The sequence below is a fragment of the Ylistrum balloti genome, unplaced genomic scaffold (genome assembly GCF_031769215.1).
Source record: "Ylistrum balloti isolate Yb309-2 unplaced genomic scaffold, AGI_CSIRO_Ybal_v1 Utg370748, whole genome shotgun sequence".
Classification (NCBI taxonomy): domain Eukaryota; kingdom Metazoa; phylum Mollusca; class Bivalvia; order Pectinida; family Pectinidae; genus Ylistrum; species Ylistrum balloti.
Window position 1 is genome coordinate 173,068 of NW_026782440.1, and position 144,179 is coordinate 317,246.

General features: G+C 34.4%; 7 protein-coding genes across 7 annotated transcripts in view; 3 read left to right on the forward strand and 4 right to left on the reverse strand.

Annotated features, from left to right (window-relative positions):
• Window positions 1-10,247: 10,247 nt before the first annotated feature.
• On the reverse strand, window positions 10,248-30,932 carry LOC132558049 (ribonuclease P protein subunit p30-like). Its single transcript, XM_060222573.1, has 11 exons — window positions 30,854-30,932; window positions 29,450-29,532; window positions 28,048-28,110; window positions 27,662-27,736; window positions 21,993-22,058; window positions 21,008-21,097; window positions 18,821-18,937; window positions 18,117-18,146; window positions 17,750-17,787; window positions 15,301-15,380; window positions 10,248-10,601 (listed from the first exon to the last, which is right to left on the reverse strand). The coding sequence occupies exons 1-11, from the start codon at window positions 30,930-30,932 to the stop codon at window positions 10,369-10,371; spliced, it is 954 nt and encodes a 317-aa protein (XP_060078556.1). The 3' UTR covers window positions 10,248-10,368.
• A 268-nt stretch (window positions 30,933-31,200) lies between these two features.
• LOC132558041 (beta-1,4-galactosyltransferase 7-like) lies at window positions 31,201-43,174 on the forward strand. Its single transcript, XM_060222564.1, has 6 exons — window positions 31,201-31,240; window positions 35,178-35,676; window positions 36,337-36,562; window positions 37,351-37,434; window positions 38,920-39,024; window positions 39,187-43,174. The coding sequence occupies exons 2-6, from the start codon at window positions 35,252-35,254 to the stop codon at window positions 39,391-39,393; spliced, it is 1,047 nt and encodes a 348-aa protein (XP_060078547.1). The 5' UTR covers window positions 31,201-31,240; window positions 35,178-35,251; the 3' UTR covers window positions 39,394-43,174.
• A 6,860-nt stretch (window positions 43,175-50,034) lies between these two features.
• LOC132558043 (peroxidase-like) lies at window positions 50,035-58,851 on the forward strand. Its single transcript, XM_060222567.1, has 12 exons — window positions 50,035-50,260; window positions 50,834-50,972; window positions 51,372-51,586; window positions 52,115-52,294; window positions 52,610-52,667; window positions 53,096-53,202; window positions 53,666-53,767; window positions 56,053-56,145; window positions 56,289-57,006; window positions 57,250-57,419; window positions 57,847-57,949; window positions 58,788-58,851. The coding sequence occupies exons 1-12, from the start codon at window positions 50,035-50,037 to the stop codon at window positions 58,849-58,851; spliced, it is 2,175 nt and encodes a 724-aa protein (XP_060078550.1).
• Window positions 58,852-90,887: 32,036 nt separating this feature from the next.
• Window positions 90,888-98,451, reverse strand: LOC132558044 (angiopoietin-related protein 7-like). Its single transcript, XM_060222568.1, has 6 exons — window positions 98,445-98,451; window positions 94,263-94,387; window positions 92,770-92,866; window positions 92,368-92,613; window positions 91,413-91,584; window positions 90,888-90,933 (listed from the first exon to the last, which is right to left on the reverse strand). The coding sequence occupies exons 1-6, from the start codon at window positions 98,449-98,451 to the stop codon at window positions 90,888-90,890; spliced, it is 693 nt and encodes a 230-aa protein (XP_060078551.1).
• A 5,521-nt stretch (window positions 98,452-103,972) lies between these two features.
• LOC132558045 (fibroleukin-like) lies at window positions 103,973-107,866 on the reverse strand. Its single transcript, XM_060222569.1, has 5 exons — window positions 107,854-107,866; window positions 107,083-107,213; window positions 105,350-105,467; window positions 104,916-105,020; window positions 103,973-104,229 (listed from the first exon to the last, which is right to left on the reverse strand). Exons 1-5 carry the CDS (start codon window positions 107,864-107,866, stop codon window positions 103,973-103,975), a joined length of 624 nt encoding a protein of 207 aa, XP_060078552.1.
• A 6,895-nt stretch (window positions 107,867-114,761) lies between these two features.
• On the reverse strand, window positions 114,762-116,766 carry LOC132558046 (homeobox protein ceh-30-like). Its single transcript, XM_060222570.1, has 3 exons — window positions 116,226-116,766; window positions 115,761-115,924; window positions 114,762-115,106 (listed from the first exon to the last, which is right to left on the reverse strand). Exons 1-3 carry the CDS (start codon window positions 116,764-116,766, stop codon window positions 114,762-114,764), a joined length of 1,050 nt encoding a protein of 349 aa, XP_060078553.1.
• Window positions 116,767-121,567: 4,801 nt separating this feature from the next.
• LOC132558047 (uncharacterized) overlaps window positions 121,568-144,179 on the forward strand; it is a 24,121-nt gene continuing 1,509 nt past the window's right edge. Inside the window, exons 1-8 of the mRNA XM_060222571.1 lie at window positions 121,568-121,583; window positions 125,510-125,703; window positions 126,560-126,712; window positions 126,890-127,043; window positions 127,293-127,529; window positions 127,728-127,916; window positions 128,208-128,327; window positions 141,305-141,427. Coding sequence (XP_060078554.1) covers window positions 121,568-121,583; window positions 125,510-125,703; window positions 126,560-126,712; window positions 126,890-127,043; window positions 127,293-127,529; window positions 127,728-127,916; window positions 128,208-128,327; window positions 141,305-141,427 — 1,186 coding nt within the window. The remainder of the gene's footprint in view (window positions 121,584-125,509; window positions 125,704-126,559; window positions 126,713-126,889; window positions 127,044-127,292; window positions 127,530-127,727; window positions 127,917-128,207; window positions 128,328-141,304; window positions 141,428-144,179) is intronic.

A 144,179-nucleotide genomic window follows, 5' to 3' on the forward strand; every position in this document is an offset into this window, starting at 1 on the left:
ACCGTTGACAAGTCTTAGAAAGCGAAACAACTTTATGGCCAGTTTCGTTCATTAATTGGCTCGATTGTCTAAAATACTGAAAGGTGCTTCTCACTCATATTTCTTTGTAGAATATTCTAAAAATACGTTTATTGGATAAAATGGCCATTTCTTACTGTATGTACGTGATCATAACAGTACTTGATTATGAATCAACAAAAAAATCTTCACCGCCATTTCTTACACCATTTTTTTTCTTTTAGTCGTTTTTATCTATGTTTTGTTGAAATGTTTAGACGATTTAAATTAGCGCGCCTTTGAGATCGCGGGCGTGCATGTGCGCAAATGCGAGACAGGTAAATAACACGCTAAACGGGTTTAGTAACGTGGCTCACTACTACGCTTAAAATACAGATTATGGTTAGTATTTCTACAATGATTACTCATATATATCTTCATAACTTCAATATTAGTTTCCCTGTAGCTATTTTGGTCCGTATGAGTGATATTCAAGGTGTAGTCGTTTAATGTTACCTGTATTGTTGTGTATGACCCAGTAGTACTGACGCTTGTGCAGTCCATTTTGCGATGAGCGAGTGTATCTTTACGAGTTTCTTTTGATTTTGCACGTATTTAGTGTGTGATTCTTAGTAATTAACAATTGCCAAATAATTACTTTATGAGTAAGATGTAAAGTTAACTTTAATTATTATATTGTTGTAGCTTGTTAGGCCGACTACGTAACGGTTGATCGTCATATTGTTGACCACCACCTACGCTTTGTATGGAGGCATGGAGTCAAGGTCCGGTACCCTGATACGTTTCATGTACCTGTCTTTTTATTTGTGCATCACGGATGCTGAATTATGGTCTGATATAGACTGTGTGATCAGCTGTAAATGGCTAGTTGATATCATGTACCTGCGAGTGATGTTTGCCATTGTTAACGCTGTTTTATAGCGTACAGTGTAGTAATGACGTCGCAATAATTACATTACTTCGTGGGAACATCACAGCTGACGTAGAGTTTCCGTTCTACAGTGTTGTTTCTTTTGCTGTGCGTTAAATGAACACTAGGTGTTGGACGGTGATCGTTGCGAAGGTCATAGTTCGTTACATCCTGGGTGCCGCACTTCCATGTTGAGTGACTTACGACGTAACAAATGACCTGTTATTTCGTCGACTATCATGGGTTATAGTGCGGTCATACATATTCATATTTCATATCTACATGTGCGTAAGGGTAGCCGTGTGTAAAGTGGAATGACCGGATGTGTGAGGTATCTGAAAGTAAATGCAGGGTAAAGACTTTGTAAATATTGTAAAAAAAAAATGTCTTCTCGTATGGTGCAACAATCCCGCTCAGCATACGTTAAACTTACCTATCCGTAACATTACATCTGATAAGTCATGTCATTTCTCAGCAATACAGTTGGTTCAATATATGTGCTGTTTTATTTTAGCAATATCGGCAATCCTCCATTTACACGATTCGTCCTAGAATACTTGCCGGATGCATTCACGGATCATGCCGTATTGAAGTGTACTTTCTAACTGCATTAATTTTCCACAAGTTTGCTTTTCCTAAAGGTATCGACATCTTATCAAAATTGTTTTCATAAACAGTTTCTCATTAAACCTGAGTGCGCATCTTTTTTGGCAACGGAATTGATAGCAATTAACTGAATTTTCAACTTTTTTTATTGGTCATGAGTTGGAACAGGTAAGCTTGCTTCTCAAAAGTCGAGTCCGGAAGACGTTCCGTCCATCCATCAGTCTATCCATCTATCCACGAATTATGAGGAACTGCCACTTCGTACTTTACATACTTCATCCTGTCGACAATACCGACATTAATGCGATGTTTTAAAGACAAAATCCATTTTTGCAATTGTAATAACGTTAGTACAATATTTTGCTGTTATATAGGCTAGCCATTCCCTCAATGGTCAAATGCGCATCAGAGGTAACCTTACATGTGTTCATCAATCATTCCGAACCTGCATATACACTTGCAATGTACTTCTTTCCTGAGATCAGATTTGTAGTCGCACGTGTTTTAACACTGTGTGCACAATATTTGAAACAGTTCGAAGGTCTCGCGTTCTTTTATGTAGTGTTGGCTCTGAATTATTAATAGAGATAACGTTCTAATAAAAAGTGCCATAGATGCTGTTCTCGATCAGAATAAGTATTCATCGGAACATGGGGATATATTTACTTGATTCGTAAACTATCGACACAGTATGGGGAATTATTAGCTTGTTGTAACCTTTCTTTCCGCGCACTGCCCCGTGGATTGTGGAAGATGACATCAATCAACACGTCGTGTCTGGAAGCTATAGCTTTCTTGTCTGAATATAAGATTGGGCAGATAAGGTGTTACAATTCATAACCATCATAGTTCGTTTTCCTTAGACTTTATGATCTACAAGTACACATGTCTTGTTCATCTTGCGCTCCCCTCAGATCGATTTATAATAACCTTTTTGTTTTTCATGTTTTCCAGCATGCAACGAAAATTCGAGAAAGGCAAGATCTTCCAACAGTTCAGTTGCTTACCTTTGGAAAATAACTGTGCTCTTTGTTGGCTGACTTGTATTTTCTTATTTTTTTCCTTGGGAGGCTGAATGTATTGAAGACCTCATGAAAACAGGTAACAAAGACCGTCTAAAGTACTTTAATTTCACTTTCAGGTAACATCTTGTCTTAAGATATCAAGACAGTTATTGACCACGTCCATCGATATTTACCCATCAGAATTTGAAATCAAGGACACAACAGATTCAAATTCATCATCAGCTTATCTCGATCTTTTCCCGCAACGAAACAAATATGGACATGTTTGCACCAAGCTGTATGATAAGCGTGATATTTCAAATGGCTGTTTTAAATATTTCAAATTTCTGGACAGTACCATACCCTGCATCCCCAACCTATGGTTTAGCATGTCAAAGTTAATTCGACATTCAATGGCATGTTCCCATTATCAAGATTTTTGGGCGAGAAATCCTCAAGTGACGGACAAAATTCGTAACACGGGGTTTAAAAGGAGTAGTTTGATGAAAAACTTCAAGAATTTTTACGGTCGTCATAATGAATTTACAGAGAAATAATCTATTTCCTTGTGGGATGAAGCCAGACGTGTTTGTTGTGTTTCAGAACAAGACATCATTTACATGGTTTGGACAAATTGAACATGGCGGATGTTATAGATAAAGCAGAAGACGCTTACCCTTTTGTAATATCTGGTCTTATTTTTTCCGTAAAAATCTTTCTTTTGTAGATATTTTGCCCAAGATTGATTGCATTTGAGTTTTGCTTATGATTTTGATGTTGGTTTCTTTTATATATATATTTTTGTTACTGTTCAGGTGGCGATGGTGAAACGTCGACAATATTTTGCTCGGAAATTTTGCATTTACATTTGCTGCTAAAATAACCCTCCTGTAATAAAACTTCGTTTTGTCACGTTTAGCAAAATCACATATTGGTCACCTCATGCAGCTACTAAACATCATCCCGATTTCGGCTCAGGGCTCAGGTTCTCATACCTTTATATCATTCAGTGTTAATTTGGTCAATTTACGTCTGAAATTATGCTTTTTAGTCATATTTCAACAGGTACTGTAAAACATCTGAAGTTGTAGATATATATTTAAATTAGATGAGAACATTGTGTATCGTTTAAATATGTAAATATAAAAGGCCAACATGGAAAATAAACTTGATTATCGCTGACGTTTTCAAGCCGTGTCTCGGCTATCTCTAGGCGATTACTTTAATGTCTTGGTAACAACATTATGACGTAATGTAAACAATAATATATAAGGGGAGATAATAACGTTATTAATATCAATTAAGGTTCGCAAAGCTATGAATTATGTCAGAACAAATACTTTGTCAAACATCCTTATTTGTGGGCGTTATCACGGATATCTTATGTTGGCATGTGCATGGTATGTTCTTACGTATGTAAGGTCCCTGTAGAGTTTTCAATTTTGGAGACATGGGATCAAAATAGATAGGCCACCTGCTTTGAAACATTGATAATTTCCTATTTTTTATCTTGTATTCCTCTCTGATTTCTTTCTTATTGCTTGTTTCCTTGCATTGATGTCTCCCTTGATACCAGTCGCTATGTCATGCTAGTAGGTAGGAGGGCATCAAATCATAAAAAAACAAAATCCAAGTTGCTGTCGTGTGAATTGTTGCATTCAACATCATGGAGGTTTACAAGATTTTAGAACAATCTAACAAAGTAGACAATCATTCTGTGTAGTAAATACAATCGTCCTTTTCTTAGAATATCGTCATCAATACCATAGTCCAAACGTACAGGTATTTTGTGACACTTTTGTCGTTACACATACATAATGGGATTACAGTTGTTATACCTTCCTGTTAACATTGTATTGTTCATGGATACATCAATCATCCACCTAGTCTGGCAGCAAAATGGGTTGATTGGCAAATGTAATGAATAAGGTCAATTCATGTTGAATGCACCTTCGATCTTTAACATATATTTACGTATGAATTACATTGAAAACGCATATTTTAATACACCATATGTACATCTATCTATTGAAACGGAGATATATCGAGTATATAGTACAAAGATAAAACTTGGTATTTCGAAATGCACGTGTTCGTGATCATACTTTGCTCTCGAATAGTCGACTTTACTACAGTCATTGTGTCTCGCTGGTCATCATCCGCCGTGCGACAGTTCAAACATTTCCATCCTTGTTTAGACTCTAAACAGTTATCTACCAATCTGGCAAAAATGGTCATTAGGATTAGGAGTTCAAAGTTCGAACGCAGTTAAAAAAGCAGAGAAAACTAAAACAAATATTGGAAATTCAAAATGAAAGCAGAAGGTAGCTATCAGGACAATAAAGAGCAACCTAACACTTTTGTTTCTCAAAAACACAGCATGTAGCAAACGTGAAGAAATTCAAGAGGACACGACATATAACGAATGCTTTGTTATCTACTCCAGCAGAAGACCATGACGGTCAACTTGAAACTTACTTGAAACAATAGTAAACATAACAAACAAAAGTAGATCTAATGATAGATACTAATTTTCTGAAAACGAAACGATATTTATTCAACCCACGATTACTATTGTTTTTCTTTTTGTCTGTTGTTTTAAAAGAAAGAATCCAATTGAAATGAAGACAAGCATTTCGAATCATCAGAATACTGGAATATTATTGGCTCTACACTGGTTATTTCGGACGCTTAAGTGTCGTTTGGGTTTTTGATTATTTTTACAGTGGGACTCACAACGTTACCAATGAAAAGTGTTTTGACAGGCGTCTGTTACCAAGAAATATTTTATGGAATCTCTACGACTTTCAAGGAAAGTCGTAAATTCATTAGAAATTGTTCAATGACGTTGTATTGTCAAACTTAAATAGGCTCTGATTTTAATTAGGGTTCTGTATGATAAATTACAGATTTTTAATATGGATTAAAGCCAAATTCTCTTTAATGTCGATGTTTATTTCTGTTATTACTCACACTGGGCATACAGACATTTCACCAGTCCTTCTATTACATAACAATAAACAATGACAATAAAATATTATGGACATTTCCTCTGGAGCAACACTCCTCTTCTCTTCCATTTCGTACTTCGTTTTGTCAAGACTCAAAATTCTACATGAACAACATTGTGTTGATATGTGATGATATTTAATTGTCAAGTGTAAGTAACTTTTACCGAATCAAGGTACCGATCCTAGTACATCTGACGATATTTTCTGTCCAATGAGGAAAACTAGTTTTTGACAATTATTGTCATTTTCATGCATTAGATAAAAATTGTATAATTATTTTAACAGATTGTCAAACTCATTTCCGTAACTCATAAATATCACCTATTTAAAACGTATTCGGTGTCTTTGATTTGAATTATATTCCCATAGACAGCAATGAAAAAAACATCTTACTGCCTCATTTTATTTTCTGATGAAAAAAGATCTGTTTTAAAAGTGAGTGCTCATTTATTATTATACTGAGGTGATAAAAATGAAGGTAATGGCTAATTTCCAATATTGTGAAGATAAGCTAAACTTGACATCTAACCATAATGTTACTCACGAGATTGATGGCCTGCCCCCCCCCCCCCCCCCAAGTTCATGTAGATAGACGGATTTATCAAATTACTTACACGACATCGTTACTACCTCAATAACGTAGCAAGTCTTTGCAATACTTGTATATTGTGAGTGTTACCGAATTCATCCTGGCATGCTGATATTGTATTCGTAACTGAACAGATACAGGGAGAAAAACGACACCATTATACAGGTGATGTTTGTTGAATACTCACGATTTGCGGCGGTCGACATATTTTGGTAGAGGTGTATCGTTTGTTCTTTCCGTACTAAAAATCGTTGATAAACTCGATCTTGAATAAAATTCTACTCAGTCGGCATGAAAAAGGAATGCCTTCGTTTTCTCAGTCATTTAAGTTTTGTCATTAAAGGATTCCTGTACAACGATTTATATCTCTTCATAAACAAACACTTAACATTGCTTCCTTGAATGCCGATCATTGCATTGCCGAAGAAAAAATCTTAAATGGGTATGTTAACACAAAAGATTGAGATGATACGTCATAGTCTATTATATAGACCAACATCTTTCAGGTAATGTAGTATTTTACAAATCTCAACAGTTTCAAAGAGGGATTTTAGACATGTAATGTTACGATAAAAACATTCTCGAGAGGAAAGAAGGACACTGCAGTCCAATTTAAAATGTTTGACGGTGAATGGTTCATCACATCCTATGCACCAAGGATTATCCTCACCTTTCTACATGTGTAAGCTATGTATGACCCATCCGAAGATGGGCAAGGACAAAACAAATAATAAATAAAAAAAAAAAAAAAAAAAAAAAACAAAAACAAAAACAAAAAAGAAACAAACAAAAATCACAAAATAAATAAAAAAAACAAAACAGGGATTATAGACCTGCATGCTGTTTCGCCCAGAAGATATCGGAATATTAGGCTGCTTTAATTGATACTAAATAGACGTTTATTCCGTGAATATGGTTCAAGAAGGTAACAAGTTGTTGCGAACCCTGATAAACTCAAGCAGGTACTTTTTCTCTCGTCATCTTGCTATTTCACAGTCTTGGCGAACGTCGGTTCATCATGACATCAGCACATGACATTTAATCTTCGAAACGAAAAATCATTTAAGAGCATCACTAGAAAACGGCATGTCGTATCAACAGGTGAGGTAACTCAGACCTCCACTTGACCTTGAACGTAGCAGTAGATACTTAAAAAACAAGCAAGCAAGTCACGGAGCTTCTCCGCTACTTTCTCATTAATGGCCATAACAATCGGAAACACGTATATCTGTGTAACAGAAATGTTTCGTTCGGCTATCTCCTTCGGCTTCCGGTTGGTTGCTCATGTAACATGCCGCCCAGCTGCAGGCTTGCGATTCGTCTTAGATATTTTGAGCCTTGTTGTCAGTGATTAATTACAAGTGGGACTTGGTTGAATTCGTTCGTGCACTGCGAAAGCTCTACGTATGTCACTACGTATGTCACCTTAGGGTCATTTAGTGAGTTTGTGTATGGAAGAAAATCATAGCTCACAATTAGAAGCGGGATAAGTGAGTTAGAATCGTTTTATTTGAGCAGTGGCCTGAAGTTCTACATTTGTCGCTTTAGAGTCGTTTAGTGAATTCGTATACTGAAGTGAACCGTACCGTATGGTTGGAAACGAGATGGGTGGATAAGACAGGTTTTATGCGAGCTCAGGGGCTCACGTGGCTTCGTCGTTTTACAGTAAGATGTCTTTAGCGAAAGGTGGTTGAATGTTCCTCGATGTTAGACTTTTGTCAATTTATAGCACTAAATGCATATTCAGGCGTATGGATAAATCGGCTAATAGGCTTCATTTCTGTAAAGTTGTAAACTCTGCACATGTTCAAATGTACCCACTTGCCGTTTTGTATTGCATTGTTAATATATGTTTAAAAAGATTGATTAATTGTTGCACTGTGCTTCGGTCGAAGTTGTTATTGTCCTGGTGAGAATGTTGGTAAGAGTTGTAGCGGTAAAATTTGTGCTAAGAACAATTTTCGTTACATACGAGAGCTTAAATTAAGAACGTGTTGTTTCTCGTTTATAAACGAGGTCACTGCAACATTTTCGTTACCTTTGAACTTGAACGTTAAAGCATACTCGGTCATTTTTGCAGTAATGGACAATGACCGAGGATATAGGCGTATTATAGAAAAGTCGTATGTCGAGTACAGACTTGGGGTTTCGGAGGTCTCTAACTTGATGGCTTGATTGAATGTGCTTTAAGTTATAACTAGTCTAAATGAAATATGGATAGGAGTACGTTTTTGCAAACAGTGTATTGAAAGAGTTTCCAAAATATCAGATATAATCAATTTATTTTGATTTTACCACTTACGGAATACTTCTATTATTGTCATTATATTTTTGTCGATATCTTATTAATCTTTTATACGTACAGAGTAGTGTGAAGATAAATGAAACAAAAGATTCAATAAAAAATATCACATGTACAGTGTTTAGAATGTACTCATATCATTCTTTAATCCAGACTGTTTCTGTCAGTTTTACTTACCTCATTGTAAATAAGCAAGGAACATTTTTGAAGTTGTAGCGTTTTCGGCATCTGATATGTTAGTATACATGATAGTTTGTTGTGGTTGCGGTATGATATCCTAGCCATGGTATCCTTAAGTGTAAACACCCACCTGTAGGGTATCGACAGATGTAAAACATGTTAAAACAGTGGCGACAGTATAAAAAGAAATCGAAATAGTCTACTGATCATCTGGAAGTCTGTTTTGAAATGTGTAGCCATCCACATCGCAAGTACGACATATATACATAGGTGGAACATTCCTAAATCACTCAGCAGTGAATCTATATAAACATGTAATTAAAATGTAATGTTGTTGAATTTTATTTACTTAATTTCTCTGGGTATTGAAGAAGTACAACAATACACACAATTGATTGAAAAGTGTTTTTGATTACACATAAAGTATCTAACACATTTATATATACGTTTTACGCATCCTCATCGGCATATCACTAGAGATCAATTAAAGGAAAGGGATAATGTTATTACAAAAACGATCAATCAAAAGACATGTTCATTGTGAGCTTAAAACACCTGTGTCTCTGCATTAGTTTTTAGGTTTTACTTCCGTTTGCTCTTAATATTAGCGACGTATTTTTGTACATTTTTGTAGGCACTTCACGGCTGCACTAAGTACCGTACAAATAAAAAGTGTTGGCCATACATATATACTAATCTACAATATAAACAGTACATGTCTGCACGAATAAAAATAATGTACATTTTCTTACTATTCGTGATACCACTGTCTTTTCTTTGCTTAATACATTATTATAATGGAATGAAGGAAGCGATATCGAAAAGCACCATTAACAACACGATTTTAGGTTATTGTAATAATTGCTGCTAAGTTTCGGAATTGGTTGAACACTTTTGGAGTGGGGACTCTATACAGAGTATCAAGGCCTGTCAGTAGAAATGGTGACAACTTTATTAGAGGCCTTTATGCCAATATGTTGTTTTTTGTATTTGGTCTAGAGGTTTTTAGTTGGTTTTGCTATTGACACATTTCTGTCAAATACGTTAAAACGGAGAGTTTATATCCACTTATCTGCAAATAAACTCCCCATTTCTGAGTTTCATCGGTATCAGTTCTAATTTAAGTTTTGCTCAATACACCAACAACAACTACAATAACACTGCAATTAATAGGGAGGGGCACATTGTCTTAGTATGATCAATGTTAATACCAACTTTGGTACAGGCACGAAATTTTAACACAGGAAAAAGTTCGTAATTCATATGCTGCTTTCCTTCGATACATAGCACTGTACATCACCTAACAATGAATCTTGTTCAACTGTGGACAAAGACATGCTCTGGCCATAAAAAGGACGGACGACGAACCACTGACGATGAGCGATTGAACAGCTCACCATTTGAGGATGGTGGGTTAAAAACGGCCGAGTTGATTCTAACATACTCCAGTGCTCCGTAACGGGGGGTTCAAACCATAACATTAGTTAATATTAATTTTCCTACATTTAATAAAATACAAATAGACAAACTTTCACTACCAGAAAATATACCCCAAACAATTTCGTTAGAACAGAATCATTTGGAAATGCTGGTGTTTGAAAGGAAATAAATACAAATCAAACATGTATTACTAATAAAATTTAATATATATCCACATATACATTGGGAAATTCAATTTTATATGGAAGAGTTAAAAGTTATTTCACAAAACAGGATAACAACTTGTTCCCTGAAAATGAAAAGCAATATCACGTTTTCATTTTTTTCATTTGTGGACCATCACTCATTAGGCCGTTTGTTATTTCCGTATCAATAGACGTTACAACAGTGTCACTTGAAGTTGCTTTGGTAGTTTGTTCCTCGGCTTTCGACTCTCCTTTATTATAGCCTTCGTCACACTCCATAAGGCCACGCTTTGGTCTGAATGTCGCTTCGGTTATTTGTAAGGCACTCATAGTGGATTTGCAAGAACGCCTCGACTCTGAAACACAATATTCATATACACAAATAGTATGCTCAATCAATTTAATGTTGATTGTTATTATTGTAATCCTCTAATGCAATGACTGCGCATTACCTGTAATAATGATTATTTTATCATTTAATCATTTCTAAGTTTTTAATAGCTTGCTTGATCACGGATGTAATTGACCCTTAATCTGAATAGAATTAAGCATCGCGATCGACGGCATTTCGCAGGTCAAAAATAAAGAAATGCTTCAGAAAAAGAGGGTCAATAGGAAACAAGAGTTCAAAATTCAGTTCTTTTTGAAATGAATTGTAACAAATGAAGACATATTTCCGATAAACTAAGTTTAACAGATATCAAGTTTCAAATATCAATAATATATGTAAATATAAAGAACGAAAAATTCGTGAGTTGAAATACAGCAAATATCAAAGATGTATAGAAAGTATTGATAAATCGCTGTCCTTAGTATCACGTTGTAAGTATTCACTGAAGATGAGTGTATGTGACCTAGTGAAACACGTATATCGCCCTGTCGAACAAGGAATATATGACTAAACGATGAAGGTCAAAATACTTAAAATATGTGAGTATATATCTTTATCCCAGTTAATCTTACTGGTCACAACCTTCGTCCGAGAATAGTTCGAGAGCAGTCATAATCCGGTATATCTACGTATTTAATGTGCATATGCGCGAAATATCTTAGATATTACTATTTATATTATTAATATTATTGCATATTTATAACAACACATGACAACGGTAATGTCTTCACGCATTGCAATATCATCGTGACATAAACTTCTGGCAAAGCAAAATTTAATTTGTTTTAAATCTGCATCCAGAAACCATCCATGGGTCTCATTACAACGGTAACGTATACTTATCTTTTATACATATATACTTGTGTTGTCATTAACACTTATGCTCATCATCAAATTAATTAAGCTGTCAAGCTTAAGACTAAGTTCAAAGATGAAATATGTTAAAAAAAGAAACAAAAAAGGGCTGTCAACACATTTGTCTTTCAAAATTCATACATTGCGTGATACAGATAGCATGCTTCCTAAATAACAAGGTGATCACACTGTGTCAGCGAGGTCATAAAATCCAGTTGAATGACATAGATATCAAACATTATCAAACTGTTTTTGTTTATTGTCTAGTGATAGTAATCTAACATATGGGTTGAAATACAATCTCTGCCAAATATGTCGGTAGCTTTCCTTGTATGATTGATATGACACTGTGCAGCAGAAGATTTAATGAAACGTTGCAGCTGTCAATTATTTCTTTTAATATAACAATGTCGTGAACCGCGCATTAAAAGAACCATGTCTGATTATGTCTGTTAAACAGACAAATCCGTGTTACAAATATCATCTTTTGTCGAATTAATTCCACTAATTCAAGGATACGTAATCAGATTTGCAACAAAAAGAGCCGATTTCTAACGAGCACGTCAATCAATTAACAATTGCAAAAAATAGAAAATGGCCAAAGGTATAATATGACGTAGAAAATCAGTTTCTCCGTTGAATTTCGCATGATTATGGGATTATGTTTGTCTACGATATCTCTCTATTAACATTTGAACAGGTTTTTAGTGCTCATTAAAGAAGAAAGAATGTTCACATACACGAAGAAACCATAAAAGGTACCTGGATTAATCAAATGCAGGCCAACTTGACAGGTTATCAAGGGATCCGTTATTTAACTGGAAATCCCCTTCCCCACCTCTTACAGACTCACCCTTAGATACAAGCACCACAGACTGAAAAATTACTGAAGATACCTGAAGTACACTCTGCCACAAAAGTGAAGAAAGACTGTTACGAAAAAACCCCATAAAAACAAATACATTCAAAATTCAAATCTATAATAACAGCTATATCGCATGCAAGCAGTGAGGAAGCATTGTATGATGTTTGATTAAAGTTGGGCAAAAGTTATTGCACAAAAACTTATTTTAACTTATAGTTACAGCGACCTTTGACGTTTAGACCTGAACGGTATTCTATATCAAACTAGCACTTTTGGTTAAGAAGCACAACATCAAGTTTGGGTTAGATTGGCTACATCAAACTCGAGTTACCCACTAAATGTACAACAAACATAGCAACAATAACCCAGTCTTTGACTTCTGGATCTGAAAAGAAACCCTAGCAAATACTTAAACTTGATTACTAGGCGGGCCCCAATTATCTATTTCCTTATCCATTTTTTCTCTTAGAACTTTTGATTTTTCCACCCTGTACACCACCATACCCCATTCTAAACTGTAGGAACGTTTTTGTTCTCTTGTTATGAGAGCTTTTTTCTCCAAAATATGTAAACGGCTGTATAAACATATGGTTGTTTACTATACGGACGCGCATTTCGTAAAAACGAGTTTGGTGGTAAGATCTTCCAACAGACCATTGATATACTGCGCCGCTCTTGTGGCTGACTTGTTTTTGTTTTCATATAATCCTGAAGTTATTGAAGAGCTTATCAAAACAGGTTACAAAGACCTTGCCAACTCGTTTATTTCCCCTTCAGATATATTAATGAAGTCATGTCTAATAAACAAGAAATTTATAAATTAAGTCCAACATATATCCACCAAAACTGGGAATCAAAGATATGACATACTTTTCTACATCAGCTGCTTATTCGTTTTCATTGATGGATAGCAATATATCTACATCTCCAACCTTTGGTATTTTTACGCCACAATTGATTCGATATTCACGAGCCTGTTACCATTATCACGATTGCAGGTTGTTGAAAATTGTGCGGAAGTTTGATGGTCGCCATCGTCTTCTCATTGAGAAACGTTCTAGTTCTTTGTGTGACATGAACCTAAACGTATTTGATGCTCGTGGGTGTCTTTTAAACACTTGCTGAGGGGTTAATACTAATTCCAAGTTAATGTATTCATAAAAATATCCATTGTTGCAATTTCAACATTCCAATGACGTCATGTTGTTTACAACGGCCGTGTGTCTTCTGACAAATTTCTTTATTCTCGCGATTTCTAGTATTTTTGTTATCTTGTGCGATATCATTTGCAACGAAAATTTTAGCACTATCGTATGATAGGAAAAGTAAATGCATTTAAAGTATGAATAAACGAATAACGGTTAATTCGTCATTAAAGTTCAATGTCAACACCTTGAACAACATCGGGTGTCAAAGTTTGAAAGGACTTCTTTAGCATGTGTAATCATCAAATCGAATAATAAAGTATACATAAGGGGAAAAGGCCGTAGATCTGTAATGTTAAACTTCATAGCAACGATGTTCATTTCATGACGTGTTTCTCTTGCAATATAGTACATCAAAAAAGTTGAAGAATTCCAAAACACAAGAGCAACATGAATGATGCCAAAATAATTGTACAGGCTCAACTTTTCCGGGTATGTGTAATTTAACTGGACACTTGAGTAGATACTACATTCAAAATTATGAAGTTACATGTTGGAGGAATTATAAGTTTTCCGACATATTATGTAAATATCCAGAAATGTGCGCAAATCGGAAACCTGGCTGATTAATCTGAGGCAAATTACTTGCATTCTACAACGAGATACAACTGCCCCTAAATATGGGTGCATTACTCTTAATAACTTAAAAAGTAAATGGAAATGAGGATGTGTGATATATGAACGAAGGTTGCGGCAGTAGAAATATCCGAGTGGTGTTAGTGCTACTCCATTTTCAGGTCACATGACCTACCGGAAGGAACGATAACTAGATGATGTAATGTATATACATACAGCTCATAAAAACGGTAGGCTACAGATACGTGGAGGATCATTATTTAAAGAGATCACTTTTTTGTTTTAGCAGTGCTACATTAACACCATTGCGTGATTTTTATTTTAGCAAGTCGATATTGTATAAAGGTCTCTATATCATCCATATACATTTTACATATGTTCATTATCCAACCATGACTTTTATATGGTGTATTTTCCCCATCTAAAGAGAAACATAAACCAGAATTCAATCAAGTGATGTTTACATGACTAATATTCTACCTTATTAATATTTCATGCAGATTACTTCATTATTATCCTTAAAATGGATGAAAAGTCAATATATATCTACAGGGCAAGTGCTTTATTACACGAGCGACTTAATAACGCATGTATTCCCGAATTATTCTCAATAAAGATATCATATATTAGAGGGAAGAATTTCTCTACATTTAGTCTTAAATCGAAGTTGATAATCGGCACATGAATTGTTAACGTTCTTAATGAATGATTCATGTACTTGAACCAGTTAGTTTAATGTTCAATGGTATGATTAGCGTCAGCTTCGCATCATACTAGATACATTTTAACCACATGTGGCGATGGAATTAATATCTAAATGCCAGTGAGATACATATCCACAATATTATCACAAAACATTCTTAAATTAACTAGTCATTAAATAATGTTCATCGGAGTGCCTCAAGTGCTTTTTAATTTAAGGATGTATGTAACTTCCTCACTTATCAGATTCATTACTAGTATTCCATTGCCCTTTATTACAACACCCCATTCTAGTATCATGAAGCAATACTGAACTGACTGGATTATCAATGCACTCTGCGAGTGCTTAACGTTAAAATTAGCCAAACAATTAACAATGTAAACATTTGCACAGTAGATTGAAACGAAAAGATACTTAAATATTATCGATCCAAACCCTATGTTAATATCAACATCCTCACCTGCATGAAATAATACCGCTCGACAGTTCCGACAAACTGCTGCTTTTCCTTGGGCTTGTGTCATACCGAAAAGCATTGATCTTATTCTGGTTAAAGAAATTTTGTACATACGCATCCTAAACAGAACAAAGGAAACAGTAATTTTTCATTAATATCCACCATATTGTTACATATTGATATACAATAATGTGAATTTAGCGCAATGACATTTTTTGGCAAATTAACGAAATTATGAATTCTTATTGCTTATGAACAAGATACATAACGATAGGAAGCGTATTATTGTATGTTATCGCAATGTTTTAAGTGCGAAAATTGTTACACTAAAGTTACCGCTAAATGCACTTTCTACAGTAATAACACCACAATCAGCAGAACATGAAAAGATAGCAGCTGAGGCTTTGACGTTTGATGCTACTGGAAAATAGAAAAAAAAAGACAGAATGAATATTTCAAAGGCAGTAATGAGTACAGAAGCATACCAGTGGCAGCATTCTAGTTAGAGTGAATGGATATAAAATCACGGGCTAAATAGAGATTTGCCAAAGTTGTGCCTTACTGCAAGAAACAAAAAAATATATAAACTGAAATGGAATATCAGACAAAGATTCGTTTAACACAAACTCACGAACACAAATGTATCGGTACGTTATGTTAAAAATGACAAGTCGATAGTTTATCTGAGCCATTGTTTTCCATGCCTTTCATATTTCGCGGTTGGGAATAATATTATGTTAGTTCAATAACAGTTAGGATTCTACATGTTATTTATGGGCAGTGGGATGGTCTTATCAATTTTGCCGGAAATATCGGAACATCATAAAAGTTTTTTTCTTATAAGAGAACACTTAGTTTTAGTTGTTTCAATATCTCCCGAAAAGAGCAAAAATGTATTTCTACGAAGAAAAATTAAGTCCTTGTTCTGAAATATCTCTATTTGATAAAGAACATTCAATCTGGAGTTCGACTTTAACATAAAGTCAGACCACGAAGAATTTTTGGCTTTACACATCATATCAAAATACACTATAGGATGTAACAGTATGTTTGGGTATAAAGTTTCGAAACCTAGGGGATGAATCGTGATGAATGGAAGTTGGTTGACGGAGGGTGAATAGTACCATTCAACTAGATACATGGAACAAAAGAACGAATTCAACTGCATGCCATTGTATGTGATACTATTGGCCCTAATTTAAAATAATTTTTCAAATCTAATTGTTGATGTGCTATATCCCGTTATTTAATTAATTTCATCTTTTCGATATCATGTGAAGCTTAAGTGAAGTGCACGTTAAGAGGTTATCGAATCAATCCGCATCTACATTTCATTAGCTTTATTTCATCTGTAGTTTCTCTAATGATCAAAATGTGATAGAAAAGGCGTTCAGTGTGTATCAAAGACTTCAAATGAATCCGCCTAATCATTGCGGTATTACAAACATTTTCGACATCCTAAACACAATCACAATACTGGAGGCGTTTATCAAAAATGAAGACGTTCTCCTGGTATGCATCGCAACTGATATAAAGAAATCTATATTCAATATTCAAAGGACATTCACAAGACGATTAAAAACCAACAAGTGAATGTAATCTTAATCCAAATTCAATAAACTCGCAGAAAACATAAGGAAAAGAAGGATTTACAAGGGAACGAGTATACGACTTATGTGTCATCAATAACGCCCGTCATGTAAACCTTCATAAATCTAAGTACATAATGTCACGTTCTCAATGAGAGTAAGGTATACAATTATAGAATTAATCGGCAAACTAACGAGCATCAAACATGTGCAGCTTAAATATCGCAGACGGAAATAGAATATTTCTCGAAGGGATCACTATAACGACCGTTTTCGAATAATTTTGATCAGCATGCATCTCTTGAAATACTTCGTTATGAGATTGTCTATTCTTCCCCAAACATTGTGATACTGGGAACAGACCCTTGAAGTTCGATATTTAACTGCGCCACAGAAAGTTTAATCTCATGATATCAAATTAAAAATACATGTATAGGACGATTGTTTTACGTTCTCAAATGCATGTGGATGAGGTAAAAGATTGAAAAAAAAACATATATCACTTTGAATTTGCACAAACATTGTTAAAAACCTGAAACTGTTAAAATAAAGTACCTTTAATGTGTCATTCATCTAATATCTAATTAAATGTCATTCCGCTAGATTAACATCTTGCATCGTCACGAAAGATTGTGTGCAGAGGTCCCTACTGCACAGCAAATTGACAATGAACCGACATGGTTACGAAGACTTAGAAGTCAATATCATACAATAAAACCGTTTGTATCGTTTAATCTTACTAGATTACCCACCCTGAAAAATCTATTTTTTATTGTGAAAACCATACAACTTAACCGTGTTTAATTTGCTGTTTTTTTTTTCAAATATGGATTAACTTCAAAGAGGGATTTGATAAAGGATACAAGTTAGCAACATCATATGGTCCTCGGATGGATGAAGCCTGCAAAAAAAGCCGATGTCATGATCCTTACTAAGCGCCAGAAGTTTACATTTCTGTTATACATTTGATTTTTATATATCTTCCATGTCTACACGATGCACAGTTCACCTAATAGTTACATTCTACAACTTTACAACAACTACTCTTCATTGTATTTACGGGATGGGAGAAATTGAATTATGTTCTTTCTATATATGATAGACCTGAATAGCAGTAATAAACACGAAAATGGTGAATATCTCAACAGACACACAAATGTCACATTTAGGACGGAATATATTGGTGAATTGATAGACCAATCATTTGAATATTATAGGTGAAATGTTTACCTGTTCACATCCACTTGATAAAATCAGATTCTGTAAATAAAAAACATGATCGCTTTATTTATATGAAAATGTAGGAATATATTTGCTATCTTTTCAAATACTTCGGATGCCCTACTGTATTCTCATCTCTTCATTCTGTCTTCAAATTGCTATGGATAGCGATTTTGGGACAGTCTATTCAAATGTTTCTAACTTCAGTCAGACACTTTCAGGGTAACTCTTTATACTCAAAATCTCAAAATTAAAAAGCACATATATCCAAAAATATGATAATGTCATAATGAAACTATACAAATGCACGTGATATCAATACGTTTCATCACTAAGTATCAAGAAAAAATACTTCATACAATATTAAAGTAATAGTATGTGATAACATTTTTTATTATGATTGTCTTTTCGATTATTATTATATAAAGTATCATTATTATTGATGGTTGGTACTTTAAATTCACGAATAGAGTATATGTATAGATTTCATATAGATTAAAAGAAATAATGAAAAAAAACAAATATAACAAATAAAAATAAAAACCATATCCAGAACTTTTGTGATTAAAAGTCTTCAGTCATGGCCATTGTTTAATTCTTACAGTCACTGGTTATGAGACGACATAAAGTGTTTATCTTGGCCTTCTGTTTGTCTTTATAATATACACGTGTATGTAAAAAAGTATTTACACAAGTTGTTAGACATCACTTACCTTTCCTTTACACACACTGACCAATGATTGTATGTTGCTGATCATATGTACCCTCGCACTCGTATCCATGACAGCAGGACTGTAATTGATCTCGAAATGTATCCCTCTCTCTATGGCCTTGTGAATACAAAACGTAGATGCAAACAGTGGACCATTTCAAGACAATTCCTACTCTCTGTTTAACCTCTTATATTGGCTTTAATGAACTGTATTAGAGAGTCTGCACAGACTTGGGCCAAAATGAGAACACTGTGTGTAAATATTTTTCATAAAGTATGTCTAAAATACAAAAATATCGACCAAAATACAACAATCATTTATAAAATGTCTCAAAGTGAGCGACATGTATTTGGTAAAATTTTCGTAGGTTTTTACTTAGAACTGAAAAGAAGCAATATCGTTAAAATGTCAGCATAGAATCTTAATTGATATTGAACTTCAGTGTCATAAATAACATTTTAACATCTTTATAATGAAATAAAGTATCATTTATCTTTAGATAATGTAATATATTTTGAATTTTGTATCCTTGTATTTCAAATTGTGATTTAAATGAGTACAAGGAGGACATAGTCATCAAGACCTCTCCCTCTCATTGGTAAAATATATACATTCAAAGTGAGCAACATGGAAAACTAAAGTTTTAAAAACCGTTTAATGATCATGTTCAGTTTAACGTTGCGTTGAAAGAGACCAATATAATAACAATTTAGAAGCAAAATACTGTGAATATTAAAATAAGCTTATTATACCTTTATATTCAGAACATTTCTCACTTAATGCCAGTGATACTGGATCAATCAATGATTCTATTACTAAGTATGACAAAACAGTGAATGGTTTACACACATCAATAAAATACAATACGGCATCTAATAGTCAGCTATGTAAAATTGCATGAAAGTTACTATCAGTAAAACAAATCATACCCGGCGATAGCGCAACTTCTAAAAACACCTTGTAGATTTACTATCATTGTTTTATTAGGACTTTTCACCAACTGGTGAAAGGACCTTTTGTTATTGTTGTGTTTCTTATCATTATTAGAATTATTCCATGATTTTGTGGCGTCTAAGTCTCTGAATCGGTACGAGAAGTGTGTATAGTCTTATAAAGATCATTTATTATTACTTCTGAAGATATTCTGTGCAAAGCAATAAGCCATTCAGGTTACAGCTTCCACATTAGAAATTTGCAAAACTAGCCGATAATCAAACTTAAGAGAGTGGTTACGGTACCAAGTCTGCCAACAAGTCTCATAAAAAATTGATTATTCCTTTGAAATAGGTGTTGAAAGCAATCATCAAGACTGTTTCAAGAAATCGGTAAAAAAAGGTAAGAGCACCATGATTAAATATACATGGGATTCACGGTTGATCGAACTTTGGTGAGGAGATTATGTATCAAGTTTAACAAGCAAGTCTTTTCAAAATTTCTTTGTTCCTTCCAAAGAAAACGTGTGGAAAGCATTCAATTAGAGTGCCGAAAGATATCAGTCAATCAGGTCACGGCATTCTCTTAATGTGCATAGAAGTTGCCAATAATCGAACCTGGACAAGGAATAATGGCAATAAGTCTACAAAGCAAGATTCCTACAAAATCCTACATAGAGTGATTAAAAGAAATCCGTTAATCAAGCCATAGCAGGACGGACAGAACAGATGGCGGGATAAAAAGGAAGGTACAGATGAGAACCTCAACATCAGAAAAGCTCAAATGATTTCTCTAGAAACGTGACAGTCAGTCACAAAAATACACTATCCTATTCTACATGATTGTGTCCTAACAATGTTCATATCATACACATTTTACACAATAGTGCTTTTCTTAAAATTAATTCAGAAATTGTTACTCAGATAACAAGGTAAAAATACTTCCAGATCACTTATTTTCCAATCCTGTCCATCTCGGAGACAAGCCCACTCAAGACCGACAAGACATGCAATAATTGTAATTCATTTAAATATCGAATTAATTCTCGCTTTTGTTACTGTCTAGGGGATGAGAAAACTTAAACCAGATTCATACGATTATCCTCACGAAATGAAATTGAACGAGAAGAGAATGGCAATACATGAGAAAACTTAATTAGTCACATTTGTATTTTATCTTCCTCTGACCACTCCATGACAACAACATTACACATTGAGAGTGATTTGTAGGGAGGGCATTAAAATCAGGTCTTACCGTATTCACAGAAGGTCTTTTGATAAAGTATGGTAGTTTCTGTGTAACGTCGATGATAATGATGTCTATATCAAGTGTCAAGCAAGCCAGCTGAAAGTTAACGGTAAAAAGGAAAATCACATCTTGAACAAGAAACCTAGTCACATTGGATAATGAAAAACCGTTACAATCCCTGGTAAAATGATAAATGCAGTAGATCTCCGATAATTCGATTGAAAAAAGATAAGAACACAAGTGTAGCATATACGATTGACAGGTGTTTTGGGGGAACATTTCCTGTGGCAGCACATATTTTCTTTCGTGATAGCGATAGCTGGTGCGGTAAATTTCGTTAATGTTTTGTGTTTTTTATTGCCTCTACGTTCACGGATGCATAAGAAATCGTGAATATTTCACAACTTTTAAAAATAACTTGAGACATTTCTGGTCTATTTTATGATTTATGTGAAGTGTTTAGTGACTCGCTGAACCATCTAAAGATTTAACTGTATTCGAAATTGCTATGAGTAATTTTTGTGATAGGAAATAGCTATTTTCATTATCTTAAATTTCAAGTAAGCCTTTGTCATCAAATACCCGTTAATGCTAACATCGATTTCAAGGCTAAAGTTGTTTAACAATTAGAGTTAACCTGTGATTAATGAAAAAATTTTGCCAATTTTCATTCAAATCTGATGAATAAAATTAATCGGAAGACACCGAGACCTAAAACACTTCAAATTTATCAATCCGGCCATCCAATAAATAAAAATATGATAAAATAAAGAATGTTCCCGATGTATCACTAACCATTGATCATCTCTAACAAGCATTTGAACAACCAGGGCAAACACGCAACGTACAACAGTTCAATTCACATAAATATGTTTCCTTTAATGATGGGCTACACAATAAAATCAACTATGAATAGTTGTCTCTTTCAGGTTCATTATACACAAATCACCTTCCTGACATACTGTCTCATTCTCTACAATAAATTACTCACATGAAACGTTTTTTCTGAAGTAGGTTGAACGGCCACCAAATCAAATCTCTGGACGTTTTCTTGGGCCTGAAATGAATTAAGCATTTTCACATGTCAGTCTTCTGTAAAGCACTAGATTAGACACTTGTGAACTACAAATAAGTGGTGTCCGTGCGCCTGTCTAGATCTTCCTCGCAGTCTCTGGAGAGTTCAAGAGCACTTCAATTTGCTATTGAGTGTTTTCATTATTAATTAGCACTGACCTTGCAGAACCTGTCTACCTACTGTCAATTGTTTTGATCCCCGCCTTCCCTTTCGAAACACTGCAGGAACAAGTTCAGATTATGTCCTTTGCACCTGTGACGAGCCGAGGCAGGAGGAAACAGCTGTATGATGTAGCTCAATTCTCTAAATTTGTAATGAAAGTGCTCCTCACTTACAATCTTATATGCTTTGCAGGCTATATGTCGTTTGTGTCAACTTCAACATATATTAAAAAGAAATATAACAATTTTGAACAGATGGTGTTTTAATTTTGAATGTTTTTTTATGTTGTTGTGAAGGTGAATAATTCTGTTATTACCAATATTGTTTTCGTATATATCACTGAGCAATAGAAAGTGATACTCCATAATGTACTAAATTTTTGTTTACTTGAAAATGTGGCATAATATTAACATGGATCATCAAATGTATTATAAATAAACTTAGCTACAGAGACATAATGGGACATTTATGATCTATACTACTCACGATTTGATAGGGATTTTTTTTAATGTGTAACGGTATCTATTTTAAAAATATATTCTACAGTCCAATTTATATATATTTCGGCATTATGAGATGATGATTTAACAACACCAAGCTAAAAATAACAGTATTAATTTGCTTCAATGCTCATTGTACACAGATACAAATTACGACAAACGCGGTGAAAAATTAAGTCCTACGAAACAGTGTTGTTCAGCGAAAAATACAGTGTTAGTATCGAGTATAATGACCTCCAGCATCAACTTCGCTCTGGCAGCGGCGGCGCATGCTTCTGATCAAGTCTCGTATCCGGTTTTGGGGAATACTTGTTCATTCAGCGACGAGAGCTGCTTGAAGTTCCTGAAGCGTTATAGGTTGAATGTTTCTGGCCGAAACAGCGTTCTGAAGCATGTCCCACACGTGTTCTATAGGATTGAGATCTGGAGATCGGGATGGCCAGTCCATCCTCTCAATTGTTTCCCTTTCCAGATACTGTTCAGTCACACGAGCTCTGTGTTGTCGCGCATTATCGTCCATAAGAATGAATTCTGGACCTATAGCACCAGCATAAGGCCTGACGTACACGTCCAGGACTTCGTCACAGTACCTCTGTGCAGTCAAGCTGCCATTAAGGAACACATGGAGGTCGGTCTTGCCTTGCATGCTAATGCCACCCCAAACCATAACAGATCCACCACCGTATCAGTCATGTTGGGAAACGTTAGCGGCATGGAACCTCTCATTTGGTTAGCGCCACACCCTGGCACGTCGATCAGTGAAATCTAAGAAAAATCTAGACTCGTCTGTAAAAAGTACGGGGGACCAGTCCTGGAGGTTCCAATTCACATGATCACAAACCCAAGCAAGTCTAGCTTGAACATGTCGTAACGTAAAAGGAATTCTCACAACAGGTCTACGCGACCTTAAACCAGCATCATGAAGTCTATTTCTCACAGTTTGTGTGGAGATACGAGTTCCGGTGGCATTCTGGAAGTCATTACGTAGTGACGTAGCGTTGATGAACCTTTGACGTCGAGCTGCAATAACAAGATAGCGGTCTTGACGCTGCGAGGTAAGTCGTTCCCGACCCCCACCATGTCTTCTGGAGACAGTTCCATAATATTGGTAACGGTTCCACATACGGGACACAACACTCTGGGACACACCAAGGTCATTGGCCACCTCCCTTTGTGACCTACCAGACTGGATCATACCAATGCCCCTGTCCATATCTGAAGTGCTTAGACGTCTTCTAGCCTGCTGTCGGGGCATTTTGAAACGATTTAAATTCAAAATGTAAAGCAAAAAGCGAGATATTCTGCCACAAACGTATTGATGACAATCTGCACGTAGGAGGCTCGTGCATGTACACGTTACGTGTAGGCGTTACAGGTGACTGACCACATAAACACCCGATACACATAGACCTCGGTACAGATATAAACCAATAAATATAAGGAATACTTATTATTTTATTTTAAAAGAAAATTTTGCTAATTATTTGGTGTGATCCCTATCAAATTGTGAGTAGTATATATATATATATCAATTACATTTATATTTTCAACCTATATCAAACAGGTTTATTAATAACAATGTTTACAGAGCTGAGATGTGTCCTACTACTAATATCAGGGGGTAAAGTACGATTCATTGTATCGGTGGTGTGGTGTAAGACAAAAAAGGGACCGTTTCAGTGTAATCTTTGTATGACTGTGAACGATCCAGAGAACATGGATGTTTTTTTACTGAGGTGTCTATTGCAATTACTCTACATGGGATGGCAATCTTATAGTGTAAGGTCACAAATTTAATCTTAAAACATTTCTCATTGGACAAGAAAGAAGAACATATACAATGTACCAACAGGTCAATATTAGCATAATCCAAACTCAAATTCAATCAATCTTGTGGAAAAAAGAGAGAGATTTACATGGATACTCCTGAAATTGTACAAAGAGAATACTGCAAGGCGTTCTGGATGAGTAAGCATCTACTACTTCATCAATGACAACCGCCGTGTAAATTTGTGTCTATCGAGACATGTTTTCAAATTAGAACAAGTCACATCATGTACGCAACAAGTTTGAATCCTCAAACCTAAAACTGAAGTTACCCATAGTAGCTTTACATAGAATGGATATATTTGAAATGTTACATAATTATTAGCATGTGTACATTGTATGACTGTTATGTTTTAGCAGTATTGCAATCAAAGGTAATCTTTATAGAGCAGTTATTGTTTAACATTAAATCTGTTACATACAAATTCTGTTTTTTACTCCATTCTTTCATCCAATCAACAACAAAGACATGAATTTCATCTTGAATATTTATCTATTCATTTCACACAACAATACACAGATAGGAATAGTAGTTTTCCTGCACCAAGAATTTAAATTACTTCTATGTGTTTCATCACATATTTGGAATTTTATACATATGTACAATATATTGTACATCAATCTGATGGTTCTTTTGTTTCATAAAATCGTCACAGCTGTAACTTTAAAAAACAATCATAAACCTTCAAAAATCATACCATAGGAGAACAAAACACATCACTGAAAGTCACAGAACTTGTGAAATACAAAAATTGATTCTTATGTTGATACCAGTGGCAACCAGATTTGATTACATCTGGCATCATGAAAGTCACAACCACATCTTGCTTACAGTCTTTTATCTACATACCGTAAATCACTCAAATTTCATGGACTTGTTTTCTTATTGATACCACAGGAAAGCCTATCCTAAATGTAAATCTCTTGTGGTAATAAACTGTTAATCCATGATGCTATTTTTGTGTTGGAAATTGCTGAACTCTGTATGTGTCATTACAGCTTAAAAGAGACCACACCACATCTGTGCAAGTAACCTAAAAAAAACTTTGTTTCTTGCATATATAGATATATAGCTAAATAGCACTATCAGCAAGAAAGGATTTAGAAACAAAACACAAAATAAGGGCAACAACCTCTCCTGATACAACCACCCATTATCTGAGTTTTCGGATACATGCGCATGTCCCTGTGCAATTACAAATCTCAACTTTACAAAGATCCAAGATCAAAGGAAGGGAATTGTTAATTTTGGTCATTCTGTGATGATCCTTGATATCTACAGTAAAATACTTAAACGCCAATTCAGGAATGTATCATACATATATATGTAATACATCCCTAGTTAGTTGCTTCGTATATACTATTCAAATAAATGGTTGAGAATGGGTGAAGGGATGTAAATATAAGAAGTTTGCTTTCAAAGTTCTTGAAAACTCAGTTTGAGATCCAAAACTCTAGATATGAAATAAGTATCATGTTTTCATAATTAAGATAATGCCAAAAAGTGATACAAGAACCATAGGCCATGTATTGTTCACCTAGCTTTGACTGAATGCCATTGCTTCGTCCCATCATTTTATATAAAACTGCTTTCAATTTGCTCAAGGATGCATCAGACCAAATTTGGGCAAAATTCAATCACTCCCATAGAAGAAACAAGATTTTAAAGAATTTGCTCTATTTCTCCTACTGGGCTCTATCCTTTTCAAGGTCAAGACCCACCATTTATACAAAATTGATTCCCTTTCATCCAAGAATGTTTCAGGCCAAGTTAGGGTAAAATCAATCCATTCCTGCAGAAGTAGTAGGATTTCCAAAATTTACACTATACCCCCTCTTGGGCCCTGTCCCATCCACCCAAGGAAGGAACAAGACTCAGCATGCTTCAGGGGCAGGGACCAACCATTTAGAACAAACCTGAGTCTCTTTCACACAATGATACTTCAGATCAAACACTTATTTCTATGGAAGAAGAAAGGTCTTTGTTTGTGTTTGTTCTTTTTCCCATATTTCGCCCATTATTTATACAAAAAAGATTTCACTTCACAAATGCATGCTTCAGACCAAATTTAGATGATACCCAGACATTTCTACAAAAGAAAAGGGATATTAAAAAATGTGCTATATTTCTCATATTTGGTCTTGCCAATTCTAGCCCAAGGGGGTTTCTGAGACCCATCCTTTAAACAAAATTGAGTCCCTTTCAACCAAAGATGCCTCAGACCAATTTGGGCAGCATCTATCCAATTCTAAAGGAGGAGTTGGATATTAAAGAACTTACAAAATTTTCTACTTTTGGCCCTGCACCTCGGACCCCTAGGGAGTTCGACCCAATATTTAGTCAAAATTTGTTCCTTTTTTCTTGAGGATACTTCTGACCAAATTTAGTTAAAAACTGCAGAGTTATTTATGACAAGAAGTGATTTGAAAGAAAAGTTGATGGATGACAGATGATGGAAAATGATGACCCAGCTCTTTTGGATCGGGTCAGCTGAATTCCTGCTTTAGGTCTACCCAGTTATTTGAATTGACTGGAAGTTTACTGAAATAGCTTTAAACTACAAATGTATTTATTAAACAGTTCAACATTCACTTTAACATCATTTCGGTGGCGGATAGGTGACACAGACACACATATGGCTGTCCATCACCATGACCTCCAACTGCAAACTTTCACACCTCTCGTATAACAACAATCATCTGTACTAGTCCTGCACTGGTATTGGGTATCTGTTTAGGATAACTTGTACCGTCTTTTTTCATTCCAACAACAAAATACCATGAAAATTCATGGATAACTGCTGTCTTTGTCTCACAAAAGACCAATAATGGTCCAATTCTCACTAAGATATTGTAATATATACAGTACATCTAATTGGATCATCAATCTAGTCTGTCTAAATCCATTCCAACATCACCATAATATCATCTAATTCTCATAACAAGGTAAATTATTTATAAACTGTGTAAGTGATATATATGACCTTAACTAAATATAAACACATAATAGTAACATACACTGTATGGCCAAATTTATATAATAAATCTTACGGTATATATTAGGTGGTGCATATTGTAAATACAAAAACATCTCACCAGTTTGTGTGTTTGTGATGCGTCGCTGATAATTGTTGAGATTCTGGACAACTGCCGAGGTGCTTTCCTTGTCCACTGTAATATATTGACCAAAAGAATGGGGTTGAAATTGTATTTACCACTGAAATTGATATGTTATACAAAGTACAACATCATGTGCTCTCAGGTCTAGTATAAACACAGGTTAAAATACGATACTATTTAAACCTGAATAATATTTAATTTTACCTTTCTTCAGATTAATTCAAACAACTACAAATTATCAGTACAGACCTGAGATTATCTATGTTGATTAACATTGTTAATATGAACACAATGCATTTATATCATCCTACACACCTCAAACGTGATGATGTGTGTGATAAATTCTGATTGGGTATACTCACATTGATACTTTTCATGTCTTCCTCATTTAATATTAAATCCTCTGGCAATGGAATATTTGATTGCTGAAAAAACAAAGATGATTTCCTATAGGCTGGTACAAATTTTGTAACCTAAGAAAGATATCGCTGTTCGAATGAAAAGCTTTTGTTAAATTTCACATAACTTTATTTCTTTTGCTGCCAGAACTTCTAATTGATGTGTTTTAACATAATTGAATTGAGTTCATATCAAAACTAGGAAACGTGGAAAGTACAGGGGTGACTGCATGAAGAAAGTGATCAAAATCATAACAAAGATACAAGTGAATATATTTCATGCATCCTCAAGGTTAAGGATCTCTCATCTGGTTGAGGCATAATTACATGTCGTGGCACATTAATATCATGTAGTGCTTCATATGGTAATGAACACAACTATGTACAGAAACAGGATTTGAGATAATATAAGGCACATAAAGTCAACTCAACAGTTGTTTTACATGCCTCAGATCATCAAAGGTCATTGTTTCTTTGGATGAATTATCCCTCAGTCCTGCTAATGATTGAAAGCATATCAAAACAGTAAGTCGCATGCATGAAGGGAAGCAACTCTCTCATATGTGTAATTTGTATATACATTGAGGAGCAGTAATGTTTGTAACATTCATAAACTTTTCAGTGGAAATTAAAAATTGATTATCTTTCAAAATAACATATGACTGCATGATGAAAAGTGAGATCACTTACAAATGAAATATATATGCACATACATGTATAGATGTTATTAGTTTATATAAGACATCAAATTGATTCAGTTATCCCATTTTGATATTGACTAATGCCCCATTTGCGATTTAAGCAAAGCTTGTGAAGTCAACACCTAAAACCAGTGTAAATCAAGTTCACATTAAAAAATCATCCATACTCATATTATACCATGAGGATATGTATATCTAATATTTTCATGTTCTTTTACATATCTTGAATGGGGTTAAAGGTTGCGCCCCATTTCCATTTAGACATTTGAGAAATCCACCCCTTCCACTTTTTTAACAGAATCACTTCAAGCCTATATAAGGATGACTTTATAAATGATCTGCATCTGAATTTCTTCTGCAGAAAAACCGTACACTTCCATTTCTTTTTTATATTTCTCCTCAGATGACTCTTCATAGATTTGTTAACATTTCCACATGATTGTTGTATAATGTATTCTCTTAGCATGAATAATTTCTTTACAAAATTAGAAGTATATTATAAGTAATAACTTTTATGATACAAAATGAACTAATATTTCAGGCATAAAAACATTCCTTCTGAGGTAATTTTAATCTTTAAATGAATATGTTTGAATAAAAATTAAACTGCAGCAAAAATGTTTCTGTTCAGATAACAATTGATCTGTCATTGATATCATACTTACATTATCTTTCTGCTTCTTCTTCCCTTTAGAAACAGATTGTAAATCCTCTACAAAACAGCTTATGGCCACAACATCAAAGCCCACTGTAAAATATATGTTCAAGATATAAATTTCAAGTCTAACTGAAAGTTAATACCAGATAGTTCATGGAGATAAGTTCAACACATTCACTCTGGCCCAAATATAGTACAGATATGTGAGCATTAACAAAATTAGCAGCAGTGAAATGATTGTACTGTTGGAAGAAACCAGAATATCGAGAGGAAACCAGTATCCAGTCATTGTGCCCTAACAGGTGATCAGTTATGTCTGATTGAGAATTTTCTATGTGAAAGACAAGAGTCTGATATACCACCTAACCTTAGCCACTGACCCCAATATAGTTACATTTCTCTCTCTCTTTCCTTACTCAAAATCTTTACAGCTAAAAATTACAAATATTTAAGATACAGAGTCTTTAGGACACACACAAGCTACACCGATTTCTACCTGTAGTATAAACATGCATGTACATTCAATTCTTTTTTATCGAATGGGCATGCCATAAACATAAAACAATAACCTCAAAACACTAAATAGATAAAAAAAAATGAACCCAGAACCTATTAAGATACTGGCTAAATTTAGAATCAATGGAACATACATCGATATTCTCACTTCCATGAAAACACACTAGGACTTGTGATATCAAAAATTGATTTACAATATAACACAACCTAGTTTGTTAGTTTTGAACTAGTAAGTTTTCTAGTGTGTTATAATAGTAAATTGATTATTTTTAACTTATCCTTTTATCCAATAAATTTCATTGAATACTAGGAATATATAATGAGATAATATGCACTTCCACGCATATACCTCTGCACACATATGACATAACAAGACTTTTGCATATCTCCGATCTTATAAAAGAATCACACAAATATCACCATTATATATCTTCATTGATATAGCTATACATATGCAAGTAAACATATGCATACACATATATTAAATGTACAATCTAGCCAAGATGCATATATTATACATACACAAGTACACTGCATGCACACACGCACTCACCACTACCACGCAAACACTAAATTCAATTTAATTTCTATTGCTATCAGAAAATATTAAAATGACATACACAATTCTTATATAAATAGAAAAGAAAGATAATGACAGCTAAAAAAGAAGTTGTATTGCTTTATAAACAGTACTGATCAACGGTTCTGTTTGCGAACTCTTTTACTTCAAAGATAAACACAAACAAAGTGAAAGTAACATGCACAATAAGTTCAAGTTGCCGCAGACCATTTAGATATCAATACATGCAAACCGCACAGGGCAAGTTCTCAGCAATATTTGAAGTTTTTGACAATTCAGAATAAAGTGTATATTTAAGAAACAAAATATACATACATCTTTCTGCTTGGCGAAGTGTTTCTTTCAGCGACACTTTATCGGTATTTTTCACGTGTAAATCCATGAAGGCTGCCATTGCGGAAGTAGAAAGTTTTCTTCTAATTAATAAAAACGTCTTGTTCCGGATTCTTCTTAAATTGTTCGTTTGTGAATTTCAATTTCCAGCAAGAAAATTTCCATTTAGTTCGGAAGAAAAAGATCAATTGTCGGTAAAGACCTATAACGGAAAGAAAGGAAAATACATATTACATTAAGGAGGCCATTTTAAGATAATTACAACCCGTTTCGTGTGTTTATTTTTATACATTCATCACGTACTTCCGGTTCTGATTTGGGAGATGGTGAACGTGTCAAACAGCAGCAGAAACTAATAATATTTCAAAGGTATTGTACTTACAGTTTACTTCACTTAAAGAAAAATGACATATGCGACTTACTCATTTTCAGGTTATCGATAGATTATCAATTATCGCTTGGGCATGAAGTGTAAAATTCCAGATAGAGGTGCCTGCAAATACGTGTCTCTGTTTAAGTCTCGCACTCCAACTGTCCAACATATCATAGCCTTATCTAAGAATTACAAGATGCAGTAGAATTTAACCATTTTCAGATCTGTTCATTGATGTACCGGTAAGCAATTAGGTGAGTGAAAAAAAAATCACAAAGTGACGTGGGAGTAGATTACACCCTCTTACATACGTTCTCCAAGTTATCCGGTGGAGGGGCTAAGCGTAGATTGAATAAAAAAATATCCACCTTATGCTTCATTGTGGTGACTCTACCTTGACTACATGCTCGAGTCGTAGAAGTGAAGACTGTCCCCTCGCTCCACCTGCACGTTTTTTCTCTACCGTATCTCCATCATCATACGACTGTAACTCCTATCTACTGTACAACTTGAGCTTAAACCAATAGATTTCACGAAAAAGAAAAAATCAGTGAAAGTATATTTTGAAATACTTCACATTGTAAAAAAAATCTCCACTTTCCACTTAAATGTGACAGAAGTTCTTTGATGATGATCAACTATATATTTTTTTGGATAAATATTGAAAATAAATTAAGGTTAATGATAAAGGCTTTGTGCCAAAATATTTGTTTTTACACGTGCCCTTGTCAATGTCTGTTATTTTATCAAACCAGCTATTATAAACCTGTTTTATCAATCTGAAAGATTGACCTTTGTCACATCGTATCTCTTGAAACATTGGTTTTTGTACTTCCATGCAGATTGTTTAAACATAGAGGTTTAGAGTCTGTCTGTTACATGTGAAGACTGCATTGGCAACTGTTTTGAAGACAGTGAATGTTTCTTGGAAATTATGAAAAAAAACTTCAGATATGCCTTATGATGAAAGTATTTGACATAAAATCAATATATTTGATATAGAACATAATTTCATGCAAGGCTGACGCATGTCCCTAAGATCATATGATCTCAGGTTAAGTTGGGCTGGCAAATCTAGTGAAATATTGACAAACACCAGGGACGTATCTCTCACATACGTCCCTGCAAACACAGATACTTGAATTTCAATATTTGTACCTAAAAAAGAAAAAAAGCCCCAATCACAAAGCTGTAGTTAGAAGTGTAGCAAACAGTTGATGTAAAAGCTACGAAACTAATGTTTTCTGTGACATGGACAAGTGTCGACTTGAGAAACTGCTATTTGATCGTGGTGTATGAACCAATAGTATATGATGTACATAGTTTTCACTCACACTAAAATATCATTTTTTTTTTGTATTATTACTGGACTGCTTTATGGTGTAAATGAACCAATTTCAATCTACTGTCAGAACTACTTTTCGTCTTGCTTATAAAAAGATACTTATTCTATATGGACAGATATATCCATGTCACAGGGTGTATTTTTCTGATATCAATAGCAAAATATTAGGATTTGAAGAATTGCTATCCATGTCAACATGTTTGACTTAAAATATTAATTTTTAAGCCTACATTATAGATAAGTGAAAAGGCAAGCATGGAGAAATAAATGACTCCACATAACGCTCCTCCAAGCTGGCAGAGAGTAGTGTTGTGGTGTAGCGTGGAGTCACACTCCACAACTGAGTGCTGGTGACCAAATATAGGTGGAGTCAGTCAGTGATGAGAAAGATGATAGGCAAGTGGAGATCATATGCCTCCTTGTTAACTGTAGTGTATGTAACTACACTAACAATGTTGGTGAAATTACATGGCGAGAAACTTTTGACAGGCATTTTGTTGCATTAGCCAAATTAATCCGGTAGACTATGACCTACAGTATTATTTATAAATATATATCCTATCAAACTCGGATACAATAAGGTAATACAAATCTGGAACCTTCGATCAACAACATTACTGTATATAATGCATTGTGCTGATTTATTGATATTTAGGACATTGAAACACAATTAACGACAGAAAACAATTTTTGACTTGTGCCCTGATTGGGCCTCAAACTCACAATCCTGTACGGGACTTGATTACAATATTAATACATACATGGATAAAAATTGTACATACGACACACATCAAACTTGGGTACAACTGGGTAATTCAAGTCTGGAACCTTTGGATAAATAACCTTACTGTATATGATGCATTGTATATATATATATATATATATATATTTTCATATATCATATATAAAGGAGTACTACATTGTATGTGTAACAGGTTGGCTATACCATGTTCAAATAAAGAAACAAAACCTGTTGAGAGTTCTGACCATAGTTTACTGTCGACCGAAAGTGTATGAACTCTGTGAATATACAATAATAAAACGATATGACTACACTGTAAATAAACATCATACAAATATGATTAAAACATATTAATATGGAACATCACTATCAGTTGAATAAAATATAATACAATTGATTACTAGTGGGTAATCTACACCCTATAATGATATCAATATGTTCAGGTAAGTACGGACATACAGCATGTACAATAAATAATAGATACAGCAGACTAATAAACAAAATTTAACGATTATGGAGACAATTTAATTTACATTATATGAAAAGTCAAACCTGCCACATATGTGTGATGTGTCCCAATGGTCTGTGCTCCTCATGGCTAATAGTCGTGTCTAATGCTATTTTTACTATTTAACAGTAACTATCCCTCAATTGCAGATAGATCTATTACCAGTATGCAGCATTTTGAACAACCTGTTCAGTACAAACATACAATAATCAATATGAGGAGAGCAATGCCTGGAAAGAGCAATGCTTCTGTACATTCTACATTATGCCACATTTCGTCGATAAAAGTACTGTATTTTGGTACAATAACATATGTAGGAAAATTTTGTGAACTCGGTCAGTACTTCAAGGAACAAAGGGATTTTCTGAGTCCCAGTGAGTGATCAGTTGAGCCATCATTGTGACTTAAGCATTTTGTGTGCCTGTGTTGACCTCAACATATTGGTTGGTAATGCGAAGTAACAACGCTGCCCCAGAAAATGTTTATTTCCTTTGATAGTGTTTAAAATGTCATGTATCTAAGTCGATGTATTGATGTTGCATTTTTCTAATAACAATGTTTGCATGAAACAATGATAATAGAAATCATACTTGTGGTGTGGCAAAGTGTTTACTATTATTGACATTAATTCATATATCTGGATTTCCACCTGGTTTGGCAGTTTGTATGTACATGTATATACATACTTTCCAGTTTGAATGTTGCGAAAAAAAATTCTGAAGAATTCAAAGATACTAAAGTTTCAGTGTCTTTAAAAATCATGAAGTAGTATACCCCCAGTAAAAAACAGTACTGAGTTAATTTTGAGAAAATAAGTTAAGTTAAATAGCATTTTAAAAATATGGCCACAGTAACTCTACTTCTGTGACAAGGAAATTTAGAATATTAACGTTACCATGACTAAAATTGCCAGTAAAGAGCTTGGCTGTTATGTAGTATACCAGTGATCCTGTTTATTGGTTGTTGTGACATAAAATTATCATAATCAGACAATTACTTTTTTTCAATCGTGTAACATGTAAGTACGCCATATATGTAATATTATGTAAGTTATACATGTATCAATGTGTTATGTTTTACCTTCCTTGTGCCTACTGCAAAAAAACAAGTGGTACTTCAAATGATATCTATTTATACCTCGCTCATAAAAGGTAATAATGTTTTAAAATTTCAATAATCCTTTTTTTTTCAAGTAAAAAAGCTAAAATATTCCTTTGCAATTTCCAATGTTGAGAGATCTAATTATGAAATTAACCAAAAGAAATCCGATAAATTCCATTTTTCCATTTATTTGTTCCAAATTGTGTTAGAAAAAAAAATTCTGTTTGATGTTTGCAGGTTGAAACAAACTGTTTCTCAAGACTCTGGCTGTCTCCTTGCCAAATGGTTCAAGGCAGTGTTTCTCTATATGGATGGATTTGCATACATTGAGGTGCCGAAAGGGACAATGCCTGATTTTGGGACTTATCTGCTGCCTACTGTTCATGATTATACTTTCTTTATACCCTCTACAGGACATAGCAGGTTGTTCTATTCCTTCTCCGGCAGTTGACCTGTCTGTGTTGTGTAAAGAAGCCAAGAAAAAATGCAATCTCAACTATGATTCAGACAAACACTTTAATCCCTTAGACCCAGTTATCCCCAGAGGCGAACCTCAACAGGGTGCCCGATCTGATTTAGGGGATGCAGATCAACCTCCTCATAAGATGGCACTTATAATTCCATACCGTGATAGATTGGAGGAGCTGTTGCAGTTTGTACCCTATATGTATAATTATCTGAATGGAAAACACATAGCTCATCGGATTTATGTCATAAACCAAGTGGATAATTTCAGGTCAGTGTAAAGATGTTCTACTTGTAAGCCACAAAGTATGTGACATGAACATTAAGATGTTAGTTATAGATTAACAAAGATGAAAGTACTTTGTTTGCAAGTGATTTGAAATTGGTAATTTCTGCATATAATACACTGCAATTATACAATTATATACAATACAGGGGCATAAGCTAAAGTTTCTGGTTTTCAGTCAATTTTCCTTTATTATGTCCCGTGGATTGAAAAGATCAGGTGCATATTGTTTTTGTACTGTCTGTCTGTCTAGTGTTTGTCTGTTTTAACCTTGCCCATAAATATTGCACCATATAAAGTAAGGGCTTTAATATTTACCATGTGTGTTCCTTGTGAAAAGACTTTTCCAGTGGTACCAAAAGTTTGACCATGTAACCTTGATAGTGACTTTTGACCTACATTTGAAAATTTTTAACATTGGCCATAACTATTGCATCATAAGAGGTATAACTTTCATATTTGTCCCACTTCAGAATTTTTCTTCAAGTAGGATTAATCGTCCAAACTTTTTTCAATAGTTATTAATCAATAGTACATGTTGTACAGCACTTATGATAGCTTGATGACTGATTCATTATGTAACATCTCTTCAATGAAAAGAAAAAAAATTATACTGAACTTTTTTTTACATATTTTTCTCTTCAGATTCAACAGAGCTTCCTTGATCAATGTTGGTTTCTTAGAAAGTCGATCAGATTGTGATTATATTGCCATGCATGATGTTGACCTGCTACCTTTGAACCCAGAACTAGACTACGGCTTTCCAGAGTTAGGACCTTTCCATGTTGCCTCACCAGAATATCATCCTAAATATAATTACTCTAAATTTGTTGGTGGAATTCTTCTTATGAACAAAGACCATTTCATTCAGGTATGGGTTTTGGTTTTCTTCTTTTTTTAAATTTAATCTTGTATGCTATTGTTTACCTTCATTGATAAATTTAATCTTGTATGTTATTGTTTACCTTCATTGATAAATTTAATCTTGTATGCTATTGTTTACCTTCATTGATAAATTTAATCTTGTATGTTATTGTTTACCTTCATTGATAAATTTAATCTTGTATGCTATTGTTTACCTTCATTGATAAATTTAATCTTGTATGCTGTTGTTTACCTTCATTGATAAATTTAATCTTGTATGCTATTGTTTACCTTCATTGATAAATTTAATATTGTATGCTGTTGTTTACCTTCATTGATAAATTTAATCTTGTATGCTGTTGTTTACCTTCATTGATACATTCATGTACACAAGTATTTAAACAAGTTACACAGTATGATTATTTAAGTTTAATTTTATAAGCAAGACTGGAAAATTGTACAAGGTTAGAAAACCATGGTAAATTATCATTATATATCTATATTCAATAGCTGAGTTTCAAACTCAAGTATATCATTAATGTAAACAACAACTTATTATATTGCTTCTGTATATCACATTATCATTAATTAATAAAGATAGATTCAATCACAATGAACCCAAACATCACCAATTAGTGGGTAATTTATTATGGCTAACTAGTGTCACCTCTAAGGGTGAGGCTTCATCAGAATCATTATTATTACTTGTGTATCATTGTCATTGTTTAAAATTATTGAAAGTAAAAATGAATATGTCCTCTCTAAAAGAGCAATGTTAATGTTGGTGTTTTACAGGTGAATGGAATGTCCAATAGATACTGGGGCTGGGGACGTGAGGATGATGAACTGTATGTGAGATTATTAAAAGCTCGTCTGCAGGTCTGTAATATAAACATTGTATCTATATATTAACATTAAGTTCAGTATATATAGGTCAAATACTTCTAATTTATGTTTTCTTAGTAGATGTTGATGGAGCTGCTCAACCCTCGTCTTCATCAGCCAGGTCCATCCATCGCCCAGGGCTTCCTGTGTACATTATGCATATCTGTGTATGTTACATGTGTACATTATATATATCTGTGTATGTTACACATGTACATTATGTATATCTGTGTATGTTACATGTGTACATTATGTATATCTGTGTGTTATATTATGTATATCTGTATATGTTACAATATGTATATCTGTATATGTTACAATATGTATATCTGTGTATGTTACATGTGTACATTATATATATCTGTGTATGTTACACATGTACATTATGTATATCTGTCTATGTTACATGTGTACATTATGTATATCTGTGTATGTTGCACATGTACATTATGTATATCTGCGTATGTTACACATGTACATTATGTGTATCTGTGTATGTTACATATGTACATTATGTGTATCTGTGTATGTTACATATGTACATTATGTTACAAAAGTACAATATGTATATCTGTGTATGTTACATGTGTACATTATATATATCTGTGTATGTAACACATGTACATTATGTATATCTGTGTATGTTACACATGTACATTATGTATATCTGTGTATGTTACATATGTACATTATGTATATCTGTGTATGTTACACATGTACATTATGTATATCTGTGTATGTTACACATGTACATTATGTATATCTGTGTATGTTACATGTGTACATTATGTGTATCTGTGTATGTTACATGTGTACATTATGTATATCTGTCTATGTTACATGTGTACATTATGTATATCTGTGTATGTTACATGTGTACATTATATATATCTGTGTATGTTACACATGTACATTATGTATATCTGTGTATGTTACACATGTACATTATGTATATCTGTGTATGTTACACATGTACATTATGTATATCTGTGTATGTTACACATGTACATTATGTATATCTGTGTATGTTACACATGTACATTATGTAAATCTGTGTATGTTACATGTGTACATTATGTATATCTGTGTATGTTACATGTGTACATTATGTATATCTGTGTATGTTACATGTGTACATTATGTAAATCTGTGTATGTTACATGTGTACATTATGTATATCTGTGTATGTCACATGTGTACATTATGTATATCTGTGTATGTTACATAATGTATATCTGTGTATGTTACATGTGTACATTATGTATATCTGTGTATGTTACATGTGTACATTATGTATATCTGTGTATGTTACATGTGTACATTATGTATATCTGTGTATGTTACATATGTACATTATGTATATCTGTGTATGTTACATGCGTACATTATATATATTTTTACTATAATATGATGATTGTTTATCTGTACCTGTCACATATGTACTCCTATATCTGTATCACTGTTGATCATTTCTTTCAGATAAGACGTCCAAAGGGACTCAAAACAGGAAGAAAGGACACATTTCTTCATAATCATAATGCTTTAAGAACAAGAGACAACAAAAGATATTTTAATCAAACAAGGGTAAGTTTCAACTCTTATTTTTAATTTTTTAAATATTGATCTGTTGACATTGCAGACTTCAACAATATGAATAAAATAGATCTAATAAATAATTGGATAAAATATGAAACACCATATCAACCAAACCTGCAAACATATTCCTAAACTGATTTGTCTTTTTAGTTAACCAGTCGTTTGGATAGAGAAACTGGCGTGAGTACTGTGAAGTACAGTGTAGATCGTCGTGTCAACTTGGTTATTGATGGAGCACCTGTGACAATGCTAAATGTGCGCTTAAAGTGTGATCTGGAAAAAACAAAGTGGTGTTTAAAGAAAGAGGACCATGAAAAGCTATACAGATATGGAGCTAATTCTATCATAAATAACTGATATTATATTACTGGTTACAAATCAGAACTTTTTGTCTGTGATAGGAGTAGCCTTTTCAGGAATCAATTTGTCCAATGAAAGTTATTTTTAATAGTACATTGTATATGGATTACATTTTTGCATTAATTGGAAAGACTATTTGCCATCACCACAGTTACTACATATAAAAGATGGCAGTTTATGTTAATACAGCTGGCTGCATTCTGGTTGTCCATGCTGTGACCAGGATTTCTGGCAACAGACTTTGATTCATGGTTCTGTTACTGTGATATTACATGTTTTATTGATCAAGTTGATACAGGCCTTGCTGCTTATGACTTTGTGCACCACCATCATTGTCAAAGGGGCTCAATTACTTGATAAAGCTCTTGATACTTTTGACTTTGGACTCAGGCATCAAAATCAAAAGGGCTCAATTACTCGGGTATTTTTGTACTCTCTAAAACAGTTTATTGTCCAATGTCCATTGTTTTAAAGGCTGGTTTCATTTTAAGAATAAGGAAAAATAAAATTGGCTTATAAAATAATGAAAATTGGACAATTAAAGATTTTAGAATCTAAATATTTGACCTAAACATCTAGTTGCTTAAAAACAACGACCGTATTTAAATAATGTCTTTATCAGAATCGTCCATGTTTAATTCTTGTTCCTGTCCTTTAATCACTAAATCAATCACTACTAAGATTTGTATTTCCTTCCTGTATTTGATTCTGTCATTATCAGTAGCTCCAATTTACTGGCAATGCTTACTTTATAACGTTGTTAGCCATCATTGATTATATGTACTTATTAAAGTAAACTTGATAATTTTTGCATATGTGTGATAGATATAGGATCTTATTGAATTTTCAGTTGATATGAGATTTTACAAAATGGAAACAAATTTAAGATACTTTTTATCACATAACTAAGAAAAGGTTTAACTTAAGGGATTATGTTTTAAAAGTTTTTATGAGATCACATGAATTCCTACAATGATTTGTGCCATTTAATTTCATGTAAGTTATTTTATCATATTCATATTTTGTGTTAATATCACTAAGTTTTATCACTAATACAGCATGTGTACATTTTAAATGTTTGCCCTTGTATCATTCACACTATATATATGATTTAATCATACACATTAAACTTCATTATAGAAAAGTAAAACTTGGTAGACACTCTGTATTAGAGACCAGGTATCACTTTGTTACCAGTCAATATCTTGCCATCAGTGCAGATGTCAAATTTCTGATGTACATTAAATGAATGTATATTCATAATTGTCTGCTATAATAGTTTTGCTATTTTAGGAAGTTACAGAGTTTTTACAGATATTAAAAGATTATAGAGTTTATCAAGTTTTAATTTTTCAATTTTCCTAAGAAGACAAATATTTGAGTTTTATGCATTTTAATCAAATATTGCTATCAAGGTTATGTATGTAATATGTTTATGTCACAGTATCATTTCAACAGAATTGTTTAAAGTCAGCATTTTCCTGCCAGTGAATATTACAGTATTAGCATAGAAAAGCATTAGCAGTGTACTGTGAAATTATGGACAGTCGTTGCCAGTTGATATATTTGTAAATATATTGCTAATTTTTACTTTGGTAATACATTTGTAGTATTCATTTAATAGCCATCACAATAAATTTCCATTCAAAAAACAGAAAAACATCATCTTTAAGATGCATTTAGGTGAACTGTGATGCTTTCAGGCTTGTTTTTAGAGGATGCTTCATTATCTTCAAAAATGGAACAAGATACCATTTATATACATGTACTGGAATAGAAGATAGTTTACCTAACATACAACTTTCTTCATTCATTAGCATCAGATCCTGTGTGTTTACAGACACAAAGGGCAATTTTAAAACAGTTTTATCAAGTTTGTGATTATTTACATCTTTTTATTCAACCACAATATAAAAAGTGGCCTATGATTTGAAAAAGTGATACCCTGAAATGTAAACCTGGATGGTATTCCTTAGATTTTATGTTTGAATAAGTAGGACTCAAGAACTTATTTATTCATCAGATGGAATTTCAGAGTTATTGTAGGCTGTCATTGCTGTACAGACATAAGCTTTGTGAGCTGGCAATTAATGAAATTAATCTTCAAATTGTACTTGATGACAATGCTTATTTAAATGCTTCAGAAACAAATCACGCACTTGACATATTTAAGACTAAGTGTATGTATTGTAATATTGTTTTTTGCTTGTTTATATAAACAAGTGCCATGAAATATTACTGTTACATTTTCAATATAATACTTTTCTATCCACAAGATCTCCTGTAAGCACGATAAAAAGGATATAAGTGACTAGTATTATGAAACCTGCTTTTACTGACAAAGATTAGATCTGACATGATTTGATAATAGGCTGCTATTCATACTTTGGTTCGATTGAGATTTTTTACTTGAGCTTACCAAATTGTGGACTTTGGTGATAATTGAAAATTTAAACCAAGTTTTGTATACTAATCTACTTTAGATCCAAAGATTTATCAGAGCATAGAAACATGTACATGTACATTCATACAATACTTGCACTGATAACTATTTATCTTACATTCAGCATACTTTTTATTATTCAATGAAGTTTTTGGTAGTTATTTTATTTTTCTAGATATTATTTTCTACCTTTGGATGCCAAAAACTGATAAATTCTTTCGGTCACTGGAATCATTCTCATGAATGAATGGGGAATACACTGATTCTAAAGTGTGCTGAATGATATTGAAATTGAATTGAAATTTTAAAAGTAAAAAATGTTTAAAACTTTCTCAATGTGTCTTTATTGTCTTTCATTTTTTAAAAACGTTTTCATATGTCCTACAGATATGAGCTGTTGTCATATGTACATGTATATGTGTAAGATTGCATTTTAACAGTTGGTGTATGTATGTCTATTTCAATACAAATTCAGCTTTAAGTTAGTTTATTATGAGCATATGTGATGAAGCTACAAGATGAATTTTTTTTATTGATGTATAACAGGACATCATTTTAATATCTTATGTATGTAAATGTGTGATTTATTGTGAATTTAGAAAATGCTTGTGCCACACCTGCCTAATCGTACATCCATATCAGTTCATTTAATGTCTAATTTGGCAAGATGTTTCAAAAAAAAAAAATTATTTTAACTTTGATAGAATAATTTGTACTTAATAAAATCCAGAAAGGAAGCAATGAGACTGAACACAGGTATGTGCTTTGATTGTCTCCAAGTCAACCAAGATTTGATTGACAATGTGTGAAGTGAATGGAAAATTATTCATTTTCTATAGTATTGTTTTTATAACATCATATAAATCTATTTGTGTAGAATCCTGACAGCATATGTTTTTCACTTCACATTTCATCATTTGACAAGAAATTTTGAAAAAATTTGATTTTTTGATGGTAGTCCTGTTTTTGTGTTATTCATACCAAGTACCAAACATTATTATTCCAGCACAGTGTGTCTTTTTTTATATTCAAGGTATAAAGCCTGCACAAAATACATAATTCTATATTTCGTTAACAAATATGACATTGTATCCTGTTTATCATGGGATATAAATATATAAGCCTATGTTTTCACCAATGATAACTTTTCACTTCATCTTTTTTTTTGTACTTGTAAGTTTTAGATGGAAAATATTCTATAATTTTACTTAATGAAGTCTGAAGCATTCACATCTGCACCATGTACTTAACATAGATCTACCACGTGTAATGTGCTTGTCATGGGTACATGGATTGGAAGGAGCGAGAATAAAATGATCATTTAATATTATATAATGCTTTGATGTCTTGTTTTCCTCGAACAGTGTGAAGTGTTCAGTTCTTACGCTTTAGATTTATGTGAAAATCTCAATATATGAGAATTACTCTTCACTGCTGTAGTAGTTTAAGTAACACTTGCCATTTATACGTGTATTGTAGAATTCCCTTAAATAAGACAATGCAGATCTGTTGAACTCCTTCCTTTTACCACTAACTCCAGAATCACATGTCTGTCGCGATGGCTTTATACAATGAAGTGCACGTGAAATCAAATGCCCCATAGTCAAGGGAACAATATTCTTGGAAAACGTGTTCCTGTTCTTAATACATTGTATCTATGGAAGAGCCACGGAATCGGTCAGTAATGACTGCAGACGTCGGTAATTGACCTCTTTTTCGATATTCATATATTCACGCGGACATGAAGATGCCACTATTTTATAGCAAGGGCTGTGGTTGGTTGGTTGAGAGGGTTTCCGTCGCCATGCCTCCTCCCGTTGCCGGATGTCAATGTTCCAACGGCGTTATGGATGTGACACACCCTGATTGCGTGACGTCACACGATTCGGCGATCAATGAAAACGACTGCGACGTGCAGACTAATACAAGTTCTATATTTATTAGTACAACACAGTGTCATAATGAATTTTCATGTTGTTATTGAAGAACAGTTCATCGTGCACACGTGTGATGCATTTAAAGAAAGGGATGAAATGATCATTTATCGAAAAACAGAAAAGAACAATTGGCGGTACCCAACCTGACCTGCTCCGAAGATGTTGCATTCCCTTTTTCTTTACTACAATATGTATGATTCCTGCTATTTTAGTAGTATAATAACTTTATTTCATAGATAAAACGTCCGATTTCTGTGAACGAAGTAAACAGAGTTCATTTCGGCAAGTAAACCTTGAACGACGTCCCCTATGGTCAGATCATATCAATAACAAAAAAGTACTAACATTTCACCACAATCATAACCCAAACTCAAATTTAATCTAAAACTAGGACAAAATATGAACAAAGGAAATATCTACACAGAGACTCCTGAAAAAGTAAAAGTAGAGTTAGACCTCTACTTCATCGGCAATACCCGTCATGTAAACCTTGGTCAATCCAAGTAAGTAGAGTCACGCTCTCAGATGAGAACAAGGTATACAACAACGGAACCAACAGGTAAACTAACGAACATGCAATGTTTCTCAATGAGATAACTAGGACGACTGTAAAATCCATCCATATTTTTCATCAACTTGCGTGTTTTGAAACCATGGATAAAGAATTTGTCCGTCAGCTGGCATCTTCTTGCGCAAAAACCGTGATAATAGGAACAGACAATTGAATATCGAAATACGTGTGACATGCAAATATCATTGATTGGTGATGCAGGAGTGTTGCGATCCAGAATTGGAAAATTCACAATTGAGAAATCGAAATTATCACGTTTATCATACATCGTGGTAGAAAGCTCTCTTCGTTGTCGGAAAAGTTCGAGATAAGCGGTTGATGGAGAAGAGTCTGTCGTGATTGCAAATTCTGCATTGTCGTGGTCAATTAATGTTTTGTTATACAATGACAAGACGTCTTTAAATATATCTGAAAGTGAATTAAACGATTTTGCAAGGTAATTCCACACTACAATGGATTTTTTTAGCTCATGTTATTTTCTTATCTGGGTTCAACTCCATTTTTTCAATTCAATGGAAAATGCATTAGAAATTTCGGGTAAGGTATAACAGATATTCGAGTGAACTATCTAGGTAGATTAAATATTTTAAGCGATACGTGTGTTTATGTATCACTTGAGAATAATTATTGCTGGAGTACAAGTCAGATTAATTAACTCTCATCATCGTGACATGGCGTTACAACTGTTCTAAAATCACGAAATTGCTAGCTTATAAATAAACTAATACATAATGAATGAAGTCTTATACAACATTTCTGAGGAGTCATTTTCACCTGTACATGGATATCCTTTGATGTTAACCATGTGTTTGTCAAGGTAAAAAAAATGTAATGGCACCACTACATGTAACATTCTGACCCCCACATCCCGTACACGTGCTTTAGCCCGGACGTCCACGCCCCCTCTCTCCAAAATTAAAATCGTATCATCTGTCGCCGAGGATACACTGGTTACCGTCGGGGCGCCAACTAGTACACTGCAGGTAGGACAATCATATATAGATGTATAGATGTAGGTAAAAATTATGGTCACTATACTTTTAAATGAATTTTGAGATTGACTTTGCATCAATGCACCTATATATTGATTTTAAAAATGCTTAATTTGATTGGTTAACCCACATGGGACAGTTATGGTAAAGTAATAATATGACATTATGTAAGACTATTATCACTTCATTGGAATGGAAAATGGGTTTCGGTTTTAGACGAAAACAGGAAATACCATATAAAATAACGGCATTGTTAAAGCGAACTATACTGATTTATTAATCTGACCTCTCTCTCTCTCTCTCTCTCTCTCTCTCTCTCTCTCTCTCTCTCCCTCCCTCTCTCTCTCTCTCTCTCTCTCTCTCTCTCTCTCTCTCTCTCTCTCTCTCTCTCTCTCTCTCTCTCTCTCTCTCTCTCTCTCTCTCTCTCTCTCTCTCTCTCTCTCTCTCTCTCTCTCTCTCTCTCTCTCTCTCAAAAGATCAATTTATTTGGGAAGTAACATACTGATAGAAATAGAAATAAATCTGTTAACATTTCGTGATTACGGCGCAAATTCATTCCAATGCTTATTCGTAGAAATTATTCTTTTAATTTGTGGAGAGTATAGATAACATAATTTGTTTGTGCACTAGCAACACTTCTGTAAATGATGTCGCCTTTCCTTGTCTTTTCTGTTGTTTTTGGTTTTGTTGTGTTTGTTTCAAAGTCAGATATTGATCAACGGGTCATCTATTCCGTCATTCCGTCCACATTTTTCGTCCTGTTTAGACCAATGCGTTCGCGATATCTCAGTCACTAAAGAGTCGGAATACGTAACCTCTGGACAAGATCCGAGGCACGTGGTTCAATGCTCCTTTCATCCGTGACGCTTTGTTTGTGAGGAGACTGTGGATCGAACCGATCTATTTTGGTGTTGTGGTTACCACGGGCAAGTTAGTTTACAATAACTACTTTGGATAACACGCGACGGAACTCCCGTCTGTTGTTACCAGCGGCTACAAGGAACACCGGCCTCAAATTAACCCCAGCTTTTCACGGGTAGATAGACCTAACAAACAAGCTGAGTTTTAAGCAATGTCAAGATATTTGACCATATGTATGTTTCCTAAAGTCGCCACCCAGTTGTTTGTACACAATTGTCCTTCCATTCAATGTTCAAGTAACAACAACATTGGTACCGGGCTTCTGACCTTTTGATAAAGGAAATATCAAGAGACCCTCATTCCATGGTTATATCCCGCTATTTGGACATCATACTTGCTTAGTCAGCAGATATCTGACAAAGTCTGAAAAGCTACAGTTACACGAGCGTACTAAATAGTTAATTCTGTGGAAGACTTCAATGTGAATGTGAATGTCAGGGTCATGTCATCCCGGGACTGTCGCACACGATATCTGTCTAAACATTGTTTAGAGAAGTTAGTAGTTTAAAAACATTAGTGAATATTGTGTTCACGTCATCCCGGGACTGTCGCACAAGTTATCTGTCTAAACATTGTTTAGAGAAGTTAGTAGTTTAAAAAACATTAGTGAATATTGTGTTCACGTCATCCCGGGACTGTCGCACAAGTTATCTGTCTAAACATTGTTTAGAGAAGTTAGTAGTTTAAAAAACATTAGTGAATATTAGGGTCATGTCATTCAGCGACTGTCATTGGTCTCAGACAAGCAATATCGTTGGACAAAACAAAAGCTTTACCGGTCTGTGCAACTTTTGACAATGTACTCATCAAGTGTCTTTCATGCAAATTGTACATATACAAAATTCGAAATTACACCTTGAAATAGGTATCTTATTTCTTAGACAGCATCTGTCACATTTCTTTCGACCAATTCCTTTTCTTCTCCCCGATCATGCTCTTCATATTGTCATAAAACACCTAGTGCTCAAATCACAGATAAAAATAGCACTTACACATTGTTCAAAACCAGCACTATTACCTAACCAATGATTTTACTTCCCAAATAAAAATTGAAACATCGTTATCATAATGAACAAAACAGACATTTTAGACACTAAAGAGATTATACATACATGTACATATACGTATATGATAGGGATTATAGAACAAAATACTTTAATGAGTAAAGAGAAGCAACCGCGATAGGTAATATACATGATAATATGATTAAGAAAGACTCAATTAATTAACTTCATTGGAATGTGAATCATTTGCAGGACAAATATGACAAGACTTTCACGTGCGTTAATATTTATGTAACCACAAGAAAAAAAAACAATATGTCGCTCTTTCAACACAAACATCACCACAAATAAAATGGTTCAAATTTACTTAAATTGCAAATGGACTTTCTGCAATTTCTAAATATAGATAAACAGATCGTGTTTACGAGTTTTCGTGGGGGATCAAAATACATTGATCGTGATTGGTTTAGTAGGTGATTAAATGTTGTTGTGGTTTCTTTATTGGTGTTACGTCTTGATAAATAAACATGTCACTCATATATTTTATTTCCTGTGACAATGACTTACCGACTTAATCACTTCCCTACGTTGGTCATTGTGTGTGTTTCCTTTGTGATTAGGACGGATACATTTAATGTTTCGAACCTCCTGTCCATTTCTTCAAAATAAAGTCCTCCTATGTATCACAATTATCATAAACATGCCACTGAATTGTTAGAAACTTATCAACATTACTTGGACAAAAATAAGACTATGAACCAGCGAGTTTTCGTTAAAATGATTAAGCGTTAAACTTAAATACAGTATTGAAAGGGAAGTTAAATTAGCCATATTTGTTTATACTTGCTACAATGTAGCAAATAGATTTAATTAAAAAACTTCTATCTCTTTTATTAATCATAAAAAACTGAACTGCTTTTCAACCTCACAAAAATGGAATGTTTCGGCCGTTGTTATGTCTAGCTTAAATCACGTTAAAAATAGTTTTAATATGTTTCAATCTTAAACTTCAATACTGAAATGAGAAGAAATATTTGTAAGCACAAGTGTGTGCAGTCATATTTCGAATAAAATCAAATAAATTTGCTCTTTATCTGCATATTCATCATAAACTCTTTCCTGATTAGGCTGAACGTACTCAGTACGCATAGCCTATTGCGACGGCCTGTCAGACAAAATTTATCGATCCTGGCCTTCTCATTGGCTGAAATATCGAAAAGAGTTAGAGCCATCTAGCGGCAATTTTCTGCGTAAATAATAACGCGATCTTTCAAATCGCTATTTTAAAAGCATCCGAAATTAGTTTATTTTTTAATAATAATACGATTAATATATATTTCAAACAAGAGGCACAGTGTGGTTGAACTATTGATAAATTTTGAATAATATATTTTACGGAATTCTCGAAATGACGTAAGCGTACAGAACACTGTACGTGCGAGTTGATAAGAAGCTAGTCTGGGGGCTTGGTTTGAATTATCAACTAACAGCACTTATAAACAAACAAAACTTATAAACAGAACATCAATTTTGTTTTAATCCTTGTCGTTGTGGCAAGATCGTCTTAATATATAACATCACTTTACCTCATTCGACCTCACGGAATTGGACTGCTCGTCCCACGCGCACACCCGCCGATATGACACTTTTTAGAGTTTTTCAAGGTAAAAAGTTTGCGCTTCGTAGGCAATGTACATTTGGTGCTCATGATTTATGAATAATATATTTTAATACTGTACTGATCATGATGTTGACATGAAGTTGTTATAACTTACATTATTTGTCTTTTAGTTTTTATTTGATGAAGGTTGATTGTGCTGATTTCTCTAGGTTTGTTAATGTGTATCAAAGTTCCTTGAAATGAAAATATTCCTTCAAATAAAGCGCGTATAAAAAAAACCCACAAAATATTCATGTTTATAATTATCAATTAACTAAAACAAAATATTTCCATAACATATTCATTCATTTAGCGTGTCATGGTGACATTATCTAATGCATTGGAGATCAGAAATAGTAGTAGCTATAGTGAAAATATTGTAAATTTTGTATATATATAGAAGTCTGGTTTAATCTCAAAGAACTACGCCTTTATTTTTAGACTGGTATAAAACTTGAATGTTGTTAAATTTCCCCTTATTTACGTTCAACCTGAATGTTTAAAGCGTTTTAATGTTAAACGTCAATACTATACTAAAAGGAGAAGTAAAGGGTGAAACGAGAGAAAGACAGTGATACTTCCTTTTGTCCTTTAATATTTTTTGTACAACTGACGAGAGAGATTTATCAATCTTATCTTTTACTTTTCGAACAAAAGGTTTTGCATTCTGAAGGTGAATAATGTGTTGATTAACATTTCCAGAATATTTACAGCGGACAAAAGGATTGAAGGATTATTTTTTTAAAAGCCTATTTCAAATACAAATATCTTGTCTTTATAATAAACATGTTAACATTCATCTGAATTTTTTTCCTTCCTCCGATATTCTGTGACAAAGTTGCGTTCGAACAGACATTTGATAGATTATGCAAGCGATCAACACGAGATATTGATAAGGGAATCTGCATATAACACAAACGGACACAATACACATGTTTTACAGGTGTATTTTTTGTGGTTGGACGGTCACCATTCATGAGTCGAAGTCCCGATGTGTCAAAGTTTTCTCGACGGTCCCTTGAACTTCGACACATCGAAGTTTTACTGAAGTTTCAAAAAATGAAAATGTTCATGAGTACATAATAAACTTTATCTTTGTCATGTTGTAGGATGAAACATTACGTCATCCGGTTGGCATTGTTCCTGGCCTTCACCTTTCCAGCAACCCCGACTTTCCAATCCGGGGATGTTGACCTAGAGCGTGAGATTGAGGTGTTCCGCGAGAAAAGGCAAGCGACAGACCCACGTCTGGCCGGGTATATAACGCAGGCTCTGTCGGAAGCTAACGCTGAACTGCTGTACCAGAAAAACCTCGACAAAACGATGTTACAACAAGGTAAACAAAGCCATCGCGTGTACTGTACTATACACGACACAGGATACGACTTTAGGAAAATTGCTTACCTTTTGGAAATTTAATAAAATTAAGTGATAAAGGAGAACGGAACCGATAGATTTTCAAGCTTTTGACATGTAATATACAACTGTAATAATCAATATTATTACTTTAATTTCTATTTACTTATATATTTCCCATCATATACAATGTATTGTTCTTTTATTTCTGTAACACAAAGTCGATATGATATGATGGACAGGTAGCTATCTGTTTTAATTCCTTTCATTAAATATATATCTTATCAATGTTACACAACGAAATTACAAGAAACATACACAGTTTTAAATCAAGCTTAAATAAGAATCCATCATGACGTCATCATGATGTTCCCGTTCTGTCGGTACATAGATGATAACCACAATATATAACTGACTAGTCATAAAAAATGTCATTTGTTGTGATCTCTGTGAACTTTTACTTGTTCCTGTGGCGCGGCGTATGTACGAACAGGTAAAACACATGTTCCTAATGGATTTAAAAGCACCTTTTGTGACCTGGTTTGCTTTACAGGTATTGATATTCCCGCCGGAAGCCAGTCTTACTTTTGGCACCTCGGGCGATTTCTGTATACCAAGAATAAAGAGGTGGTCGATGTTTTGTCAGATAAGGCCTGGGTCATCGTCCGGGCGACCAAGCGTCTCGTGGAACTGTAAGGATATCTGACAGCGTATCCAACGTCTTTCGTGTCGTTTTCACCTTCACATTTAAAAAAATCACCCTGACGACCTTCCGATGGGTAGTCGGTCTGACGAACGGGTCATATCACAGTGTAGTTGTATTTATTCAATATTAACTATAATAGAAGTTTCTATGTCATCATTGCTCATATAAAATAAAGTTGAAAACTACTCATTGTTTTATTAAATCTGGTATTTTCAAATCAATTTATTTTCTTTCAAAATCATTTAGCAAAAATGTCCAAATCGAGGCTGGAGGTGCATTAGCCACTTTTATAATTCAACAGGTTTCTTAATTTCCACACATCTGATATCTCTGTGATGAAAAGTCAGTGTACAAATAATTACATGTACATGTTCATCTTCTAAAGGACTGGAATGCCCCTCCGCCAACTCATGACGAATCCTCAAGTCGTTGCTGAATGGCGCAAACAGGTGGAGCCCACTTGTCCATTTAAACCACCAACATGTGATTTCCGGTATCCATTCCGAACTGCCACCGGATATTGCAACCACCTAAGTGATACAACACAGGGAGCTGCTCTCACGCGACAACGACGCATGATGTTTAATAGTTATGAGGATGGTATGGCTTGTTAAACCTATGACATAACGTGCGTATACGAACATTGATAACTATAATTCAGAGTCAGAGCAATTTAGCCGCCAGTATGGATATATACCTGACTGTTTCTAACATATCTGTAACTAGGCAAATGTAGCGTAGAGGTTCGTTTGGTGTTCAGAGATCAACGTTTTGAATGTGTCCTGGTACTTTAAACTTTCCCGTAACAACCTAAGCCTTCCTTTCCATAAAAAGAAAAAAAAATTCAATGTTCAAAAAGTGAATAAGATCTCCTGAATTTTTGAAAGTCAGTTCTTTTATTGCAACCAGCAAGGAAATAATGTTTTATGTCACTTCCGCCAGATGTATGATCGCAGTAAAGAGTGTACGAGATGGTAAAAAATGGACAGGTCATTAGTGAATACAGTGAATACCAGATGTAGAAACGTTTGGCATGCATTTCTTACTTGTTGTGATATTAGAACTTTCATTCTACATATGTATACCAATATGATAAAACAATTTCCCAATACCTACTGATGTTTCCAGGTATCGATTATCCGAGAGTCCGAAGTAAGGCCGGAAAGGTTCTGCCCAGTGCTAGACTTGTCAGTAACATTATGCATAAGGCTGGAGAGTGTTCTTTGGCTAGCAAACACTTCACGGTCATGATTATGCAGTTCGGACAATTCATTGAACATGACGTCATCTCCACGCCAATGATATCGGGTATGTTGATATACAAATATTTGAATTCAAATTTGCGTAGAGCCTTTTTGTACAATTAATGAATTCTTTTCTTTCTTCTTCAAATGTAATTGGCACTAGATCTATTGCCTGCGTGCCCGGATGTTTTAATGCACTTTCTGCGCAATATGTAAAAACAATATCACCATGGAATGATTTTATATCGGCGTGTGTAACCAGCATTAAATCCCATCTCTTTGTATACAGATAATGATAATGTGATCCTTTAACAAATTAGACGGCGTTAGTCAGCGTACCTGTTATCTGAGGGTTTGTCTGTGTTTTACTTTGTTACAGGTACTGATGGTGCAGATATCATGTGTTGTGAGGGCGCTCCAAACGTCACCGCCATGAGGTGAGTTAATTCAGAATATTCCTTCGTTTTGTCTTATTGCACAGGGTATTCTTGTGATCCGGCCTCTCTTCAAGTATCGGAACGTTGGCCTGATATCCTTGTATGACCTTGAATGACCTTTTGCGTTAAGTTGATTTCCAGTCCGTCCATATGCCTGCACGGACCGAACGGACAGGGCCTGATATTCAAAATGAAGAGAGATGCAAGTTATCACACTGGCGTGTACTGAAGATGTAACCAACGTTCAAAACAATTATAAAAAGGAAGCTGATTATCAAAAAACATTTTGTATGCCTTTCAGCTGACGTATCTTCATAGGATACAAAACATAACATAACCAAATTCTGTTGTTCTTTTCTTTTGACGTGGACATTTACCATGTATTCTAAACTTACAATGTAAAAATTATATAACTTATATTCTCGTAGGTCTGCCTGTTTTCCTATAAGTATTCCACCTGCTGATGGTCGCTTCACTGAAAGCTGCATGACCTTCGTCCGTTCTACGCCAGGCCTCAAACTTAATTGTGACATGGGTAATTTGTTCTCTATAAGCGATTCGCGGTTGTTTGAGTTTTGATAATTAGTCGATGTCTGTTGCTATGGAGCTGGTATATGGGTAGCGTGCCTAGCGATGTCGATTTATTATTCGCTTTTATTTTTAGAAACGTTTTATTACTTTGATTCGACAAGTAGACATGTGAATCTTACCTTCGATAAAACACAAAACACTTACTTTTCTCAAACAACGAATCTTTCTTTCCTATGTATTTTATTTCCATGGAGATCTTGCTTTTCAGTGTCAAAAATAGTTTTTATTAAGTTTTATTGCTACATATAGACTATCCCAATATAACTTTTCTAAGAGTTTTCGATTACTGGTTAGTGAGCGACTTATATACACTATTGTAGTTTTGAAATGAAACAGACCAAATCATTGTGTTGATAATTTTTTAATGTTTTCTGACGGTTTACATTTGATGACTGTTCATCATTAAGGTATCCGATCCCCTATGAACCAAGCCAGCGCCTTTATGGACGGATCCCAGATTTATGGAACCTCTGAGGACGAGACGAAGGGACTGAGGTCGTTCCTTGGAGGTATTTGTCCGTCTGAGATAACTTTCTCGTTATCGCGGGTATTTAGTGGGATTATCAAACTATAGAAGTTACATGGCACATTGTCCTTCAAACGTATTCGCTTTCATGATACCGAAAGCTAAAAAAAACCTTTTTAATAGAATGCAAAACTGATAGATGTAAAAATTGTTAATTAAGATTGACCAACTATGAAAGAATATTCCGCTATCAATGTTGCTTTCACTAAATTTGTTTCATGTTAAAGTTAAATGTATGTACATCTCTGACCAGGTGTCAAACAAAGCGTAGCCGAATTAACTAAACTGTGTAATTGTTTTCTATAATTTGTTTACCATCTCGTTGCACTATTTTCGACCCGAAAGTACACGGGATTATAGTACAGCCTAACAAGTTGGTCGTTTCCTCACCATCTCATACACTATACGTACTCCAGAGCTAGTTCGCTTCACACTAGTAAGATAATTTTTCTTAAAAAGGTAATCATCGGGACGTTACACTCAAATGTGCTACTGGTTGAGTTATATGAACTTTACTGTTAAAGACTTAGTTGCATTACTCTTGTTAGCCGGAATAGGGGCCATACTATTTGCAAGAATCGTATATCGTACTGTGTTGTCCTATGGTGTCATCATTACAACTCCCAGTATCTCAGTATTTCATTTGGTGCATGGCGCGCCTAGATGATGGTATGACTTCTGATAGGTCCTTAATAGTTTAACGCCTTTCTCATACCTACAAGACCTTCACTGTTGCTTGGTCATAAAACCATAGACAAACAATCGTGATGACGATATTTTTTATAAATGTGGGATTCGCTTGTAGACATCTTGTCTGATTGCATTTGTAAACAAACAAGTTTACGCTACAGCAGTATAAAAGAAATACGCCCTCCTATAATTCTCACACATTTAAATCTAAAACACAAATCGTGTCTTAATCTCCTTTATAATTGCTGTTTCTAAGTCTTAGGGGAAGTTAATTGAATGCAATTGTGATATTAAATGTTTGTTTACGGGATTTTTCGGTCACGTGAGACACATTTGATCATATCAGTGGAGCTGGTGTGCTAAACGTCAAACAGTAAAGTAAACACTGACCATTGCTAAGGTTTTAAATATACTAATGTTGGACACATGTAAGAGTTTTGGTAAAACATCACGGTCGCTATCACACGCCCAGCGTTTCTCTGTGATCACATGTAGGTTGTGTTTGTGTAGTCGGTTGTTGATTATATACACATCACCAATCGATGACGTCTGTAGACACTTACGATGTGACGTACAATGTAGGTAGTATTATCTTGTGTAGAAATATACTTATAGGTGACGGACGTAAATCTTCGTCCCAGACATTATAGCATTTACGTAAATATTTAGTAAGATATTACCTTTGTGTCTTTGTTTATCAAGCTACCCCGTTTTCATTTCATTGTAATTATTTTATTTTATCAAAAACATATTTTGTTGCAAACTTTATCATCACAAATAATATATATATATTATATAATTCCAACCGAAACCACGAGTTTTAAACGCTTATATCCTATTTATTTTGTTGGGATACTCCATTCGGTGTTATACCTGTAGCAGATTTTATTTTTATTTTATTTTTTTATTTTAGTGAACTATTGAAGGTCTCTTTTTATCCATTTGTTTGCAAGTCCCATGCCTAGATTATCTTCACCGCAAAACTAATTCAACGCTGGGTCAAAAGGGCAACCGACCCGAAAGAGAGTATATTCTAACTGTATATTTGAAAAAAATGTAGATAACGAGGTCATATACTTGTAGTGACGGCCATATTTAACAGGGAAAACACTACAGGTCATTACATTTTTTAACCGAGAAAAATAAAAATGAGAAAAAGTAGATTCCATTTCGTGGCTGCATTTTCAAAAAATGTTATAAAATGGCATTAAGAGGAAATGTCGACCTGACAAAGTAATAATAATTTAAGTGCGACATGTTAATACTGCTTGTTACGGAGCCCGTTAACTGACATGCTCCATACTTATTTTATTTCGTTTTTTCGAAATAATAATTCGTCTTATTTCGAAAAAACGAAATAATATTTCGAAAAAACGAAATAAAATAAGTATGGAGCATGTCAGTTAACGGGCTCCGTAGCTTGTCATCCTCACTGGAACATTTTTTTGATTTTCACGGATTGTCATTAAAGCGTAACATTTGAAATATATTTAAGAGGCTGACACAGATATTGATAATTAATTATTAAACAAGACAAATCGGCCTAAATTAATTTGTGTGGTGTTGTATTTTTCTGAGGAATGTTGAAAATGACTACACTGGGGTTGCCCCCTCCGAGTGACGAAGAGATGTGCATTAAGGAAGCTCCGGGAGATTATTGCATGCTGGCTGGTAAGATCGCTACATAATGTTGGACGTATTGAGACGTTACATTATCATTATGAACAAGTTGGTTTTTGCGGTTATTTTTAACATGAAACGTTTCTCCTAACTTAAAAAAACCCTAAACTGTTGTTTTTTGTGATGCCTTTAAGGTGACTTCCGGGTGAACCACGTTCCTGGATTGACTGTGCTCCACACTACGTTCTTAAGAGAACACAACCGCATTGCTACCCACTTAACTCGAATAAATCCGGGCTGGAATGACGAGCGGGCATTCCAGGAAACTCGGAAAATCATTATAGGTATGCTTCAACACATGGTATACAATGAGCTACTTCCGTCCATTCTAAACGAGGATCATCTTATTAGGTATAATATTCGTTCGAGTCCTAGAGGATTCAGTGCGGCATATGACCCTGACACCGATGCTTCGATAATGATGGGATTTTCGGCAGCTGCAATGCGCTTCCCTCATACACGAATACCAGATGTACAAGGAATGGTAGACGACTCATTTTCGTCACAACGGAATAATTTTATATTTGCCACATTTGATAAACCAAGGTTCATTTTGGAAAGAATGGGACAAGCTTTAAATGACTTTGCTAGATGGCTTATTTCATTTCCGGTAATGGAAGACGATAGATTTGTAGAAGATGGAGTACGAGATTTTCTTTTCTTGGATAATAGAGGCCATAGTTTTGATTTAGTCGCTTTGAATATTCAAAGAGCACGTGATCAAGGTATCCCAACATACAACGAGTGGCGAAAGTTATGCGGTCTTGTTCCCGCCACATTTTTTACATCCGGGCCAGGCGGTCTCGTCGATCATGAGCCCGAATCTGTGAGACTGCTTTCAACTGTATACAGGTTTGTACATTTTCACAATATGATAAATATATATATATACCGGCCCGAAAATTACCACGGGCACGTTTTTAATGTTTATCTATAGACACTTGTATGTCCAATCTACTAATTTAGAATGTGATATAAACGCAATTTTTACAATATCAAGCCGTTTTATTTTCAGTTTGCAGCTTGCACTAATGACAGTGTAAAATAAAATGTAACGATATATATGTCATAATATAACACCAATTATTATACCAGTGACGTGGATGACATTGACCTGTTTACGGGAGGATTGTCTGAAATTACACTTCCTGGAGCCGCAACTGGACCAACGTTCGCCTGTATCATCGCCACACAATTCCGGAGCTTAAAAGTCGGTGACAGATTTTGGTATGAAAACATGCATCCAATTACTGGATTTACTGAGGGTAAGTGTCGGAAACCGACCAGGTTTGCTAAGTAGCAAAGCATCCTCTGTTGACAGATCAGATTCAATAATCACTTATTCTAAGGATGGAGAATTCAAACTCACTGTTCAAGTGAGACAATACCACGTGAGTGATTGCTATCTGGATTAAGATTTCATTTAGATTATCACAACTTTTTTATGGATGTCGTACATAGAACACATCGGCGCGTTCCTCGTCTTCCATTGTATTATGGTACAACAGATGAGAATTTCAACATTCATTAAATTATATTTTCTCATTTTTAAACTGAAGACGAAATTTTAAACAAAAACTTTGTAGAAACTGTATTAAAGTCTGGCTGCGTCACAGGAAAAATAATATAACGATTTTAAACTAATCGCAGTAATTTTTTTTTTTTTTTTTTGTCATTTAAATTATTTTGCAGAACAACTAAACGAGATAAAAAAGATCCGGCTGTCCCGAGTGATGTGTGACAATCTCGATGTTCCCTTTATACAACCAAACGTCTTCCGTTTTGTTGGTAATGGGTAAGTCAGTGACCATTTTCGTAGATTATTAATCGATGTTTGAAAGAAATATTGTAGCCGTAGTTGATGTTTTCTTTAAATAGTCGTGTCACATCCAGTCACATCGTTGAAAAGATGTCCAATTAAGTAAGAATGTAGGACATACCCATCATAGAATCTATTCTTTATCCGTATACCGATGCTTACCTTGGAATTGGAAATGCATGTGTATATGGTGAAACACTCTACATATTGGGGATACTGAGCCATTTTTTTTTTGCACTGAGCTCAGTTTCGTATTTGAACAAAACAAGAAAATATCTGTGAATCAACGCCATCTTCATTCGAACTTACAATCGATTAAACAAAGCAAAACGATGAACAAAAGAAAGGTTTATTTGGATATCAACACAACATACGGAATTGTAAGCATCTTCTGCTTCACCAGTCATGTACATTTTGGTCAGTACCAATAGGGTCAAAGACAGCCATACAGGAAGAATCAGGCATACCAAAGAACCTCACATACGTGTAAATCCACCAAATCACGACTATTAACAAACTCAGTTCATAGATTACAAGCATGGTACTATGTTGACGTACTTACGGAGAAAACACCTCATATTTTGAAAAGTAAAACAAATATTACAAGATATGACCAGTTCATTCTCTCTTCAAAATTAGTGAAGAGTCAATTTAAACCAAATACAATGACTGACACTCTCCCATCAGTTTCCTGACAAACGCATTTTTTATTCTTAGTTGTAGAATTGTTTATATCGCTAAATTAATAAACAACGCATGTTCTTCGGTATGACTGCGATGAATAACTTTGTGATATTATTTTCCTTTGTTTCAGGAACGCGCGTGTAAGCTGTGGGGATCTTCCGAACATAAACCTCGACACATGGAAAGATGAATGATAAGATATTTTACATTTTAAATTTGGATACGAAATGAAAAATAATAAAGAAAATTTAGATATATCTGAAGCTCGAAAGAAACTTATTTCTGTGAATTGTCGGTAAGGTAGATATTGATAAAATGGCATTACTTAACACGTAATTGGTAATTAAAAGTATGACCTATTAGAAACAAATAATATGCTATCACGATTACGCATTTCATTATTGTGTAAAACCATTGTTTTTATTGGCTCTATTAAAAGTAAAATTTACGAACATAAAACGATGTTATAATTTGGATACGAGTTTTACTTAAAGCTGTAATAAAACCAACTGAGAAAAAACGTAACAGCGTCTGGTATTATTTCATGAAAATTAATGATGAAGTCACCCAAAAGGTAACGATTAGTAGTAACTGGATATGCTGTCATTTGTAAGGTGGACGGATTCTATAGATATAGATTGAGGTTAAGATGTCTGCACGATTTTCATGCATGTAATGACAGACCGTAACCAGTAAAATTTAAATGGATTTTGCTACTTTGAAAGGCAAATGTAATGACAGAGGAAAGGGGAGTAAGAGAGTATAACACACTATATTGGTGATAAATTATCTCGATAAAATATCAAATCATGAAATGTAGATCATACGTTAATTGTTGGTTAATAATATACTGACGCATGGTGTGTAAGTTACTTGTTAAGTTAAATAAACACCTGAACCCAAGATACATGTAAAAAAATGAATAAGAAGAAAAAAAAAAAAAAAAAACGAAAATGATTTTAATGTGTAAGGGCGTAGTGATAATTATTGTCAAACCAGTACATCTTTCTGTTTTCATAGTTATGTAAATATCATATATAAAGAATAGTTATACACATTACCGAAATCAATGAAAAGATTACCCTGTACAGTTTGAAATCATCTAATTTGTTACATTTAGAGAAGAGTACATATTAAGATAATTCATTAGAGTTTATTCCGATTGGTTTGCTGATAAAATCATTATGTTATAACCCGTAGGTGGTTTTATCTTTAAATACTACCGCACTGTAGCAACATATACACGTTAAACATTTATTTCGCTATTCCTGGCTATGTTAAGTGTATAAATACATGTTATTCAAATTGTGTTTATGTAGGCACTTTATCTCAGCACTATCTGCTATCAAATCACTGCCTTTAGGGTTATTTAAGATGTTGTCCGTACACCTGTGTATGATAAAACACGCATTGTATTGAAGATAATCATATTTTTGATATCTAAACTGTTAGTTTTGATATTTAAATAACATTACCCGAGAGTCACACCTTCTCACCTGACCATACTATAAATAGCAACAGAACATACACGAAATACATGGTTATCAAATGATACTGAACAATCAAGAACCGTATATGAAAGTTCAAGTAACCAAAATAAAACACCGGAACTAAATGTCGAATTTCAATGTGAATATTGATAACTGGATATTGACGTTCCGAATAGGAACTGGTTTTGTCCATTTTGTCCAGGCATTATTGCACGATAATCGCTCGAAATACATGTGTTACTTTCATGAAATGTATTCGCTCCTCATAATTGTCTCTACTAAGTTCGTCTTCAAAAACATTTTTATGTTACAAATATTGTTAGATATTTTTTCTTGTTAAGCTTGTGAACGTCATTATAAGATAAGAACACCTGTTTTTGCACATAGCTTTTTGATAACTTTATCAATTAGGAAATGCATTGGAAACAAAAAAGTGCTCGTTTTTCACGACAGGACATCATATCAAAATAGATGGTCCGACGGAGGATAAACATAATTGCATATGCATACAATGTAAACACACATGGACATTTGTAATAGCTCTGACTTTTTGCATTGTTAGGATTTTGAATCAAATTATAACTCAAGAATTTCTTATCTTATAAGAGACGGGAAAAATAATTGTGTCGATAGTAGACTAAGTTCGCAATATGCACTTCGTTCTCATTTTGAATTACATGTGCATGTGTCATCCCATTAAAACACAAAGAAACCTTATTCCAAAATTGCAGTATCTGTAGTATCTACCTTTTCCTAAAATGTAGCTGACTTTATGAGATTTTATACCTGATGGGTTGTCGTTATCACTGAAGTCCATGATCAAACAAACAGACACATAGATATTTAATGCGATACAACGAATTAGAGAGTAAAATAAAGGCGCATTAATGGTGTGATTGAGTTGTATATTGAAAGGTGAGTCACTGAAATAAGAAGATATTCTGTAACAATTTTCATCGCTCACAATGCAGTTTATGCACTGTAACAACTTTCATGGAGTCCGTTAAACTTATAAAACCTTAAATAGAACCTGCCAACCTGTGTCTGCTTTCTACATTTAGAAACAACGTGTCAATAGTTCAATAAACTCTATAAAATTGTCCAGGTTTGAGTCTAATTATAACCGTAATTCACTACCATTTCTGTAAAGTAATACCTTTCAAAAATATTTGGCCTACGTCAAGGTCATATCGTGACACTGGGTACATCTACAGTCAAGAATTAGACCTGTAGACCTCTACTTGACATACACACTATTACCTCCTGCAAGTGCTGCCGTTGGCAGTTTAACGGTTGAAGTATTATTCTCTTTTGTTTTGAAAGTCAACACAGACCACTTGGCCCATTAGAATACATGCACCTTCAGATAGGTCGTTAATCATCCTATAACGAAATTGTTCGAGAATGACAACTGTAAAGATGGATTATTTTGATGGCTCAGATTTTCGCAGTTTTGCTAACATCAAAATTATAACACCAACTACAGTTTTGTTGGTGAAATTTTATTTCAAGGGATCAATTTTCGCAAATTTACAGGAACCCTGGAAACATAAACTCCTATTTTTTTTACATTAATAAGAGGTTTTTAATTTACACTTAAGATATAATAGTCTTCTTAATTTAACATGAAATGTAATGACTTTATTAAAACGTTAACTGTTTGTTTGTTATGTGTGTTTGTTGGATAAGAGTTTCGACGCTATTTTGAGTGAGAAGGATTATACATGTTTATGCGCCTAATGGTAGTCGCACATGATAAGGAGGGAATGTGCGACATTAGTGGCAATTTCTATGAGAACGGAAAAATTATGATGCAGTTTAACTTATTGTTTGACTCAGTAGTATCTGAGTCTGAATTTATATCAAAATATGCTTTTTACTTGAGTGTCTTTTATACAGTCGTTTGGTTTTATTTGATAGTGATATATGTTATAAATATGTTTTATTGTTTGTATTGTGTTTTCATAAGCTGTTTTATCTTTCGTAAATACACAATCGGCACACAAATTACAATGCTATTGTCGAGTAAAATCTGAAATCAACACTTAGATCCTTTCACTTGGAGAGATTGATGTTATGTATCCAGACTTAATTCATTGTATCGAATATATCTAATTCCACTTGATACACATTCGCTAAAGGGCACCGTATCATAAAGGACTTTGTTTTAAAGGGGATTACACATGTTAGTGGTTGCTAAGTCTAGTTATTTTAAGCACAAACTATGACCAGCAAACTGTTTATTAAGTTTGCTAAAACGTTGACTGTAACCAGACAGATTTTATATCTAACAAAGACTGAAATGGGATATTCGATGGAAAAAATAAATGTAATTCCGGTAAAATCCATTGTTTTGAATTGTGTTCAACGGATTGTTTCATTTTCTGCAATGATCACTTATTCACATGGAATCACAATACAAACACATATACGTATATATCGAAATAAATTCAAACAACACGAAGACGTAAACATATATTAAGGATCGGCACTCCATTCAATACAGCCCCTTTAAAAGACGTATCTTATGCTATGTAAACTGGACACTCACTTTATATTACAACCCACCCGCTTGCATGTCTTCGACGTTCTACGCAAAATAAAGCCCCAATTAAAAATCGTAACATATTAATTTAAAAGTTCTGTAATGAGATAAGATATCATCATTGATTATATACGGCAATTTCATGACGTAATGACAAATGGACTCAAGTTAGTATATGACTCGTACGCGCGAGTGAACGGTTTGCTGGTTTTACGGAAGGAATGTCCTTGGCTTAAACAGATGGCGCTGTTATCTTAGCCTTAGGGTTGTACAAAATTGACCAATGTGATTAGTTCATTGTAAGGGATAGGTAGGAATATTTTGTTGATTCAATTATATCCGCCGAGACCAGCTTGAAAAAAACTTACATTAGTTGACATAGTGTTCATAACAAAAAAAATCGTTAATTGTATGGGATTTTAAAATACATTTTTCTAAACAACTTGAGACACATTGCACAGGTAAGTCAAAAAGTACTTATTTATTCAATATTTGTTGACTTTCATTTTCCCGTTAAAACCATCATTTATGATAACGACATTGATATTATCGATATTGATTTTTTTCTTATTAAACATATTTGTCTTCACACTGTTATAAAAATGCTAGGTTTGAATTTGTTTCATTGAGAACTGCATGCTTTTAAAAATTCATGTCTCTCTAGAACTATTGATATGTAATTTTCTATGACGAGGTAAATGACATCACTCCCTTCCCTTATTCTTATATTGTTCAATCTAGTAAGAACAATGAGCTTTTGCGATTTTTATCCTTCCTAAAGGAAACTAAATTATAGTGTTGTTTCGGCGTTAGTAGTATTCGTCATTGATGCTAAGGGCCTAAACTTTGAAGCCAAGGAGACGAATGAGGAAAATCCAAGATGGTCGCAACCATTGATTGAAGAGATAACTAAATTGAGCTGACTATCGATGTTGATAGTAAAGTGTAACACACATCCTCAATTCCTGAAGTTTCAAAGAATCTTGATCAATTCGTATATTCAGCCGTTCGTGCCTTTTTATATTTGACAGCAATGAAGATTCTGCGTGTATTGTTCGCCCTGTCTTTAGCAGGAATGATTGCTTCTCAGACAGTTAACCTAACAGAAATGGTCATCCAGGCGGTCAATAATGCAATTCTCATGCGTCAGACTACACAGTTCGAACCAGGCGGTAGGTATTCGAAAGAAATGTATTTGAAATGTGCATTTTTAACATGTGTAATTGCATTTTTAAAATGTGTTGTCAGTGTTGTATACTTATGACGATAAATATGTCAGTATGCGTATCTTTTCATTAATATGAATAAAGCCTAGGGTCTGCATTTAAGAGACCATTTTAAGGTCACAAAAGACAAAATCTCATGCTGATCTGTTGCGTTCATCTTTTGTCCGGCGTCGTTTGTTGTGCATCGAGCGAATTTAAGTTTTACATTTGTTAAACTATTCGACTCTTAAACCGATATTAATGAAAATTTTGCAGAAACCTTCAATGGTCATTGGCGCACTAAATGTAAATAATACTGTCCCAATAACCAGGGTTCTGAGGGGCGGGGGTCAAAATTGTCGACTTGATTAAAACATCAAAACTATTTTTCTCAGTACCCAGGTAAGGCATAATCAAATATTCTTCATGGATGGTAAGGTCTTCAGATGCTTTGCCAAAATTGTAATTTTTTTTTACCCCAGTGTCTCTCATTTCTCCTTTGAGGAGGAGGTAATTTCATTAGGGAATTACATTTCTGATCATATTTTCTTTGTTTTCTATTGGAAATAGTTAATTTTTGGTTAGAATTGTTACTGTAGGAGGACAATTTGACGATATGCACATATTCACCCTGGCTGACCTAAAGGGGTTGGTAGTCGGAGTAAAAAGAAGAGGCAGAATTGGCTGAAATTTCAAAAAAAAAAAAAAAAAAACTTGTCACCACAAAAATAAGGTAGAACTGAAAATATATATGTATATATATATTATGAAAATGTCTTAATTTCCATTACGCAAATTGTAAATTCCATGACACCGGGGTTCACATTCCCGTGGAGATGGGGTAAAACTTTACTGTTGTTTATATATATATATAAATACATATATATACATTTCTTATATCTCACATTGATACTGGATGACCCCTAGGGACTGGTGGGCACGCTAGAAGAGGTGAAACTGACTAAACTTTCAAATGTCTTTATATAGGAAAATTTTAGGTGTAATTTTGTTTAATTCAATCTTGGTTAGAAGGTTTAGCATTTACGGTAGTTTATGTTATGTACAATTTACATTGGCATTAGGTGTACATATAGTTCAAGTTATCTTACTCTTTTAACAAGATGTGTCTATGAACCACTATGTCCACAAAATTCTGAAGTGGGATATTAAAACTGTATTGTGTAAGCTCACTTTGTGAAACACGTATGTCTTCATTGAGGTAATAAGGTTTTTTAATTCATGACAAATAAACCTTTTCACCTTCAACTTGAGTCTGCAAGCCACATTTCTTATTGGGCAATATTTGTTAATTTTTTTTCAAAAGTACTCAGAATGCTGAGATCATGTTCCCTATGATTAATAAATCATAAATGATGTCATAAATGCGAAGGAAATTCTGTTTTCTTTTCTTGTTTGCTATCTATAATAAAGCTGATTTTGTTTTAGTTTATTCAGACTGCTGGGGGTTTTATACTTCGAACGTGAAGCAAAAAGGATCATTTTTCGCTCAAGCCATAATATGCACTTTAGTTTTCTTTAATTACTATATCTTTCATATTTTTAGTTTATTCTGTTGTTCGCGATTATTTTACATCCTCTAAAAAGTTAAAAAAAAAAAAAAAAAAACCCAAAAAACAAAAACAAGAAAACACATGTTAGTTCCCAGAAAAAACCTTAACAGTTTGACAATGCAATTTGTCTCACATCCACATTCATATGGCACAAGTAAATGTTTCCATGGACATGCGTATTCTTAACGCTGTAGGACATGTGTATGTACACAATACAGACACCTTATACCTATACCCGACTACTGTGTAATATGCGCATCTGAGGTAATTGGTAGAGATGATAAGGCACCAAGCCACGTCGACACTTGTCATCGTAAATGACCTATCACTGTTATATCTCACAGTCGATCGCTTACATATGTATATGGCCCTCTGAGGACACGGTTTGCCAATTAAATTACAAAATAATACTCTGCATTGTCACAGTCGGTATCTTTTGTAATTTTTATGAATTATAATTGAATAATATATTGCTCTTTTAAAGTTTGCAAACCTTGATTCTTATTACCTCAAAGTATTTGCTATAATAAATTCAAAAGTAAAATTAAATGATTAAAGTGTAACATTTATTTTTAAAATACAGATAAATACCACAGGAAATAATTAATCGTATCCATAAAGTTTTTGTCACTTCTCTTCTTTGGACATTCGGAACTAAATGCAGTTACAGCTTAAATCCCTATTTCCTTACACCTTAAACTTAAAAACGATTGTCTTCTTAAAATAGCCTTGAATATTTGACCACATGAAATGCCTTTATAATTATCTTTGGTTAAAACATCAATATATTCATTCCACAATCGTTTTACTATGTCTGATATTAATGGTTCTGTTGACATCACATCTGATGTACTCTCCTACTATGTCTAATATTAATGATTCTGTTGACATCACAGCTGATGGAACCACTTACTTTGCCTAATATTAATGGTTCTGTTGACATCACAACTGATGGAATCTCCTACTTTGCTAATTTTAATGGTTCTGTTGACATCACAGCTGATGGAACCTCCTACTATGTCTAATATTAATGGTTCTGTTGAAATTATACCTGATGGAACCTCCTACTATGTCTAATATTAATGGTTCTGTTGACATCACAGCTGATGGAACCTCCTACTATGTCTAATATTAATGGTTCTGTTGACATTACAGCTGATGGAACCTCCTACTATGTCTAATACCAATGGTTCTGTTGACATCACAGCTGATGGAATCTCCTACTATGTCTGATATTAATGGTTCTGTTGATATCACATCTGATGTACTCTCCTACTATGTCTAATATTAATGATTCTGTTGACATCACAGCTGATGGAACCTCCTACTATGTCTAATACTAATGGTTCTACTGACATCACAGCTGATGGAACCACTTACTTTGTCTAATATTAATGGTTCTGTTGATATCACAGCTGATGGAACCTCCTACTATGTCTAATATTATTGGTTCTGTTGACATCACAGCTGATGGAACCTCCGTAACTAATGATGTCAAAGGATGTACTCTATGGCAACATTCACTCTTTTCCGCTGGCTCTGGATCCAGTCGTGTTCCACAATTGGACCTAAACGCCGCGCTCTCAATTTCTGCACTACGGAGATTTAATACATTGTAAGTATATATCTAATTCAAAGCAGTTGTTAGTTGTCGATTTAAATTCCTATTTTGTTTAGTTTGTTGTTATATAAATAGTTTGCAAAGTGTAGAGGAAACAGTTTTGAAACTGTGTTAATCATGTTCATTATATGGCGATATGAAACGCATATAGTTTACAAGTAGTGTTTGATGATGGTGTTAGATCTGGTCTTGCTATTAACAAAGTATTACACCTTGAAAAAGTACGATAAGATATTCATGATATCATATGTCTTAGTTTCCCAAACTGACATACAGGAATAATAACAGGCATTGTTTATAATCACTGACATGAGATATATTCACCTTTCAAATTGATTAAATCTCCATAATGAACGTGCTTACCTTAGTTAGGATTGATGCCAATCCCGAGGAATGATATAAAACTGACCATGGATTCACGTTATTAATCACTTCAATTTGTCTACGTATTTGTTATGCAATGTATCTATAGAGTACGTCTTTCTAAACCATTCACGGCTTTACTGTAAAATCCTACATGAAAGCATTAGTGGTAGATTTATAATTTACAAGATTGTATACTAAAGCACATCTTTATAAATCATCTTTTTAATAAATGTCTTTTTTCCCTGAATATCCGAAGATAACCTCAATATTTGTCCAGCTCACCTGGAATTAAGATACTTCGTGAAACAGATTTTCTGTGATTACACCATCATATACAGATATATAATATCCATTTAGTATGGTGTTATTTTCTGATGAATAAGAAAAATGGCGACACTTCAGGGGTTATTGTTATCTTTGCTTTTCATTTTTACATTACTGATACAAATGTAGTAGATTAAAAAGTTGAGATAAAACCCTATTTGACCTTGTGTTACATAAATTGTTTACCTACATTTTCATAACAACGTTCAAATAATGATTATTCGTGGTGATGCAATGCAACATGGCGATATCAATTGCTATATCTAGATATACAGAGAAAGAAATGTCTTGAGGCATAGTTTTTACCAGATCAACCATCAATTCATAGTGTATACAAGTTAAATGAAATTTTATATTACATAATATTAAACAACAGGTTTTAAATCTGAATTTACAATCAGTAATCAGCACAAGCTTCAAGTATAAGATGTTTCAATTAGAATCCGGACTTGGGATTGAATATACTATATTATCATCTGTTTATCTATTATTAATAAAACCACAAGGTATCTGCTTTTAAGGACACAGTTATCGGAAAATCACATTTTGCGCCGTTTTCATTGTAGATCTGATACGTCCGGCCCGGAAATTATCACAATAAATGAAGGATTACTTAGTACATGGCGTTCACAAATTTCATCACAATGCACGCCTTCGCCCACGTCATTGACCTGCAGTTTGCTTGAACAGTACAGGTCAGCCGATGGAACATGTAATAATATCCAGAACCCGTACTATGGCTCTTCCTTCCGACCACATCGAAGGTTACTACCTCCGGTTTATGAAGATGGTAAATACTTATTTCATTAAACCCAAGAAGGATAAGTGTCTGTCAAACGAGAAAGAAATATACATCAAAGAATGTTCTGTCCAATCATTTATCTATTTATTTATCTAAAGTAATGAAAAGTTTCCGTGATTCTGTATATCATACCGAAGAACATGTGATGTTTTAATAGCATTTAGTGAAAAACACATATCACAAGAAATTTGATACGTATAGCAGTAGGGAAACATAATCTGATACATGTACTGACATGTTACATATGGTAAAACGTCATATGCAATGCAGTTAACGCAGAATAACATAGCAAACACTTAATAGAAACTATATCATTACCCAGCGGAAATGTAATTCAAACCAGAACATTAACAAACATATTCCATGTAGCTACTTATTTCATAATAAGACCAAGTTTCTGGATAATTCATAATTGTTTCAAAATTTCATTATAGCACGAGACAATTAACGCGATTCAGAACTTTAAGAACATTTCTATTCATCTATCCTAGGTCTTGATTCACCTCGTGTCCGAGCAGAAAATGGTTCACTACTTCCCAACCCACGTGTGATTAGTAACATACTACACAGCACTGAGAAATCAAAGACCAGCTCCAAATTTACAGTTATGTACATGTCCTTCGGTCAGTTCATAGACCATGATCTCACGAGTACTCCTTCAATGAAAGGTAAGAGGACAGATGGACAGTTATTACAATGAAAGAATGTAAAACGTAGATAATACTTATCCTGTACGAAAAGAATTGTTATGCCAATTTCGCCATAAAACATCATATGCATGCTTTTTATATGTCATTGCCCATTTTTATAACAGCATGGTCTGCCTGGGTTTGTATTAAGTGCATGAGTCCCACATTACAATTTCGTGAGCTCCATTAATATCAAGATGTCTTCTTCTTATTTCAGATAGTAACAACCTTCCAATTGACTGCTGTTTAAATAGCAACGCTGAACAACTCAGGTGTGTCTGACATAAATTATAGTCTGATAAAGGATTTTGTTTATTGTTGATAAGTTATTAACTTTGTGTAATGTTTCTATAAAAAGACGTTAACTGTTTTGAATACTGACATTTTCAGCTCTTTGCAAACATTACCTCGGTGATCTATTTACTCGTCGTCGTTATGACACGGTGAAAGGTGTCAATCCTTTCATGATCTGAATACCATCTACTTATTGTATTTTTTAATTGATTTACCATTAGTTTAACTAAGAGGTGCTTGGTGCTTGAGCAAATGTGTGATATTATTCTTATAAAACACATAACAAAATCTAAAAACTTTTATTCATTGATAATAAAAATATGTTCACTAATATTGCTGCAAAAAGGTGTCATTCATCAGTTTTCAAAAAGAACTGATTCATGAAATGATACTTCTTCCAAAAGATTTCAGTGTAGAATATGTTGGTGAGGTAACAATGGTTTGCAGTAAACGTATTGAATATTACATTACATTATTGTTTATTACACAGTGCCTGTTTCCCAATAGAAGTACCCGATAATGATGAGCGATTTTCCAAAAAGTGTATGAGTTTTACACGGTCTGCTGCTGCTGTAAGCAACGGATGTGATCCAGGTAGGTTCGGCAAACGTTTCTGTTGTTTATTTTTCACATTGTTGAATGAAATATTTCTTTTGACTCCTTAATCTAACGTTATTTTAAGACAAGTATTAATATTTTGATTTTATTTTAAATTAATACCTTAGCATCACTGACGAGTCCTAGAAGGACGAGGCAGCTGTATGCTGTAGTTTAATTCAATGTTTGGGTCTACTGTATCTCACTCTTAGTTGTATGGCTTTTGTACAATCCTTGCAAACCCTAATCAATCAATCGTCTTGTATCATTTTGCAGATGATGATGTATTATTGTTATCACTCCATAGTCGCAATATACCACGTAACTAAAAAGACTAGGGGTCCCGTGTTTGAATAAATGATTACCTTTATTTAATTGGTACTCACGTATTCACAGGCATCGCTGTGACCTCTGGAAACTCGAGTTCTTTCCCGGGGGTGTAGCCCTGGTAAAATACTAGACTGAATATATCGGACGGCTAACATTTTCTCGACCGGTTAAACTAAAGTGTAGTATGTCATAGGACCCGGGTTGGAATCCTAGCGGTGGCATCGAAATGTATAATAATGTCTGCTACATAGAAAAACTAACATTAAATGAGTATGAAAAAGCATTGTAATCATAATACCACACAATCAACGAACCTTTTTCTTAATGGCGATCATGGTTGTGTCGTGCAAGTTTTGTACTGAACTAATCTACTCTTAATAGCTAAATAACATTGATACACATATAAAAACATGTGTCAATTAATTCATAATAGGAATAAATATCACAGGATAATCCTTTAAAAGGGATAAAGATATATGCATATGCATTATATATGTACTAATGTAAGTTTTAAGGGATACCTAGTCTGTAGGGACCTGCCACGTACATACCCCTACATAGGTAAATCTTGTTACCCGAGGCACAACACACACCAGTCTTTGAGATGTGAAAATGTACAATAAAGGGACAAAGTAACACGTAAACTGTCGAAACAAATTTTAGTACGTCTGTGATTGCTATTTGATAATAATTACGCGTGTTTTCCGTTTGATTTTCACAATATTATTCATTTTTAACAAACCGCTGAAATTGTGTGCATTAGATAAGGGATAGAGTATGTGTACGGGCGATGTATGCACGATGTGCGTTACCACAACTTGACAAAGAAACCATAGTCGTTGTGTTATGTCTCTTGAATTACTTTGATTGAATTGCTTTCATATTTATGGCTATCAATTGGGTATTTAACATGTATGACTTTTACCGCAAATAAATAGCTGAATGTCCATTGTCTGATATTCTATTTTTATCGATCTATGTTGGCTATCCCTGAATGTGTGTTGCAGTTTATAGCGCAGACATAATAATACATGTATTATGTACTCAGATTATCGCCAACAAATCAATCAGCTGACGTCCTTTCTTGATGCCTCTAATGTTTACGGGTCCACCTTGGAGAAACAAGAAAGACTGAGGGAGAAATCAGGAGGTATGATCTTGGATATCCTTACATATACAAATATATACTTCATTGGCAGAACATTGAATTTAACCAATAGTCTTTTCCTAAAACACGTGATTGATCTAATTAAACACATGCTTTGGCCTTGCAATAAATAATAATAGCTGAATATTCTGTTTGACGACGAATAACCTTTCGTTATATTCTTTACTTCGTTCATTTCGTTCCTAAATTTTGAGACTCAGGAATATATCTGAAATCCTCTAAAAAGTGAACTTGAAAATCCACAAAATTTTGGTGTCTTGGTTGGTTAATTGGTTGTTTTGCAAGTCCGTATTTCGCCTGTTGTGGAATTTAAAAAAAAGACCCAGATATTATATTTTTTCGATTTCTAGCCATTCACTTTTTATTCTATTAAAGGACGCATGCGCACGTCGGATCATGGCGATCTACTGCCTTCTTACAAAAATGACACCTGTATACTGTCCAACTCAACAGAAATGCATTGCTTTGACGCAGGTATTTATGATCATATTAAAGAAACTTCTAAATCAGCATATGCTCTATATTGTGAGGAATATAAGATTTATAACCGTAGCAGAACATTCGAAGTATCACACAATGTACTAACGGAATATTGGAAAAGACCAGTAACTGTAAATATTCCTCGTCGTGCAAACTAATGTACTACGTGCATATGGATTAAGTATTAGAACAATTTCAATATGTTTGAGGGTTATATACGTATGATGTTTGATTAAGAGCATTGTGTGCTACAAGATGTTATTCAATTGTTTAAATGTACATTTTAGGGGACGAAAGGAATTCGGAAGTGCCTACATTAACAACACTACATATCGCTTTTCTTAGAGAGCACAATCGGATAGCGGATATCCTCAGAACGATGAATAGTGAATGGAATGATGAACGAATCTTCCAAGAAGTGCGCAAAATTATTGGAGCAATCCTCCAACACATCACTTATAACGAGTACCTTCCCAAAGTTATAGGACCAACTCATATGGATTTGTATGACCTGGAACCGTCTTCTAAAGGGTTTCGATCAGTATACAACAGCACTATAGACGCCACTGTTTCCAACGTTTTTGCTACAGCAGCGTTTAGATACGGCCACTCACAAATACCAGATAAAATGATGTTATTAAATAAAATATATAGAAAAAAAGAAATCATGAATCTAGAGAATCAATATTTCAAACCAGATATCATGTTTAAGGAGAGAGGCCCAGAGTGGTTAGGACGATGGCTGGTTACCCATGCACAGAATAAAGAGGACAAGTCAATCCAGAGCAGTGTAAGAAATTTCTTATTTTTAGACTCACAAAATAACAGCCTTGACCTTGCTGCTTTGAACACACAGCGAGGACGTGATCACGGACTACCTTCGTACAATTCCTGGAGATCATGGTGTGGCCTTGAACCGGCCGAACACTTTGGTTATCGCAAAGGAGGGCTCGTGGATCATTCACGAAGTGCAAGAATGAAACTTACAGGTCTTTACAGGTAATTATATATATATATATATATGTATGTATGTATATGCTATACATGTCTTGTTCTATTGGTGCTATGATGAAACAGTCAGTCGCTAGCATAATATTGATAAACTCTAATAAGTACCTTATAGAACGCCAATCAACTCAAAGAGAAAGCCAAGTATATTTTGCACAGTATGACATTTTTACTATTTACCTTGGCTTGTTGGGACACCGATACATATTTTTTGGTGTTGAAATTCAGCAGATCATTGTAGATGGTAAAGTGACATATCAACTCGGGTTACATCACGCTTGCATTTCATGTCATTTTGATATTTCTTAAGTACTTGTGTACTCTTTTCAGTTCCCCAAATGATATCGATCTTTATGGTGGAGGATTGTCTGAAAACAAATTACCGGATGCACTGGTGGGTCCGACCTTTGCTTGTATCATTTCCCGACAATTTCGTGATATTCAAAAAGGCGACAGGTTCTGGTATGAAAATGATGCGCCAAATACTGGATTTACCGAAGGTACATAATCCCTTGAATAATTACCATCGATATAACTTCACCTTCTAAACCCCAATAACGAAGCCTGCAAAAAAGGCATACAGTAAAATAATATCTAAATGTTTGTCAGATAATCTTAAATTTGCGTTAAAATCACATACTCAATGAATATTTTATTTACAAAAACTTCACTTGTTTTGGGCATTATGTCACTTTTGGTTTTACGATTCTGATATAATATATAGAGTTTATAGCGGAACTCGTCTTCCATGGTTTATATATTATACAAACAGCAGTGTGTAGAACGCTTGTAAAAACTTTGGTTTGGTATGGTGGGTTTGTCGTCTCGTGACCCCCCAGTGTCAATTTGAAATGTGCTATTCAAAGAAATGTAAAATATCTTGTACTGGGTCATAGCCATAGAAGCAGAGGTTACTGTGAAACACCTGCTCCTGATAGAGATCTAATCATACAACTCAGATCCTCACCCAAGGTTAATAGAACCGACACTGTATCGTCAGATCTATTTAGGGCTAATTCAAAGCTCTTGAAAAGTTTCACTGTTACAATGTCTTTTTATCTAATGTACAGACTGTAATTAGGTATCCAACTCTCTTTCATTGATCTGCTCAAATTCAATCATTGGAGTTCTGTTTTCCTACTTTATGGTAGTAATTGTCTCATCTCGATACTATCGCTCTAAGGTTAAAGCGCCAAAATCGATGTGATAAAAAGGTAGTAGTATAATGAAATTACAGTCTAAATATAAACATATTGTGTGTTTTCTTTCCTTATTAGCTCAACTGAATGAAATAAAGAAGGTGACGTTGTCCTCCATACTATGTGCGAATCTTAACCTAATCAAAACACAACTTCATTCTTTTCAAAAGAAATCAAAAACGTAAGTATATATTATTGTTTGATTATTCTGAATTTAATAAGTGTGAACAAAATAACAAAATACTAATTATTTTTTAGATTCCAATGATAAGTCACTTCATTATTTTTAAAATAATACTGTATACCAGGATATTTGCGGTAATGGTCATAGCAGGAGTCCGCCTCGTGTTCCTTTCGCGTTTTAGTGATTATATCATATTATACCGTATAAGGGTAACAAAATCCATGCTATCTTGTATTTGGCCTAACCGGTCATGGACATTTTTGGGGAGGATTTCCCGGTATACAGTAAATTGCCAAACATAAAATAAACACATCGATAATATGTAAATAGTACATAGCAATGTGTTGTTTTCTTTTTTCCAGAAATTATAGGCGAGAGTGCAATCTGCTTCCATCAATGGACTTGACGAAATGGGCAACAAATTAATTGATATCGACTGAATTTGGAGGCATAATGTGAATTTAGTCTGTACTGTTGGAATATTATTTCTAAAAAACTGAAGCATATTTCCGTACAGGGATCAAAACATCAATGACGCGTTCACAAAATATAAGGGAGACAAATCTTTGAACTATATGTGTGATGACAAATAACATTCAATGTTAGCAAACTTTAAAGCCAAATCTTACATGATATTGATAACGACATTCCATGTCGTGCTCAAAACATGTAATAGCCATATTTTAGAGGATATATATGACGAATATTTATTGTGTTTTTCAACAAGACGGCAAAATCTGATATGAAACTATAATTTAAATGGGGGATAATTGTAGTAGATACTCAATAAGGTATTAACCAAGGAAAACTATTAGATTTTATTGTCTTATTATTACAGCGATATAAAAGAGTGTTGTCACATTTTATTGAAGATATGCCTTTTAATAGGCGTTATTAACTGATAACTGATTAAACATCTAAAAAGGAACGGTCAGTAGAGTGCGAAAGTTTGTAATACCCAGAAAATCAAGCACTATTGAAAAGAGTCGGTAAGTCCCAAACTGGTGCGTAAAACGTTTTCTGATACGGTATCTGTAAATTTGGCAAACATGCTCATAATTCGAGCTTCATTCGTTTCTCCTTATTTATAACTATTATCGCAACCTAGTATGTTTCCCATAACACTACATTTTAAGTCATTTGTAAGTCATGCAATTTTAGTTACATGAAAATACTGAACTGTATGATTCATGGTCTGTACAGGATTATTAAGTATTCTCTGTAGACGAATCCTTTTGTGACAATATTTTGAAATATTTGAAATTTTGAAGTCAATGATTAGTCATGTAACTTGTCAAAATGCATTGAGTGATTAAGTTATTCTTTATATATATAAAATTACGTGTTGTGCTCATTTGCGATAAAGTTTGTTACACTATGTAATTTCTGTCGGTCATGATAATTTATTCGCGTTGCGAGTGCGTCAAATGCATATTTGGTATTTTATTGCATCATTTTATTTTTAATTGTTTTAAAATTTCATTTGCATTACGTGTCTGTTGAGTCAACAAGAATATAATATGGAAATGGTTTTCTGGATGAAAACCACCAGTTAACATTTTATCACAAAACATTCCATGATTTAACATTTTTGATTTGTAATCTTGGAATAATCTTTTACATATGGCTTTCAAATGTGTAATATTTGTATTTCAAGCACATAGCACACGTACGTTCCATTTCTTGCTACATCAAAATAAATAAATGATAGCTAAGTAGTTACCGTGGTCTATGTTTTAAAGCCATATCCAGAATAAACTTTTTTCAACAAATGAAATATCCTAATATAGGAAACTGATGTAATTTGTTCATGGTTATCATTTCATGGGCAGATATAATTTGCGGATTAAGAGTTACCACGAATTTATTTAAAATGGAAATGTCTCAAAACTCAAAATCTTATAGGAATTCATAGACTATTGTTCTGGCAATGCTCTATCAGCGACGTGCAGATCGATATAAGTTTTTCATGAAAGAGGCGTCGCCACAGTGCCTTCGTTAAAGCACGTTCAATTGTTCAATACTCTGTGGCGGAAATTTCTAATTCACATTATATTCTTCATTTTGTAAAATATTTCTATTTTATAAAAAACAAAAATAAAAAAGATAGTCACCTTTACATTAAATTCTTATTTTACATATTTCATATACGAATGAGCGAAAGTAGCATAGCAAGATTCGCTGTATAGTTTAAGGATTTCCTAGGAATAAACCTAGTGTTCTCTGCAAATTGCTGATTTTTTGGGATGGTATATATTTTTATCGTTATATATCCCTTGAATTCTAATTCGGCGTAAATGTGAAGCATGGACTCAAACAGTTGGATGTTGCTTGACATCAGCGTCACTTTAAACAAATCACATAAATGCAAAGATACTTGTATTTTGTCGGTAGGTACTGCAACTTAATAACAGGCAAACGCAGTATATGTCAAATAGCAATATTAAACTTGCATTAGCATTTGATGTAATGTAGGAGACATCAACTTCAGTTCTTGAATCTTGATGACATGCCTGCATTGATTTTCATTGCAAAAAAAAAAAAAAAAAATTAAACGACTACTATTATCAGCCCACAGCTGATGCAAGTATTTATTTGAGGTATAAAGCACAGTGATGATTTTGAAAGGTGATCAATTTGATCGACTTCTGACGACGCACCTAGGGTACCGTTTCCTTATTTGTCATATTAGTCGGAGGCAAATATCCTTTGGGTCACATGGCAGTCAGAGAACTGTGATATTCCAATTCCTTCCTGTTACCAACCTCTTATTGTTTTATGTTGTTTGAATAGGATATGTTAGACTAGCGAGGCATTCTTAGATATATTTTGGTTTAAGTTGCTGTTGTCGGATTGCTCAACGTTACAATGTGCAATGTGTGCACGATGTATAGGCGATAGGAAAATACGAAATTAGCTACGGAGGATATAAATTTAGAAAAGGTGTAATAATAAGTGTGAGATAGGATATATTTTGTTTAAGAAATATGAAAGAGCATAGGAAAACATTTTTCCTAATGAAGTCATGTATCTATAGGTTGAAAATATTATATCTACCGGGTATAGACAAAACAGTTATATAAATTTGTAATTTACAATGGATCATTTACAAAGTGGCACATGTGAACAATCTTAGTCTACAGCCACTCATTATATTAGCGATGTGCGGAGGACGTTGTTGATGCGTTGTGCGTTACCGCAACTGTATGATTGAAGCTATATGTACTTTGTTTGATAATATGTTATTTCAGATAATTTTATATGCCATGACAGAAGCCACATTTTTATTAAATCAATAAAAATTCGTAAATGTTATATTTTGGGTTGCCATTTTCATTCACTATCTTCTTTTTATTGAATTTGAATCATGAAAGGTACATACAATTGTAAAGGGAAAGCTGAAATGACAGTAAGGCACGTTGAAATGTACAGTATAACTGTTTGCCCATTTAACTGTTACCAAGAAATGAATTCTTTCTCATGGCAACATGCATCCTTATGTTCTCATATCTTCAGCTATAACAAAAACGGGTCATACTGCCTTTAAACAAATGCATTTTCAGGCACCAGTTAGTAACATATTTTTCATATCAGCTTTCAAAATTCGCCATTACATTTTACAAATTAATGAAATGTGTGATGTTCTTACAAAGCAATTAATATAATGATTAATTGGGCTTTTAAATCACAATGTCAAAGATCAAAAAAAGTAATTACATCTGATGTTACAGTGTAAAATATCAAAACATAATAATAAGTATAATGAAAACATTGCTATTGATTTATACACTAGCAGCTTGTAAGTACGGTGTAATCTGAAACGTGATTGGTTTGTACAGGGCGGTGATCCCCGGGCGGAAATCTCCCATATGCCAGTCGTACTTCAAACTGTTTATTATTATGTGCCTTATTCTGGGGTTGTTTTTACATCTCACCCTGATGTCCACTGATGTTCAACAGTTTTTTTCCTATAAAATGTAAACTGTTGTAGTTTGTAAATTTCGGAAACGTTATTTTTTGCTTCAATTTCTTTGTGTACGTTATTTTGTTAGCGTAATACAGAATATTTTCCGACAGAAGCCATTTTACACTATGCAAAGCCATGATCACACGCACAGTGTGTCACAACAGCGAACATTACCACATCACTACGTATATTTACAAGCGGGCAACACAGTGTATCTAACTTGTCATTTGTATACTTGTTTTAAATATTTAAGAATTTCGTGATGCACATATTTTGCAAATTTTCTTTAATTATCAACAGAACCACCAAAATACATAGTAAAGGATTGTATGTGGATAGAAGTAATGGATGTAAGTAAACATCGTATTGATATTACATGTATGTTTTAATACAGAATATTTCATAGACATATTGCCGTATTGGTGATACAGGGAAATGTTTACAATAACTTTAATTATAAATAAAGAAAACAGAAACTTAAATAACATTTTTCATCCATTCTGAGGGATGTCCAGTGTGCGTATCAAGTTTATTTCAGTGGATAATTATATCGGCAAAGGGTACATTTATAGGGTTCGGTAAACGAAGGGTTATTCGTGACGTGCCTAACTTTATGCGTACATTAATAGAGTTGGGTAAACGAAGGGTTATTCGTGACGTGCCTAAATTTATGCGTACATTTATAGGGTTCGGTAAACGAAGGGTTATTCGTGACGTGCCTAACTTTATGCGTACATTAATAGAGTTGGGTAAACGAAGGGTTATTCGTGACGTGCCTAAATTTATGCGTACATTTATAGGGTTCGGTAAACGAAGGGTTATTCGTGACGTGCCTAACTTTATGCGTACATTTATAGGGTTCGGTAAACGAAGGGTTATTCGTGACGTGCCTAACTTTATGCGTACATTTATAGGGTTCGGTAAACGAAGGGTTATTCGTGACGTGCCTAACTTTATGCGTACATTTATAGGGTTCGGTAAACGAAGGGTTATTCGTGACGTGCCTAACTTTATGCGTACATTAATAGAGTTGGGTAAACGAAGGGTTATTCGTGACGTGCCTAACTTTATGCGTACATTTATAGGGTTCGGTAAACGAAGGGTTATTCGTGACGTGCCTAACTTTATGCGTACATTTACAGGGTTCGGTAAACGAAGGGTTATTCGTGACGTGCCTAACTTTATGCGTACATTTATAGGGTTCAGTAAACGAAGGGTTATTCGTGAGGTGCCTAACTTTATGCGTACATTTAAAGGGTTCAGTAAACGAAGGGTCATCGTCAGGTGCCTAACTCTGTTCGTATTTTTCTTTCCAGGGTAATATGTATGGTCATCACACACAATGATGAAGTTATGAGGACAGTTGTTCAATATTAGAAAATCGATATAAATGTTGTATCTAAATCATTTATTTCCCGATTTTGTTAATGTCGATATTTCTTTGATGATCATTCGATGACCATTCATTGCAGTGTTGTTTCTTTGAATGTTTAAATAGTAATGCAATGTTTTTGCTTTTCCGATAGATTAATAGTAGAGCAGATATAATTGTTTGTTGAACGTCAGTACGTTTTTTTTCCCATTTGTACCTATAAAGAAGTTACCGATAAATAAGGATGCAACTTTCAACAAAGTGTCAAATAATACAGGCATACGTGGAGATTTTCCTATTGTACCTTAAGTTCGTTGACTGCACTCAGTTGGTCAAGCGTTAGACTTTGCTTCCTGGGGTAGGTTAATACCTGAGCTGTAGGGTTCGTCGTCTCGTACCTGTTGCGGTTTCTCATAAAGCTGATAATTGGGCTGGTCTGTGCAGACGTGGTTGTGTTCTTGGCACATGTCTTCGGTTGATCTGTGCTTTCATTGCGCGTACTGAGGAAGTAACAAACTAGCTACAGATCACTTACAGAATGAGTGTAGTTGACGAGGAGATAAATACATCAGTCATTAGATAAGAGATTACACAAGGCTCAGGAAATATTTCAAGAAATTATAGACGATACTGCTTTCAACTTCTTTCAAAAGGTGTTTCATTATACATTTATTAAATTTGTATGAGAGATCAGGCTTCAGTGTCATAAATGTTTTCTCAAATCTTAAGTTTACACTCAGCTGGGTTTTACCCTGAAGTCAATATCACAAATCTTGCGTTAACTTCCGATGAGCTCTTCAGGTAGACAAAATTACGTCGCGATGGTTGTACGATTTTTTGTCGAGACGGCATCTTAACAAATGTTAGGGCTAAAGAACATGGTTCTGCAAACCCATATAATGCACCGCCCACAAGACTGCACGGACATCCCGCAGGCAACGCCCAACAATGAGTGAATCGCGCCGATACCAAGAAATCTAAGGGTCACCATAACATAAACAACTGCGTGAATTGGATTATTTCTCGGTATTTGGTGGCGGCAGAATCCTTCAAATTACATAATTCATTTCTAAAAATGGTACCTCTTCCCAAATTCTACGGAGACGCCATTTGTCGCCGTCGTCTTTTGCGTCTCAATCCCAGAGTACCGGCCATATTGTGAAATAAATTGCATCATGGTATTATCTAGCGTTCCTCTTGATCTTCTTCTTGAGCTTGAGTTTGATCCGAAGTCTCATATTGGGCAGTCTCAACTTTTTGGCCCCATCTTGAGGTGTTGAACTGAGCTTTTTATTATATCGATTTATTGACGCTGAGCTTGAGTGTTTCAGCTCGAACTCAATTTTCAGCTTGAGTCGGTCTCAAGTATGTTTGTGATACCTAAGCCAGATTTTGGCAATTTTACTAAAAACAAAATTTAGAAGACGACTTCTCATTTCTTGTTTTTTAACCCTTTTTTCATACATGAGACCGTTGGCAGCAATGTGCAAACCAGTATACTAAACTAGTGAGATACAGACACAACCAAACCGCTCACTTTAATAATCAAACAAGTATTAAACAACAAATACTAAATGTTTCTCTGGTACATCCTTGTCGTTAAATAGTCCGTTTTAAATCCGTAAAAGGGTAGCTTTGTGGTAGGCTACTTTCAACAATATAATGCACATAGTTTCACATCCGTACACATGCATTATAGGACAACATTCCATTCACCATTTACTGACTGAGGCATCACAATGTTCCTGCCTCTTCGATTGTTTAGTCTTAGTTAATACTTCCTTTTAATCATCAAAGTACAGTTTCGTAACGGCGACTGACGTCTATCGGTGTAGAAATATTGCCAGTTCATAGAAGATCGTACATCAGTCCCATTGTCTTTGGTGTAAACACCAGTTAGGTTGACACCGTAGCAATTTCTGTACCACCAGCCCCCTCTGCCAAAGCGGGCACAATCACGGTCCGAGTTTTTATCATTATCCCGGTCGTATGTGGAGAAAAGTTGACGGTTGTGTTGGGAGAACATATCTTCTGAAATAAAGTAATACCAAGACCAGAATTCAAGTCCACACCAGATCATTAATGCGTAGCCTATGCTTACCAAAGTCATATATTGGGATGCCAGTGCTTTGATTTAGGAACTGATATATACAGAGAGAGGCTGTAACGGTACATCTAAGGGTTTGGGCACATGTTTTTACAGTATTACAGGTACACTCTCAAATATGTGTGAAATTCAAACAGATGTAAGAATCTGTTTATCACATAAAAAATTCTCAGTCGATATCTATTCCTTTATGGAAGTAAAAATATCAGTTCCTACTCCACGATTCGTATAATGCAATGAGATATGACGTCACAACGACAACAATAGGAGTCTTTAATCGATCACAGCTTTTTGTTTCACGACTTTGGTAACAATTTAGTATGTGTTATGTCTCTGATAACAGAGTAGTTATATGATAAAAATCCGTACAATAATCATATCAACTGAATGATTAAAAGGTTGTAACAGATTTGAACCCTTTGATTATATAAATGAATCATTGCCACTCATCCGATTACATTTGAAGGCCCTAAAAATGTAGCTATCGTCGGTCAGAAGTCAAATACAGATATCAATACATTTGGCCCCTCTTATATTTCGAACACATTGCTGTCATTTTTCCATTATGCTGTTTACAAAATAATCTGACCGTTAGCTGTTTGGTTTTTTAGAAGAAGTTGGTTGAAAATTCTATATCATATTTTCCTTCTGAAGTTGCAAGGTAATAACCAAGGCTTTGGCATGATAAATTGATTTAATGTTAACATCAACTAAATAATTGAAAACGAGTGTCATAATTTCTTGTTATTCGGGTAGGTGAGATAAAACAGTGTTACTCACCTACATCACCATCAAAGCCATCAATAGTCAACTCATAGTTGACAGATTCGTTTCCAATAACGAATCTCCGATAGGTTGCGTATCGTATAGTTCCATCCCATCCTTCTAAGTGCACGTACAGTTTTTGGTCAAGACTTAGAAGGCTATAGATGTAGTCTAATCCTAACGTTGTGTGAACAGAAAAAGAGAAAATAGTCATGTTACAGTCAGTGTTTTTATAGATCACAAAACAAAAGCTTAATTACAGGAATGACTTTGTCGAAAAGTTATAAAATAAACGTTTATTCAACTGAACAGGACATTAAACAGTGACTTATTAGGGCTGTGCTTACCCAACCAGTATTCGCCATGAGGAGTTCCAAATCCACGCTTGTAGTCTTCCCAGTTTCGAGTAAAGTTGACCGAACCATCAAATCGTCTTTGAATTACCTGTAACATATACGTATATAAAATAAATGCATACCTACTTTTCTAACGATTTCCCCCAATACTCTCGATAATCTAATGATTGTTGTGTACATGATGTTTGAATCAGGCGTTCTCTAACGTTAAAAGTAATGGAAAAGTCATTCATGGCCTCACGTCTTCCTATCTTCTTCGTCGATATAGTTGATTTAATGCCGGAATTTAACAATTTGATGTGGTTTTCCATCAATGGAAACTTTCGTTAAAATCGCAGCATGGACACGATACGCATTTCAGTAACTTTCTCCCATAATAGTTAGTTGTCTGTTCACGAGCAGTAGACAGAGATTTGATATAATTTGTATAAATAAACAGTGCTATGACTGACAAGTTATGAAATTTAATTCGCTGAGTGCGTTATCTTTAATTCTGATTTGATGTAATGTTTCATCTTTTGATTTGATTACAAGAGGATATTCACTTATTTCCTGTTAAATATAATTCATATTTCACGAGTATTCTTATAACATCTTTAAAGGAAAAAAAATGTAAAAAAATCTCAAGAAGTTCGGGAATGACAAGCTCGATGTTTGATGTCAGTTTTACATTACCCTTGACGACTACGCTATTTTGAATAGGGTGTTTAACTTTAGATACTGCAATCTGGTAAGAATCGCTTACAAAACTGATTTTATATACCAGAAATTTACGCCGAAATATATTCATGAAAAAATCAACTTGTCAAATCTATGTTCTTTTTTCATCTAAACAGGAATAGCGCGGAATTTAAATTTTCAATCCAGTTACTACAAAGATCTCTTGGTCAAAACTACAAAAATTATTACTGGAAAAGGTTATCATCACTAGTGATGATGTATGAATTCATAAACGACGTTATCACTTTCTTTTAAACAGATAACTTCCGATTTTACACTGGTAAAACTGTATAAAATACTTGACTGGATATATTAAGTGATTCCAGTGGCTTAAGTACAATTACTTTCCAAAGAAGATGTACTTCTGTTATAATGTAATTTTGGATCATACTATCAAATACGTTCATACAACAAAGAATAATGAATAAAGTGCTTGCTAATGCATTAACGGAAATAACATGTTTGTGTCATAGTGTTAATCAAAGGTATTTGTAGACGTAACAAATACAGGTACTGTGAAATACTTACAGTCCAAGGACCTCCGAATGTGTCCACGTCACAAAATACATCGAATGACGTTCCTGGTACTGGAGTAATTCTATAGACTCCTGAACATTCAACACATGATATATCACCACAATCGACCAGGAACTCTGAAATGAACGATATATATATTTTGGAACTGCTAACTGGAAACAACAAAACTGGCATTTTTTTCCTAAGCACAGTGTTAACTGTGAAGTGACAAAATGGCATATTTACATTTACATAGCAACGTCGAAATTCAAGCTTACACGAAAGAACAATGACCAAGGATGTATTCTTTTGATTTGTAACCGGAAATAAGACATACTTCAATATAAAAGAATTCCGATATAATACCTTGAACTTTTGTATTCTAATACACAATTATATATCGTTAGACTTATGGGGGACGTTTATGAGGTACACAATCATATATAGTTAGACTTATGGGGGGACGTTTATGAGGTACACAATCATATATAGTTAGACTTATGGGGGACGTTTATGAGGTACACAATCATATATAGTTAGACTTATGGGGGACGTTTATGAGGTACACAATCATATATAGTTAGACTTATGGGGGACGTTTATGAGGTACACAATCATATATAGTTAGACTTATGGGGGACGTTTATGAGGTACACAATCACAATCATATATAGTTAGACTTATGGGGGACGTTTATGAGGTACACAATCATATATAGTTAGACTTATGGGGGACGTTTATGAGGTACACAATCATATATAGTTAGACTTATGGGGGGACGTTTATGAGGTACACAATCATATATAGTTAGACTTATGGGGGGACGTTTATGAGGTACACAATCATATATAGTTAAACTTATGGGGGGACGTTTATGAGGTACACAATCATATATAGTTAGACTTAAGGGGGACGTTTATGAGGTACACAATCATATGTAGTTAGACTTATGGGGGACGTTTATGAGGTACACAATCATATATAGTTAGACTTATGGGGGGACGTTTATGAGGTACACAATCATATGAGGTTTTACTCGTGGACTACGTTTGGAAGGAATAGAAGGCAAACTCGACATGAAAGCAGTTATTGTCATTATCCAATTGTCATTCATACTGATCTTGAATAACAACTGAAGTAGTAAACTGAAAGTTAGATAATCAAAAAAACCAAGAAATCCAAATAGGCTTCTTCCTGCATATAACGTGAAATTCAACCATCTAAGGGCTGAGGGTATATTTGTATAACAATAAATAATCATCTGACCATGACTTTAGGCTTTTAAAATCTGAACTCCAAATGACATCTGTGTATATATTCTTCGGGGAGATCGTGTCAATATAATCATACCTGCATAAACACTACAATGTACAACCAAAAGGCTGTAATGATAACTTGATGTTAGCTTGATGTTAGCAAAGCGTCAGAAATCTCGATAATCAATAGGAAATACATTTGTACTAGTCTCGGGTATAAGCATCTCGTTTTTTATAAAGAGCAGTTACGGTAAACACTTTGACAGATGCAGAAACACGTACCTTCATAAGTTTGTATGATAATAACATGTTTTTTATTGATTGATGAGATATACGTCCGATTGGTCGACTTCCATTTCAAGGCAGGAAAGTATAAGATATATTGTCAAAATACAGAAATACATGAATGAAGAAACAAGGCTTATTTATCCTGCAAAAGTTTTTTCCGGCAATTTATTACTTTTCAATTCTTCAATTCCATTCTCGTGTCATGATCGTTAAGGTAAATGTTATAAAATCTTGACAAATAAATATTTTAAAGTCTGCAAATCCAGAATAAGAGAGGAATAAATTAAAATTTTGTACAAATCTCCCGTGTAACAAACACAGCATCTGTTTTGTTTACAAAATGAAAGGAACATGCAAATAATGCAGAAGAAATGAAAATAAAGTTTCCTTTCTGACTGTAAGGGATTTAAGAAATTTTATTGCCTAGACAGAAAGACATCTTGTAAGATATTGTGTGCACATCGCGTAACGTTGTGTAATTTTACAAGGACATTGACATTACTACATACCTCTGAGGTACGACGCCCTGTGTATGTTATTACTTGGCTTTCTAAGTTAGAGAATTCAGTTGAAGCTTTTTACTCGGTGATTCTTACCTTCTGTCCCCCCACTGCAGTCAGCATATCTTTTAAACTCCATATCTCCTCCTCCACACACACATACGCACACATACCCTCACCACACACACACACACACACACACACACACACACACACACACACACACACACACACACACACACACACACATACCCACACTCACACCCTCACCAAACACACACACACACACACCCTCACCCCCAAACACACACACAATCTCATACATAACCTTCAGGACTAACCGGATTTCGCCATTTTGGACTTCCTCACGCTCGTTGTTCCGTTTCCGGTCTCGTCATGACTGACATTTCCGTACGTAGAACACACTTTTGTTGTTGTATCGAATAAGAAAGATACACAATTTGGGCTGGAACAAATCACTGAACATTCTATTGCCGATCGTACAGTCGTGGTGTTCAACTGTGTCGTGCCAGTGTAAGGAGTTTCTAATTTGTAGTAGGACGTCTTCGTGGATTGGAAGGAAAGTAATAAACACAGCCTTAATAGTACAAACACCTGGAAAACCTTGCGCTTCATCTTTTGGCGTCACAATAGATGTTTACAAATTACTTCTTACATATTAATGAATCAAAACAATTAAACAGTATCAAACCGCTACAAAGATGAGTAGTAAGTATGTCACAATAAAGTCCTGCTGTCGTTTTTTATACACAATAGCAACAAATCGATTTTAATATGAAATAGTGATATTTACCAGAGGCATTTCTAATCACAAATAAATCGACTTTTCTCGCCCTCATATATCTATGTTGGAAAGCAACACATAAAATACACCATCATATAATAAACTCAAATTCAATAAAACCAGGACAAAATATGAACTAAAGAAAGATTTATATGGAGATTTCTGAAACAGTACAAGGAGAATAAGACCGGGTATTACGAAAGAGAAAGGGTCTTCAGCTTCATCGACGACACCAGCCATGTAAATCTACGTAACAACATAGCCACTACTATCGGCATAGTCGGCGTCGTCGTCGTCCATGGCTCAGGTCTATGAAGACGGATTTTGATTATAATAAGTCTTAATTGTGATAATGATCTGTCAATTCGTTCTTTCGTTATACGGTGTCGATCTGCTACAATTATCTGATATGTATTATTTCTACCAACACCTAATGTATCAGTAATTTATACTAGCCTTTACCCATTTCGTTCGATAGTAGTAGAGAAATGGACATCAAATGTTACCTTTCCGGAGCAAAACTTCTTAAGAACAAATCTAGTTTCTCTTTTTTGTTGTTGTTGTAATTATTTGATATTTAACAATCGCGTGTCCTGTGTATTATTAAAGGTAAGACCTCAATACAAACAAGTACAATATATCAGGAGTCAATCTCGTTCCTTAAAAATGACGGATTTCGGACCGGCATCCTGTTAAAAATGACGGATTTCGGACCGGCATCAAGCCTGTACAATCAAACAATATATCAGGAGTCAATCTCGTTCCTTAAAAATGACGGATTTCGGACCGGCATCAAGCCTGTACAATCAAACAATACAATATATCAGGAGTCAATCTCGGAGTCAATCATCGTTCAAGTAAAATATGACGGAGTTCCTTAAAAATGACGGATTTCGGACCGGCATCAAACCTGTCAATCAAACAAGTACAATATATCAGGAGTCAATCTCGTTCCTTAAAAATGACGGATTTCGGACCGGCATCAAGCCTGTACAATCAAACAAGTACAATATATCAGGAGTCAATCTCGTTCCTTAAAAATGACGGATTTAGGACCGGCATCAAGCCTGTACAATCAAACAATATATCAGGAGTCAATCTCGTTCCTTAAAAATGACGGATTTCGGACCGGCATCAAACCTGTACAATCAAACAATACCTATAGTCAATCCTTAAAAAACGGATTTCGGACCGGCATCAAGCCTGTACAATCAAATATATCAGGAGTCAATCTCGTTCCTTAAAAATGACGGATTTAGGACCGGCATCAAGCCTGTACAATCAAACAAGTGCAATATATCAGGAGTCAATCTCGTTCCTTAAAAATGACGGATTTCCGACCGGCATCAAGCCTGTACAATCAAACAATATATCAGGAGTCAATCTCGTTCCTTAAAAATGACGGATTTCGGACCGGCATCAAGCCTGTACAATCAAACAATATATCAGGAGTCAATCTCGTTCCTTAAAAATGACCGGCATCAAGCCTGATCTCGTTCCTTAAAAATGACGGATTTCGGACCGGCATCAAGCCTGTCAATCTCGTTCCTTAAAAATCAATCAAACAATATATCAGGAGTCAATCTCGTTCCTTAAAAATGACGAATCGGCAATATATCAAGCCTGTTCCTTAAAAATGACGGATTTAGGACCGGCATCAAGCCTGTACAATCAAACAAGTACAATATATCAGGAGTCAATCTCGTTCCTTAAAAATGACGGATTTAGGACCGACATCAAACCTGTACAATCAAACAAGTACAATATATCAGGAGTCAATCTCGTTCCTTAAAAATGACGGATTTCGGACCGGCATCAAGCCTGTACAATCAAACAAGTACAATATATCAGGAGTCAATCTCGTTCCTTAAAAATGACGGATTTCGGACCGGCATCAAACCTGTACAATATATCAGGAGTCAATCTCGTTCCTTAAAAATGACGGATTTCGGACCGGCATCAAGCCTGTACAATCAAACAAGTACAATATATCAGGAGTCAATCTCGTTCCTTAAAAATGACGGATTTCGGACCGGCATCAAGCCTGTATAATCAAACAATATATCAGGAGTCAATCTCGTTCCTTAAAAATGACGGATTTCGGACCGGCATCAAGCCTGTACAATCAAACAAGTACAATATATCAGGAGTCAATCTCGTTCCTTAAAAATGACGGATTTCGGACCGGCATCAAGCCTGACGGATTTCGGACCGGCATCAACAATCAAACAATATATCAGGAGTCAATCTCGTTCCTTAAAAATGACGGATTTCGGACCGGCATCAAGCCTGTACTATCAAACAATATATCGGGAGTCAATCTCGTTCCTTAAAAATGACGAATTTCGGACCGGCATCAAGCCTGTATAATCAAGCCTGTACAATCAAACAATATATCAGGAGTCAATCTCGTTCCTTAAAAATGACGGATTTCGGACCGGCATCAAACCTGTACAATCAAACAAGTACAATATATCAGGAGTCAATCTCGTTCCTTAAAAATGACGGATTTCGGACCGGCATCAAGCCTGTACAATCAAACAATATATCAGGAGTCAATCTCGTTCCTTAAAAATGACGGATTTCGGACCGGCATCAAGCCTGTACAATCAAACAATATATCAGGAGTCAATCTCGTTCCTTAAAAATGACGGATTTCGGACCGGCATCAAGCCTGTATAATCAAACATGTACAATATATCAGTAGTCAATCTCGTTCCTTAAAAATAACGGATTTAGGACCGGCATCAAGCCTGTATAATCAAACAATATATCAGGAGTCAATCTCGTTCCTTAAAAATGACGGATTTCGGACCGGCATCAAGCCTGTACAATCAAACAATATATCAGGAGTCAATCTCGTTCCTTAAAAATGACGGATTTCGGACCGGCATCTTAAAAATGACGGATTTGCATCAAGCCTGTACAATCAAACAAGTACAATATATCAGGAGTCAATCTCGTTCCTTAAAAATGACGGATTTCGGACCGGCATCAAGCCTGTACAATCAAACAATATATCAGGAGTCAATCTCGTTTCTTAAGAATGACGGATTTCGGACCGGCATCAAACCTGTATAATCAAACAATATATCAGGAGTCAATCTCGTTCCTTAAAAATGACGGATTTCGGACCGGCATCAAGCCTGTACAATCAAACAATATATCAGGAGTCAATCTCGTACAATATATTCCTTAAAAATGACGGATTTCGAACCGGCATCAAACCTGTACAATATATCAGGAGTCAATCTCGTTCCTTAAAAATGACGGATTTCGGACCGGCATCAAGCCTGTACAATCAAACAAGTACAATATATCAGGAGTCAATCTCGTTCCTTAAAAATGACGGATTTCGGACCGGCATCAAACCTGTACAATCAAACAAGTACAATATATCAGGAGTCAATCTCGTTCCTTAAAAATGACGGATTTCGGACCGGCATTCTGTACAATCAAACAATATATCAGGAGTCAATCTCGTTCCTTAAAAATGACGGATTTCGGACCGGCATCAAGCCTGTACAATCAAACAAGTACAATATATCAGGAGTCAATCTCGTTCCTTAAAAATGACGGATTTCGGACCGGCATCAAGCCTGTACAATCAAACAATATATCAGGAGTCAATCTCGTTCCTTAAAAATGACGGATTTCGGACCGGCATCAAGCCTGTACAATCAAACAAGTACAATATATCAGGAGTCAATCTCGTTCCTTAAAAATGACGGATTTCGGACCGGCATCAAGCCTGTACAATCAAACAAGTACAATATATCAGGAGTCAATCTCGTTTCTTTACATTAAAAACGGCAACTGCACAAAGACCACAACAAACTTCAGTTAATATATTTCTTTATGTTTGTACATCGACACAATACAAAATATATAAGAACATAGAAATCAGATAAAATGTTTACGTACCGAATCTGCGAAAGTAATGCTTATATAGTACTTTAAGCTATTAATCACCTTTTCACTGCGCTGGAAAATGATATATCTTTCTCTAGAATAATGCTGACGTCAACACATAGATATTTTTTATATCTTCGTGACGTTTCAGGCCGCGATATCAAATCACAAAACTGGCGACATTACAAACATTGGTATCACAATGTATCTATTCCTTTGAGTTTTCGTCAATTTCGTTTCCTTTTTATCATCATGGAACAGTTTCGCAAAGGTATTTGGGATCTGTAGGGGTAGAAATATAGCCAATGCATAGAATACGACACATCGATTCCTTTGTCAAAGGCGTAAACACCGTTTAAGTTGGCAGTGTAGCAATTTTTGTACCACCAGCCTCCTCTGCCACTGTCGGCACAACTTCCCCCTGTTCTTAGATCATTATCTCTGTCGTAGGTAGAGAAACGCTGTCGGTTATGTTGTGTGAGTTGATCATCTGAAATAAAACAAAGAGAAAAAAAGTGATATCCAGATCAGGCTCAAAATACAAACAACAAAAATGAGAATGTATGATTACCAAAGTAATAGCGTGATGAATATCAATCCAGGGTAGCAGGAACTGGTACACAGGTGATTTTAGGAGTTTTGACTCAAAAGTGAGTAAGAGAGAAGGGGTTTATTTTATCGAGTCTCTGAGGAGGTTTGTAATGTAGAACAATTGATGTCATTTAAAGTTATCTGATTGACAAAACATCAAATTAATTTGGCTTCTAATAGCATACTTGACCTTCACTGAAATAAATTAATATCATATGAAATGGACACACATGTGAAATCACTCGTTTAAATAATTTGTAATCGTAAAACCTAGCTTGGTCCTGTTTAAAAATCCGGAACAAAAGTCTTATGGTTACCAAGCAGTCATTCACTGGTTTTTAATACATTGTATTTCTGTAAACATCACAAATTTATGAGAAAATTCATCATTGCTTTACAATTCAGTATTCTACTTTCCAAATATGAGTCGCCTGGTTATTGCGAAGAAATCGTTACAAGATTTCAAAACATATTTTCATTTTGAGCTACCAAGTGGATCTGGGTCTTTCATTCGAAAAAAAACCATGAAACTTTACACTGGCCAAGCATTTTTACTGTAAACAATTTACCATTTAGAGATTAAAGAATGAAGCCGCGAGGATGGATTGACTGACAATGGACGCTGCGCATCGTCAACAGCTTTCCTGACATACATGAAGGTGAAGAAAACAAAGACACTCACCGACATCACCAGTGAAGCCATCAATAGTCAGCTGATACAAATCAGATTCGCTTTCAATGATAAATTTACGATAAGCTGCGGTTCTAACTGTCCCGTCCCATCCTTCTAACTTCACATTCAGCCTTTGGTCCAGGGTAAGAAGGCTATGAATATACTCTAGACCTAATGTTGTGTTAATGAAAAAGGATAGCAACAGACCAATCAGTAATTGCACACTCGACCGTAGGTCATTTCTCTTTCGAAAAGCTGAAAAATATACTATAATTTCAATCTCTCTTTATGACTAATATATTCATGTATATTAACTCTTATAAAGTATTCTTCAAACTCTTTAAACTACTTTCATCATACTAAATAATGTGTCAGAACATTTCACACTGACGTTTTAGCGTTCATGCTCACCCAACCAGTATTCGCCGTAAGGAGTTCCGAATCCACGCTTGTAGTCTTCCCAGTTTCGAGTAAAGTTGACCGAACCATCAAATCGTCTTTGAATAACCTTTAACATGTATAAATTGCATATCTGCAAGAACTCTCTCTATATATATATACATGTAAATATATTTGTAGGAATCTACTTTTTCTCGTCTTTAAATTTACTATTTGTGAAGCTATAATACATAAATATAGTCTTCCTCATTAAATGCAATTCATATTGTTTCTTTAATACTACATATAAATATTTTTCTGATCCGGTTTCCATTAATATTCATTTTGATAGTCTTAAGGAATGAATTATCACAACAATTGAAACTCTCTGTTCACTAGCAGTAGACGGGTATTCAAAAACATTCCATATCTAAAGGTTTTTTTATGTATGTAAATAAACTGCTAGAACCAACTCTTGTAACTTAAAGTTGATTCCTCATGATAGGTTTATTTTTACACTGGTTTGATGTTTTCTGAAGAATTTCAATCATTCCGTATATGAAATCATTATTGGACTTCGTTGAGATTACACACATGGTTGTACTTGGTATAGTACATGTAACTTGTAATGAGTCGATTTTCTTTGCCTTTCCATCACAAATCAACTTAAATGACAACAGTGCAAATGCTAAGAGTTAATTGTAATTAAGGTGATAAGTAGTTTTTCATTCGTTCATATTTAACTTTTATGTACCTGTAACCGGAGTTATCATGAGTCAAGAACTAAAAGTCGGAATGAACGAATTTAATTTGGCTCATAACAAAGGCTATCATAATTGGACTGTATATGGAACATGGAATTTACATCTCCTTCTGAAAGTATATTTCCAATATGTGTAAAATGGAATTTACATCTCCTTCTGAAAGTATATTTCCAATATGTGTAAAATGGAATTTACATCTCCTTCTGAAAGTATATTTCCAATATGTGTAAAATGGAATTTACATCTCCTTCTGAAAGTATATTTCCAATATGTGTAAAATGGAATTTACATCTCCTGAAAGTATATTTCCAATATGTGTAAAATGGAATTTACATCTCCTTCTGAAAGTATATTTCCAATATGTGTAAAATGGAATTTACATCTCCTTCTGAAAGTATATTTCCAATATGTGTAAAATGGAATTTACATCTCCTTCTGAAAGTATATTTCCAATATGTGTAAAATGGAATTTACATCTCCTTCTGAAAGTATATTTCCAATATGTGTAAAATGGAATTTACATCTCCTTCTGAAAGTATATTTCCAATATGTGTAAAATGGAATTTACATCTCCTTCTGAAAGTATATTTCCAATATGTGTAAAATGGAATTTACATCTCCTTCTGAAAGTATATTTACTACATGTGTAACATGGAACTACATCAAATCATATACGTGTCTATTTCCCATACTTAAAGACATTCACAGTCTATATACTTCGGAATGTATTGGTAGTTATCATACATATTATGAAACACTTACAGTCCAAGGACCTCCGGATGTTTCCGTGTCACAATACACATCGAACGACGTCCCTGGTACTGGAGTAATTCTATACACTCCTGAACATTCAAAACATGATAAATCACCACAATCGACGAGAGATTCTGAAATAAATGGCAAAAAACGTTCAATAGAAATCCGTTCGGGAAGGGAGTTTCAAGACAAAATTCGCGCGGTGAAATTTTCGAAAAACTACAAATCACTCGTAATATGTTGTTTAAATATTAAGCTGCACATTAATGAGACATTCCGTCCAAATTGAAAAAAAAAATCTGACTGTTCTGTTACTTTTAAAACATCATACTATTTATTGTTATAACTATTGTAAGTATCAATATATCTATCCGGTTGTCTTTCATGCCAAGTGAAATTGGTGAGAATACTCCCAGTAAACCATTTAAATATAGTGCATCGGAAATCTGGAACTGCAAGGTCACTTGATCGTTTATTCATAATATATATATATATATATATATATATATATATATATATACGTGCTGTTTACTAGAATGTATGATGGGATGATAATTGTATTACTTTATTATTCTTGTTTTCTATTGATTTCATAATTCACACACATTATTCTGCAAACCTGTTATGACGAAACCAGACACGCGCGAACATTTGTAAATCGATCTATCTAGACCTATAGGGAATTTCCGTAAATCTGTACATTTTTCAAAGCATTCTATAAATTCCTAAGCATGAACATAAACATATCTGATTATATTACTACATCATTAACAGGACTCGTATATATTTAAGTGTGTTCAAGTGTATATAACAAGTTATTAATTAAAGTGTAAACAAACCCATTCAAAGGAAATTTTCCTGTATCTCTACACGTACCACAAGAACATTTCAATAGTCACAAGGGTTATTACTTGTCATTTCTCTCATTGCCCTGCAGTTAGGGTGTACGAATTGTAGCCGCTGGTTTCATAAGAGGAAGTTATACCTGGGATATTAAATAATTTTCTAAATATTTTTCTTCATTTTAATGCTCTCTTGATAATGACAAAACTAACAAGGAAGATACCGACATGTCAACGTAATCTTAACTCATAATCGAGAAAACCTAGGGCAAAATATGAACAAATGAAATGATTACATGACTTAAAGGGACAAACGGTCCATATGTTCGGAAAGAGTTAGCGACCTCTGTTTCATTGTTGACACTTCCCATGAAAATCTTGATCAATCTGCATAAATAATGCGACGTTTTCGAATGAGAACAAGGTAAATATGAGCAGCAAAACGTTCAACTGCATGCAAGGAAGTAGAATATTTCCCAATGAGATCAGATTCATCCACTTGCATCTTACTAAACCTTGCGTTGAGAGTTTGTCTCTAAGCTGCCGATATCCTGCAAGAAAACTGCTATATTGAGAACAAGTCCCTGAATATATCGAATCATCAGAGGCGTGTTGACTCCATAGGTCCGGAATGCAGGATTGTTACTTTCAAAATTGCAAAAGTTACAATTTGGAAATTGAAATCATTGTATTTATCATATCGCTTGATATAAAAGCTACTCTGTTGATTTCAGTGTAGGAATAGCTCGAGATGTAAGCGGCTGATGTAAAAGCCCCTTGTCCCATCAATGTGGGTATATAGCTGTGTGATGGACAGTCAGTAAATTTCCACTCCGTTTAATTCTTCATTCGTTCAAGCACTTTGCTCGCTGATAAAAAACAGTAAATCTGTACATATATATGGGGGGGGACCAAAAAAAACACCAGTATGTAGACAGAATTATAATCTAAACTCGAATGCACACAAAGAAGTAGATTACTTCTCATTTTTATAAGTATGTGACAAGAAGATATAAAGGTACAGAATTCACGAAAATCGTCCATATCTGACAACAAAACAAGGAAATATCACAATATCGTTCGTTCGCACAAAAACACGTTATCCATTTCACCGAAAATCTGCTGAACTGTTTTATAACCAGCAAGCATTAGTTAAACTATAGAAACATAGTTTACACGTAGAAATAAATCTTTATGGCATACTACACACTTGTCGTTTACGTGTATTTATCAATCCATATTCGAATCGACTATCGACTATGAGATTGTTTGTGGATGATAGTGATGGTAGTTCTATAAGTATAACTCTGCATTAAACGGAAGCTAGTCGGTGTTTAAGTCCAAAGCTTCAAGTTCAAGAAACAACAACAAATACAAACAACATATCTACATAGTCATATTCTAAACTCATAATCAATTAAACAAGGGCAAAATACAAGCAGAAGGAAATATCCACATGATTTCGCAGAGCAGAAACCCACTTTAGTGGTCCGTTAAAGGGTCCCAAAATAGAGGGGTATGAGAGTATTTTTAGATGGTCATGATAAAGGTAATCTTTGCGGGCTGATTCAGCATGTAGATGTATCTTGGGAACGCCCTCACTGCCTGAATACAACGCGAACAAGGCTCAGTTTCTTGCTGTGGCAAGGGGACAGGATCTGGTTCTGCGGTTGACATGTCTTTTATCATAAAGAATGAATCGATTTGACTTCAAACACGTGATAGTCATCTGCTCGTGGAGATCACTACACAAAACCATTTGCAACTGATTTGGGGAAAATGTATATTTATAGCTTTGATAAGGCATAAGGGATAATTTTAAAGGTGAAAACTGAATACATATATTGAAATCAGTTTTAAAAATATTAAATTCTATTTTTCTCGGCTGTTATAGATATAAAACAATCCACTTCCCAATACAATGTTTTTGTTCATTTTAACCACTAATTTGTAACTTCTATATTGATGTATTATTTTCAGCTTCACTTATTTAGATATCATTATTCACATATAAACATTAGATATTTCGACAATTCTATACTTTTACAAAATTAATTGTTTGATGTTTGCACTATGCTGTTATCATCAGATCGCATTGTTGCTTACATAAAAATAATTACGTGTATATTCTTCTGGGAGGAGATTGTGTCAATATGCTCATGCCTGCATGAAAACCACATGGTACTATAAAATACTGTATCAATAATGTCAACAACAAAAAACATCGGAAATGAACATATTTATTCATAGATACACATTTTCTGGCGTTGATTACGATCATTTGTTAGCATAAAGAGCGGCTGCGTTAAACACGTCAACAGATAACGATCACATAAAGTAGAATGTACTTGTAATGCTTACTGTCTCTGATAGGCACGTGCTTGTATCGAGCGATGACCCGTGCTACCCGATTAGTCGAATTGTGTTTAAGACACGTTTTACGTCGCAACAGTTTGTCTATCTACTTATTTACTTATCCATTGATTTTAGAATGAACGTTGAACAAATATTGCTTTTTCGCACCACCATTTAACACCATAGCAAATTTGTAAGATATAAGCCTGATAAATAAAACATTTTATAGAATGTAAATCCACCAACAGAAATTACCTAAAATCAAAATAATATAGTTGTGATTTAATGTCTCTTTTAGTCCTCATCAACTACAATGTCATGTACGAAGAGATACTATGTAGTTCCTCAATGCAAGATATATGTTTATACCAATCGTATTCAGTGAGAAAAAAATCTATTCTATCACGCCAAGACGTTTCATTTGTTTGTTAAGTCTCTGGGTTTATTACAGTCAGATTCATTTCGAGACAGGGTCTATAAGTTTGTGAGTGGCTACCTCCAAGAACATCGTAATACAAGTGGACCGTCACATACTAGGAAAAAATGGCGTAACATAACTAGCCTAAAGACGCAATCATGAGAAACTCGAACGCCAGGGTTTAACTACACACCTCGAATCTTCACCAATGAACTATTGCTCCACCAATGTACACTATTATTATCTCATGACAGTGGTTCTTGTTTTTTATGTTTAAATTTTAGATTCATCTCAGAGATCATTGATGCTTTTTCGATTTCTATTATCTATCAAATCACGAATTCTGCTTTCAATTCCTATTTTAGATAAATGTTGTTTTAGCGATTTTTCTATTTCTTTTAAACAAATTTGTATCATTTGTTAAAGCATTGCTTACTATGCAAGGGCTTGACCAGTCTCTAGTCTGAATCACTAGTGTTGTATATCGGCGTCAGAGAAGTGAATCAACGCTTTCTACTCGGTGACTTCTCTTACCTTCTATCCCTGAAATGGAGTCAATGTAGATTTACCTACCCTCCATGTCTACTTCTCATACACAATCACTCACTCATAACATAATTGCACTAACCTGATCTTGCCAATTTAGACGTCCTCAAACTCGATGTTCCGTTTACGGTCTCGCCATGACTGAAATTTCCGTACGTAGTACACACTTTTGTTGTTGTATCGAATAAGAAAGATACACAATTTGGGCTGGAACAAATCACCGAACATTCTATTGCCGATCGTACAGTCGTGGTGTTCAACTGTGTCGTGCCAGTGTATGGAGTTTCTAACTTGTAGTAGGACGTCTTCGTGGATTGGAAGGAAAATAATAAACACAGCCTTAATAGTACAAACACCTGGAAAACCTTGCGCTTCATCTTTCGGCGTCACAATAGTTGTTATATATCCTTTAGCATAAATAAATATATCTTAATCATGTTTCTTGTCTTACATAAATCGAAAATTCTTTCATTGATCCGAATTAATGTGATCCCTCTTTTAAAAAATTATATCTAAATCGTCTCTATAATATATATCTATAGTCATCATCGATATCCCAGCTTCAAAGTAGTTCTAGTGTGCTGGAATATGATGCGACCCGTTGATTTAGCATAGAAATAATAACACCGTCACGCATTGTCCCTTCCTATGTCAGGATATCAGGAAAGGCAGTTCTGATTTCGAAGTACACAAGAATCACTGGTGATGAGTAGTGGTCAGTATGTCACAATGAGGTCAATATGTTATAACTGTGTGTGTTATACGCAATAGCAAGACAGATCGATTTTAATAGTATTTACCAGGAACACGTCCGATTACAAATGCATGAAATTTTCTCGCTTCTTTAATGTTGAATCATTACGTTAGCAGCATCAGCATCTTTTTAGTTGTTAGGTAAGGCCTAGGAGAATGATCTGTTGATCCTTGCTTTTATTGTACGATTCGGGTTTATTACAATCACATGATTGGACTGTATTACTTAATGACAAAATTTCTGGCTGGCAATGTCCCATATCCTTATTATGAATTGTCAATTTATTTCTTGACAGGAACATTTCACCATTTCAAACCATTTTGTTTACGTATCGCAGTGCATTCGATATTCAAGAGCTTGCTCCAGGTGTCACGTTTCCGTGCAAGATGTCGGCAAAAGGCAAACTTACAACACAGGTTTTCGAGTGATGCAGGATGATGAAGATTGCTTGTTAGGCTTTCTGTCGTCATAATACTCTATATATTCTATTGTATTGTACAATAATAGGTCGGGCGCGTTTTATGTTAATTAGTTCGCCGTGTAGCATCTGATTTTAATCCTCCTGTACCTTTCCAGGAAATTCCATTTACATTTTTCTTTTGCTCATACATTGGCATCTGTTATTTCATTTCATTTAATATTATCTAACATAGATGTCATTATCAGTTCCTGCAGGGACAAATTTTGAATAGGACCACAAATTCTCGAGGCAAAATTGATTTTAAGAACGCAACAAGTGATTCTCAATTGTGTAAAATCATCCGAGAGACATTTGAATACCTGAAGACATGACCAATAAAAACCGAAAAAATGGGTTACCACTTAAATATTATTCTTATCAAACAAAACGTTCTCATATCAGAAGTATTTTTTCATGCATATTCTCTAAGTGCAACTGGTTTACATGTATGTGTTCACAATAAAGAGTGTTGTTTCTAGGAAAAATAATTACTAAAAATAACTCTAAATTTAAATGACCTGGCTATAAACTATATTAAAGTGTATTTCGTAAATAAGACGACAGAATCAAAGAAGTTGACAGTATCTTCGTCGAGTTTGGTGGTAAGATCTTCCAACAGACTATTCACATACATATCGGAATTAACAAAACTCATCTGTTCACTGATCTATTTTTGTTTTCATACGAAGCTGAATTGATTGAAAAAAACATGTCGCAAAGATGTTGCAAAGTCGTTTAATTTCACTATCACATATATTGATGATGTCTTCTCTTTAAAGAACAAGAAAATTCTTGAATACGTCTGTAAAACCTACCAGAATTGGAAATCAAAGACCGCTTATCTCAACCTTATAATGCAACGAAACCAACTTGGAAAGCTTTCCATCAAGCTGCATAATAGTCGTGATGATTTTGATTTCTCTATTGTGAATTTTCCATTTCTGGATAACAAAAAGCTAACATTCCAAACCATGGTGTTAACATGTCGCAGTTGATTCATTATTCATGGGCCTGTTCCCATTTGTTAACTTATGGATAAACTAGTAACACAAAGATCCAAATGATGCAGGTGAATGAAAATTATGGGAACATTTTACGGTCGTCATAGTGATCTCATTGAAAAATATTTCTTTATGCGATATGACGCAGGACGTGTTTGGTGCTCATTAGTTTGCTGGCCTGTTTGTTCCGTTGTTGTATACCTTGTTCTCATTTTAGAACATGACATTATTTACTTGCATTGACCAAGATTTACATGCCAGGTGTCGTCGCTGGAACAGAAGACGCGTGCATTTCCAGAACACTTGGTCTTATTTTCCTTGTATTTTGCATGAGTTTGCGTGTAGATCTGTCTTTTGTTATCATTTTGCCCTTGTTTTATTGAATTTGTTTTTGAAGCAAATCATGATTATGTTGACGTTTGTATGTTTTGAAGGAATGCTTTCTTAATCATTGTTTTTTTATTGTTTTTTTTTTGTATGAGTGAGGTCAGAGAAAGCCAAAACAAATTCTAAAGTTTGCTTTCAGGTAAAATTTTTCTTGTTTTGATCAAAAGAAATAAGTAAACAAATATTTTAGATACTTGTTGTTGCAATTAGTTTGAGATTAGGACTTTTAAGATATAAATTTCGTCAGAAAAAGAACATGTTTCACGGTATACTTAACCTGGTATCGTCGATACAGTCAGCGACAGCAGATTGTACATTTCATTATCTTTCACCGCTTGCATGCTGGCTTGTTTTATCTTATCTATTTACACCTGCATGGGAAAATAAACCGGGGCAGAACTTTTATTTTATACTCAAATGTCCGACATTCACTCCATCGGTCGCCAATTTGAATTCTGCTAAACCTCCAAATTTTAGTGATTTTGTCAAGTCTGGGGGTCAAACGTCATATGACGTTACTCGAATTAAAACTCTAAACAAACAATCGCTTGCTACTCACTACACGATACAAGTGATGCAGTTTTATATCGCGGTGTAAAACTTGCTAATTCGAGTTACACCTCTTCTTAACCTTATGTTTTGTTCGAATTAGGCCTTAGCAAAGATTTCTCGTAAACGTATTTTCAAGCAAGTATAACATAATCAGCGGGAGGATGTACTGTATATGGATTTAATACTACTGGAGCTTGCTTATTTTATCACTCACCTCTTAGTAAGATACATACGTTATATAGGAACAAATTAGATCGATACAAAATCACCAAATTTTGTAATTGTTCACATCACCTTAGTATGTGGCTCACATCCATTTTCAACAACACAAGCCCTCAACTTTTAAAACAATGTTCTTCCCTTGCGCAAAAACATTACCTAGATAATGTGTTTAAAGCAGAAGCTAGGTAGTGGTTCAGCGTAAAGGAAGTGATTTTTGTTTTTAATTTTGCTAACACGATTGCTTTAAAAGTACGAAGCTGGTAGGTAAGAAATGTCATTCATATAAGTACCAGGCGTAACTAATGCAGCTACTTTTGAGAAATGTTGAATTGCAAATTTCTGATATCTTAATGTCAAAGCTCCCGTTCACGTTTATTTTTTACACAGCTTTCTATTGCAGATAATTTCAAAATGATTGGGTAAGCAATAGACAGGACAGGACTGCTGTAATACTTAGTATGATTAAGTATATTAGCGAGTACAAAAAGAGGTCAATGTGTAGCTTTTGGCTGTGCAAGAGTCAATATATCAACAATATATCAGCACGAAAACGCGAAAATAAAAACAATTAGTTGACTTCGAACACTGTTGTAGTCTACCATCCCCTCGTGTGAACAGGCATATTTTTAAATGTTGTTTATATATTATCACAACGGCGTCATTAATCACTAATTGATATGATAAATCTGCTCGGCATGAAAATTTTAATGATTTCCACATCGAGGATGTAGTAATATTGTTTATACAGTGCATTAAATAGTTAATCATATTGTCTGTTTGTTCAGTTGACCCTTCTTTATAAAACTGATATTTCAGAATCTAAAAAAAAACTTGCACTTTTAACGAATTCATTTTTATTGGTTTATATCATAGACGTATATTAAACGTTCCTGTTTATTTCGGCGAGTTGACCGATACAAATTTCAACGTAGCGCACAAAAATGAAATTGTAATTTATTCACTCAAATTGTGAGATCTTGAAAAAAGGAAAAATACACTTTGTTTCAGAAATTTTAAAATTTATTAGGTTTTTCGTTCTTGAAATATGAAATATTTATAACATTGGACTGACTTTTGGGGACGGTGTGCACCTGTGATCGGCGACATTAAAGAAAAAAATAGTGGTGTTATGGAAATGTGCGGAACTTGGCGTATCCTTAGCTAAGACACTTTATTCAACTTATACGGTGTTTGGTCTGTATTGTTCATTGCTTCAAGGAGATTACACATCAAATTGACGCTGGTTGATAGCGACGAATAAACCCAGCGGACAATCATAAGAAAGTACTGAAAGGCTATACACGATTATGAAACATACATTTGTAAGTATAAATGTGAGATATAATCTTTCACATGCACAATAATAAAAAATCTTTATAGAAGAAGGCTATCAACGGCTACCTTTGACATTTTGGATACATTTTACATTTATCAAATCAGTGAAATTAGTGCAAAATGTTAAATTCACCGAAATAATTTAAAGTTATATATAAAGATTAAGTCTGAAATTATGGATAAAACGATTAAACGTTTAGCTTGCTTACGACAAAGCCCGCGCTTGAAGTGCACTTTTTTCTTAAAAAATGAAGGGTCCAAAGTGGGAAGCGCACACATATCGTTGCTATGGCGCTTTCCTTTTGGTATACGTGGAAACATCAAAGAATTTGCGAGGCTGCCATAAATGGTTTTCAGGATATTCTGGTACAACAAAATTGCTGAACAACGAAAATACATCAAAGTATTACTGTACATATCAACGTAAACTTTCTGAAGGCTGATACAACAGACTGAGGCCTAAAATGCGTTATGTTTATTCTAAAAAAACATTGTTACAGCAATACGTCACCGAAATTTCAGAACTATATGTATTATCATATGATTTGTTGTAAAGAAACCATTAACGTTATATACCAAGTTGAAGGATTTTTTCATGAAATTATAAAAACAAATCTTGTTTTCAATATCTTCAACACTTTTTATCAATGTTCAGTGGAACACTGTTATTATTATAAAGTTGGCCTTGTGTTTTAAAGTAGCTCCAAGTCAAAGTACTTCTCACAGTATAATAAATATTCGTTATTACTTCACGCTGCGTGGCATATGTAGGTACAGCGTCTCGTTCATCAACTTCGAACTATGGAATGAAAATATATCTGCCATCTTGATTTTTCGTCAGTCATTATTTCCTTTTTACCATCAAGGTACAGTTTCGCAACGGTGCTTGACGTCTTTCGGGGTAGAAATATTCCCAGTTCATAGAATATCGTACATCAGTCCCATTGTCTTCGAGGTAAACACCATTTAGGTTGGCACCGTAGCAATTTCTGTACCACCAACCCCCACCACCAAATTCGGCACAATGGCGATTTCTGTTTTGATCGTTGTCTCGGTCGAAGGTGGAGAAATAATGACCGCTATGTTGAGTGAATTTATCGCCTGAAATAATGATAACGGTTTAAGAAAAACTAATTCACGATCACCAAAATAATATCTTAATAAATACATAAGTTCAATGGTGTAGTTTACATTCATATAAAATTGATCGCAAGAGCTGAACATGTTTTATTTTACCGAAAGTGGTAAGTGATGCCTGTTAAATGAAAAATTCCTGACAAGTTTCATAAATCTTATATGCATCAAGGGTATTTTACTGACAGTACATCGTAAGGGTTTGATGCAGGATATTACAACATACCGGGCAAGTAAATCGTCAATTTCATAAGAAAAGGAAACAGCTGTAAGATTATCCCATTACGTGATTTAAACATATTAACATATTATACTTATATATATATAATATTTTTGTCGATGCATTGTCACAATTTACATGGCACAATGAAGCAATCCCAGAGAAAACATGAAACTTCCGCCTACAGCGGAACAGGTCATATTGTATATTACACTGGAAATAATGTACTTATATGCTAAACGTATTTCTGCATAATTTTAACAATGTGTAACATATAGTGCCAGTTTAAATATTTTAAGGCTTTTCTGTGACCGTGAAAATGAGCCAACATCACTCATTTGATCAAATTTGACAGTCCTGTCCAAATATCACGGCCATGATTCTTTTCGTTAGTCTTCTTGTCATTCGGACAGTTAAAAACAATGCAACTCACCTACATCGCCATCGAAACCACCAATAGTCAGCTGATAGTTGTCAGCTTCGCTTCCAATGATAAATCTACGATAGGTTGCGTATCCCATTGTTCCATTCCATCCTTCTAAGTATACAGTGAGCATTTGGTCCAAGGCAAGAAGGCTATAAATATACTCTAGTCCTAATGTTGTATGATTGGAAAAGAATAGTCACAGACGAGTTAGTTATGTGACAATCGTTGTGATCTAGTATCATAAATCAAAATCAAACGATCATGAATGTAGCAGGAAAGACTACTTAAAACGCTTCAGAATGCAGCATATTGTCAAACACTTTGTGATTATATGACTTACATATTAATATATATATATATATATGTATCAGTTTTTAATACATCTACATCTTCATTCCAGTCTCATCAAACAAAAGCCATATCAGTTCTTTTAACAGTGCCATGTAATCGTCCATGCTCACCCAACCAATATTCGCCGTAAGGAGTTCCGAATCCACGCTTGTAATCTTCCCAGTTTCGAGTAAAGTTGACCGAACCATCAAATCGTCTTTGAATAACCTTTAACATGTATAAATTGCATATCTGCAAGAACTCTATATATTCATATAAATGTAAATATATTTGTAGGAATCGGCTGTTAGCGACAGTATTGTTGCCGGTGTTATTGATGATCACCATAGCTGGATGAAAGTTACAAAACTCCCTCCACTAATGGACATGGTATGGTAGACCGGCAGTCTGAACTCAGTCAAGTGAATCTTACCAACTTATCTTTTATAAATGCATATTGAATAAAATGCATACCCACTTCCCAAGCAATTTTGCTCGACAATTGCTTCGTATTGTCTTATAACATTGTAGATACTATAATCAACTCATGATTAGATAAATATGTACATGTAGTAGATAACCATTTTCTGACACGTACTCTCGATAATCTAAATTTCTTGATTTTTGTTTAATGCTTTTAAATCAGTATAAATGTGAAGATAAAAAGCTTAAATTCTTTCCATTTACTTTAACATACGTGTTTATTGTTCGTTATGATATTTCATTATTAATTTTTATTCGATTTATCGTCCATGGCGCATTTCGTTAAAGTCATTTTATATCTTAGTATGTACTTGATTTACGTATCGGTGACTTCCACAAGCGCCATATTAGGACGCTTTAGTGGACAGTAGTAATGAAAGTGTAGTGTAAACGATATAGAAAATGACACATTGTCTAAGTAATAAAGGTAAACATTATTTGCAATAGTTGGAATTCATTCGTCTGTTAATCAACAGTCGACGAACATTCAATTGATGTCATATCATATTTTTGTGATATGAGAACAAATATTCGGAGTGTCAGAATTAACTCTTCTGTTGTTTGGAGATTACACACATGTTGAAATTATATCACTTTGTGTTATAAACTTCGTACAACTGAACCTCGAATGATCCAGTTAACTTTTTCCGAATCTTACATTACCGTAACGCATTGACCTGAAAGGGTGCATCTGGCGGCAGTCACCAAGAGCAAAAGATAGCTGCAATTAAATCGTAAATCGTAAATAGTAAACCTAACCCGTAATGGGAGTTGATGAATTACACGTTTTGATGAGCTAGGAACAAAGGCTCGGAGTAAACAGGAATAACCACTCACCGACCTAGAGAGTCATCAATAAAACCATATTCTGACTTTTACGGAATTCACATTTTCAGCCGTTATGATATTGAATCACATATACAAACACACACACACAATTCTTTTATGTACATTTCAATTGCATACCTTAGTTCAAGGATGTTCGAAGGTGTGAATACCCTCTTCAAATTTTATTTCAATTGTGAAAACAAAACACCAAAGCACTTGTTAGTGCATGTGTATCCGGTCAAACTAATAGAGTACTTCCGAAATCATTTCAATGTAAGTTTACCACTTTCCTTTTCTCCTTGTACTTTCTTCGTTTGTATCCTATATTAATATTTTTCATCTGCTTCATGAAATGTCTGTATTTGTATCGCAAACATAATGTATAAACAGTTTGCGTAATATTGTTGATTATTGAATAATTGGTGTTTACAGTCAAAAACCTTATCTGTGTTTTTCCAAATACTGTAAGATATTTACAGCCCAAGCACTTCCAGATACATTTAAAACACGTAAGGTACTGTGAAATACTTACAGTCCAAGGACCTCCGAATGTGTCCACGTCACAAAATACATCGAATGACGTTCCTGGCACTGGAGTAATTCTATAGACTCCTGAACATTCAACACATGATATATCACCACAATCGACCAGAGACTCTGAATCTAAAGCAAAAAATATTAGTTGTTGAAGTCATAATAACAATCCATTCAAATAATCTTATTTCAAGTAAGACGGGAATTGACATGCTGATTTATTAAAAAAACATCATTCACTCCGAGTAGATTTGTGTTGATGATCAAAGTTCAATTTACCACTAAGATTTTCATTAAATGATTTACCACTAAGAGTAAATCATGAAGCGACCAACATGGCAGCGCTATAATAAAGCTAACCAGATTCACCTTTCCATAAAAGACATCCAGTGCAGGATAATGCAACTATTATGTGCACGGAAATCGGAAAGTTTTGAATTCAAATTATATATGTTCAGTTGGCAAATCACAAAGTCGATACTGAGTATATTTTCAAATCAATATATTATCATCAGAAAACGACAAAGTGCGTTGGGAATACTAACACAACGGGTTATATCATGTATGATTTAAACTTTCTGTGATTTACAACGACTGTGAATGCTATAACACGTCAGCTCAATGCATAATGAGCATGGTCTATCAAAACACCTCAGTATCACCAACAATCCTGAAGTGATTTCTGGATATGACTTATTTCCTGTTTCGTTTACTTTGTAATACTGTTTGTAAGGTAAGGTATTATGCATTGCAGTCAGTTCACATTTACCATCGTATGGCATTGTTCCGGTGTAAGCTTACACGAAAAGCATATGTGTATTGCAAGCCTATAACTGTCGAAAATGAAGAGATAACAATACCTTTTCGAGCGCAAAAACAGTTATTAAAACGTCAAACAGATATCTGTGCATATAGATTGCTACAGGGAGCCAACGACTATAGGGAAAATGTACATTTGTATTACAATAAATATCATCAAGTTCAACATCGCTTTTAACTGTAACTGCTGGAATGAGTAGGCGTTTGAAATTCGTTGCCTTTGGAAGAAAAATAATACGCATATATTCTTTAGGGAAATAGTGTCAATATGTCCATACCTGCATAAAGATACAATGTACAATTAAAAAAGCTTTGTCAATACCGCTTTGTCAACAAAGCATCAGAAATCAATATGATTCATTATAGATAAGTTTTTTCTGTTTCTCTTAGCCTTTAAAGTGATCATTTTGTTAGTATGAAGATAACAAATAGCAATCTTCTACTAATGGGAAAAAATGCGCAAATTAATGTGTTACACTTTGTACCATTTTTTTCTTTACAATGACTTATCTTCACAATGACCAAATGAATCAGACAATCGGCCAATCGATATTGAAGTACATTGTCTGAGAAAGGAATGGGGTGCAGATCCAGACTCATTTGTTTAATATATATGTCCCTCTGATGCCTGCCACATAGCTACGACGCATGAAATTGATCACATTACGTAGTTCTGCCATATGTCTGTCATTGTGTGGCGAATGCGTCTAACATTTTAGGAGCATTTAGCTAGTGACGCAGGTGTCGCTTCATTTCATCCATGCTCAAATCAAAACAAATTTGGTGACCGGCCACGGTAGTACGGTGATGTTCTGCTGTTATAGATATTCCATAACAACACGTAGTCCTGTTTGTGAAAGATCGCGTGCCTTGTTAGCTGCTGAAAACGCCTTCATGAAGCATTAATCATCGATGTGTACCCAAAAACTCTCTTGCCACTTTATTGTAAGGTATCCAAGCCTACAGCATACCAAAAGCACGTCAATTTTCATTTCATTCTTACGTGTCTTGTTCCTGGTAAAATTCTATAAGGATAAAACAATCATTTTCTGATACAATGTAAAGAATACTACCCACGAAACCAAGAACGGACTGTTCTGTGTATGCGTTGCCTAGATTGAAAACTTCAGTAGGGCATTGAAGAGTATCAACAGCAAAGTTTACAGGTTTTTTTTAACTAATGGAACAATTTTTTAGTGCTAAAAGTATTTTTTTATATGACATTTCCCTTATATTTTCGATTTATAAATGATCGTGTCCGATCTTTTGAAAGTATGGACGTTAAATGTATCTATCAAAATCCAGACTTCAATAAAAAGGAAAACAAAAACATTATAACGTTGGAGTTAATGGATAATCTAATCCTGCTAGAAATTCAACGAAGTTAGTAGGAAATACATGTAAATGATGCTGTACAACACCATTCCATTTCACCTTAGCATTTCAACAATAATTTACAACTATATCCAATTCAGCACTCGAAAAGTTTCACAGTCTGTTAGTTTGATTTCTCCACTAAGTATAACCGAAATATCTTCACTGTATCTAGTGCATTTCTTGTGTTTCGAGTCTTTTTCATCCATCAAACTTTCAAATTGTTCTTCATTTATCTTAACAGAGCTTCTCCCGTCTGCCATTTTGTCGACTTATGACATCGGATCGTGTTGTTCTGACTTCATTGTTATATCAACCCAGAACGCTGTTATGACGTCACGGAAAGTCCCTCGTCTCTATATTTGGATAAGAAGTAGTTAGATTGATAAACGGTTGATATAGTGTTTGAGCAATAAGGGAATATTTAGAATAAGCCAATTGGAAAACGGGGAAAAGACCGTCATATAATAAGCATATATATTTCCACTACATATAAAGATAATATACAACACATCTTACAAAACACATACATACTCACACACTCACAAAACACTAGATACAGTCTATAATTATTCTGTCTAGTCCACCAACCTCTTCATATAGCCCATCTGGGCAGTGTACACCGAAGCAACGTGCACAATAAAGCCTATAATCTATAAAGACGGCAGAAATATCCCAAGTAATGAAATCTTCTTATATCGAGGCCAACAACTTCAGCGTAAGTCTGAGGCTTGTTAAGGGCAGGATACTGAGGGATCTGTACTACCGTCACAGAACGGCACATAACTGACGGAAAGTGACGTAAGATGGCCTAAAATAAATAAAATCCAACTATTCCAAACACACTTATATTTCACCCACCCGTTTTCATACTTTCATAGTTTGAACGGATATTTGGAAATAAAGTTTACCAAACTATTGTTAAAAAATAAATATTTTATATAAAATACCAAGACTTGACTTAATACAGAACAACTAGTATATTAACCGTCATTTAAACATTAACTGATGAATCGTGTGGTACCACGGTAAACTTACTACAGTTGTGGGATCGTACAACGTTACGCGATGTGTAGACGATGTCTGCACGATGTGCGCATGGGGGTAAAGTGGACGAAATAAGTTATCGTATATCTGTGCGTATGTTGTGTGGTTCTGTCTCACATATCTATTGTGGTTGATAAAAATTTTTAAAAATTACCTATATATAAGCGAGGAACAGGTTTTATGTATTTGCTTAATATATAAGAGTAAAACCACGCACGGACCCGGACTGGTGTACACCCCGGGTATTTTTTGTTGTCAAAGACACACCACTCGCCACAGTCTGAGATGTGAGACCATTACCTTCAACAACTATAATATGTCACCTTAGGACTTCGTACTTTCGTACGATTTACACGTAATTGTAATAAAATAAAGAATAATTTATGATGTAATGTGATAAGTACGTTACAGGTTTACTATTATCTTACTTATATCATAAATGTAACGCGATAAAACATTACCACATATCAATATATGTACATAAACACAACTCAATCATGCTTGAGTGGACCGCATTGTTTGAGAATGTTTGACTAGTCTTCATCAGGTAAATACTCCGTCCAAATGGATAAGAAGCTTACAACAGTCAGTTATCAGTGTTTTCTCCATAGCCTATGTAAAGTGTGTGATTGCTGCAAACGTTTTTCTATGAACCTTGAATATTTATTGCAGTTTAACATCACGCTCTCGTTAAAATAAAACGGTTACAATATCAAGGTGATGTTCATTAAGCATTAGACAGAGTACAAATCCTGCTATTTAGATATAAGATTATCTTTTACAAGGTTTAATGTCATAATTAACTTCAATTTCTCAACACAGGAACAATGTTTAGATTAACCTTATTCAACGACAAAAATACAAGAAGCCTATCCCGTCACGCCAACACATCTATTATCATTTTTGTTTCCATTATTGGATTTATTGTCACGTGAACAACCAGCCATTCCCTTGCATCAGCAGGTGGCTTCCTCCCCGTACAACAAGCACGATATCCATAAAATGACCAGTAGAAGAATAGTTGTAATGTGATCAGATTGCTGAGAAACTCAAACCGCCATGGAAAGGAAGCTTCGCACCATCTATATCGGATCTTCATCAGAGACTGCGTTAACCAATGCTCTATTTACCGAGCTATCCTGCTTAAGCTATATCTTGCTATAGGAAAACTGTATTCCATAAAGATATAAAGATGTCTGCAGAAAATTCTTCAGGTACTGATTCATTTTTAATTTCAAAGGGAATGAATGTTTACTTCGCTCACAAAGTCTGAAAAGCTCTTCTTGCTCTGTGACGCCTCCGACCTTCTATCAATCGCCTTCTGGGTTAAACATTCAGGCCTTAAGCATCACTGACGAGTCCTAGAAGGACGAAACAGCTGCATGATGCAGCATCACTTAAGAGTCCTAGAAGGACGAAACAACTGTATGATATAACATCACTGATGAGTCCCAGAAGGACGAAACAGCTGTATGATGTAGTTAAATCTTTTGTTTGACTCTACCGTGTTTGATCTAAATTTCTATTAAATGATGTTATTCACTTATGCCAACGTATGTTTTGATCTCATCCATGTCTACGCCTCACACACTCACTCACTTATACCTTATTACTTAATTGTACTAACCAGATCTCACCAGTGTAGACGTCCTCACACTCGTTGCTCCGCTTCCGGTCTCGTCATTACTGACACTTCCGTACGTAATACACACTTTTGTTGTTGTATCGAATAAGAAAGATACACAATTTGGACTTGAACAAATCACTGAACGTTCTATCGCCGATCGTACAGTCGTGGTGTTCAACTGTGTCGTGCCAGTGTAAGGAGTTTCTAATTTGTAGTAGGACGTCTTCGTGGATTGGAAGGAAAGTAATAAACACAGCCTTAATAGTACAAACACCTGGAAAACCTTGCGCTTCATCTTTCGGCGTCACAATAGTTGTTATATATCCTTTAGCATAAATAAATATATCTTAATCATATTTCTTGTCTATCATAAATTCAATATTCTTTCATTGATCCGAATCAGTGTGATCCTTTCTTGATCAAAATAATTGTTATTATCCAGATTTCTGTACAGATGTCACAGATATATACATGTGTATCGTTTTCGCAAGTGTATTAGATAATGCACAGCATTCTTTCATCGATGATTGCGGTCCTTCTTACACAATTAATACCTAAATCATCTTTATCACATCTATATCTGTAAAATCGTCAACTAAATCTGATATCTATTATATATATATATATATTTTAAATGTGTTTTTCAAAATTTGATTATTACATGTAACTTTTGGCAATATTTGAAACATTTCAAAAGTTAATTCAGTTGAATTACAATAGAATACGGTATGTAAGTAAAGTGCGTGATACTTGGATCCGTCGCTATGGTTTAGCATTACCATGGTCGTTTACAGTCGCATCCTTTGCTGAACAAAAATGCTTCACATATCTGTGTCTACAATCCTTGGTGATGAGAACAGGTAGGCATGTGGCAATAAGTTCAATATGTCGTAACTATCGTTTTTATACGCAATAGCAAGACAGATCGATTTTAAAAACATATGCAGTTACTGTATAGTAGGATCACCCGTATGTACATACGGTATCGGCCTTTCTCATGGTAACGTCATCGTCGTCGTCGCCGTCGTCGTTAATGTCATTAGCCAGATGTTTCTGGTATTGGCGAATTCTAATCGTTATAATCTACAAACCTACAAACAAATGTAGTAATATGGCTATAGAAATATCGAAAATATTTTCATTTGTAATACATTAATACTGTATCATAAACTTACCTTAAACCTTCGTATTGTTTTTTGCTTGGTTCCTGGGCACATGGAAAAAAAACAGGCAATGAAAATGCAGATCGTGCCGCAAATGTTTTTAAACTTCATTTGACTGATTTTAAACCATTAATCAAACATTTTTAACAGCTCAGTGGCAGGAGAATTGGAATACCTATACCAATAACAAATTGCACTCCGTTAAACCTGTTATCGGTGAATGGTCTCCAGGCTATAGAGACAACCAGCGAGACGAAGTTGTCATTGCCCGTCTTCGGATGGACCATACATACGTTATGCATTCGTATATGTTGAAAGGCGAAGATAATCCTCGGTGCATAGGATGTGATGAGCCATTCACCGTTAAACATTTTCTATTAGACTATTGGCTTTCTGTCTTCTCGAGTTTTTTTTTATCGTAGCGTTACAAGTCTAAAGACCCTTTTTGAAATTGTTGAGATTTATAAAATTCTAGGTTATCTGAAAAATGTTAGTCTATATTATAGAAAATTACTTACCATTTTGTTTTGTTTTTTGTGATGATATTATCATTTAAGGTCTTAAGCATTTGTCTTTACCTGTTTGATGTAATTTCCTATTTGAATCGCCGTGTTTCACCGGTTGATAGCCCTAATGATCTTTTATGTGTTGACAGGAAGTTAAGACAGTAATGATAATATTAATTATGATAAGATAATGTGAAGGCTACCGGTTGTTGACAGATATTCATTTATCAGTATTGTACACTAACACGGAAGTGCCTTAATATAAAATTGTGTACATAAATTTCCCCGTTTTCTTCTGGAACTACAACCATCATTTAGATATTCCTAGGAATGACCGATGACAACGAAACTTTAGATTAAAGTTCTATTGACAATCAGATATACGTTCTGATTTAACAAATCAGTGTCTCCCATATTAGATATGTTGATACGATACGATTTATTCAATAAACCGTTAAGCGAAGCAACAATATTTGGCCGAACGTTCTATCTACAGATAGGACCTCAAATTCACCTGAAATTGAGAATGTCTTTTTTCGGATATGAGATTGCACTACCGATTTCCGCTGAAATCATATAATTGAATTAAAGAGACGATTGACAAACGGGAAGTGTAAAAAATGAGGGGAAAAAAATCCAAATGTAATTATGTCTTTTTATGTGTTCATCTCTCTCTCACTACTTCATACTATTTCTTCCCCTCCCCACCACTCATTTTTCCTACTTTTTCTCGTCCGCTGAAAGGTCGAGAGGTCGTAGTAGTGGACGTACAACCTGTCATAGATGACGTGTTAAGTTTGGGGAAGGTATCATGGAGACTGTGAGCACATTTCCATCGGGATTATAATAGAAAATTGTCTTAATCATAAAAATAGATTTCCTGAAACAAACATTTATACGCAGTAGTCACTGTACATGTAAATATTTAAGCCAAAATTCAGCTTACTACTGGCTGGCTTGTGATAATGCAGTCGTAACAATAACAGAAAACAAAAACACAATTATATAATCAGTCATGATATTTTAATAATTTGGCACTTAGTGGATCAGCAATGTACATATTTACATTTAATGACATAATACTACACAATTGTCAAATTTAGCTTCAGTAGTTATATCCAGTCTCGGATAGATCATTTTCTCATCTGTTATCCTGTAGGCTACTGGTTGATGACAAATAGCTAGGCGAATTGTCGTGGCCATTTGACATCGGATGGTACCCGGAGTAGGTAGGCACGTGCTGGGACGTTCGGGGCATTGGTGACTGGATAACCGGAGTTGATAAAGAAAAGTTTGGAATTCCGTCATCTCTCATCATCTGTTGGTGTTTGTTGTTGATGGTGTAAGGCGGAGGACAAGGGATTCCGAGGGCTTGCAACTGAGATATATCAACGCCACCTGTCGGCAGAGGCATGCCAGCATGAAAGGCGTCATCTTTCTGTTTCCGCTTTTCCTTCATTCTTCTGTTTTGAAACCAAGTTTTCACCTGATGAAAAGTCGAATAGAATATTGTTCATATACAGTTAATCTTTATTTTCGTTTGAATTGTAATCTCAGAAACTTATAATATTACGATGTATAAACAGAGTTTGGAAGTTTTTTTTAATATAAAACAAATCGTCTCAGACACTTGTAATATAACCTGCATATGTACTTATTTCAAAACAACAGTGAAACAAGCTTTAAGTTTATATCTCTCACTCTTGTTGCCCAGATAGAAGTGTGCGAGGTGTCTGACTGTGGGAGGAAACAGGGGTACCCAGAGAAAACCCAGAGAAAACCCACGTAATCAGACAGGTAATTTCCAGATGGCACCTTTCTACGTCCGCTCGGGGAATTTCGGACATCTAGATAAGTGGTGAATGAATTACCAATTTGCTTGTCACCTTCCTGTTGTTCTTCTTGTGTGTGCAGGGTGTTTTTCTTTTGATTTTTAACAATTAAAATGTATTATTAACTTAGCGTACACTAATATATGAGCAGAAAAGTTAGATAGGATTATATTTAGCAGTGCTTACGTCTCTATGTAGATCGCCGCTATTTAATGATAGAGTGAGTTTTATTTACTATAAATAATTCCATCTGGTATTCTGGATGTATTTTATCCATTTCTTATACATAAATATTTCGAAGTACTTACTTGCTGGTTAGTGAGTCCGAGTTCCACTGCCAGTTTTGACCTCTCACCAGCTGGTAGATATTTCTGTGATTTGTATTTTATCTCTAGTGTCTTGATCTGATCATCGGAAAACGCTGTTCTTGCTTTCTTTGGTCGGGGCGTCTCGCCAATACCTTCATCTGAATCTATCGATGACAAACGAAAAAAAAAATTAAATCCTTTTTGATTGATTGATTGATTGATTGATTGATTAATTGATTCGTTATCAAACATGCACTATACACCCAGTATTCAGAGATACTGTTCGTATTGTTAGATTTAAAAAGTGAACTATTTTGTTTAAGCTTCATTTCATACAACACAAATACGTGTTTTCTACTTGTGAAAGCCAACAGCATGCATTCAAAACTTAACATGTACATCATATGCACAATATGATTAAATATACTGGAGTGTGAAATAGTGCCCTATACAAACAAGCCTTACCGGAAGTTGTAGAAGTTGATTCGAAACTTGAATCTATTAATCGTTCTTCATGTACTTGAGAAACCCTCATGTCTTTTGGTTTTTGGATATCTGGACTAATGCGCATGCGTTTCATGGAGCTTCCCATAACGTATGGTGAGCTGCATCCTTTGTCATCAGTATCCATGCGGTTGCGTTTTTTGCCACTTCCGTATAAAGAAGGCGTACTGATTTCTGAGGAATATCCGTCGTCGGAAAACTGCTGAAGTCCATTTCCTGAGTGGCTCAACGGAGAATTGAATCGTGCTTGTGACATACAAGGCGATGTTTGTCTATTGTTCAGGTAATACGGATTAGGATAGCCATCTGTTGTGAAATGTCCTGGATTTGTGATGTCTTTATGCAACCATGAATTTTCAGCAGTAAAATCTGTGGTGTACCTGTCGTTCCATTGGTTTCGAGTGATGACACAAGCATCACCAGTCTGTGTATCGTTTGTACAGCTGCTTTTTGCCAGATTTTCAATAGAAAATGCCATTTTTTTATTGTTCGTAGTCGCCATTTTCCTAAAACTTGCAGAGCAACTCATTCAAAAACAAACTTCAATCCGGTTCTTTCAAAAACAGCAAAACAACTTGTTGAAATATTGAAAAAAGTGCATGTAAATGTCTCAAGACGCCAGTATAAAGCCACGTATACACTCACTGAATGCCACCACAATTTTGAACTCGAACACTGAGCGACACTCTTTTTATACATAAATCATTAATTATAGTTCGTGGCCAAATTGACACGTTTGTGATCTTTTGTCACCTAGATTTATTGGTGGGGACTGTAACAACACAACTCGACTTGGTCCTCCAAAAACAACCTGTTGGGGTGTTTTAACAGGTCCACATTGTTGTCTTTATTAATTTGCCTATGGTCAATTCAACGTCTAATTGGATGCTAGAGAAATGCCTGTATTTGAGAGTGGAAAGGTAATTACTAAACGTGTGATATTGGACCCTGATTGTCTCTATTGTTATTACTCGTCCTAGCGGTAAATTAAAAATATTAATATCGCTAATTACAATTGAGTTTAACGCGTCATAGTTATCATCCGATAAAGGTAATTAGCACAAATTCTGAGCACTTCATCATTATCTATTGAAATGGATACCTAGTGGTTACAACTTATGTTAATCCGTATATCGCCTCTCATCTCACGCCCGACAGACACAATTTACACGTTTAATTGCAGGTATCAACAAAACAGATACCCTCAGCTGAAACACGGATTTTATACATTGTCGTTTGTTAATCCAGGTATTGATCGACTTCAGTACGGCAGAATCGGAACTTTTAATGTTAGTAGTTTGAAGTTCCTTTAAACTAGTGATAAAATCTAGTAGTTAGGAAGCGATCAGTAAAGACAGATTATAGTGGATTAACAAATGATTATCGTAAGTAACAGGATTATATAGTTCATTCAAATATCATTGTTATATTAGTGACTCAAACATCATCAAAAAGAAAAAATATTCATCAAAGAAAAAATAATTAGAGCTTCTCTGTTCTCTGTTCATGGAATGAAAAATATAACTGATATTTCCTAAGTGATGAAAAGCAGTGGTGTATCAGGTACCCTGGTAACGATCAGGGTTCTGTCTTTACTTTTTAATATTTTTTATGATTAATAGTGGTTCCGTACACCATTTACACTATAATCTATATCCATTGGATTGATAGTATTGTACTGTTAAAACAGAATATCTCTATCGGTAATTATATTGAGTTAAACGTCAATGACATGTCTAGACACAATAAGGAAATCTACCGCTAGTTTATATTTTTTCAAACAAAAATAAATATATATACGGTAGATTTCAAATAACGTGTTTATAGGTGAAAGTAAATGACTCTTTTGTAATTAAATGCAATGGTTTTACATTTAAACAGTCGCTAATTGATATTCGGTAATTACTATTGAGTTAAACGTCAATGACATCGCTCGCGTATCGTGATCTCGCGTCGCCGTATCGTGGTCTCGCTTGGTGGTCACGGAATATCACGTCCCATTAAACAAAGCGATAAATCTATTTCTTATTGTATGTAGAAATTAAATTCAGGAAAATGAGTGAGAGAGTTTATATTTTTATCAAATAATCAAAAATAAATATATATCAAGTACTAAATATATAAGAACATGGAAATAAATGAATCAACGAAACGACAAGCTGCATTCTACTTTGATATGGAAACGGTAACTTCTAATCAGAGGGAAAATGTTTTATAATACATTTATGTAGTAAATGCTAGGTTTAGTTTATCAGAAGGTTAATACAGTGAATTACATTTAATGTTTAAACACCGTGATGTGATAAACAGGTTTACGGGCTGTATTGGCATCGCCATGTCAAAACAGATGTTTCTGATTAAAAGTCTTATTTGTACAACGTCCATCTAGTTGTAGATAACGAAGTGACATTAGGAAGCAACAATATTCACCGGGAAAACTAGTCAACTCATATAAATATGTATTTTTACATACTTATACTTCATAATCATCACAACGCTTTGCGTTTGAAAGAAATCTTTATTTCAAACTTCTGTATATTGTGAGAACATTCTGCGAACTGGCGATATTTGAAGGGGGTATTGTTTTCGGATCAGACAGATCTAAACCGTTGATTAATTCCAGTATGTACTATCTATATTGTTTTCCTGGCAATCAAAAAACATCCTGTTTTCCCATGGTGTAGATATGTCCGATACGCGGACTGGTAAAGCAAAATACACTGACTATATATATATAGTGACAATATATATACATGTATACATATACAAAAACCATGAATAAAACAGAACCCACTACGTCATAACATTATGACGTCATCATGAAAAAATAATAACAAGCAACCTTAACAGGAAGCGGGTTAATAAAATACCATAGTCAACAATATTTTATTTGTTCCTATGTAGAAATTCATGTGCACTATTTTACTTTATAAAAAGTGTAAGGAAATCAATATATAACTGCACATACATATTACATCTAAACAGTTAAAAGAAACTGATAACTCATTATGCAATGATAACTTTCTCTTGGCCGTAACGTTAATTAAATACCTATCAAAACTTACCAAGAATTTTACATTATTGCTAAAACAGTCGTAGTACTTTGAAAACAGATGGTCGACGATAATAGTATGGTTTAATATATAATTATATTATTTCTGATATGGGTTTCGTCCTCAACTTTATTTTTGTCACACAGCGTGCACAATCTCTCTTAAGTTGAGGTTGATGAAGGCCATGCTATCTTCCTTTCTCAACATTTAGTGTATGCGCATTCAACCTAGAAATAATCATTTTTATCTTTAAAGTAAGTAGCTTGTCGAGAGAGGATTGTACTTACCTACCATATGTTTATATATAATACACCTTTTAAGAAACCATTTTTTAATTCTTGAACAGATGTATCCTGTATCCGTTGGTTGTACACTAATAAAACATATCTTTATTTTGGTATCAGCTCCTGTTTTAAATGAAAACTCAGCTTGCCTTACAATTGGTCCTCTTTGTATTTAGTTCCAATAATTCATTATAACACGCCCTCAACATACAGTTATCAGTCTTTAAATTTTTCAGCCAATATTTGATAATAAAAACTCTACGCCGTATGTAAAAAGGAAAACGACCAAGTTCGAAATAAAGCATAGAGTTATTAACAATTTTCTTCACACCCAATAGAGATATCAGGAAAGCTAAATGCGTTTTTCTATCTTTGTCGAAGTGTCGAATCCCCAGACCTCACAGCCGATATTCAAAATGCACCATATACGTATCAAACAGTGACAACTTGGTCTTTTCATTCAAGATGAACATTTTAAACTTTGTTGTGTTCAGTCATTTTATTCCTCCTTCAACTCAACATAAGAACCTAAAGCGGACCAACTTGTCCGGAATCACTTAAAAACTGATAAAATAGAGAGCAAAAATGAAACATCCGGAACCACTTCGCCTTAGACCGTTAATGGTATAATAGGATATCTCACAGACTAGTATATCACATATACAACACTTTATGACTAAGAAGATAACACGCCCTTTTGCCTGGTGTAATGATACTATTATGTGCAACAATTACCATTGTAATTACATACCAAGCCTAGATAACAAAACTGATCTAACACTTGTATGTGTTTTACATCCCACTGTTCATTAGGTAACAATATCCTGCTTCTCCTGAATACAACTATATTAGTTTTATCTACAACAGAAAATGTCACAGTGTATTAATTTGATAGAAATGTTAGTGCTCGAAACTGTATAATTTCTGTGATAATTCATGGATTCCAGATAATTCTGATTATTTCTAACTTGATAAGTCATTGCTGTACTTTTTATACAAAACCTGACAAATAATCAAACCTTGATTATTTCAAAGATATCTATCTGTTGAATTGAATTTGTTGCATCAAAGATACCCAACCATTTTAAGCAAGTCACCTATACATCTGTTTCCGAGCTTAAGATTTTTTTCGCTTTCGTATATCCATGGAAATAGCACATTTGCACACGCATAAATGATGAGACCCTGTCTCCTTCCCTACCAAAATACAATGACTACCTAGTTGTTGAGCAAACATGTAAAGTATATCATAATATTTATGTCTTTGAAAAAAATATTTCAAACTTTTAACGGTTTTTATCATTTTTCTCAAAAACCAAACCGCATCTACTTCTAAGGTTCTTTTTATATATAAACATTTAACGTTAGCAGACCGAATCTCAGGATTTTATTCTGTTCTGCATGAGTTACAACCCTTCGCGTCATCAACATCTACATAAGGTATAAAGATGACGCCGAGTTGTCAAGCATGATCACTACACAGGGCTGTGGATCGTGACGGGATTAACTAATTAAGAGTATTAAATGTAAAATACAGAACAAAATAGAATAGATGAAAGAATGAATATGATAGATCAGAGTTACCTGAATGTAGCGGCCAATGACACTTGGACCCAATCAACGCTACAGCAATGTTTATGGAGAAGGCTTCCATGTTAGAGGGCAGGAGGAGATGCTTGGAGGGAATTCCAATGAGGAATGACTGAAGGAAAGAAACTTTATTTAAATGTGTTCATATGTATTGAGAAAAGACGAAACTTGAACCGGTATAAAGGCGTTGTGGCTGTGTTCAGCTTTACTCCAGGATTTTGAGTATCAACCCCCACCCCATCCCTGTGAGAAAATAATGAGGTGTCAGAATGGAGGATATAACAGACATATTCTTTAGTACATGTAAGACGAAGCAGGATGATATCATTTTGGTCTGTCAGAGTTACTTCCCTTCGTTTTACTGTGAGGGCCGAGAATGGGGGACACAGGCAGTAATTATCAATTATAACCGCACTTATTTTGGATTGTATACGTGTCTATATACATGATGATATTCGGACCTACTTCATTAGTTAAACGTCACGGTCAGTTGTGATGAAAAAATCGCATGAATTTAGCGGCTATTGAAATTATCAGTAGAGAATGACTCATTGGATACAGTCGAAAGGTTTTTCTTAATCAAAGACAAAAAAGTCTCAAAGAAAGACTGTGTAAATAATTATCATTTTTAATGTGTTTTCAGATACAAAATCTTTACCATTAAAAGACTGAATAGTAAATGAAAGCGTTTTTCTTTCAGAATATTAAAGCCCTTTCCTTAAAATGCGTTTGTTGTCGACTCATCAATATATATAGGAAAACAAATAGAAGTGCATTGATCTTACATACAAATCAATTGTTACAAATTACCTTAATAGACATACATTGCCTTAAGTAAACGAATATCTATTATGCATGAAGACAAAATTCAATACACAATATACAATTAACTCTCTCTCTCTCTCTCTCTCTCTCTCTCTCTCTCTCTCTCTCTCTCTCTCTCTCTCTCTCTCTCTCTCTCTCTCTCTCTCTCTCTCTCTCTCTCTCTCTCTCTCTCTCTCTCTCTCTCTCTCTCTCTCTCTCTCTCTCTCTCTCTCTCTCTCTCTCTCTCTCTCTATTGTAAATATGATAAATATGTCTATATAAGCCAATCTGAATGACATAGCCCTGTATACCAATTAATTAAAAAGTCCATTAAACGGTTTAAATGACCGTTTTGGAATTACACAGAATCAAGACACGGTCAACATGAGCTCACAAGGCAGTGCAGTGTACAAAATTCATCAGACCGCTAAGTACATAGCAACAGGGACACAGAGAACACTATTTTCAGAAGATTTCTTCATATGACAATCCAAGCTTGCCAGGAAAATCACAATTGGTTTGTTTCTGAGACTTGTTTTAAATCAGGGTTTTGTATGTTTTATATATATATATATAACAGAGAAAATCTTCAACGCGGTATTTCAAATCTTTTCATTTAAAGATGTAATTGTGTATCACGGAATAGGTAATGTATATTGAACTTCCACCGTCACCCATTATCTTCAAAATTTCACCATATTTCAGCCTTTTTTGCGGAAATATTGCTGAATAGGCTGTTTATTCCGCCCAGCGTGTTGCATTGAATTTCAGGTGAAACTGCACCATGCATGTAAATGAATCTAAAACCACTTCATAATAATAACTTTGGAAACCAGTATCGCTTACTGATAGCACCGATATCGGTTACCAGCAGAACCGGTATCGGTTACCAGTAGAACTGGTATCGGTACCAGTTACCAGTAGCACCGGTATCGGCTACCAGTAGAACCGGTATCGGTACCGGTTACCAGTAGCACCGGTATCGGTTACCAGCAGAACCGGTATCGGTTACCAGTAGAACTGGTATCGGTACCAGTTACCAGTAGCACCGGTATCGGTAACCAGTAGCACCGGTATCGGTAACCAGCAGAACCGGTATCGGTTACCAGCAGAACCGGTATCGGTTACCAGTAGAACCAGTATCGGTACCGGTTACCAGTAGCACCGGTATCGGTTACCAGCAGAACCGGTATCGGTTACCAGTAGAACTGGTATCGGTACCAGTTACCAGTAGCACCGGTATCGGTAACCAGCAGAACCGGTATCGGTTACCAGTAGAACTGGTATCGGTACTGGTTACCAGTAGCACCGTTATCGGTAACCAGTAGAGCCGGTATCGGTACCGGTTACAAGTAGCACCGTTATCGGTAACCAGTAGAACCGGTACCCGGTATAAATCAGAATATTAAAATTCAATAATCAGTACAAGATCCAAATGTTATTCACCAAAGTGGTGGTAATTTATTTCAGAAGTAAATACAGCTGGAACTTCAAAGAAAACAGCAATCATGGTACATTTTTTACCAGAATTGGAAATCTTATCAGAGAGAGAAAGGTAGGTTTCATACATTAGAAGTAAACAAAGACAGTGTCTATGAATGCTTGAACACCGTGGCCGAATTCACACTGAAATGGTGTATTTGGATTAATAGATTATTTTGATATGAATAAGAAATATATCAAATCTGGTTTTGCTTTTGGTCACCTGCTTAGTCTTGGGCGAACCTTATGGTAATGGTTTGTACAACCATCATTGATTATAAACAATAGAGTGGACACGCAAACTTAAACAGAAAAAAACAAAAAAAAAAAAAAAAAACGTTACGGTAATATGGAAATTGAAGTTTTGCGATGCGAGCTTAATCATTCCGTAATGTAGTTTTTTCTTTATAAAAATGGAATTAAGCCTACACGTGATATTAAATATTTCGCTTAATATTCACTAATGTAAAAAATTGACAATCTTCCAAAAAAATGTCTCATGTCATCTAGCTTTGTATTTGTGCTTTTTTTCGCATAAAATGTATTTTGTTTTTCGAGAATCACGCCAATTATTCAGTTTTCTAAACAGAAATTCCTATTCCTTTGAACACTTTGCCCCTGACGTATTTTCTTATGAAGAAAATTTGCAGGTATTTGGCACTAAGAAATTTAACTCCAGATTTACTCATATATGACGATCCGAAATTAAGGAAAGATAAAAATTAATATCTCAATGACATTTTTTTTCAAAATTGCATTAGACAAAGCAACTGGTTTGAATGAATGTGACTCTTATCTTGTTTTGTCTTTATATGTGTGTTTGATATGTGTTATACAGCTTCTTTCGGCGATAACATTTGTGTCAACAAGATTTTTTTTACCACCATGTAGTAGTAAGTGCAGGTCTAGTGGGATAAAATCTTAATTGAACCAGGGCTTGTCATTCGGTCGAATCGAACAGAAGAACTTTAGGCCTATCAATGTGAACTTGATCATCGAAGCGCACAATTGATTTAATGACGGCAAAAACATTTCTACCTGACTGGATATTGATTTTCTTTTTCCAACGTCTTGTCGACAGATTACCGGACAGTGCCTTCTCTATTGTCAGTCGTGTAATGTCATTGACTACTAAGATTGCTTAGTGTCTGAAAGATACATGTTCAAAATAATTTGTATGTGATTGCACAGTACTGAAAATCCTGGAGAAAAGCGGAAATATATGAAATATTGTTAGAAATATGCTGCTTTCCTAAAATTTGAGCAAGTTAACATTCAGTAATATATCATTTTTTTCATCATCGAAACCAACGGTATATAATCAATATAACGAGAGGACAGTTGTATTTAATTCACCGACTGTGAATCGAGGAAATATGAACGCAATTAGGAACTGGATTTTGTTTGCTTTTCTGATTTTGTCATGGAATATTCAAGTCATACTTTCAGGTAACTGTAATTAAGCACCCATAAGAATTCCTATCAAATCGCTTTTGAAAATCGATTTTATTTATTGGTATTTGATCTTGCATTTACATTCGTGTCATGTGTTACACTTTAAAAAGCGATAAAATCTGTTTACATTGGTTTTTGTTACGTTACTGTGCCAAAGAGGAAGACAGTACATGTAAGGTAGGATTTTTGATAAAAGTGTTGGTCATCGAACTTCAATGAGAAACTCTTCAATTTTAAAGATCATTAACACTCCGATCGTAGATGAAATTCCAAATTATGAATACAAATCTACTTCTGTATGCATGATACATGTACCTGATATACATATCTTTAGCTCTACAAAATAATGTATGTCTTTACTACTGGTAATGCTCTGTTGATTTTGGGGTTGATACATACAGTGAAATGTAAATTTAGATAAAACATGTGCTGTCCAATTAAAACCTTATTTTGATCTACAATTCTTTGTCGTATAGTTCACTCTGCTACGTTTACAAAGGTGTGTAGATCTAGATATGGTTTTAGTCAGACTGCTTTTGTGTGCGATGTTTCAATTAATTGTGTAATTAACTTTCAGACCAGACTGTGTGCTCTGATTACTTGGTATCAGGTCTGCATGGCGTGGAGGACGAAAAACTGACATCGTCTAGTAATTTTGCTGACGACCCACTATATCACGGTCCTAGAAATGCAAGATTACATTATAACTTGAAACTTGTTGGCGCACATTCATGGGTTGCAGGTTCAATGGACACACATCAATATATACAGGTGTGTTAATTAATGATCATAAAATCAAACAGGACACATTACGTGTATAACATAGGATGGTATTGCTATAGTAATTTATAACGTTAAATAGCATCTGATTTCATACACAGAAAATACAACTCAATACTCTCTCGATTGTCAATTAATCTTAATCTACAATCTAAAACGAATTCTATTTCCATCGCATACATACAACAAAATATTACATTTTAATGTCACATAGATATATGTTATGGAAATAGAATTCGTTTTAGATTGTAGATTAAAAGAAATTAATAATCGAGAAGCTATTAATTACAGGGGATATCAACTTTCGAGTATATTCTATCGTTTACTAATAAAATGCATGACAATAATATTGCAGAACTTCAACAGCTTATGTTTATAAAATCGTTATGTTATTTCAATGTCATAGTTTTTTTTTATTTGGAACGTTCACGTCGACTATTGTACAAAGACAAACTAGTGAATCTTTTAATGTAAACGCAAAGTCCGATAAAACAGAGCAAAATAAGGATTTACACTTCAGCTAGTTCGTCCTTCTAGCACTCGTCAGTAAATTTTGAAGCTCGGGGGTGGGGGTGGGGGGGGCGAATGAGGAAAGAGGGGGGGGGGGGCGAATGAGGAAAATTCAGTGATCGAAAGAAAAATAAAATCTTAACAGGGAAGTGTTTCAGCCCCATAATTGAATAAAGTTCGCAATTTTCAGATATCAGATGATTTACGAAAAAAAGCACAAGTGTACATTTATCTAACATATACATTTAACAGATTCAGAATATTTGAAAAAAATGTGTTATAATAGTAATTTGAAGTGTGTTTTTATCTATATGAATTCATGCTTTATATATTCCAGGTGCAATTTCAAAGAAAGATAAGTATTGAAACAATCCTGTTACAGGGACGAAACGGTTCAGTACATAACCAGTTCGTTAAAACCTTTTCAGTATCCTATAGCAACGATGGTGTAACATGGACTGATGTGAAGTCACAAAACCAAGACCCAATCGTAAGTCGTGGTGTAAATGACAGAATTGGAACTTGATTCATTACTATTGTCTGTGATAATAACACAATGGTAAAAAATCGTAGTCGTCTTTTTGCCCTTGTGTCGGGAAATTGTCGTTTCAAAATCAATTGAATTTTGTTTGATGTTTTTCCAATCTGAGTTTCCTTATTTTTTAAGATATTTGTTGGAAACAGAGACAAGAGCAGCGTGGTCAGGGTCGTTCTCGGTGTTGCTGTCTCTGCTTCGTACCTGCGTATCAATCCGAAAAGTTGGAATAGTTTTATCAGTCTCCGCTTTGATGTCGGCGGTTGTTACAAGATAGAAAGAAAAAGTAAATATCAATGAAACACACACCAATATGCAATAATGTCAATCATGTATAACTTGACAAAAGTTGTTTTTCTTCATCGGCGAGTCCGTCAGAAATACATAATGTGAATAAACAGCAAGCAATTCTTACAGATGGTTCTTAGACGAATTCGATACGTTTTTAATTCACTTTATGCTTTCCTATGATGAATAAACATGAACTGAAATTAAAGAACATGCTTATCTTATTAAAAGATCTTCTTTTTTTCAGACAATGGCTCAGAACTTTACCAAAACTTTTCGATGATGGCCTCGGTAGATCTTGAACAATACCCGGTGTTGAAGGAACAATGCAGGTCTACATGTGAATGTGGCAAACTTTGTCTACAGGCAAATTCTTGCTATGCGTTCACCTTTCACAAGGATAAAAGTTGCCGGGATCTCACAATGGCATTTACTAGTCTATATTCGAAAAATACAGAATCAGAAAAGGCTTTCGCTAAAAGAGGTTTTTGTTATTTTATTTTTTTCAAACATTCTTATTTCAGTTTGTATATAAATCACAGTTATATAACTAAATGTGATATTAAATTTGTACAATTGCAAATTGTCTTATCCCATTCTGAGATATAAATAATTTGTATCAATAGATTTACACCGGATGATGGCGTTTGCATGCATTTATTGAATCTCTTTTCTGTTGCAGACGTTTTCGAAGCCCTTCGCTTTCAAGAATTCGCTAGCGGGTTTGGTTTTTACAAGGTTATCGAGCGTAGTCTGAACCAAGCTGATGCTGCCGATCTCTGCCGTCAACATTACTCCCAACTGATCCGGATAACTGCAGTATCACAAATCTCTAGTCTTTGGAATGTCATCGCTGGAAACACCATTCTTTGTATGTAAGACTACGACCAATACAGATCAACTAAATAAAAAAATTAACTGAATCATGCAGATGTTTAGTCTATTCAGGATCTATTTGTGTTCCAAATTATACATGCGACATTCATTGACGCCTCTGTTGCCCATCGCCTGTAACACATTAAATGAACAACTGCAATTATTTGTATCTGCTTGAGAGAACTTTTCATGAACTATGGCATTTCAAATTCCATATTGTGTTCATTACAAGCAATGATTGATAGGTAAGGGGCACTATATTTATTTTGAGTATTTTCATTTTCAGTGCAAGACAACAACAGATTATTTGTGTCGGGAATGTTTGTGTCTCCTGAATGGAAGTATAGTGACGGTTCAGCAGTGATGAACAACATTTGGTCTGGACAAACTCCTGACCCCGGGAAAGGTCATTGTCTTATACTGACAAAAACAGGCCTCGATAGCACAAATTGTGAGGATAAACTTTTCTCTATCTGTGGCTAATTTTGATGTCAGCAACATATATAGTACTAACTGTCTCGGACTACAAGAGAGACTGAAGGAATCCGGCTGAGTGGACCGATTTTGTAACAGGGTTTGACATATATAATGTACCAATGAACAATTTCGATTATTCCACTTCACGACAAGTACAAAAAGGTTGTTTCGCAGTGATTGTACAAAACGTGATACACTTTAATACTTTATAGATTCAAACTGCACCCCACAGCTGTTTCGTTCTTTTGAATACATGTGCACGTATCAATTAATGTAAAGGAATGCGTGAATCGGGTGAATGACTTTTCTGACATATAGTTTTGTTACATACCTAACAATGAAGGATTATCTATTTTGATTGTATCATCGTTTGTTATGTACTACATTCCTTGAACTTTTCTATGTATCAATGACTATATAAAAATTCGAAATCTGTATCAGGAATATAGAATCGTGATAAAACTTTCCTGTTTGGAAGCTTTTCTCTGCTTGTGTTTTTCACATGTACCATTTCACAGTGAGTCCCATTGCATAGTCATTGAGAGCGAAAACTTTGCTTTTATAATCGACACGATAATGTTATTGTTGAGTCTGTGGAGCACTAGTTAAGAACAAAAGATATTTTAACATGCATATATAGGTATGAATAAGTGTATTTTTCTATATTTGATATTTGTAACAACACCATTGTTGTGTCTCCTAGCACAAAAGCCTTAAATTTTCGTGCATTCTGTTCAAGTTTATAGAATAACACTTCCCTATATATTATATGAATGTAATAAGATATTAAAACGTTGAAGGGAATCATGACAGACAACACAGGTCAGCTGAGGTAACCTCGGAACAGCCAATTTACCTTCAGGGGAAATATATGTGAAAATATAAAATTCTTCGTTAGTGTTTCAGGAAGGACAACGTTGTTAAAGATAGCTCTATAAATGGTAGGAAACTTCTGCTTTACTTTAATAGGTTTATCCTAGTCAGTCTGAATTCAATTATAGAAGTGTTTTATGTGTTGCATTAACTCGCTTTATGTTAACTGTTTTAAAGATCTGTTTCCAAGATGTGAATAGAACACGAAGTCAGATATACACGGAGCGGTAGATTGAAACTACATAATTTAACGGTGTGTAATATGTTATAATCAAAACATTGCTTTTTGATGAATAAAAGTTATATCTTATGGAGATGGATGGAAACTTTGATAGTCTTCACCCATGCTGCACAATCGCAAAAATATCAATTTTTTCACCCCATCCACGAAATATATGTCCATTATTATAAAAAAATATTATCTATTTAATCAGCGACATTTATGAATATCTCACCACCGAACAATCAGGATAATAAGATACAGCTTATGACGTCTACGGTGTTTGAGATTGGTCAAGCATAGCGACTGCGCGGTTGATGAAACAAGTAAACAAACGAAGAGCAGGTAACCAAGAAGTTTAATGTGTCTTTGTGTCGTGAAAATATCGGCTCAAATGGAGTATGAAATTATGTGCAGCTCAGTGACGCGTGACTGGTTTTCAGTCCTAGAATATGAATGTTTAATGTAGAAATGTTATATATATATATATATATATTCTTTTTTGTGCGATGAATTTATAATACATACATAGATATATATCTATTGTTTTGTGATGTCTTGTATTACTTACACGTGTATTTTAAAAACCTAGTTGCGTAGAAATTCGCTTTGTTCCTGTAGAGATGAATTGAACAAAAGGTGGAAAATAAAATTGTTTGGGTTAACTGTTTTGTTGAAGGTTTGTATTTGACCAGAGAGTAACATAAAAATACTATGAAATGTATATGACACGGTAGTAAACAACGCTACAGATGAACTAGCTGTAAATAAACATACTTAGGCTTGTACATTGTCGGTTGTACAACTGATTATCATCATCAGATGTATTACTCGTCAGGTGATATTAACAGATTTAGATACGATAACACTGATAATGATATAAAAGAAACATCATATTTACAGCACAGGTAGACTTATACATCACTAAAGTGTCACTGATACTGACCAGACAACATCCTGATTACAGTGTTTAAGATTGCATAGATTTGTTTATGCCCGTGAAGGTCATATATTAACCTATACACATACTTCAAGCTTTTGAATAATGACCAATTGATCTTTGGTAAAGTTGTATATCATAGCTTTGATTACACCGACATACGCCTGTGCGTCTTTTCGAGTAAAAGGTTTATACAGTAAATACAATACTTAGCACTAGCCATAACTAGAAGATGTAGCGCAAACACGTTAGCTAATAATGGATTTATCGAGTACTAACAACAGTCTTGAATTACCCTTAAAGGGGTTATTTTCTTGAGGATCAATGTGATCGCAGTAGTTCGATCCCTGAAATTAGTTGACGCTTATCACTATTGGCGATAACATCTAGTCTTCAGTTATAACTCGCCGAATCCCAGTTATCTGTTGTCAATACTTCAGCCTTTACTATATCTTATCATATAATTGAACTGTTATCAAGTGCACTCGCAAACGTTATACTGTTTTGTGTATATTTCACTAGTGTAATATAACTGGAGCGTTTTTTTTAAAGAAATATAAGTCGTATGATAAAAGGCATCTTAATTATGTTTTCACTGCAAACCAGGATTTGTGAAGGTTTTTAATTTTACTGATAAATGCTTACCAAAATATGAAAAAATCGAAAATCGATGCCGTTTTTCGGTATATTTTAAATGAGACTAAAATTCATTGAAAGGTTTTGCTGAAAATATAATACATAACACAGATCAGTTGCTAAATATGATGTGTGTGAAAATAATGGGATATAATAAACTCACGAAAATATATTTTGGAGAACTGATTATATCATCATAATAACAGTAAAGTAAACGAGTACATAAGCTAAAGGCCAGTGAAAACATATATAGGCGGTATCTCTAGGTACATCATTTTTAATTAAAGTTCTATACTGTAGACAATGATACATGTAATTGAAAATCTCCTCTGAATATGATCCAATAAGTTGTTGATCTGATAAAGACGACATTGGCAAAGGCTATAAGTAGAGGTTACTGTATTTGATATTACTACACATGGTGTCGTTAAGACGTCATTTTCATAGTCCAAAGAAACGGTATAGGATAACAGTCTGAAAACTTATTGGTCAGAAATCGGACTACATCACGTAATGCAATCAACAAGTAGTCATATCACACCCAAATTGGCAGAATACCATCAGGTACAGAACGAGTGACAGTTTAAATTAAATTTGCACGGTGAGCGTGAACTGGTTCCCTGGTTACGATGTGTTGACATAGTGACAGGACCAGACGACAACATATGGTGGCCTCCCAAGCTTGAGATAATCAGCGTGATTAATTGATAATATTTAGTGTTGTCTTCGAGAATAATCGCCATAACCAAGGTATGGTTGATTAAGTGTTACAGGAGTGCATTTAAAGACAACTTTAGCATGTGAAATACAAACCGAACAATGTTCAATTGAGAAATATAATCAATTAGTTTGACTTCAGAATATATAAATTGTTATCAATGATACATATCATTTCTACAACTAACATGAAGATCTATCTCTGGTGAGACAATTAAAGGACTTTAAATCATAACCTCAGTCTCACATTCAAGATGACAAAACACAAAGTGTAGAATCGGGAGGAAAACCATGCTAGAAGGAATTTGATCTCACGTCTTAGTAGGACCCTAACACTACTGGCCGTGTGGTTCAGAAGCTGCATGCGTGATATGAAAAAAATCATCAAATTTACGTGAATTATGTGTGGATTGTAAGAATCGCTATCATGGTAAGTAAACAGTCTATGAAATATGTTTTCTGTTTTATGCCTTTTTTGCAAGATACCCCCTTATATTTTAATAACGTTTCTACGAAATAACTTCTCTTACTAATAAAGTTAGGTTTAAGATACCAATGCCTTAGATTGGTAAAAGTAAGTAGCTTCAGTAAAACAATGTATTCTAAAGAGGACTTGAAAAGTCAAGACATAATTGATATTTATGGTATTTTGTTATTCTGTTGTATCAGATTATTTTTTAAGTCGAAACTGCTTTTTCCCACGTTAAAGTCGTGTGATGGAATTCTTTCCTCTCTCAAGCGAATAAATGTTCCAACTAATTGGCCCCCAGGATCCGACTTATAGGTACATATTTTACACACATATACTGTAAAAATAGATATTCAAACGATCATTCTATGTTAGCGATAAATTTGATTGCAATGAATTAAGCACATTTAGTTTTCGTTATAATATCTTTCATGCAGTCTCCATCCATATAATTTGCGAACCAAGCAATATGTAGTTACCCCAACATCACTGCAGATTGTTGGTCGTACAGAAAGATAAAACACATTTTTTAAATATTTACGATAATCTGTTCATATCATTTTTATCCTTGGAACAATATTGCTAATAGTATATTGATTGATGACATGTAATTGAAAATGAATTGAGAATTACTTCTAATTCAAAGCTAATGTATTTATGAATTATGTTGACATTTGAATTGACCGTTGTTTTTAATGTACTGGAAATGTTACCAGATAGAAATGGTATGGTAAGACAATGTCGTTATATTATTAGTTATATTATGAACATTTGGCCTCCCAAAAACTGAATAGATATTCCGAGAAACTTTTTTCTTGGTTTTTGAAATACTTGTGCGGTGAGTACTTTTCTTTATCGTTATAAACACGATGGGTGTCTGTTATGAAGCAGATGATCCCATACTTTTAATCACAACCACCGCTTGTTACCTATTTACGATTATTAATGTTTTTCATAGATCAAATATACTTGAAATGAAACATGTACCCATTTTAGAATTTTGGCTTGTCACAGACAAAGTACAAAATCATTACTCTTACATGCTGTGTCAAATGAACAAAAGAAGGCCAACAAAAAGTAAAAAAGAAGTAACAGATAACAGACAAATATGTTCCCAGACCTTCAAGGAGAATATATATATATATGATATATAAGATAACAATGATGCGAACTATTGTTTGATATAAATGTTAATCTGAAACAGTATAGCGCGATTTCGCGAAAGTGGAAACATACCTGTTTTATTTTCATACGATATTCTCATGCAAATTTATTGAAGAGCTTTACATAAAAGGCCAGAAATATCATGTTTTTCGATCTCTCTTTAAAATATAACAGACATCTTTAAGAAGAACCCTATTGACAATGTCCACCGTTTATAACCACCGGTATTGGAAATCCTGGACACGACAGGGTCTGTTACATTCGTCGCTTACCTCGATTTTGTCCCACAACGCGAAGTTTTCTGCGAAGCTGTATGGGAAACGCAATGATAATAATGTCCCTAATATGGAGTTTCATTTACAGATATCGACCAACCTGCTTTCTCAACTTATTGTGTTAATATAATTAAACTATTCAAAGGCATATTCTCAATATCGTGACTTTTGTGTACGATGTCTTCACTTGAATGATCAACTCAAAACACAGGATTTCGAGAGATGCCGGCTGATTATTGGGACGTTACATGTTCGCCGTGATCTCATTGAGAAAATGTCCCAATTCTTTGTGTGATATTCAGTTGGCGTTGTTGGATGGTCGTTGGTATGTGTAGTGGTTATTGTTTGCCTCGTTACATTATTTGAGAACATGACATTACTTCCTGATACTGACCAATATTTACATAGTTGGTGTCGGTAATGAAGCAGAAAGCACTTACACATCCGGAACACCGGCCTTTATTATCCTTTTAAATTTCAGAAATTTCCACCTAACACTATGTTTTGTTCATCCTTTACCTTAGTTTCGCCGAAGTCAGGCATGAATTCAGATTCAGTCGGCTCGTTGGCATTTTCGTTGTTTTTTATCCAACATTTATCATAATCGATATCCTAGGATGCTTATAGTTTACACATGCATACATATACAGAGTGACTCTAACATCCTAAGACAAACGACAAAGACCTCGTTATTGACACGCGAAGCAATACCTTTTCTATTGGTAGGGTGTATCTCTGACACAATGGATAGGACTTGTCGCAGTGATGGTATGCAACGCAAATCACAGCAGAGGTAAATGTTGTATTTCATGTATTTTAATCACGTGATAAACGAAATTGCTATTTTTGAGATTTTCCTATTCTTCGTTGACTACGAAAAGGAAAAGTGATTGATATGATCGTTTACTGGCCTTTCGCAGCTTTCATAACAATACAGCTTACGTATTGATAATGAAATTGATTGTGTACACAACATTTTCTCTAATAATGCAAAATTGCTCTTTAGGTTAATGATAATTGATAGCAAAAACAAAAATACTCTAAAATAAAAATATTTCTATGGAAAAAGCTATCCACCTTACATATACATGCACTCCAATATGCTTTATATCAACACTTCAGTTGCTTATACTCTATTACTTATACAGCTTGGAATTTCCTAAAAGATCAAACGAAATTATCAGAAATCATATCAGTGTCTGCTTTATAATTAGTTACTATATTAGCCTAGTGACCATGACTTTGCCATGTTCTTTGTGTTGAATATTTTGATAATCAGTTAATATGTTAGCCTAGTGACCATGCCTTTGCCATGTTCTTTCTGCCTAGTGACCATGACTTTGCCAAGTTCTTTCTGCCTAGTGACCATGACTTTGTCATATTATTTCTGCCTAGTGACCATCACGTTGCCATATTATTTCTGTCTATTGACCATGGCGTTGCCATATTATTTCTGCCTAGTGACCATGACGTTGCTATGTTATTTCTGCCTATTGACCATGGCGTTGCCATATTATTTCTGCCTAGTGACCATGGCGTTGCTATGTTATTTCTGCCTAGTGACCATCACGTTGCTATGCTATTTCTGCCGAGTGATCATTACGTTGCCATATTATTTCTGCCTAGTGACCATGGCGTTGCTATATTATTTCTATAGACTATCTTGTTAGGATATTGTCTTATTGGAACATCGTTGTTTATGTTATTGATAGTGAACGCAAAGCTTTAGTAACATCTTTTTGATGTAAAACATTGTATATCTCTTGGGTATTTTTTATCATCATTTTTACTCCATCTTTAATCGGTCATGCCAAAATTGTATTAACATCTGATATTTCATAGCATTGCTTACATTTTGACAACAAAGGGTAAAGGCGACAGCTTACCATTTGTCATTTAGATGAATACACATATTAGCAGCAGATCGTGGAATGATATATACCAACTTGTGTTGATCTGTTGTTTATAATGATATTGAAATAATTGATTATGAAACAGTCGTTTGAAGTTGATTTAAATTTCATGTCACACGGAATGCTACAATACATTTTAAATTGCCAGCAGTATTGCAAACATTACTCATTAATGTTCAACACATATAAAATACTTTGTGATACAACAACAATGTGCCATCTTAACCATCTTAAGTAGAACTTATTTGTATAGGAAGATTAACTATTCCCATATTTACATATATAGTACTTTCTATCTTATCCATGTTGTACGATCCTCTTGTGATTTGGTTACTGATTGGTGTGTCCATGTTTTCATAGATGCAGCATGTTATCAAGGATGGACTCTTGTTCAACATAAATGTTATAAATTGTTCATGGCTTTAAAGTCCTGGGATGATGCGCACACACACTGTAGAAGATTTAAAGGCGGCTCCCTGATAATGCTGACGTCACAGCAGAGTGCTTTAAAAATTATGGGGGATCTTGGACCACTGGCTCATCGAACATATTGGACTGGCTTGAAATACAAGGTATATGTCACGGGAAGGATGCTAAAAATTACACGTGCATGTGTTTAACGCAATATATATATATTGAAGGGTTATGATACGTTGCCTTGTTTACTTTGAAGCCGATCACATTTTACAGACAATAGAGGAATTATTTCTTAATGATTTCAGGTAAATGAATGGCAATGGACAGATGGAAATGCCTTAACTCGAGCTGATTTTAATTTCAGTGTGGTAGGTAGGTATGCACTTATATAGATATTATTCTAATTAATGCGTTACCTTTGACCTTGTGATTATAAGGCTACTTAACGGAATGGAGATGTATTTTACATCAAAATATATGTAAAAAAATTATCGTCAAAAAAGAAAATCCATCTTCTCTCTTTTCAAAAAATCCCAAAACAGGGAAAATAACAGAGTTCACTTCGTAAAACGACAGGATTGCTTTGGTAGCTTCCACACTGAACAACATTCTAAAATGATATTAATGGTACTTGGATTAAAGTGTCCATTTGTAGGCACACTGCCACGCACTACAGAATGATAAGTGATCTGATCATTTTGAGAAACAGACTATGGTAAGACCGAACCATACATGTCCGATTATCACCTGTTATACTGTTGTTATGTCACAGACTCTGTTAACAAACTATACATATGACGAAGATCAGTAACATAACTATCCATGAATGATGAATGCTTTATCAATAGAGATGAATCATAAACAAATAGTAGATTTAAACATCGTATAAAAAACTTTATATACACTTATGATGCCAATTATATATCATATATAAATATATATATATATATATGTATATATTACGTCTTTTATATGTAATCTGTATTTGCTTTCAGATCAATATAAAGATAGAAATGGATTTTGTATGGGGATAGAAAACAATATGTTGGTACAGGTTTGCTGTTCCAACCATGTCGGGTTTGTGTGTGAAGCTGAAAGTATACGTAAGTAGCAAAAACGTGTTGATAAATATATTTTCAAATCAATGAATAAATCTGATCCACATGTGACTGCATATTACAGATGAAAGGTTTAAAGGAGGTCGTACGGTCAACATAATAACCTTTTTGGAAATTATTCGATTTATTTGCCTTATATGAGGTGAACGTGTTTGATGTTAGTTAGTTTGCCTGGTGTTTCCGTGATATAACTTGCTTGAATTAACCATGATTTACATGTCGGTTGTCACGTTGTCTAATTATAGTATTTTCTAGGAGAATACAAATTAATCTTTAATTTCTATTCATTTTTTTCTGTAATTGGATCGAGTTGGAATTAAGATTCTCTTGGCACAGACTGTAACAATGCTGATATGCTGATAAGCCATTTTAGATGCACCAATGAAAATAGTGTGTTGTTATTTGGTTATGTAATATAAAACTAATAATGTGTTATTTGTTTTAGATTATTGTAACAAAGATTTTTTTCAGTGTGTAGGGCATGGGAGGAATGGGTAGTGACACCACGGAATCATTGTGTCAAGTTTATGAATACGTCCACCATGTTGACTTGGCCGGATGCGCGAGGAACATGTAAACAACACATGTCGGACTTGGCAACATTCTCCAATGAAACTGAGTGGCAATTTATTAAAAAACTAGTAAGGTATATGTCAGATTTAACTGTTTATTATTGATTTTCCAAATGACACTCCTAGAAAATATAAACATTATAACAGTGGTAATATAACTCAGAACACATGTAGTTTGTAAAATGCTTATCCTTTCTAGATACAAGTCCTTGTTTTATCCAATGTCTTTTTGTATTACAATTTTGGTAATTGGTAAGTATTTTGTTTTTGTTTTTTGGAGTTTTTTTTATTGTGGACGTAGATCATATATTGGTTTATTTAATATTCAATATGATACACCTTTGTTTCTTACTCTGTATTACACAGACAATGTAACAAAAAATGACGTCACGATGCAACCAACATGAAGTTTTTTTATGATAATGTAAGATGTCAAGTAAGAGAGAATATACACTTCCCTGTGTCCGACGGGTCGGAAAATTATAAAATGTTCCCACCTATTGATAATATGTGGGTTTTTTTACATTTTGTATTTAACATTTTTGTATTTTACATTTGTGTTTTATTTTCTCTTAAGTTTACTGTTTTTTCAGTTTACACGTTTCTCTCCCTTAGGCGCATCTCGGCAGGAAGTTGTTAAAAGAGTGAAAAGGGGACGTCTTGTTATTACCCTTTATGTACATAATGACCCTTGTGTGGTCATGTCACATGTATAAAACATTATAATAAATTGAGAATTCATTCGGCTAATTAATTGATAGGTCTTTGACTCAGTTAAAGAATAAATCAGAATCGTAACATTATGTCAGCCATGACACTTTGAACACCATCTTTTTGCATTTTTTTCATGAATCCATTGTAATGTATGTTTTCATTCAATTATCCATCTGTCTAATTAAAAGATATATTGTTTAGCTTAGGTACCAGGGACAAAATATGGCTCGGGCTTACCTACGATAACACGACTGATAAATACTACTGGATAGATGGACGTGTGGCGGCGTCCAATCAAACCTCCAGAACTATCCCGTCGTGAGTATTGTGTATGGTTACTGCCCTACTAACGACTTGAATTTATATTAAATATATTTCTTTTTTATTTCGAAACAATAATTAGTGTCTTTATGTTACGAAAATATAGCATGTACATTGTATATGATGCAGAAAACATTTATCCGACCCTCCCACCTGGCTTCTTATCACGGTTGTCACAAAATGAAAACGAAATAGGAAAATCTTTTATTACTAAGTCCTATATTTTCCAATGTATATTACTTTTTACACGTTTATTTGATAAAAAAGACAATTCAAAACGAAAAGAAAGAATGTTTTCATACCCTGGTTCATACAATGAATTGTATTTTCAGTTAGACTTATGGTTATTTATTATATAATGCTTTGCATTTGATTGGAGACAATGCTTGGTTTCCTAGAAATCACATCGACGGAACGTTATGTGGTGGCTTAAATGAAATCAACAGTCGCTCATTCGTGAAGTGGTTTGATGGAAACTGTAACCAGAGACATTATTTTATATGTGAAAAGGGTAGGTATTAGGTTACTTCATGCAAGAGATATGTTTATAAGTCCAGGACCACGCCAAAGTTACACTTCAGTTTTGAATATCATTCTAAATTATTTTTCCTCCTGGAAATGAAATCGTCTTCAACAAATATTAAAAGTAAAATATCAAATTTAAGATAGAAAGAGACTAATAAACACTTATGTAATGCTATGAATGAAGATCCTGTCCTCCACTCAACGCTATCAAAAAGTAGAAAACTTGGAAATATGAATTGTATATATTTACTATCATACTACTGTAACAAAATATTTCCAGTTGTTTTATATCATAGTGATGTAACCAAATAATTCCTAATTAAGTGACGTCATAATATTGTAACCAAGACATTTTAATGCAATGCTGTAAATATGACATTCCCCTTTATGTAACATTTTAATACTGTAACCAATACATTCCTCGTTGTATAACATTGTAATGCTGTTACCAAGACATTCCCCATTGTATAACATTGTAATGCTGTTACCAAGACATTCCCCATTGTATAACATTGTAATATTGTAACCAATACATTCCTCGTTGTATAACATTGTAATGCTGTTACCAAGACATTCCTCATTGTATAACATTGTAATATTGTAACCAAGACATTCCCCATTGTATAACATTGTAATATTGTAACCAAGACATTCCCCATTGTATAACATTGTAATGCTGTTACCAAGACATTCCCCATTGTATAACATTGTAATGCTGTTACCAAGACATTCCCCATTGTATAACATTGTAATGCTGTTACCAAGACATTCCCCATTGTATAACATTGTAATATTGTAACCAATACATTCCTCGTTGTATAACATTGTAATGCTGTTACCAAGACATTCCTCATTGTATAACATTGTAATATTGTAACCAAGACATTCCCCATTGTATAACATTGTAATATTGTAACCAAGACATTCCCCATTGTATAACATTGTAATGCTGTTACCAAGACATTCCCCATTGTATAACATTGTAATGCTGTTACCAAGACATTCCTCATTGTATAACATTGTAATATTGTAACCAAGACATTCCCCATTGTATAACATTGTAATATTGTAACCAAGACATTCCTCGTTGTATAACATTGTAATGCTGTTACCAAGACATTCCCCATTGTATAACATTGTAATGCTGTTACCAAGACATTCCCCATTGTATAACATTGTAATATTGTAACCAAGACATTCCTCATTGTATAACATTGTTATATTGTAACCAAGACATTCCCCATTGTATAACACTCTAATACTGTAACCAATACATTCATTTTTGTGTAACATTGTAATGCTGTAACCATGGCATTTCTCATTTTGTTACATTTTAATACTGTAGCCAGTACATTCCTCGTTGTGTAACATTGTAATGTTTTAACCGTGAAATTCCTCATTGTGTAACATTTTATTATTGTAACCAAGAGAGTCTTCGTTGTGTAACATTTTGATGCTGTAACCATGCAATTCCTCATTGTGTAACATTTTAATACTGTAACCAAGACATTCCTCGTTGTGTATTATTTTGATACTGTAACCAAGAGAGTCTTCGTAGTGTAACATTTTGATGCTGTAACCAATACTTTCCTCATTGTGTAACATTGTATCACTGTAACCAATGCATTTCTCATTTTGTTACATTTTAATACTTTAACCACGACATGCCCCATTGTGTTACTCCATAATGCTGTAGCTATATTATATACATACTAAAGTACCCCCTAATCCCATCCAAACGGTTAAACAATAATAACTAACACCTTTCGAACTGTAACCTGTTTAGATAGCGTGTTTCTACATATACAATGAACTCTCTTAAACATGACTAATTCTACTTTCTAATAGTAGTTTAAGATTATTTTGGTAGTTTATAATGGTAAACACAACATTGATAAAAAAAACAAAATGTACATCTTGATTCATTAAAGATCACTGTTTAAATGCAAAGTTATGCATTTCTAATGAATGAAAGCTAGTTTAGAATGAGGGTTTTCAAAAATTATATTATAATTTCATCATGTTTTTACAGCGACATGCAAATCCGATGGAGATCTATTTGTGTGCCGAGATGGTCAGTGTGTAGATCAAGGGGTTGTCTGTGATGGCCAAGGGGACTGTCAAGACTCCTCGGACGAAGATTACTCACTTTGTTGTAAGGCACAAGGAAATCTGATTTTTATCTTATATTTGCAGCAACCAATAAAAAAATATTTTATTTACTTTCGTAGTAAAATTGTACTACAGGTACATTGTACTACAAGTATATTGTACTACATATATATTGTACAACAGGTATATTGTACTACATGTACACTGTATTACAGGTATATTGTACTACATGTACACTGTACTACAGGTATATTGTACTACAGATACACTACATGTACATTGTACTACAGATATATTGTACTACATGTATATTGTACTACGGGTATATTGTATTTCATGTACACTGTACTAGAGGTATATTGTACTACAGGTATATTGTACTACATGTACACTGTACTACATGTATATTGTACTACAGATACACTACATGTACATTGTACTACATGTATATTGTACTACAGATACACTACATGTACATTGTACTGCAAGTATCTTGTACTAAATGTACATTGTACTACATGTACATTGTACTACAGGTATATTGTACTACTGGTATATTGTACTACAGATACACTACATGTACATTGTACTACAGGTATATTGTACTACATGTACACTGTACTACAGGTATATTGTACTACAGATACACTACATGTACATTGTACTACAGGTATATTGTACTACTGGTATATTGTACTACAGGCATATTGTACTACATGTACATTGTACTACAGGTATATTGTACTACAGATACACTACATGTACATTGTACTACAGGTATATTGTACTACATATACATTGTACTACAGGTATATTGTACTACTGGTATATTGTACTACAGATACACTACATGTACATTGTACTACAGGTATATTGTACTACAGATACACTACATGTACATTGTACTACAGGTATATTGTACTACTGGTATATTGTACTACTGGTATTTTGTACTACAGGTACATTGTGCTACAGGTGTATTGTACTACAGGTACATTGTACTACAGGTACATTGTACTTCAGGTGCATTATGTGTCAAGCATTGTGCAAGATGTTGATGAATTGCAAACTGTTGAACCTGTTTAGTACTTTGTGAAGCACAGAATGATAGGACATACCTTAACCTGAGTATATATATATATCTAACAATAATACAACCACGTCCAGCGTAGTTACCTTTATTGATCTTGTTAATCTCGTGTAGTATACTTTTATACTAAAAAAAGTGGTACTTATGATAGATTTATGCATGGTTTGTCTACACTTTAATGAGGTTTGCATATTTAATACGATGTTAAGCTTTTAATACTTCGATATCTTTGTTCCTCTATTTCAGATCAACAACAAAATACCCATCAATGTTTATTCAGTAAAACCGTCGAGACAACGCTTAATATTAATACGAAACTGTTGACAACTGCGGAATCCGTTTCTAATTCACTTTCCTTTAAAACCGAATTACAAACAACTTTTAGTGTCGACGTTATCCAATCTTCGATCCCAAAATCAGTTCTAAGCTTACAGACATCATTCGGGGATGGTGGTCGATACTTGTCAAGTTCTATAGCCGCAACCGTTATTCAGGATGAAACGTTTCATACATTGTCTCTTTCTTTGAATCCTCTAAATTTACTGACGACACATGACAATGGTTTGTTAAATACAATGGAGTCCTATACTTCCCTCCTCCCCACCTCTTCCTCATCTGCCATACCTGTGCCCAGTGTGAGTCCTTCCCTGCCATTTTACACCAGCCGTTTTACCCTAAATCGTTTTTCCTCGATATCTCAAAATGACAAGAAAATTAGTAAAGGAGTTATTTCCCCTACTCCCAGTGTTGTAACACAGAGCATGCAATATATCACTGGCCGATCCTTTACCAAGCATGATCCAGCTTCGTTGTCTCTTCCACCCAGCATCCTCCTCCTTCCTTCCCATCAAACACAGTATGACAAAAATCCAGGTAAGCTAATAGAGATAAAATCATTTCATATATTGAATATCAAATCAATTTCAATATATAATGAATTAAAATTTTGTATATTTTGTTTGGACTTAAATTTAGTAAACTATCCACGGCCTTTTCATAGAAGTTATATTTGAAATTGTATTCTTATTGCATTTTAACGCCTTGTTTCACATCTTTGATCATGTCTCGTTGTTATGATACCATATATATATAAACGAAATTCTGAATATTCAGGAAAATCTTCGAAATTTGTGTTCTGGGTCGTTGACAATACCGTCAGTGCATGTCACATTTCGTTTTATATCATTGCTATTTTTGTATTTTTGTTATGTGAATGCCAATTATTCTTTATATGTTGACTAAAGATCATATCACATGTGATGACAAAACTGCCTACCTGATCCTATAGGACTTTGTTAAAGTTTTTTATGTCTACACATTAGATAATGGAAACAATATCGAACGTTAACAACCTTTATTCAGTTTCTAACTTAACAAGGCACAAAAATAGAAAATTCCGACAAAAATTGATCTAATGATGAAGCCACATGTAGAGTAAATAAAATTGTCTTTTTATGCACAGCATAATACAAGATTTATTAAACGAGGAGTTTGGATAAAGGTTTGCCTTCTCAGCTGTTCTCATTACAGCGAAGAGGATAAGAAATTTGGTATTGAGTAATCGTGTACGATAAGGAAAATCTGGGTATTAGATTGACAGAGCATTCTCGCAAAAAGTATGTTCATTATCCCAAGCATTAGTTCAACGCACGTCAGTTAAAGTGACATCTTACATTCCAGAAGGTGTATCATGTGACATATATAA

What these genes read in the sequence shown, in the direction of transcription:
- LOC132558049 (XM_060222573.1), bottom strand. Translation starts at nt 30,932, where the DNA reads ATGGCAGCCTTCATGGATTTACACGTGAAAAATACCGATAAAGTGTCG. An exon ending in CTTCAGAAAAAACGTTTCAT is followed by an intron (nt 21,098 to 21,992) that starts GTGAGTAATTTA and finishes GTTAACTTTCAG; the next exon opens with CTGGCTTGCTTGACACTTGA. An exon ending in CCATATGATGTTGCTAACTT is followed by an intron (nt 15,381 to 17,749) that starts GTATCCTTTATC and finishes AACCAGAATAAG; the next exon opens with ATCAATGCTTTTCGGTATGA.
- LOC132558041 (XM_060222564.1), top strand. Translation starts at nt 35,252, where the DNA reads ATGGATTTGCATACATTGAGGTGCCGAAAGGGACAATGCCTGATTTTG. An exon ending in AACCAAGTGGATAATTTCAG is followed by an intron (nt 35,677 to 36,336) that starts GTCAGTGTAAAG and finishes TTTTCTCTTCAG; the next exon opens with ATTCAACAGAGCTTCCTTGA. An exon ending in TATTAAAAGCTCGTCTGCAG is followed by an intron (nt 37,435 to 38,919) that starts GTCTGTAATATA and finishes CATTTCTTTCAG; the next exon opens with ATAAGACGTCCAAAGGGACT.
- LOC132558043 (XM_060222567.1), top strand. Translation starts at nt 50,035, where the DNA reads ATGAAACATTACGTCATCCGGTTGGCATTGTTCCTGGCCTTCACCTTT. An exon ending in AATTACTGGATTTACTGAGG is followed by an intron (nt 57,420 to 57,846) that starts GTAAGTGTCGGA and finishes ATTATTTTGCAG; the next exon opens with AACAACTAAACGAGATAAAA. An exon ending in TTCCGTTTTGTTGGTAATGG is followed by an intron (nt 57,950 to 58,787) that starts GTAAGTCAGTGA and finishes CCTTTGTTTCAG; the next exon opens with GAACGCGCGTGTAAGCTGTG.
- LOC132558044 (XM_060222568.1), bottom strand. An exon ending in CATCCGGAGGTCCTTGGACT is followed by an intron (nt 92,867 to 94,262) that starts GTAAGTGTTTCA and finishes TACATGTTAAAG; the next exon opens with GTTATTCAAAGACGATTTGA. An exon ending in GACAAAGGAATCGATGTGTC is followed by an intron (nt 90,934 to 91,412) that starts GTATTCTATGCA and finishes TTGATTGTACAG; the next exon opens with GCTTGATGCCGGTCCGAAAT.
- LOC132558045 (XM_060222569.1), bottom strand. An exon ending in TGAGCATGGACGATTACATG is followed by an intron (nt 105,021 to 105,349) that starts GCACTGTTAAAA and finishes CTGTATACTTAG; the next exon opens with AAGGATGGAATGGAACAATG. An exon ending in TGGTTTCGATGGCGATGTAG is followed by an intron (nt 104,230 to 104,915) that starts GTGAGTTGCATT and finishes TCATTATTTCAG; the next exon opens with GCGATAAATTCACTCAACAT.
- LOC132558046 (XM_060222570.1), bottom strand. Translation starts at nt 116,766, where the DNA reads ATGGCGACTACGAACAATAAAAAAATGGCATTTTCTATTGAAAATCTG. An exon ending in ATCAACTTCTACAACTTCCG is followed by an intron (nt 115,925 to 116,225) that starts GTAAGGCTTGTT and finishes TGTCATCGATAG; the next exon opens with ATTCAGATGAAGGTATTGGC. An exon ending in TCGGACTCACTAACCAGCAA is followed by an intron (nt 115,107 to 115,760) that starts GTAAGTACTTCG and finishes ACTTTTCATCAG; the next exon opens with GTGAAAACTTGGTTTCAAAA.